Raw genomic sequence first — 144,179 nt, forward strand, 5'->3', positions numbered from 1 at the left:
TTTAAAATTGAGTTTTTAAAAAATTATTTGTTTACAAAATATATTTTAATAATTTTATTAAAAAATATATAACCAATTTATCTAAAAAAATAATTCTTAAAAGCCAATGTGAATATATCTTAAAAGATCTATTACTTTGTTTGTCCTATACAATTTAGATGATTCTGTTACATTTTTATCGAAAAACTGAATCTTTTTCTTTATTTTTAGCGTTAGAAAAATGAATATATGTTAAATTATTTACTAAATTGTAATTATAAAACCGAATATTTTTTCATATTATTACTTTAGAGGATTTTTAAGTTATTTTAGATTGTCCCTTCCTCTAACCATAGTCTTTCATTCATAACTATTATATTTTCAACTTATACGATCTGCTATTCATATTGCTTTTATGTAAATTACTAAAAAATAAACTGGAAAACATCAAATATCTACTAAAATTGAAATGCCTGGACTCTTCAATGAATCATGTTTAGTGTCTTGGATAAGTGAATACAAGACAACCCTCAAAAAATAATGCACATATATTTATAGAACCTTCTCTCTCAACTTTATAAACCAATCTTATATTGCCTAAATAATAGCCTCAAATTCTTCTTTAAATTTATTATTTGAGTATTATTATTCATTGATATAGTGGCAATAGTCTTGTGTGCATGAGACAATGTGACTCAATCTTTCTCTACTTAGGTTTAGCTGCTCTTTACTAGCTTAACACAGCTTTGATCTCATTTGTATTCATTAGAGTCCCTCTAACTATGCAACATCAAAATTTTGGCATGCCAATTCTTCACCAAAATACAAGTGTCACATTAAATTATTAGTAAAATTTTATATCTGTCTAAGTAATTTTGTTATGTTACATCTACTAGTGCAAAAGTAAATACTACTAAGGGTGTGTTTGGCAAACTCGTTTAAGAAGAAAAAGTACGTTGAAGTTTCTTGAAAGTTTCACATTTTTGTTTGGCTAATTTTTAATTTGGCAAACGCAGAAGTGATTTTGTATTTAAAACCACGTTTACTAGAAGCAACCATTTCTAGCTTCTGCGTTTTACCAACGGGCTTTTAGCCATTTACCCTCAACATCTATTTTTTCTTTATCAATTTTATCCTATAGACATGTTATTGTATTATTTATAAAATTCTTATTTGGTGAATTGGCCTTCTTTTCTTATTATTTCTCTTTATATGAGCTCTTTTTTCTATTATTTATTATTTTTATTTTTTGTTAAATTTTTATTTGACATTATACATTTTTATAATTATAATTTTTGTATATTATATTTATTATTATCTTTTTATAATATGATTTATTGATTCCATTAGATAAAGTAAATTAAACAAAAAATTAACCATAAATAATAATAATAATAATAATAATAATAATAATAATAATAATAGTAAAAAATTATAAGGTACTAAAAAAGAGTACTAAGAGAACTAAAAATATACTATATAAAATACATTATCAAGAACTTTTCGATTTGTTTCCATTACTGTCAAAGATAAATATTTAATTTTATTATTTTTAATATTCTTTTTTATAATTATAATTTTCGTATATATAGTTTTTTATTGTAATTTTTTTATAATATAGATTATGATCCTATTAAAAAAGACAATTAAATAAAAAATTAATCATAGATATTAATAAAATCATACACGTTAGATTCTAAAATAATATTAAGAATAAAATTATTAAGAGTATTAAACCAAAAATACGATGTAAAAAAATACTAAATTAACATTTTTACGTTAATACTTCAAATTTTTAAAAAATATAACAGATTAAATACTCTTATATATAGAGTCACAAAAAAAACTCTTATATATATAATTTTATTTTGCTAATTTTTAATTTTTTATATGTTATTTTTATTTAAAATAATATATATTAATTTTATTATAAAATTAATTAATAAGATTATTTAAATATCTAAATTAAAATGATAGGATAATCTAAAAAATTATTTGAGTAGTGTATTCCAAACCATATTTAATTTACTATAATCCATTTTGATATAAAGATGCCAAACATAAATCACTTCAATACAAACTTACTTTTCATCAAAATCAAGTTTACAAAATCAATTCTATTCAAACTCCCGTTTGCAAACTGAAATCCAAACACACACTAATACTACTATAACTAAACTCTTTGGCGAAAAATTATAAATTTAAAGGTAGATATTCTTAAGCGCATACTTATAAGGATTCAACCATTGAATTAATCATTATGAGTTACTCTTTACTTTCTTCTAAATATTTTTAAAAGGTAGATAGTACAATAAAATATAAGAAAGAAACAAATCGACTCCTGTTTATTTTAAAATAGGACAAAACGACCCATATAATAAAATATAAAAAATAGATAGATAGACCATTTGTCTATTCTTTCTAAGCCAGCATAGCACTTAATAAAGTTGACAGTAATCAAATTAGGTGTTTACTCTAATAAAAATAATTCTCATTTCTAATAACAACAAAAATATCTTTAAAATATTATAAAATACAACAACAACAACAACAACAATAATAATAATAATAATAATAATTTTTATAAATCACAAATAATTTTTATATTTAACAAATCGTTTACATATTTGATATAATTTTTTGTAAAAATATTTTAATAACTATTTAAAAAATACATAAAAGTTATATAAAAATTTAGACTAGAATTTTTTCATCTTTTAAAAGTATTTTTGGTGATTGATAAAAAATCGTAAAAAATTATATACTTAGCATAAAATTACCAAATTATAAAGATAAATGTGTTATTTTTCTAATGATTCTTATAAAAAATTGCATCAAAATTTAAATTTTAATTTTTTTTTAAAATATATATTTAACGATGAATATTTTTATCACATTTTAAAATATTTTGAGGACTTTATACAGTTAATTAAAATGGAGTCATTTTTATTAGTGTACTGCTAATTCGGATACAAAATTAGTAATTTACCATATATTATATTTTTCCATTTTGTGAACAAATGTTCCAAAACCACTAATTAAGAATGATATAAAAAAAATATTAATATTAAATTTTAAATAATTTTATGTTTTTTTATAATATCTGTGATCATCTACAATATCTAGAGGTGTTCAGAGAGGTATCGGATATTCAATTACTCGTCTGAACTCGAATCGAACTAATTAAATTGGTTCTGAAATTAATGGATAATCGGTACAATCCAAATTGAACCGAACTGATGACATTTTCTATTAATTGATTCAGATAATAGTTTTGAAAGTGGGGAATCCGAATCAATCCGTAGACCCAAATTCTTTATTAATTAAATTAAAAAAATATAAATTTAAAATATATATAACTTTTACTAATTATTAACCTAACCCTAAACCTATAGCAGCCTCCCAAGTCCTCACCCACACCCATCGTATTTTTCTCCCAAACAGAAAATCCTAGCCAAGCTTCCTCACCGTTACTTACCTTAGCAAATCGGCGGCAACTTCTTCTCATAGCAACTTCTTCGTTAGCGTCTTTGTTAGCATTTTCGTCAACGTCGTCTTTGTCAGCAGCGTCATCGTCTTTGTCAGCGTCGTTTTCATCGTCGATTATTCTTCTGCTTCAATGCTTCAAAAATTTCTAAAACAATCATTTCGAATATTTTCTTCTGCAGAAGTCAACATCTTATAATATTTTTATTAATCAAAATAATAAAATATTATTAAAAATATATAATAACAATTAAATCTAAGAGGTTATTGCATTATGAAAGTCATTATTTATATACGTGTAAACTGCAAGCTTACTTTGTGCAATATTACAACTAGCGAATTCCAACATTTTTTAAGAAACACATGAACAAAATACTTGAACTTGTCAGGACATTTCTTCTCTAAGTATTGTAAAATATTAGAAGATTCACATTAAAATTTTGTAAATCATCCACATTAACATTATGGTTATCCAAAATTTACAAATTTAATTTCATAGATATCTTAATTCGCATTGTATATTTGTATGCAAATTCCAAAGTGTTTATCTTTATAAACATTTGCACAAAATATTTTCAATTATTTATGTGAAAATTCTATGTTAAATGAGAGTTCTCCTATTTTCCAACATTAGTTCATTCTTTTTTTCATTATCAAAGAATAATCATAGAATATCACATCAACAAATTAAATTAAACTAAATTAATATCTAATAAAAAAATAAATATGGATTCATTTATTTTAATTTATTTTTAAAAAATAGTGCTTTTTTAAAATTAATTTATAATTTAGAGTTTGAAAATTCATAAAAAAAATTTGTATATATAAATAATTAAATTTGAGATAAATAAACCATAAATTTTAAAAATTAAAATTTATTAATTTAAAAATAATTATATATAAATCATTCAAAGAGCCTATTTTAAAATTTTTAAATTTTTTAAGAATTTTTTAAACTGTTCGAAAATTATTTTATACTTTACTCTAGAGATTGATTAGTCTAAATTGTATATATAGACATCTAAATACTACGTGTGTAAGTTAACGTTATTCTACGTCAGCAATTACTATTAGTGATTAATAAAGACAAATTGTATTGTCTAACAAAAATAAACGTTAAAAATTATTTTATATATTTTAAAACTTAAAAGACTAAAATATTCAATTTAAAAATTTTAAAAATTAATTTAGATAATTATTCAATAATATATATATATATAATCATCAATTTGGTAAATTTTTATATATAAATAATATTTTTATTAATTAATTTCTGTTTTTATAATATTAAATGTAACTAAAGAGATTTTTTTTTTTTATTAATCCCAAGAACAAGAACAGCAGTGCAGCACAGTAGACTAGCGCACAACACCGCCTTCACGAGTTGGCACTAATTAAGAAAAGAAAAAAATATATTGCAATGGTCACCGGTCAACATACAAAAAAATATTAAAAAAAAATATTAAATTTATATCGTAGAAATTCATATGTGTTATTTTTACATAAAATTAATAATCAAATTTTAGTAAATAATAATTTAATCAAATTTATTAAATTATTTAATAAATATTAATTATCAATTTAACATAAAAATAACGATGGCATATAAATTTTTCCCAACAATACGTACACGTTAGCCGATAGAGTAAAGAAAATGTTAATCAGTGCTTGAATTTTGTTTTGGGAATGTAGCTAGAAAAATAAATAAATAAATAAACATATATATATATATATATTATAAATTTGAATATTTTAAATTTTGAATTTTTAATTTAGAGAATAAAGTGTGATATTTTATTTTTGAATAATTTTTTTATATTTATTTTTGATGTTACCTATAAAATGAATGATAAAAAATCATACTTTACTCTCTAAAATAAAATTTAAAATTTAAAAAATCCAAATTCATATATTATACATTTGTTTAGATGACAATATTATACTCAAGTTGGCCGGTGGTTGTTTGCGAAAGCATAACAAGGCTTTTGGAGACGAGTATTTCTTCTTAACTTTTAATAGCATTGTCTTTAATTTGTACCTCTATTTCTACAGAATCTGAACATTGGGCTATGGAATTTTTATTAAAGTATGATTTCGATATATTGATAATGTGAAATAATTTAGATCATGATCAAATCATATTTTTTAAAAAAAGGTTATTTATAATTTTTTGTAATTTTTTTATTTATATGATAATATATATTCTAATATATGTGTAAAATATTCATACAATGACAATGCATTTTTTTTCCAAATAAAGATCAATGTTTACTACTAACTATTAAGTATCAAGTCTACTCCTTATATTTCTAGCACACTTACTAACGATTAAAATTCTTTAAAAATATTGAGGAAATATCTTTTCTCAAAAAAAAAAAAAATCTCATAAAGTATGATATCAAACCATAAAAGACATAAATAGATAAAGAAATATGTGAAAGAAAATTTTATATGATATGAGATAATACTTTATAAGATTAATTGATATAAAAAATTTAAGAGAATACATTTTTCACTAATAATAATACCATTTAAATAAAAAATAATATTTTAAATATTTAAAGTTTGCATAGATGGATAAATGTGAGCAGTGGGTAAAACTCAAACTTTATGCCACCGTTGCAATGCAAGTTGGCATATTGTAGGGGGTCCCATTTTTAACCTTGACCTTCTTCCACTCCCACAAAATGTCAAGTTTAATTTGCGGCGGAAATATCATATCAACATACTATTTTTTTTTCCGATTGTTACTAATAGTTTGGACCACTAAAATAATAGGAGATAAATTCTGTCTAATTATATTATAAAATTAATCAAAATATTATTATTATTATTATATTTAAACACTTGAATATACTTAAATGAATTCCTTTTTTTGATATTATCATCAAATAGTCACTAATTTAGAACATACACTTATTACATCATTATTAATTTATTAACATTATACTTAAATAATTCTATTATAATGTTCACTGTAAATTATATTTTTTCAATTGTTAATGTATCTGAACTAGGGTTTTCTCCATTTTTTCAATGTTAATGTTCAATATTAATGTTTGTGACAACATCTCAGATTTTATTTAGATAATTTTTTTATTTTTTTAATGATCGACTTCTATGTTTTAATATGTTTGGGATCAGCCTCCAATAAAATATTTAAATAAGTGATTGATAAATTTTCTATCAGATAATTTAGACTTCAACTAATCGACAAAATTTTTTCGTCGGAACATTAATAGAATTAGGTTGAATTTCTAGTATTTTATTAGCAGACCTGACATCATCCTCTTAAAGTTTTTTATTATTTTCTTTTTGGCAGACAAAATAGGATCGTATCGTCAGCGAATTGCAAATGAAATAACAACACCTTGTCTCTTTCTACCTCCAAATCCTTTATGTTTCCCATGTTTCTGACTCTTATAATCATTTAGTGCAATGCTTCTGCCACTAGAATAAATAAAAATGGAGAAATTGAATCTCCCAAGCATAATTTTTCACACCTTCTCAAAGTCCATTGTTTCTAGCACGTGATTTATAAATGATCATCTTATCGTATCATATGTATTTTTAAAGTCAAGCTTGATGATGATGCCCCTTCTTTTACTTTTCTTAAGCCATGACACTATTTCGCATGCAATTAAGACTTCATCTGAAATTTGCCTATCATGTATGAATGTCGAATGCACTTCACAAACTAAAGTGTCCATAACCTTTTTCATTCTAAAAACTAACACTTTTGATATCACCTTATACACACTTTTCAACATGCTAATTGGTCTGAAGTTCTTCATCTCTTCTAGCGCATTCACCTTTAAATTGAAGTTATCCAGGTCATATTTAAGCTTCTAAGTAAGAAATCCATTTTGAAGAAGTCTAACATTCATTCTACAAAATCATTTCCAACAACCTCTCGTGCATTCTTTATAAAGAACATGTTGAAATATTTTGGATTGGGTGCTTTTATAGAGCCATAACTTTAAACCGCTCATTTTATTTCCTCCACCATAGACATCACCTCTAAGTCTTTTGCTTGCATCTCAAATAATTTTGCTACAAGACTTTCTTGGATTTTGATCTCTAACAATCTTTTCTGATGATATAATCTTTTGAAGAAATTTTTAGTCTCATTTTTTATCCTTCTTGGCTCTTTGAATTTTTTATGGTCAATGTTTCTAATAATTGTCATAGAGTGAAAGTATTTGGTCTTTTTGTCCACTTTCTTGATATATTTTTCAGTTGATATTTGCTTCTAGTATTTTACTTTTTTTCTATACCAAAACTCTAGTTGTCCCTCCAACACCTTTCTTCTACTCAAGTTCACATCCACTTCCTCGTCATTTTTCAACCATATCTCAACTTTTGTAATTTTGTTTTCAAATATCCTAATCTTCTTGTCAATGTTCCCAAAGACTTACTTCTTCCACTTTAAGATGCTTCTCTTTATCATCATCATCATCAACAACAACAACAACAACAACAACAACAACAACAACAAAGTTTTGTCCTACTAGGTGGGGTCGCCTACATGAATCAAACAACGTTATTGTGCTCTATCATGTATCATGTCTATAGAGAGACCGTTTACATGTAGATCTCGTTTGACCACCTCATGGATGGTCTTCTTAGGTCTTCCTCTGCCTTTCGCCCCTTGTCCATCTTCCATCTCATCCACCCTCCTGACTGGGTGTTCTATCGGTCTTCTTCTCACATGTCCAAACCACCTGAGACGTGATTCAACCATCTTTTCCACAATGGGTGCTATACTTCAACTCTTTTCCTTATATCTTCGTTCCTTATTTTATCCAATCGCGTATGACCACTCAACCATCTCAACATCTTCATCTCTGCCACACTCAGCTTATGTTCGTGCTCCCCTTTGGCCTTCTAACACTCCGTACCATAAAGCATAGCCAGTCTTATAGCGGTGCGATAGAATTTACCTTTAAGTTTTAAAGGCACTTTTTTGTCGCATATGAAACCAGATGCACTCCGCCATTTTGACCAACCTGCTTGGATCCTATGATTTACATCTTGTTCAATCTCTCCATTATCATGTATGATGCACCCAAGATACTTAAAACTTTTAACTTTTCGTAGTATGTTTTCTCCAATCTTCACCTCTATATTAGAATTTTTCCTTCTCAGACTGAAATTACATTCCATATATTCCATCTTACTACGGCTTATGTGCAGACCATACACTTTTGAGGCTTCTCTCCATAAGTCCAACTTCTTATTTAGGTCTTCTCTTGACTCTCCCATAAGGACGATATCATCGGCAAAAAGCATGCACCATGCCACAGGCTCTTGGATGTGCTCTGTGAGCACTTCCAAGACTAATGTTAAAGATGGACATAAGGATAATCCCTGGTGTAATCCTATACCAATAGGAAATTCCTTTGTCACACCACCTTAAGTCTTCACACTAGTTGTGGCCCATCTTACATGTCTTTAATTGCACGAATATATGCGATCCTTATTCTCTTCTTTTCTAAAACCTTCCATAAGACCTCCTTTGACACCCTATCGTATCCTTTTTCCAAATCAATAAACACCATATGTGGATCCCTTTTATTACTATGATACCTCTCCATCATTCTTCTTAATAGGTATATCGCTTCAGTGGTAGATCTGTCTAGCATAAATCCAAATTGGTTTTCTGTTACTTGTGTCTCTTTTCTCAATCTATCACCCTTTCCCATAACTTCATCGTATGAATCATGAGCTTAATTCCTATATAGTTTCTGCAACTTTGTATATCCCCCTTATTCTTGTAGATAGGTACCAAGGTGCTCTTTCTCCACTCATCAAACATCTTCTTTGATCTTAAAATCTCATTAAAAAGCTTGGTTAACCAATTGATACATTTTCCTCCAAGGCCCTTCCAAACCTCAATCGGGATAATATCAGGTCCTACTGTCCTGCCATTTTTCATCAGCTTTAGAGTCTCTTTTACCTCGAAGTCTCGAATCCTTCAGTAGTAGTCAAAGTTTTGATCTTCTTCCCTTGTACATAACCGACTAAGACTCGGAAGAGTCTTCTGTCCTTCATTAAATAACTCGTAGAAGTAACTCTTCCACCTTTCATTAATTTTCTCCTCTTGAGCCAATACCTCTCCATCCTTATCCTTTATGCACTTAACCTAATCTGAATCTCTCGTTCTTCTTTCCCGACTCTTTGTAATATATACATTTTTGTCCTTCTTTCATGCCCAAAGACTGGTAAAGACCCTCATATGCTTTTGTTCTTACTTCACTTATAGCTATTTTTGTCTCTTTCTTAGCCGCCTTATATTTTTCCAATTATCTGTGTTGCAGCATAAAAATCACTCTTTAAAGCACTCTCTTTTTATCTTTACTACCTTTTCTTGTACACTCGCATTCTACCACCAGGACTCCTTGTCTCTTGGTCCTATTCCTTTAGATTCACCAAAGCTTTTTTTTGTTGTTCTTTTAATAACTTCTGCCATCTCCCTCCATATCTCTTTCGTGCTTTCATTCCCATCGCATTTTGCCTCTTCTCCTACTTGTCTTAGGAAGCTTCTTTGTTCCTCACCTTTCATCCACCACCACCTCGTTTTTGGGTTCTTCGTATGATGTCTTTTCCTCAACTTTTGCTTAACGTGAAAATCTATGACGAGCACCATATGTTGTGATGTCAAACTCTCTCCCAGGATAATTTTACAATTAATGCAAAATTTTCGGTAGACTCTCCTCAACAAGAAGAAGTCGATTTGAAAGCTTGTCATACCACTCTTATAGGTTATAAGATGTTCGTCTCTCTTTTTAAAATATGTATTTGCAATGAGAAGATCAAAGATTGAGGAAAAGTCCAAAATAGTTTTACCCTCGGCATTGATCACCCCGAAACTATGATCTCCGTGAATACTTCCATACCCAGTTACTTCTCTTCTATCATGGCCATTTAAATCTCCTCCTAAGAAAATCTTATCTCCCGAAAGTATGTCTTGAACCAAACTCTCTAGATTCTCCCGAAACCTTATCTTGTGTTGTTCGTCCGAACCCACTTGCGGTGCATAGACGCTAATCACATGGAAAGCACCTCCCTCCACCACAAGTTCGATAGAGATGATCCGATCTCCCACCCTCTTGACATTCACTACGTCCTTTTTCCACAATAATTCCAACCACATTCCTATTCTTCACCTTTCCTGTATACCAAAGTTTGAAACCAGAAGTATCCAACTCCCTAGCCTTCATACCAACCCATTTTGTTTCTTGTAGGCACATAATGTTAATTTTCTTCCTTATCATGGTGTCCACCACCTCTATGGACTTTCCTGTTAGAGTGCCTATGTTCCATGTTCCAAACCTCAATCTTCTGTCGCTCCAACCTTTACCTTTTACTTTGTAAACTAGTTTATTTACCATTGTCCGTTCACGAAAACGCAAGAATCCTTACTCATTTAACACTACATCCAGACACCGATGCAACGGCTCTTGCTCATTTGACACCGTACTCGAGCTATACAATGCGTTGCTTCCGGGCAACGACCTAGTTTTAGCGCAATAATGTCTTTAATTCATGTTATGAAATTCGAATATGTTTTTATGTTGGTTGTCGAAGACCTAACACAACCCTTATTCTTTATCCGAGCTTGGAACCGACTATGTACCGCAAGTGTAATATAGGCGGAATTTAACGGTTCTCTTTATCAATTTTATTTTTCCAAATGTTGGCAAGGATCTCAAATTCCTCCATTCATTACCCAACATTGGTAAGAATTTTGGATTCGAAAACCAAAGATGAAGAGAACGGAAGAGTTTTGGACTCCAATCTACTCTATCTGCTACCAAACATAGATGGGTATAATCCGATTTTAAACACTTGATTACCTCTATTCTTGACTCCAGGGGACCACTATAACCATACTGGATCGACACACATTCTATCAAGTCTACTGACTTGACTACTTCGTCTCCAGATAAATTTTCTACCTTGAAGAGGAAGGTCCACCAAACCCATATCCTACTTATTTCCTCGTTATTCAACACCTCGTTGAAGTCTCCAATCACTAATAATAAGTAATAAACAAAAGTAAGAATAAAAAATATGTTCTTAATAATTTTGGGTATGTTGGCCTATTATTTTTCTTAAAAAATAATGACAGAATTAAAAATGTAACTTAAGAAGTATTTAGTTTTAAGGAATTATTGTTATTAGACTAATAGAACAAATAGATTTGAGAAAAAGTTTAAATTGACTTATAAGTCTTTAAAGAAAAAAATTATTAACTCTAAGAGAAATTTTTATAATATACTTATATTGTGGGGGGGGGGGGGGGGGGAGGATTAAATAAATTCCTGAAGAAAAATATTATATTGACATACATTCAATTAGAGGTGAAGGTGTCCTCGTCAAAGAATTGGATTACTAAGATTTGTATGGCTCTTTTTTTTGGTAGAAATTCAGGTGCAATTAACTTCACGTAAAGTTTATAATTGAGAGTTGTAAGATGATTTGATTGATTTGACTAAATTTTTATCTAATAACTCTTAGCTATCAACTTCACGTGAAATCGACTACACCTGAGTTTTCATCTTTTGAAATATTTTTTATTAGGGAAGAACTTTTATACTTTTTATTGGTTAAAAAATTATTTGTTTAACAAAACTGATTCACATTTTTATAATAGATATTTTGAAATTGTCAACCCTCGTTAACAACTTAATGCCTCATTGGCTCTATGCATGGTAAATCCATTGGTCAAAATTAATTGATTACCTTAACTAATTGATTAGTTTGTCAGCCATATAAGAAAAGACAAAACGTCCAAATTTCAATTCAAATCGAATGAGACTGATGGTTAAGTATGCATCATTATTACTAGTTAAGTTTTCTTAATCCAATCAATGGACAAAATGGAAATAAAAAATTTAATTAAAAAAGCTTAAAGAGACCATGTGCAATAATATTCAAAAGGCTAAAAATATAGTTTTATCTCAGTGTCATTGTACCATGATTCAAACATGCACGTTTAAAAGTCACGGTATTAATTATTTATTAATAACATGATTGTGAAATATTAGGTTGGCAACTTAGTTGCATTTTATACGAAAAGATGTACCAAATAAAGGATAGATTCGTATCATCATAAAATTCAAAGTGAACAGACTTGTAAATGATAAAATTAAGTTATCATTAAATCAATACTCCAACTTTAACTATAAATAAATCTCATCAGCAAATGGTTCATTATGTATAAATATAGCCTAAGTGCCAAGTTATTGGTGACTAGTAAGTGCATAGTGTGCCACAGCATACCTATGTTTAGAGGGGGATATTTTCTATGGTATTTGGTACGTATAATTAATTATTATTTTGTAACATATTGCAAGTTGGTACAATAGTATCTTAGTTTTCATAAATATTTTAGAAACAATAAAAATTACATCAAATCAGTTTAAAATGATCTTATTTTATATTTATTAATTATTATTAAATAAATACATATAATATTAGATGTAATAAGTATATAATTATAAATATTATATACATAAATTATAAATATTAAATTAATTAAAATCTTTATATTATTGTCTTTTTAATATTACTGATTAGTTTTAATCTCAGCTGCACCATAATTAATTTGATTTAATTATGATATGAGTTTGCTTACTATGATCTACAAAATTCTCTTACTATTGGTTTTCTTTTTCTTTTACCAAAAGAAAATGATGCTTAATTACACACATACAAATAATAACTTCACTTTTAAGAATTGAAGACATATATATATGAGCTTATTAGTTAGTTGTAAAATTGATGCTTAATTAATTTAAGAAGTTGGATATTAATTATTTTCGTATCGAAAAAAAGTTTTATTTAATAAATAAATTAAAATCAACATAATGTAAATAATTAAAGTAGACAACTAAAAAAAATGATAAATACCAGTTCTGATAAAAATTTCAAAGAAAGAGTTTCTATTATATATACACACAAATAAATAGCAATCTGTTAGTGAAATGTGATGATAGTTTTACTTTTACTTTATGATTTCCCTGATTATATTCTTCCTTGTTGATTATTACATGACATAAGCACCGGCTAAACACTTGTCAACAAGAGCTCCAAAATAATAATAAAAATACCAACACACACTCACATGTACATCTTTAGGTTAATAGTTAAATTAGCTTTAAAAATTAAAGTGATCTTTATATTTATTTTTTAAAAATTTTATTAATTAAATTAATTTTTTAAAAATTATAAGTTAATCATATATTTATCCTTTAGTTATTTTATTATTAATTTTTATCAATAATTAATAATATAATATTAATTAATAACATACATAATATCTAATATATCTAATTAGATGTTGATTAAATATATTTATAAAATTTTATTAATTTAGTCTTTTTTCAATTACATAAACCCTAATATTAATATAACTTAATAAATAAATTGATAGATTTTTATAAATATATTTAATTGGTATTCAATTAAATATATTAGGTGTTATGTGCGATATTAATTAATATTTTATATTATTAATTATTGAACCAAAATATCAATAAAATAACTGAAAGATAAATATTTAATTTATAATATTTTTAAAAAATAACTTAATTAATAAATTTTTTTAAGAACAAATTTTAAAAAAAATTTCATGAGTCAAAAATTAATTTGATTATTAAGCTTACACCTCATAACTAAAACAACGCCGCCTCTTACTTGCACGATACAAATCATTCTAACAAAAAAAATATCTAAAAGATATATGAAAAGAGATGTAAATCTTCACTCAATTACTCGAATATGAGAATGTGAAATAATTCTTGTTGTGTAAACAAAATGAAAAGAGGCATTTTGGTTGTGAAGTGTAAATTGTATATATATATATATATGCTAATTATTCAACGAAACAGACAATAATAATAATAATAATAATAATAATAATAATAATAATAATAATAATAATAATAATAATAATGTTCCTTTGGATATATAATTAGTGGCGAAAGCTGAAGCAATGGTCAATGAATAATAATATTAAGGAGGAATGAAATTACTATGACTATTTTATCTGATTAGTGAAAAGTGATGAATAAACCTGAGACAACCTTAACCCTAGGGATTCTGTCGGCACGGATGCATGTGGCATATGTATGTTAATTAAGTTGTGAACCCCCATGAGCATTGTGCATTGTTGCCTTAAAGGGACTATTAATAGTATGTCCTTGTTCATAATAATGCTGTATATATATATATGATGAACATGCCTCACATTTATTTTAAAACGCCTTGTGTGTATATCCTTGAGCAATGAGATATGGGAAAATATGAGGAGTCAATGAAATATTTGTACAATATGTATAATAGGAGTTTATAGCGTATTAGAAATATAACTATTAGTGTTACTTTTTTTTATTAGCTGAAATTTTTGGAATGAGTAGTATCATGATATGGTATTAGAGCTCTAGATCTGAAAGGTCAAAAGTTCGATCCTTATTACATGAGATATTATTACAGAACGATAGTAATTGGTTCGGATAACCTAGAGATAATAATATTAGTTACGACTAGGTTTATTTATGTATTTTGTAATAATTTATTGACTAACAATAAATAAATCTTTAAATAAAATTTTGATATGTAATAATAGAGTAGTTCTTAATTTACTGAATTAGAGACTACTATAAAAAACTAAAAAAATTTACAACGAGACTTATATTATATATTATTGTTCTTTTTTTTTTCTTAAATGATTGTTGAAATGATGACGATTTGCTATCTAATTGAAATATATATGATGATGATTTGCTCCAAAAAAATTGAATGTATTTTAAAGGTATATAGTGTATTATTTTTTATAAAAATATTAATACATAATATAAAATATTAACTATACATGATTAATTTTAATTATAATTAGATATATTTAGTAATCACTAACCTCAAAACAAAAATTTAAACAAAAAATTAAATAAAGTATCAGAATTGTAATTATGAGAAAATTAGTGGAGAACACAAACCCTAATCCCATATTTATATTATATTATATTTTCAAGTTTAGATCAGATAAAAAATTCAAATATAATTATATAAACCATTATTATATCTTTACTATTTTGTGTTTTCAAAGGCTAAATAACATGCTTGCATGGTTCTAATATCGCTTGGGAACAAATTAGTTAAAAATAAAAAAAATTAATCAAAAAATTAGTTAACTGATTAAATTGATGTGATTTTTAGCGATTGACTGTTTTAAAATAATAAATTATAATTTTTTAAAATTATATATTTTATATATAAATATATTATTTTATTATATCTAATTTAATTTTAATGGAATCTTAATTAAACTTTGAATTTTTAATTCGACCACCAATTTGATTTTTTAGAACCATGCATGCTTGATGTCATGCAACTAACAAAACTAAAATGTAAAAGAAAAAAAAATCCCAAAACAGAAATTATTTTTAATATAGAGATGAATATAATGTTTTAATTGAATATTGATATTTAAAATATATTATAATATTATGAATTTGTAGAAAATATACGCACTCTCTTTCTGTTGGTCAGAATATTGACACATATTATTAGAATGATGATACGTATTTAATACGCACTTTATATGTTGCTGAAAAAAGGACATATATTCAACACAATGTGTTAATTTTTCATTTGCAAAATCCATCCATCTATAATTATACAAAATAATTCTATTTTTAACAAAAATATTAATATTTTTTATATATAAAAATTAATCACAAAAAACATACTTTATCATTTATATCAATTCTAGAATTTGTGTTTGTGTGAAAAGATATTGAATATATTCATTACTTAATTGTGAGTAGTTTATTTGGTCAGTGTAGTATACATAATTGATAGAATTTGATAAAATTTAAACTATTTTAAGAACTATCAAACAATAGTATAAGAGTTATACATGAATTTCTAATAAGAAGAAAGAGTACAAAAGTAGTTAATTAGGTACATTATATTGTGGTGATTTAGAATATTTAATTATTAAAAAATTAAAAGAATATTTAAAAATGAGAGTTAGGTGTTGAAATCACTATTAACAGTTTATTTCTGAGCTATAAGGAATGGAATTGTGTTCGATCCATTATTTTCTTGTGACGAGGACGTCAACTATAACAGTTATTTTCTTATTTTCTTTTTTTTTGTTTTAAGTTTTTTCTATTTGTTTTATTTCATTGTGTTCAACACTTGAACCTTCTTCTCTCAAATAATAATAATAATAATAATAATAATAATAATAATAATAATAATAATAATAATAATAATAATAATAATAATAATAATAATAATAATCAACACTTCGCATTTGCTTACGTGAGCTGCAACATAAAATTGTTTTTATAAATAATTTAGGTTTGGTTTCAACAGTGCATTTTAAAAACTAATTAAATACTGTGAAATGTAAGGCTAATTTTTTTTTATAGAAGTAGAAGTGGTGATATATTTTAATATTGTAATTTTTGGTGTTTTTAAAATTGTAGAAAGTACACAAATCTTTGAGTCCGATTTGTGTACCTCTTAAAAATCGGACAGTTCGATTTGTGTACCTCTACAAATCAGACGATCTAATTTCTGTACCTCTAATAAATCGGACGATCTAATTTTTACTTCTTTAATTAAACAATTCTACATTTGAATATAACACCCAACAATTCACATTTTAATAAAACACTACTACCACTCTAATATTAAAAATAAAAAAGTTCGAAATGTAAATCTCTTTTGGAGCTGTTGCCAGCTATATATATATATATATAATTTGGTGCTATAAATAGAGTCATAGTTGCATCACAAATGAGCTAAGAGCTGGACTCAGCAAATCAAAATCATGAACTTTAATGCGTTAGCGGTAGAAGCATCGAGATTCCATAAACTGTGACTCATCAGTGTACGTGGGAGCCCACTAGTCATTTAATAAAATTTGTCAATACTATACCATTATTATTATTAAATAAAATGTGTCAAGTTTATGCATTATGATGATATATAAAATTATATCCTTTAGCTAACAATATTTTATGAATTATATATCTCCTCGAAATTTATGTTGTTGAATAGATACATAAATAATTCATATATAATATATATTTCATGCAAACATTTTTTGTTTTAAAAGTTGAATTTAGTTTTGTTATATTTATCGGGTAAACAAATTCTATACTTGTGTATAAATTATGTATTAGTAAGCCAACAAAAATACTAACTAATAATTTTTATATTTGTTGTCTAAATAATCATTTAAGCTAAGAAAATAATGTATTGAAAATTATATAAAATATTTTATATTTTTATATTCCTAAATCAATAAATGAAAGATAATAAATTAAAAAGAATTAAAAAAATTATTATTATAATTTTTAGTCCATATAAAAGGTGAAAAATAAATGCTTAGTTGAAAATAAAAGTAGTTGTGTTAGAAAGAAAGACAAAATTGAGAGACTAAGATTGAAAAATAGAAACGAAAATTAAGAGATAAAGACTAAATTAAATTTTTGTATTGTATTTTGTATAAAATATACTGGATCGAGTTATATTTTAGTATTATGTTTAATTTAAGATAAATATAAAGATTAATAAATAAATTTAAAATTTAAAACATTAAATGAAAGTATTTTTAAAAAAAAATATTATTAAAATTTTAATTTCTGTTCTAAAAAATTACAATCTTATGTGTCTATTTTTTGAACGTACTAAAGAGATTGAAATTTTAAATTCTAATATTAAAATTTTGAGTCCTTAAAATTGAAATTCTACTAAACATAATACTAAATTTTAATTTTAGTATCTAAATACAAATACTATTTAAAGAACTAAAATTTTGATTATTACAATAATTTTTTTATTTTACAGAGTTTTTAAGATTGGAAAGATGTAAGATTTTACCATATAATAGTTAAAAAAAAAAATTAGAATTTTCAAGGCATTCAAAGAAGAACCCTACAAACTAAAAGTGGGCAGCTAAGTGTTGTAGTTTTAAATTAGGCGGTGACAGAATTTTTCAACCTTTCCCCAACCATACTTAGATGTGATTAATATAGTATTTAATGCAAGCATATATAAGTGACAAGGTAACCATAAATGTTAGGAGTTGAAAATTAAAGATGACTCTGGATTATTATAGGACCTTTTCTCATTCATTACCCTTCAAAACCTCATGCATTACTTAGTTGTCTCGTTTTAAAGAATGTGTCAGGTTTGAATCGAACCTGAATGGGTGGTTGAGAAGTGGTCGACACCAGGATCCAGCAAGAGCTGTCGACCAGCTTTTCGTTGTGAGAGGGGTGGTATCTGTAAGAATATTTCCACACTCAAATTAATATTCATATAAAGATTATAATTTTATTATTATTATTTTTTTAATTTTCACTCACTAATATTGAACAAGAGAAAGTTAACTTACAACAAATAAATACATTACCAATATATAATTTCTTGTAGAAGTGCATTTAGTTTATAAATTGATCAAATTGTGTATAAATTACACATTATGATGAATCACTTATATAAATTGCACAAATTGCAATCTTTGACTAGGATGACTATCTTTGTATATCATCTTTAATTTGATTAAGTTGTAGCATCGTATTTTGTTTCTAGTCAAAGTTTTATAATGTTCTTTAACATTTTTTCAAATTTTAATTTGGTCGACTTGTATCACTTGTAACCTCTAGTTATGATTTTGTTAATTTTAAACTAGAAAGAAGAATTTTGTTTCTTCTTTTCACAATCTTCTACTTAAAATTATTCTTTTAGTGTATTTATATTGTTCATATTTTCAATAGGTCAAGAGAAGATATGCACCAACCAAATTTATTTATATTGATTGGTTTTGTCATAATATCAGCAATATTATCATTAGTGTGAATTTTTTGCATATTCAATTTTCCTTTCTCTACTACTTCACAAACAAAATGATATTGAACGCCTATATATTTTGTTCTTGAGTGAAATGATGGATTCTTTATATTCTAACTAGATAGACTCTATGGTGCCTTTTATTGTGATGCCTAAATTATCCAACTTACTTTTATATAAAATGTATAAAGTAAAAGTAAAATATTTAAAGTTTATTAAATATTATTTCTTTGTCTTTTTTAGTAAGTTAGGCACCATATCTTAAACACTATAGCATTCACCTTCTAACTATCACAAAATATTCGAATCATATCATGATTGTATCGAAGTTCCTTTATTAACCTTTGCAATCAAATTGCTTCATTATTACAAGATTACGTAACAGTCATATTTTCAGCTTTTATAGTTGATAATACTACAACAATTTGTAACTTTGATAACCAAATTACCGCCTCTTGCAAGTGTGAATACATAACCTATAGTGAGTTTTCTTTTATTAAGAACACCGACAAAATCTAAGTCAACATATTCTTTGATAGTAAATTTTGATCCTCCAAAATATAGAGTAGCATTAGAATTTCTTTTGATATATATTAGGATCCTCTTCAGAACACTCAAGTGCTCTTTTTCTAGATTATTTTCCATGAATTTGCTAACCATCCTGACTGATTGAGCGATATCTGATCTAGTGCAAATCATGGAATACATAAGGCTTTTTACTACAGATGCATATGGTACTTGAGACATTTCTATTTTCTTTACTTCATTGCTAGGACACATATCAGAAGGTAATTTAAAATTAACAAGAAGTGTGGCAAATATTAGCGTACTCTCTTGCTTATTGAAGCGCTGCAAAACCTTCCTCAAGTATTTTTTTTTGGGATAGCCAAATCTTTCTATTTTTTTTTTGTCTTAGCAAATCTGCATCCCTAAAATCTTGTTTGATGGTTCCTAATCCTTTATGTCAAACTCTCTAGCCAACTGCGCCTTTAATTTCTGGACACGATTTTTGTTGGGATCTATCACCAACATGTCATCCACGTACAATAACAGAATAAAATTATTATTACTAGACCTCTTGAAATAAGTACAATGGTCTGACTGAAGTCTGTTGTAATCAAGGCTAATAATAAAGGAATCAAATCTCTTGTACCAACATCTCGATGCCTGCTTTAAGCTATATAGAGATTTGGTTAGCCTGCGAACTAAGTTTTCTTTTCTTGGTTTTTTAAAATATTCTGGTTGGAGCATATATATCTCTTTTTTAAGTTCACCGTGAAAAAAAAAAAAGTCTTTAAGTTGTTCTAGATGTAAATCACACATACACAGCACATATAGCAAGAATTACTTTGGTTGTAAAAATTCAGACTGTAAGAGAAGATATTTCATTGAAATCAATACATTCTTTTTGAGCAAATCCTTTCACCACCAATCTTGAACGGTAACCTTCTATTTGGTCGTGATTGTCATGCTTGATGTAGACCCATGTGTTATCAATGACTTTCCTTTCATTTAGGAGTGAGACAAGGTACGATGTCTTATTTTTATGTAGTGCTTTTAATTTTTTTTTTATGGCTGTCATCCATAAAGATGAATTTAGACTTTATACGGCCTCTTGAAAAGTTTATAATTTTCCATCTTCAGAAACAAAACAATATGCATCATGACAAGTCATGACATGGTTGGCATTTTATGATGGTCTTCTTATGTTACATGTTGTTCTACAAACTTCAGCTGGTCCTTGTTCAACTCGCTTTGGTTCTGCTTTAGAAGAGTCTTTCTCTAGACTTGTCGTGCATGCATATTATAGTAGCTTCTTCAGTGCTATTTTTTTCTCTTTTTGTAACTCGTTTTCAACAAATATAACATTTCTACTGACAATAACTAGTGGGATCCCAGAAACGATACCTTTTACATTGTCAACATATCCCAAGAAGATACACTTTCTAGATTTATGATCAAGCTTTGTTTTTTTTTTTTTTTAGTATTAAACATCACATAAATAGGACATCCAAATATAAGTAGAGAAGAATAATTTGGTGGCTTATCTTACCACATCTTCATTGGTGTTTTCAATCTAATTATTGTTGATGGCGATCTGTTAATCATGTAGTAGGCTATTTTGACTGCTTCTACCCAGAAAGACTTGGCTAATTTTGCAGTCCAATATAGCTCGAATTCTTATAGCTCGAATTCCTTTTAGAAGAGTTCTATTCATTTGCCCTACAACACCAATTTTTTGAGGTGTGATGCAATTGTGAATTGCCTATAAATATCCTCGTGCTTGCAAAATACAATAAAATCACCATTAGTATATTCTCCCCCATTATCTGTTCTTAAGTATTTTATTTTCTTCCCAATTTCAAGTTTTATTAGTGCTTTAACTCTTTGAATATTGAAAAATACATTTGACTTCTTCTTAATGGGAATCACTTGTACTCTTCATGAGTAATCATTTATAAAAGAGACAAAAAATACTTTACTCCTCGTAGTAATAATTCAGTGATTTTCACACATCAAAATGAATAAAGTCTAGTATGTGCTTGTTTCTAGCAATTAATCTTTCAAACTTCAATCTATGATGCTTGCTTGTCACACAATGCTCACCAAAAGATAGATACACTGTTTTGAGCTTTGTAATGAGATTACGTTCTTCTAGAATCTATAGATCACTTTTTGACATGTGGCCTAATTTGTGATGCCACAATATCGTTGTGTTTTCTTGATTTGCAAATGCTACCGATTCCTCTGCGTCGCAAACTGTATCTTCAAAAAGTAAGTATAGATTGGTTGTTAACCATTTTGCTTTCATAATTACACGAGCACTATTAGTCATTTTCAACGTCCACTTTTAATATTGATTTTGTGCCCTTGAGAATCTAACAGCCCAACGGACATCAAATTTTTTCTCAAGCCATTCACATATCTTACACCTTGAACTGTATGGCTTTTTGCAATTTTTATTGTATCGATTTTCGCAATTTCTAAGGCATTATCATCTCCCATGAATATAAATTCTTTTGAAATAGGTTCATAAGTGCTAAACCACTCATGATTTGGAGTCATGTGATATGTTGTTGCACGATCCAATTGCAGATATCAGCTAGTGGTTTATTGCCTTCATGACCAATTGCAGTTTCAGTGCACAAGACATCTACATCATTATAAGTGTTTGCAATACAATCATGTGAGGTAGTTGCTTTAACAGTTTTCTCTGTGCTCTTCTTGTTGAACTAACAATCTTTTTTCAAGTGTATTTTCTTACCACAATTATAATAAGTAAGGTTCTTCTTTCGAGACGTTGATCTATCACGACTTTGATTCTCACTAGAGTCAAATTACGTTGATCTATCTCTCATCACTAACAAAACTCCTGCTTGTTTTGAACTCTCCGTTCAATAATCTTTATTTTTGTGCTTGCTTTCTTCTTCGAGAATAGCAGCAGTAAGATCAACAAATTGAAGTTGATGATGAGTTGATCATACAAGTCTGGTAAACTTTGGAGAAGTTTATCATATTAATTTTCTACAATCTGACACTTCATGGCTGTCAGTTATAAAAATATAGCATTAAGATTTTTGATGTGATTCTTCACTGATATGTATTCACTCATACGAAGAATATATAGTCTCTTTTTCATAAATATCTAATATGCTTAATAATACGGGATCTGCCGTAGCCAAGTGTAAATGGACGACGGCGTTTCTGTCCATCTCTTTGCACTTGTCATTAGGAGTGTCGGTAGGTTTGCCTTCTATTGCTTTCAAACATTCTCTGTTTTTAAAATTGCCTTGATTTTCAGTTTCTAAAAAAAAGTTATTCCCATTGAATTTTTCGAATCGAAATTTTGTTGCCATGATTCTGATACCAACTTACCTTTTTGCAGCAGAAGATTTAGAACCTAAAATTTTGATATTACTATTAGGTATAGGGACAGAATAATGCAACTAAAATTTGTGGAAAAAAATAGATGAAATTGAACAAAAATTCAGACAAAAATAAAAATAATACAAAGCAATAAAATTATAATTTCTTAAGATATATAAAAAAGTCTATAATACTCTTATACATTATGAAAATAACACTTATACAAAAGCCAGGGATTACAACCTTACTATTTTTTCTCTCTTAATTTTCACTTACACTAACATTGAACAAAAGAAGCTTAACTAACAACAAACAAATACATCACCTATATGTAATCTTTTTGCAGAAGTGCATTTGGTTTACAAGTTGGTTAAATTGTGCAAAAATTAAACATTATAAATCACTCGCACATATTGTACAAGTTGTGTGTATTAGTATCTTCTTTCCCTTTAAACTTACCAAGTTGCAATCTTTAATTTGGATTACTATGTTTGTGTATCATTTTTAAGTTGATCAAGTTGTAACATCATACTTTGACTCTAGTCAAAGTTCTATAACGCTTTTTATTTTTTTTTCAAATGTTAACTTGTTCCACTTATTCCATTTATAGTCATGTTTGATTTCTTCTTTTACGAGCCCACCAATTCAATGTTGGACGAGGGTGAGGTCCAACGTAAATTGCTTGAGCCTTTCTGTAACATTTGATAACATTGCTAATTTGCTATCACCTTAGTTTTTGTGATTTGATTTAACGAAGATTTAGTGTATATACATGATTGAAAAGAAAAAATAAAAACTGAACTGATGGTCAAAATTTGTTAGGAAGTGTGGGTTCATGAGATGTTTGATTTGGATGCATTTAAAAGTTAGATTCAAAATCTAATCCAATTCATAAAATTTATTTAAAATGTAGTTCAATTCAATATAAATTATGATCGAATTTTGGTTTAAATTTAATTGAATAAGCGATTTTAATTGAAGTTGATCTAGATTTGAATAACTTCCACCCATGTTTGATAAGTAAAATGTGTTGCAAGGCATGTGAACCGTAATTCTAAACTTTAACCCAAAATAATTCTTTGATAAATTATTACACATACACTTGACCAAGTTGTTATGTATACATCGTATTAAACTAATAAGAAATAGTATTACTTTTCAAAACAATTAACTACTTGATGAAAATTATTGCTATTCTGCCCTAACTATAGAAGAACTACATGTACCAATTGAGCCACAAGTAAATTCTTGCTCTGTTCATAAGTATAGTCTAAAAGAGTTAGTTGAATTCAATTCCTAGAAAATTTGTATGCTGATTTATGTTCATGTCCGTATCACTCATTTCAAATTTTTTTTCTAAAATTAAGAGTAAAATTCGAATTTAAAATTTTTAAGTGAGGATGAAAAGATTATATTATTTGACTGATCATCTCAATTATTAACAATTAGTATTAGTGGTGATGTGATCCATAAATTTATATTATATTATTATATAAATAAATATATAAAGAGAGATACATATTAATTGACCAATATTTTTTTATATTTAATCTTATATTTGAGTTAATCAATTTTCTATTTTTAACTAAAAGTATTAACTCTCTAAAATTTTTCATATGTATAAAATATTTAATTTATTAGAATGTGGTATGTACTCTAGTCCACTCTTTAAATATCTTTCTAAAATTAATATATTGATAAAATTACTAATTTACTTGAACTTGTGAATGGAATTTGAATATGCAAGGGTATAAATTTCTATAAATTCATGCATTTCTTGTTCAGAGAAAAAGTGTCACTTTTCTGTATTGAAAATATACAGCTAAATTGAGATAATAAAAACAAATATTAAGAACTAGACCCTTTACGTAAAACGCACACATCAAGTAACTTTTTTTCTTCCAATAGACCAAAGTCATAGTCTAAACTCTCTGAAACTATAATCATAACCTATTTCCATGTCAGCAAACGGTATATGTTCAACTGATGCGAAGTATCAGAACACCTCCTACTCTATCCAGAGCTACATCCGGACTCTGAATTTCCATGTTTTTTCTCTCTCTTGCAATTTAGAGTCTCTACTAGTATTATTGATATTCAAAACCTCATTTTCTGACACTCTTGCGATTGATCCAAAAGTACTACTCGTAATTAAATAATTACTTTTCTGCATAGAATGATTTTTTGAATCTCCTATTATATTGGCTGCTTCATTCTTGCAATCACTAACATCATATTACTTATATGTGAATGGACCAATTTGTGACTGAACATTACTCACCTTGGAGCACTTGCTTGCAAAACTGCAAAATTTCTGCAAGTACTTCCTCCATATCTTTTGTTGGAATAGCCGCCTCAGATTTGAGATTGCTGAACTGCTCATACTTTGGATTACGGTTTTGTATCATAAAGATTACTGTTTGGAATCATATTATACAAATATCCAAAGCAATGGTTTGTGCAGCTCAACTCATTACAGGATTTATAATTTTCCACTTCACTCTTCAAAGCAATGGTTTGTGCAGCTCAACTCATTACAGGATTTATAATTTTCCACTCCACTCTTCTCCATAATCCCCTGTTCAGCAGCATCACAAGAGTTATAATCAGCTCCTGTATTCATAGCAATGCACATCGAATCCTCTAGCATGTAATTATTACACTCTTCGACTAAACCAGAGTTCTTCAAAACCTCCTCTAACTCTCCTTCTAGTCCTTCACTTCCTCCAGTAACTTCGTCCTTTACATACTTAAATGGCCCTTGAAGAATTCCTCCCTCACATTCCATCTCCAATAATTCATTTGCCTCAGAAAACTTGAGTTGTTCTTCGAGACCCATATCAAGATTCCCCTCCAACCCGTCAACTTTTGCAACATCACCACCATTCAAAGTATCTATATAGGTTTCACTTGGTGATTTCTGATCAAATACTGGATTAGTAGATGATCCATTAGAACCTACTAATTCTATGCCATGATGCTGAGGGAAGTTCAAACGAGCGCCAGGGCCATACATGGTCCTTGCTGCTTCATCATAAGCAAGAGCAGCTTCAAGTGCAGTAGAAAAGGTTCCAAGCCAAAGCCTGTTTGCTTCTTCACCAACACGCTTGCTATTGATAGGTTTGCGGATTTCCGCAACCCATTTGCCCGAAATCCTCTGCCTCACACCCCTGAACTTGCAATCATAATTCTGTGGTCCACCTTTGCCTTTCATACACCCTCTTTTCGATCCTTTAGGAACCTTGTGAATTACTTCAACCTCATCTCTTTCACTGATTAGGATTAGTTGTTGTTGCTGTTTATTGTACTCCTTCCACTTCTCAAGAGTACTCTCTACTGAATCACTTCCTCCACTGCGTCTCCTGCGCGATCTCCTTTTTCTACAGCAAACAAAACCAAAATTCTGTCAACTTTGTTCGATTCCTTAAAAATGGTTTGTTAATAAAGCATGAGAATTCATAAAATATAGTAATTCATATATAGAAACATGTAAAAATTATAGAAAAGAAATTCTCCTAGCACACTGAAAGATTAATTGACAAACTACTAAAAAGACAAAAGAAATGATGGAACAAAAATCACAGCTAAAATAATTCAACAAAGAAAAGAAACTAGTTAAGTGTAATGAAAACATTAAAAAATCATAAGAAACTACTCACCTAGGAATAGATTCAGTCTTCATTTTGAAATTGCTACCGAAATATATAGTTCAAGGTTTTTTTTGGTGTTGAGGATGCGTGACATTCCAATGTAATAGTGTGTAAGGATTTTTGAGGAATTTTGAGTATTTGTATTGTACATAGTCGGTTTGTACGGGATGATAGGCATGTATATAGAACTCAGTGCTGGCAACATCATGAATAATTTGGAGACTGAAGAGTTTGTTTGATTTAGCCAGTCGGTACTCAGTGGTATAATCAACAACGTCACTTGGAGATTAAGAATTTGTTTGATTTATCAATTGAGTTTGAAGATGCAGGTTCAATTTTTAACGTTTTAAATTTTTGTTTCTTTATTTTTTTAATATGTGATTTTATGTATAAATTCTCATTCGCTTGAAACAAAAAAAATTATAATTTTTGTTTTCGTTATCAAGTTACGTGCAGTTATATTTATATAAATTGATCATTAAAAATTATTAGATGATTTAAAAGTTTTAGCTAAATTGATAATATTTTTAACTATTAATTTCACATAAAAATATCTAATAGACATAAATTTTTTATCTATAATTTATTTTTTTAACTAAATTTATCTTTCAGTCTCATCTATAAAAAGAAACATATATAACAATCATTAGAATTTTCATATTTGATTTTTTTTATGCCTATGCCAAGCAAAAATATTATTTTTTTATTTATATCATTTTACTAATTTTTTTTATTTTTCTTGTTTATATTATGGTTGTTGTTATTTTTTTTAAATCTTTTTAAATGTTGTATGATGTATATTGTTTTTTTATTTTTAATATTCATTATTGATATAAAAATTTTTAATCTAAAAAGATTAAATTAAAAAAAATAATACCAAAAAAATATTAAAAATTATGACAAAAAATATAATAAATACTAATACATAAATTTAAGTTTTTTTAAAAAAGTTAGAGCAAAAAAAAGTTAACAAATGATTTTAAGTAATATAAATTTGTATCTTTTTTAATCTAAATATGATTTTAATTAAATAATATAATCTAAATAATATTTATTTTATTATAATTTAATTTAATATAAAATTATCAAACATAAATAATAGTAATACTCACTCACTCTCAATATAAATTAAGTATATAAAATCAATTGATACTAATTTCTATTTATAAATTTTAATCAAAATACACAATAAAAAATACTAAAATTTGATTCCACAACAAAAAAATCAAAACATGAATACATAAATAAAATAATTTTTTACAAAATTTGTCTTGATACATATTATTTTATATTTTTTTAAATTGAAATATTTTATTATTATTTTTGTATTTATATCTCAATCTTAAAAGTAAAAATAGATCAAGTTTATATAACATATAAAATATTATTCTAGTTAATTCTTCAAAGGAGAGAAGGAGCAAAGGCTCAAAAGATACTCTCAAAATTTAGATGAGGTCATTTATATGATTAACTTTAATAATTTATGACGTAGATTTTGATCTTGTCACTTGTCAGATAAAGAATAGTAGATGGCATAACGTGACAAATGGCAGGTGTTTACAGTGGTCACGTATGAATCAAAGACAATAATAAATTACATAACGTTGACAAATGACAGTCTACAATAGTCATATATAGATTAAGGATCTTTCTTCACTTTAAATAATTCATTACTAAATACTAGTAATATTTCTTTAGTATTAAACTATTCTAATATACTCTTTAAATATCCTTCTAAAATTAATATATTAATAAAATTACTAATTTCCTTTAACTTGTTAATGGAATTTGAATATGAAAAGGTATTAAATTACTATAAATTCAAACATTTCTCGTTTAGAGAAAAAGTGTCACTTTCCTAGAAAATATACGGCTAAAGTTGAGAGCTTGAAAGAAATAAAACAATATAATAGAGACGGGGAGTGAAATATTGAGAGATGGTATTTCGTTATGCACAAAAGCCATGATGCACATAGCCCAAATATATAATAAACAATGATTCAATAAACAATACATAATATATTATACTTGTATGATCATATCATATCCTATTATAATAAGGTCACAACCTACTATGTTTAAGCTTTTGGGATTGTCAAATTTCCAACCGAAGTACCTAAAGAAGGGGCAAGTGTCCCTGAGCTGAGCTGGAGTCCTTATTTATTTAGGTAATTTTTTAAGACTAATGACTAATTTTACGGATTTGAATTCTATTTATGGTCATGTCAATTAATAAATTATTATATGTATAAAATGATATTTGAATTCTTAACACTTATTTAAGCGGATGTGTGAATTAATTATTTGACCAACTTAATTAGTTATTATTTAATTATTATTTATTTAGTTATTATTTTGTATTTGGTCTGAAGAGTTTTTTTATTTTTTTATTTTTTATTTTTTATTTTGTGGTCATGAAGAGTCCTTTTGCTTTTTTTTTTTGGTTAAGTTAAGGGGCCAGAAGCCAAACAACAAGAGGAATTACACTAAATTAATCATTCTGGGCCAAGAGGTCCCAGTAATATCACTAAGTAACCAAAGGTCGCTTCCTGGAGGAGGGGAATTCCATACCATGAGGCTTTGTTCTTGTGCCACTCCAAGGTTGGCGAGAAAATCTGAACAACCGTTAGCTTCGCGCGATAAACGTGCTCAATCATAACTTGCCAACTCCTGACAAGGAGCTCGCTAATCCTGTAGTAGAGGACAGAACCAGAATTTCTTTTTAAAGAAGGGTTTTTGACACTGTTTACTACTGCACTTGAGTCATAATTAAGTCAAATTCTCCTGAATCTCATCGTCCAAGCTATTTTCAGATCGGTGTATATCCCCCAAAGCTCAACAAGGTGTGCGGAACAGACACCCAGATTCCTAGAAAAATCCATAATCCATCTTTCTTCATTATTTCTTAGAATACCACCGCATTCCGCTCTCCCTGTATTATTTTTTACTGCCCCATCTGTGTTTATTTTAATCCAATTATTTTGTGGGGGTTGCCACTTAATATTGATAGCCATTCTCGTGTGAGTATTATTCCCAACGAGATATTTTTCAAAGGCTTTATGAATGGTGGTAACATAATCCTGAATAAGATTGTTTGCTACCAATGGTCTCTTGAAGGGTCTTTGGAATATTTCCATGTTTCTCCAATTCCAAATCCTCCAACAAGCAACCATATAGATACTAATCCATTCCACTTGAATCGAGCAACCCCAATCGTTGTTCAAACACTCATGGAACCAATCGGACATAGGAATGGAAAAGAACTCCAACACTAGCTCGCTTCTAACCAGCTTCTTCAAGATAACTTTTGCCCCCTCGCAATCTCTCAAAACATGCATAGTGTCTTCAACTTGATTTGTACAATAATGGCAGAGGGGGGAAGTCCCATACCATTTACTCCTTCTGTGGTTAGTGAGCAATCTACCATGTATGGCTTGCCACATGAACATTTTTATTCTTTGAGGGCCGTGCCATTTCCAAATCTTCTTCCACACATTGTTGGTACCAATAGGAGGTTGGATAATAGCTTTATAAGCTTCTCTAACTGAGAATCTTCCATCAGAGGAATTCTTCCAAGCTCTGCTATCAGGAGGATCTGAGGGTCTAGGGGCAGGGATGGCTTTAATTAAGGGAATGCACTCTGTCTCAATTGCAGAACTGATCACCTCCAAGTTCCATTCTCCCTCTGAGTTCACATAATCCTGGACACTTGCATCCATATCTTCAATTTGCACTTTTGGCCTAATGTGGTCCGCAAGACACCCATCCATATTAAGCCATTTATCCTTCCAAAATTTAGTATTTTTCCCGTTGCCAATTCTGTGAACAAGATTCTCCTCAAATGTTGGCCATACTTGCTGCAAAGCTCTCCAAAGGTTGGAGTATCCCACTGTAGGATTACGAGGTCTATTAGTGTCCCCATTACAGTACTTATACCATAACACCCTTGCCCACAAAGTGTCAGGGTCTTCGTTTAAATTCCAACAAATTTTAAACAAAAAGGCTTGATTCATCACTTCCAGCCTTTTGAAACCCAAGCCTCCAGCATCCTTCGGGAGATAGAGAGTTTCCCAATTAAAGAGATGTACCCTGCGGTGAGTTTCGTCCGAACCCCAAACAAAATTACGTTGAGCTTTCTCCAATTTTTTGCAAATGCCTTTTGGCAATTTGTTGTGTTGCATCGCAAAATTGGCAATCGGGCCAATAGAAGATTGAGCTAGCACTACCCTTCCCGCCATGGACAAGCTTTTCTGCTTCCAACCCTTGAGTTTATTCTTTACCTTGTCCAGAATGTGCCCATAATTTCTCTTGCTATCCCGTCCCTCCACAATATAAGATCCCAAATACCTTCCAATCTCTTTTGTTTCTTTATAGCCTGCCTCTTTGACAATCATTTCTCTACACTCATTATTTACCTTTTTTGAAAAGAAGATTTGTGTTTTTTGGTTATTGATCACTTGATCCGAGGCCTCACAAAAAATTTCAAGACATTTCTTGATATTACAAATTTGTCCCTGAGAAGCTTCAGCAAACAACATGATGTCATCGGCAAACATCAAGTGGGATATAAGAGGTCCGTTTCTCCCAACACGGAAAGGGATCCACTTCCCCTCATTTACCATGTCCTCAATCAGATGAGACAACCTATAAATACATATGACAAAGATATATGGTGAAAGAAGGTCACCTTGGCAGATGCCGCAAGATGGAGAGAAGACATTGGTTTTTTTCCATTCCACAAAACTTGAAAGCTGGTCGACTTAATGCAATTCATAATGACACTAATCATCTCTGGAGGTATTGAGTAATCTTGAAGACATCTTTCAATAAAGTTTCAACTAAGTCTATTATAGGCCTTTTCTAGGTCAATTTTGATCACCATGTGCCCATGCTTAGCTGCTGACTTCCTCATCGAATGGATGATCTCATGTGCGATAATAATGTTATCTTGAATTTTTCTAACTGGGATAAAGCTAGACTGAGCAGGAGATATACGGTTATTCAAGGTGGTTTTGATTCTATTAGCCAAAATCCTTGTTATGGTCTTGTAAGATACATTACAAAGAGAGATTGGGCGACATTGATTCACAAACTCAGGGTGGTCCACTTTAGAAATGAGAGTCAGGAGAGTGTTATTCACATCCTTGATGCCGCTTGGGTTCCTCCATGAGTCCAATACAAAATTAATGACGCTGCTTCCAACCACCTGCCAATTTTCTTTAAAGAATCCTGCCGGGAGTCCATCATCTCTGGGAGCTTTGAGGGATCCCATGGCAAAAATTGCATCCTCAATTTCCTTCTTGTTGACGAATTGACTCAGGTTGTGTGTCTCCCCATCTTTCATTGGGGGGTAGAAGGTTGTGGTGTTGATCACACTATTTCTTCTGGGGTACTTGTCCTGGAAGAGGTTTTGGAAATACAGACAAATATGACTTTTTAGAACTTCGTTGTCTTCCATCCAAACCCCACTATCATTTCTCAGCTTTAAAATCTTGTTCCTTCTTCTCCTAATGATGGTTTTGGTGTGGTAATATCGTGTGTTGCGGTCTCCTTCCACAATCCAGTTCTCCCTCGATTTCTGGAGCCAAAACATTTGCTCCCTATCAAGAATACCTTCTAGCTCGCTATTGAGCCGTTCCTCCAAGCTATCCAGAAATTCACTCCTCCCATACCTGGGTGAGTTTTGGATGCCTCGAAGCCTGTTCAAGATGGTTCTCTTTTGCTTAAACAGATGCCCAAAAATATCTCGATTCCACACTTTAATTTTTTTCCACAAAAGAGCTTATGGCACTAGTCAAATGGTGGTTGCCGAGCCAGGCTTGTCTAATAAAGGGTTGGAAGTCATGGTGTTGCATCCACATAAACTCAAATCTGAAAGGTTTTTCCCTAGGGTGATTGTGCGTACCTTTGCATTTAATGAGGATAGGATGATGATCTGACCTAACCCTTGGCAAAGTATCTACCACCGCTTCTTGGAATCTGAGTCTCCAATCCACATTGCATAAAGCTCTGTCCAGACGTTTGAAAATACGCTCCCCATTTTGTCAAACTGGTCCTCTTCAAGTAAATTTCGTGCCATTAAAACCCAAATCAATAAGACTGCAACGGTCAATCCACTCTGTAAACTTCCTAATTTGAGCTTTATCTGGAGGAGCCCCACCCTTTTTCTCATCTATTCTCCCGATATCATTGAAGTCTCCACAAAGTAACCAAGGGCCTTGGACTGTGTCTGCAATGTCGCTAATGAAGCTCCTAATTTCTCTTCTCTTGGTCTCCTGAAGATTAGCGTATACCACAGTTAGATTCCAATGCTCCATCCCATTCTCAATCTGAACGTGCAAGGCTTGGTTATGCCTGCTAATTTCTTGAATGCGAAAAATTGGGTTATTCCACAAAAGCCAGATCCCTCCAGAGAAGCCTTGAGCATCCACCGTCAGATGGAAATTGAAGCCACAATTCTGAATAGATCTCTTTGCTATTTCTCCCCCACACTTGGTCTCCTGAATCGCAACCAAGTCAGGTTTAAATTGCTGAGTATATTCCCATAATGTCTTTGCAAAGCTTGGGCCAACAACCCCTCTAGCATTCCAATAAAAAATGATCATTAAGACTTATTTTTAAAGAAGTCCAAATCTTCTAGGATCCAAAATTCAGAGACAAGTTAAACCATGATTGGCCCAATTAGGCCATGTGCACATCGTTCCCCTTTGGGGCTTCTCTTCTTCCCCATTCCACTACTGTCGTAGTCCCTTCAGCCATGACTTCGTCCAGATTCGAGCCCGAAAAGAAAGGTTGCCTTGGGTTTGGAGATTTTGGATCCATACAATAGTCCACTTGGGTCTCCAACACCATATGAGTGTCAGATGTCTCTAAGGATTGAGACACATGCGATAAGATTGGGCTGGGGGTGGGGTCAGAAATGGGGGCTATAATATGGGCTTGATGGGTCATGGGTTGTCTTAGGGACAGTTGAGGGGTTGGCTGTGATGAGGCTAGAGCAGCTTGGTGGTGTTGTTGTGAATAAGTTGGGCTTTGGGGTTTGCGTTTGGATGATTGGGTTAGGTTGGGATGGTTAGAAGGATATTCATCATTGATTTGCACTGAAGTGGTAGCTTTGGCCTTTCTCATTTCGGGAGCCTGTTAGAAATTCCTTCGAAACAATCTCAGCCTGCTTCCTTACAGGGGACACAGTGTTTTCCTGATGACAGCCTTGATCATGCATTGGTTGGTCCTCTTTGTCCTTTTCTGCCATCACTTCGTACCTTCCTTTTTCCTCCACCGCCTCCATTTTGTCTCTTTCGCTCTTATGCTTCGACCCACTACTTATCAAACATAAATAATAATAAATTAATAATACTCACTCACTCTCAATATAAATTAAGTTTATAAAATCAATTGATACTAATTTCTATTTATAAATTTTAATCAAAATACACAATAAAAAATACTAAAATTTGATTCTACAACAAAAATCAAAACATAAATACATAAATAAAATAATTTTTTATAAAATTTGTCTTGATACATATTATTTTATATTTTTTAAATTGAGATATTTTATTATTATTTTTGTATTTATATCTTAATTTTAAAAGTAAAAATAGATCAAGTTTATATAACATATAAAATGTTATTCTAGTTAATTCTTTAAAGGAGGAAAGGAGCAAAGGCTCAAAATATACTTTCAAAATTTAGATAAGGCTATTTATATGATTAATTTTAATAATTTATGACGTAGATTTTGATTTTGTCACTTGTCAGATAGAGACACATGACAATAGTAAATAGCATAACGTGACAAATGGCAGGTACTTACAGTAGTCACGTATGGATCAAAGGCAATAATAAATTGTATAACGTGACAAATGATAGTCTGCAATGATCATATATAAATTAAGGATCTTTCTTCACTTTAAAGTAGTTCATTACTAAATATTAGTAATACTTTTTTAGTATTGGGCTATTCTAATTTACTCTTTAAATATCCTTCTAAAATTAATATATTAATAAAATTACTAATTTCCTTTAACTTGTGAATGGAATTTGAATATGGAAAGGTATAAATTACTATAAATTCAAACATTTCTCGTTTAGAGAAAAAGTGTCACTTTCCTAGAAAATATACGGCTAAAGTTGAGAGTTTGAAAGAAAGAAAAAAATATAATAGAGACGGAGAGTGAAATATTGAGAGATGGTATTTCGTTATGCACAAAAGCCATGATGCACATAGCCCAAATATATAATAAACAATGATTCAATAAACAATACATAATATATTATACTTGTATGATCATATCATATCCTATCATAATAAGGTCACAACCTACTATGTTTAAGCTTTTGGGATTGTCAAATTTCCAACCGAAGTACCTAAAGAAGGGGCAAGTGTCCCTGAGCTGAGCTGGAGTCCTTATTTATTTAGGTAATTTTTTAAGACTAATGACTAATTTTACGGATCTAAACTCTATTTATGGGTCATGTCAATTAATAAATTGTTATATGTACAAAATGAAATTTAAATTTCTAACATTTATTTATTTAAGCGGATGTGTGAATTAACCACTTAACTAACTTAAATTAATTATTATTTAATTATTTATTTATTTAATTATTATTTTGTATTTGATCTGAAGAGTCCTTTTACTTTTTTATTTTTTATTTTTTATTTTTTGGTCATGAAGAGTCCTTTTGCTTTAATGGGATTGTAAATGTAGTTTTCAGCGTGATGTTGACTTGGCTAATCAATATACTCAAATGTTTATTGAACCTTTTTTTTTTTGGTGAAATGTTTATTGAACCTTATTGATTCATTTTCATCACGTAGCCCAAACATAAGCCCAAGCAACTTAGCAAGCAATGAACCCAATCAAATGACTGAAAGAGATTCCCAACCCAAAAAGAGAAAGAGAAAGACTGAAAGAAACAATCAACTTGCTCATACAACAATAAAATGTCATACAACTTTTTCAAACAAAAAAATGAAAAAATAAATAAATCAGTTCAGATGATATACATTTTTTTTTATGTGTTCTCTTACAGTAAAAGATGATGAAGACATCTTCATAGAAAAAAGAAATTCTTATTCCATCTTTTTCACTTTTTCTATTTCAATTGGACATATATAATACATTCCTTCATATCAGCTTTTCTAAAATTTCTTAAAATTTGTTGTGACTTTTCTTTGTATTAAATAGGTTTAATTATTCTGTTATTTTTTATAGTTTTGCAAAATTTTTAATTAGATTCCTATATTTTTTTAATTAGATTTTTGTACTATTTTTTTTTTCAATTAGGTCCCTCTTAACAGTAATTGGTTTAATTATATAAGAACCCAATTAAAAAAAATTAGTACAGAGACTCAAATAAAAAGAAAAAAATATTGAGACCCAATTAAAAATAAAATTTAGTGTAAGGACTCAATTAAAAGAAAAAAATATAAAAAACCTAATTAAAAATTTTACGAAACTATAGAGACCAATAGAATAATTAAACCTATAAAATATATATATATATATATATATATATATATATATATATATATATATGTTAATATCTTTCTAAGATTTAGCTAATATTAAGTCGAATGCTTTAATATGCGACTAAATATTCTTAATTATAGAAATAACATTGACATCTTTAGATGAGAAGTTTAAGAAAAATCAACATAACCGAATAAATAAAAGTGAAATACAGTAAAATTCATTAAAAATCCTTACAAATGTTAACATCATTTACTATCGCAATTTGCATCTGCCTCCGTTTGCTCAACACGTTATTATGTTACTTTGGTACTAAATATTAGAGTAAAAGTTATTTTTGCATCTTAATCATTTATTTGATGGACACTGCACCTCTAATAATTATAAAAATATAAATTAATTTTCATCTATATTTGTATTTGTTTAATCCAATTTCGACAATCGATTGACAACAAATCGCAGGTTTACGTATCAAATAACATATCTACATGATTGTCCTCTTTATAATAGGCATAAATTATCTCCTAAATTCTTCAATTGTCTAGCATAATCCCTTTTTCGTTTCTCTTGCTCTCTTTCCGCTGTGGCCTCCCCCTCTCTCTCCAAAACTCTCTCTTCCTCCTCCTTTTTTTTCTCTTCTCTACCACTTTTCTACGATTTAAAACTCTAACCTCAACACTCCCAATCCGCCTCACATCCTTTCTAGAATCATTATCAAAATTATCACCATTGTACTCACAACACTCCTTATCCTCATCACAATCATCATTGTCGTCAATAATATCATCATCAGAACTAAAAAATATGAGATACTGGTGGTGCATATTTTAGACCTTTATGGAGACGATCCGCCATGATCACGTGAAAAGAGAAGGCAGAGAGATCACAATAGTAATGGAGGGAGTTGACGTTGTTGACGACGGATTTGAAATTCTTCTCACGGGTTTTGAGCTTTGCGAGGAATTCAAGTAGAGAGAGAGAGTTGCGGATGGAGAGGAAGAAGTTAGCGGCAAAGAAGGAGCAACAGAAGTGGTGGAAAGATCAACCTGAACGGTTGAGAATGAAATTGAGGTGTTCAAGAGCAATTTATCCTTATACAAAGGAGATAGTCATATAAATACTTTACCTAACACGTCAGCGTATGACTTATTGCTAATCAGTTGTATAGACGAGATTGAACAAATATAAAAGTGGATGGGAATCGATTTTATGTTTTGATAATTGTTAGGGAGCACAATATATATCCATCGAATAAATAATTAGAAACCAAAAATTATTTTTACTCTAAATATTAAGATATACTAAATTATAATTTTAAATTAAATACTATTTAAGTTACACATATAAATCCAATTGTAAATATAAATATAAAATTTAAAATTTGATGATTTGGTTTAGATCCATTTGATTTTATATATTTAGAAAAGGTAGAGTTTTAAAATTATATTCAATTTAAACATAACTTATCAATATAAAATAGACTTTTATATTCAATAAAAATATTTTTTTTAAATATTATGATTTAAATTATCAATTTAAACATAACTTATCAATATAAAATAAACTTTTATATTCAATAAAAAATATTTTTAAATATATATATTATGATTTGAATAATTCATCAATTTATTTAATTTAAAAAAAGAAATAAATAAGTAAACAAAAATATTTTTCCAAATTTTAAATTTTAACATTTCTATCTAGTTGTATTTATTAGGTTAAATTAAATAACATTAAATTTAGATTATGATTTAGTGTATCGTAAATAATTAAAATACTATGAAAGTTCAATTCTACTAACTACAAAACTTTGACTAGTAAAAATAATACATATATTTTTAGAAAAACTAAACGGGTGGGATTCACCCTATTTTGGCTACAATCAAGATGAGCTCATTCAAAATCAGATGGATCTCACTTAATGTTTTCTATTAAGAAAAAAAAAATGGATAATAATATTGTTATAAATTATTTTTTGGAATATAATTTTTCAATTTATTTATAAAAAAAATCCCGCATATTTTTATATGAAATATCAATAAACTTAACGGCTATGATTTAATTAGAGATCTTAATTATGATACTTTAAAAATGTAAAGAAAAACACTGCTCAATATTATACATTTTATTCAAAATTATTATAATAGTAAAAATTTTGTAGACGAGTATTTTAAAGTTATTTTTAAATTTTCAATCCACATTAAAATTTTCAACCTTTTTACTATTTTTTATTTATTAAACCCCTAAAAGAGTGATTTGTAATGATAAATTATTTATACTACTCCAATAAAAAGTACAAAAAGTTCTATTATGTTATGATAACTACTTACATAATAAAAAATTATGTATATACAGTTATACAGTCGTCCAATTATAACTGTTCTCTTGTATGACCATTTACGTAATTAATGTAAAAAGTAATTATTTTTTATTAATACAATGTTATATAATTAAATACATATGTAAAACAATTTTATACTAACAGTACATTATAATTAAATTCTAATTATTATTTACATATAAAAACATCTTTACATAAATAGTTGTTATTGCCTTCTCTTTTATATATATTTTTACTTTTATATGTTATATATATGACCAAGGATTAAGCATTTTGGAGATAAAAAATGGAATTTTTTTTGTAAAGAATAAAAATTTTCACTAAATTCATAAAAATATGTATTGATTCGGCCGTTACAAACTCAACATCGAGATAATACTCAATTTGGTCCCTGAACTTACACGCGAGTCTCAATTTAGTCCCTGAGGTTTCAATTGTCTCTATTTAGTCCTCGGAGTTTATAAACGTGCCTCATATTAGTCCCTGACAACATTTTTAATATAAAAACATTAATAGAGCGCTGTTGTAGACTATCACATGTCACGTTAAAACTTGTAAAATGATGCAATTTTGGTTTTGACATTTAAGTAGCTCAAAAACAGCATCGTATTACTTATTTTGTTAGGTAAAATTTTAATAAACACCATTTAGGATGTTGTTTTTGGGTTATTTGAGTGCCAAAACGAAATCGACATTATTTTACAAAGTTTAGCGTGGCATCCGGCTGTCACAACAGTGTTCTGTTAACATTTGTACGTTGAAAATTGTTTCAAGGACTAACATGAGTTATGTTCACAAAGTTTGGGGACTAAATAGAGGCAATTAAAACTTCAGGGACTAAATTGAGTCTCGCGTGTAAGTTCAGGGACCAAATTGAGTATTATCTCACTCAACATCATAACTTGACATTATCAATCATATCTCGATAAGTTACGTTATAACTTGACAAGTTACGTTATAGTTTGGTATCTTACATTACAGCCAGGCTCAACAGATTATATCCTGAAATCAAAACATCTAATATAACGTCATCACCCATCAAAACCTAATCATTGTTCTTCAATTCAGCAAACCAACAGAAATGTAATTGATCTATCTCACTTCACCTATAAAGATATGAATATGATATTCTATTTAAAAGATGACACATTGAATTCTCAATACTAACTTAAGTTTTGGAGTGCCTTTGCAGATACACTCCTCCATTTTGGATCATTCTCTTTACAAGCGTAAGTTTGAATTCCTCAAAGTTCACAGTTCGACGTTGAAGAAAAACAACTCGACAATGACTCATAGAATCCAAATTTTTCTCAAAGTATCCATACAAAAACATGTATATTTCATATAATAAATTTTTTTAATTTCTCTATTTTAAAATGAATAATTTTTAATATTCATTAAAAGATATAATGCACTATTGAATTACCAAAAATAAAAAATACTACTATTAGTATATACATATATTACTATTTAGTATTTACTCCAAGATTTTGGAAAATAAAGAAGGGGACAAAAGAAGTTGGTAGTGTGGGCGCGTGATTCCTTCATATGGTGTGGCCTTTGTGTCACAATCGTTGCGTGTCGTCTGTTCGGCCATTTATCTAGATGCACCTGCCACGTCAACATCATACAATACTCTAAATTACTTTAAAAAATTCATTTTAATGTATTGTTAATATAACACGTGCATTTAATTATGAACAATGCTAAAGAATCAAAAGAGTATTAATAAAAAATAAATTAAATATTTTTGAGTAAATCTAAAATTTTTACGAGTTAATATATATAAATATTTTTTTTGCTAAATATCAGAATGTTTCTTTTTCATATTAAATGAATATTTTTTTATATATTTTTAAAATTTTTTTGTATTGCAGATATGAATGTCTCTATTTTTTTAAGAATTTCATATTTTTTTAAAATTTTATAGACATTTAATTATTTTTACTAAAATATAACTGGATATTTTGTTTGTTAAGTATTAGAATATTTTTTTTCATATTAAATAAATATTTTTTATATTTCACCAAGAACACTCCAATCAACCTCCTTGCTCTTCTTCCTCGAATCTTTCTTCGGAAAGCACCAGAAACACCCCGCTCTTCGAGGTGGCGAAGGAGAAGGTGAAGAGGCCGAACCAGAATTCTTCACTTTCACTTTGTTCTTGTTATTATTATTGTTATCCTTTTCCGCTGGTTTGAACATTGGAGACAATGAACTCTCTTCAGACCCATCGGAAAAATCAGAACTAGATAAAACGGAACCAAGTTTGAATTTTGACTTCAACCCATTTCTCCCATACGAAGAATCAGAAGGTGAAGAGACACACCCCTGTTGATTTTTCGGCAGCAGCGCGGTGGGTAGTGGCCGAAAAAGACTTGAGCTTGCGGAAGCGAGATTCGAGGTGGGAGGGGAGAATGGAAGAGGTCGTGTGTGTGATTGTTGGAGGTGGGTAGGTTAATGTGAGAGAAAAGAGAAAGGTTTTTATAGATTTTAATTAGATTTACTTAATCAATTTTAAATTTTTTTAATTTTGAATTTAAAAAATTTAAAATTAATTATTAATATAAATTAATGTAGTTTTGTTTAGTTTTTGGTCGATAATCTCTTGGTTCCATATACTTTTCCTTTAATTATATAATGCCGCATTAATAAAAAAACTACTTTTTATATTTACTGTATAAATTATTTTATATTATTAGTGTATTATAATTAAACTCAAAAAAAATATTCACTGCAAAATACAAGGATTAATTTCTTTATTAAATATAAGTTTTTTAAAGTTAAATGATTGATTATGAAATGTTTTTTATATAAAAAATTATATGAGATAATAACAATTTTATAATAAAATATAAAAAAAAATTAATTGACTAAATAGTAAATATACATAATGTTCCTTAGCTTTTATAGAAAAGAAAAAATAAAAATAGAATTAACCAAGAAAAAACTTTTGATTAAGTAACTTTTTTAACACAAATAAAATTTAAACGTTTAATTTTTTTAAGAAAAAATTTAGGGACAAATAATTTTATTGAAATTTGATTAGCATCTAACCAATAAAAATAAAGTGAATAATTTTATATTCTTAGATAAAATTTTACACTATTAAAATCATTAATAATAATTAATTAATGACTATAAATTACAAAACTTATTCACTTCCTAACATTTTTTTTTAATTAAAAGAACAATAGATACATCATTTGTGTTGTTTTTTATTTTTTATATAATCATTAGATATGAATAATATAAAAAAATGAGGATGCGATTATTTAAGTGTGTTACGCATGGACATGGGACTAATAATGATTTATATTAAAATAGTTGTACATAATTTAAATGAAATCTTAATTAATGATTCTATGGAATAGAAAAAGAGTGAGAACAGTCAAAAATAGTCTAATTAGTGATCACAGTTGAAATTAAAAAAAATAAAATTATCCATTAAAGAAATTAGCAATAACAATTTATTTGTGTCACGGATTCTAAATATCAACTGCAAGTTTTAATTTTAGTGCGAATTAATACATTCGTTTTAATCCTTTATTTATGACTAACGTGAGTTATTGTGGTTTTTCTGTCATCTTTTTTTACTAAATTTAACCAAAAAATCATACGTGGCAGTTAATGATGTTGAGATGGTCGTTTAGTCAAATTTAAATGCCATATTAACTTAGAAAGAATGATAGGGGTCGATTTGTTTTCTACATTTTTCAAAAACAATATCGTTTCTCATTATTCATTAAACCAAAACCTAATTTAAACGATTCGTTGCAGTCTCAACTTTTTCATACTCACTCGTCTTTTAAATTATAGACAAATCTTAAGACACCATGATTAGGAGTGGAGAATATTGGTCATTATTGAACCTGCGAATTAGAGGCAAAAATTTAACTTGTAGCATGAATATAGTGAAACTGTTCGAGATTGAAGGAATAAGAGATGTGTCTCTTCAAAGTGCTATTACAGGTCTTATGCTACAAGTCGAATTTTCGCCTTCAACTCGCAGGTTCAATGATGACCTACGTTCTCTATTCTCAATCATAGTGTTCTAGAGTTTGTCTATAACTTCAAAGACGAGTGAGTATGAAAAGATTGGGACTGAAATAAATCACCTAAGTTAGGTTTTGGTTCGGTGGATAATAAAAAATGATGTCATTTTAGAAGAAGAGTACAAATCGCACTACAAAATTTCTACTTGTTTATGGGAGTTTTTTTGTGGAAGTTTTATAAAACCTCCATAACATATTTTATGTATGGCAAAATATAAAACCCCCATTGATTAAAGCTAGTTTAAACTTTTTAAGCCCAATTTTCTAAACCAATAACCAATCCCTAACCTACTCTGATTAAACCCAAACAATGCAAAGTTAACTCCAACAAAAAACTTGTCCAAAAAAATCGAAAGGGGAGAAGATTGAGAATGAACCCTAGATCTACTAGCCGCCGCGGTACTAATCTCTTCGCCATTGTCACCATCAGGCATCAAGCTCACCGTAGCGTCTGAGATGAAAGGGAGAGTAACCGGCGACGCCCGCGACGCCATCCTTCCCAAGGTCCAGGAGCAGGTTTCCATCCTCAACTCCACTTTCTCATGGAAGGAGTCAGATCGAGCCGCCGCCAAGCGCGCCACTCACACGCTCGCCGATCTTGCCAAAAATGGTAAATCCTCCGTTCCTCTTCCTCGATCTCCTAGTGTGTTGCTCCCTTTGTTTCAATTTTTGAAAAATTCGGTCGTGCATGTCTCTAGGTGTAAGTCCTTCAATGGTTGTGTCTTGCAGAGGAAGTGGTGAACGCGATTATCGAATGAGGAGCTATTCCGGCTTTAGTTCAACAATCAGCACCTCCAAGCTCCTCTCGTCACGGAAGAAGACCTCATTCAGAAGCTGTTGCGTTTGAGTATGAGGTTGAGAAAGTGAGTACTTTTGCACTTGGACTTCTTGCCGCTGTAGTTGCCGCGTTGAAAGCTTTTGAATCAAGCCACTGTTTTAGTTTGTTTTCGTTTCTTCTTCAGTTTTCATTTGTTTTCGTGTAGAGTGATTCCTGTGGTTGAAGTTCTCTGACTAATTTACTGAACTATTTTATCTATGTATCTTCTATTTTGGTTCCTTACTCTCCAAATCAGATTTGACAGAAGCTGGTAACTGGAGTTAAATTTTGGAGCTGAGCACTTTCTTTTCTTTTTGTTTTTACATCTATAAATTTACAGAAATCAGGTTAGAATACATATTCAAGAAATGTTCACATCAGAACAAAGTTAAATATTCACAATTTTTATTGATAATTATAATATTTAAGTATTTTTTAATAATTTGAAGGGTATGAATATTACAACTAACCTGTAATTGTTTATGCTTTCTTTGTAGCTTTAACATGAAAACATGTCCATAGATATTATAGAAGTGATCTGAAAGGAATAAAAAGTGAGTTGAAGATAATTTCTAAGAAGTTCTTAGTACTATAACTGAAATTTCCTTTCTTTCTCAGGTGAAAGTAGTAATGGAATCAAAGTGCTTAATGCTAAAAACACAATGCAGAAAGCAAAGGTAAGATAATATTAGAATAGTAGTTTAACATGAAAGAATTTTAGCAGGATTAATTAACAAACTTAATATTGTAATTTTCAGGAAAAGAATCTAAAGGGTTACAGAGAGAAGCAACAATTCTCCACAGAGTCTTCAATAACTTCTATGTGTGTGGTGGAAACTGCAGGTGGAGTTGCGAGTCTCGGTGCTTCTGGATCACTTTAATGTGACTTATATAAGTGAATTTGGTGCTCCAGAATTTTGATACTTTAGTTACAATTTCAATTTCAAATGAATATATGTCTCAATTTATATGTTAATGCAAAAGGCTTGCACATTTTTCTAGGTCCGCTATTTGCAATTTCTGGAACAATTTCTGCTTATGAGAGCTTGACTCTTCGAGGTTATGATGTTGTTGCTGTTGTTTTGGAAGATCACGGCCTTCTAAATGAGGGTCGAATAATGTCTTATATGCGGAACAAGTAAGCTTGATCATACTAGTTGCTATATTTGCTTTCTGCTTGTTGCATTACATAAAGAGAAATCTTCATACTCTTGAAGGATAAGCTATGTTCCTTATTTTTATCTCAATTTTTCTTCTGTTTTTTCAGTATGATCTCTATTTATATACTGTTGTTCACTTCTTCATGCAGGCTTCCTGTTCTAGTACTACCCCCTGTTCCAAAAGGTTTGTTTCGAGTGGAATATTTGGTTTCATCCTCAAACTTTTTATTAATTGCCATTTGTCTTTTATCTTTTGTTATTACTATATTTATCTATTTAGTTATTTTTAATAATGCTTCTTAAATCTATAAATTTTTATTTTGCAATACTACGTGGAATATCTTAGGAGACCGAACTATCTTGAACTTGTTGCACTTAGTTTTTATTTTAGAATTAGAGTCATGAATTCGATACAATTACTACAGGTGTCATTATATGGTGATAAGTGATAACTTGTTACTACATGATTCTAGTTTGTTGGTTTTTTTAAAGGCTCAGAGCACAGAAGTTGTAGCTCTGCTATTTGATGCCTGTGCTAGTTGGTGGACTCAAGGACCTAATGCTATATTACAGGTTATCCTCTGTTCTTTCTTTCTTCTTCTTCTTCTCTCTCTCTTCTTCTCTCTCTCTAGCTGGTTATTCTGAAATATGTTCTTTATGTCTTTCTTTTATTGTTGGATGGGATTGTAAAATTGTTGGCTAATACTGGAAAAAACCTTGGTGGTTATTTTGCTTGTAGTAGTGTACTTAGACTTGGTATGTATCTTGCTATTATATGCCAAATCTTTTCAAAGCTTATTAAGAGTTGGATGCACCTTATCTAGTACTCATAAAGTTGTTTTTAATGATGGTGTTTTCTACTTTTATGTCAAATTCTTGTACTCATAACTGTCATGATAGATTCATCTATAGACCTTTATCTACTGAACATAAAGTTTAGAGTATACTTCATATAGAACATACAAGCTTCCTTTATACTTTCTTTCATTGCTTATGTAAATGTATGTTCTCTCTTCAGATTATGCTTCTAGAAGCCGTTGTAATAGTTATGGCACCAAGAGACAGTTCAAGGTAAGGCACATCACAGATGTATCTTGAATTCTTGATTTATAGAGGCATCTCTTTCGTAATAAATTTTGGAAGCACAATTAGAGACCATAAGTTGAAACTTGAAAAGAATGTAAAATCCTTCTTAGAAAAATTAATAAAGGGTAAATTACATTGACATTTTTTCAGTTGTGCTACTCTGGTTTTTAATGACAATTTTAATGTATTTATTTCTAATATTATTAGTTACATTAGATTAAGATTGTTATATTTTTTCTAGATTATATCATTGGAACTGAAGCCATCCAGAGTTTGTGAGATAAGTCTGAGAAGTGTTACATTCTAGATTATATCATTGTGCTCAGAGTCTTGTAGCTGCTGTTTCCTCATATCGACTCTACTCCATAATGTGTTGTTCTGCCAAAATAGTTGCTTCTTGGGGTTACTTTCTTCAGAGTAAAATAGTTAATTACAGTGTGTAGCAGATGCTAATCCACACATAACTTATAGAAAGAAGTTTTCAATATTGAACCAATAGGATTAATTCTCGGTCCAATTAAAGTAAATTAAATTGAATTAACAAGAAAAATGGGGTAAATTTAGGAAAACTAGATAAGAAGCAGGTACTATGCTATTCTTGAGTCATAGAGGGTTTGTCATTCCTGCAAATTGACAAAAGCTTGACATCAAGACCAAAATGAGGATGAGAAAACAGAATTCAACAAATTAATGAGTATGTATAGACACTTAATGAATGAATTTGATCATTCTTCTCATGTTTTTTGTTCTAATACTTTGTCTATGTTACACCTAGATTTTGCTAGGCATGAACTTCAAATCTACCGTGGACATTCCGATCCAATAGTACCTAGTTAATAATCCTTGTTATGTTATATGCAGGTGAAGACAGTGGCTCGGATTGTGGAAAGTGATGCAAGGAAAGTAATTTGCAAGGAAGTAGAGAGGATCAAACCTGTGGCTGTAGTTCTGGGATCAAGAGGCAGAAGCTTAATTCAGAGGTTTGCCTCTCCATTCCCTCTGCAGTTATCCAATACTGTTCTAAATTTCTGATGCAAGAGTGTGTTTCTTTTTGTTCAGTGTGCTACAGGGAAGTGTTGGAGAGTACTGCTTCCACCACTGCAAAGCAGCACCTGTTGTCATCGTTCCTAGAAAAGGTTTGCAGTGTGCCTCTATCATTCTTTTCAGGGTTGTATTCTCTTGTAAGTGAGTATTAAAATCTTGAAGGAGTTTCATTTCCTTGATTGGCAGATGCTGGAGATGCATCAATATTGTAGTGAAGCTTTGTACGTATGTCAATTGGCCTTGTTAATATATCTAACAGTCATGTTTAGTGAAATGAAGATTGGTTCTGACTCATTTTCACCAAGAATAGAGATGTTTTTCTTGTATATTTTCACATGTTAACCACTAGCATGTTATTAATTCAATGGCTTAGTAACTCATTTTCTCATTGTGCTATTTAGACTTTCTTTGATGTTACAAAGCATCTGGACAACTTTATTTTTTGAATAGGTTTATTTGAGTTGCTGTTAGATTCTACTGGTATAAATATACTATTCATTTGTAGTTGTAATTAATGTGATTAAAAAATGATGGTAGTGTACTATATTTTGTTTTGAAGTATTTCTTTTAATTTTCTTTTAATTTTCTTTTACATTTTTATGTCTTGTTTAAATATTTTTTTTAATAATAAATTATCAGTAGTGTAAGAATAATGTAAATTAATTTTTAAAAATTATAGACAGGTTTGTGAAGGTTTGAAACCTCCACAAAATACCTGTTATTTTTAAAATGGAAAAGTCTTTTTGTGGGGGTTTTGAACCGCCAAAAATATTGACCAAAAACTGCCACAAAAATTAAATATAAAACCTCCACTAAATACACACAAAACTCCCACTGAATAGATTGTGGAGGTTTTTAAAAACCTCCACGAAAGACCTCGTGGCACCTCAAATTTTGGGAGTTTTAGAAACCCCCCACAAACTATTTGGTGGGGGTTATAAACCTCCACAAATAAGAGAAAAAACTGCCACAAATAAATAAAAATTTTGTAGTGTCGATCCCTTCCTTCTAAGTCAACATGACATTTAACTTTAATCAAATTATCTATTTTAATGTCGTAAACTATTATGTAAGACCCTTCCATTAAACAAAGGCAAATTTTTGTATAGACAATGGAGGCATGACTCTAAATTTTTTTTAAAAAATTAGTAATTATTATCTAAAGAAAACAAAAATTAGCTCATTTGACTAAACTAATTTTTTTCATCTTTTTTACCTGTGTTCAACTTTTACCGTTCATTTGTTTTGTGTGTTAAAATTAAAATAAAGAGACTATTATCTCTATCTATTCTATTCTTTCATACATTTTTATGTATTATTTTAATTTTAGACCAATAATAAAATAAGTAGTAGAAATATCGATTGCTAATAAAAAATATTATTTTATTTTTAAATCAACATTGCTAGTCAAAAATCATTAAAATATTAGCATTGTTTACATTAATGAATTTGGATATTTTATTTGTTAAAAAGTTAAGATTTTATTTTGTTGTAATATATTATTTAATTGTAATAAAAATAATAATAAAGATAAATAGTTTTGAGATTTTTGAGAGATAAATATAGTCGAAGATTAAACTAATTGTTCAAAATGTCAAAAATTAACTTATAAATTATGATTGATTTGTATAATTTAAAAAGATCTGTTTTTTAAAAAGAAAAAAGAATTAGTTTTTAGATTAAAAAATGGTTATGTGAAAAACTAATTTTTTTCATACAAAAATCAGTTATTCCTAAAAATTAATTTTTATTTTTAAAATCAATTTATTAATTTTATAATCAATTAATAGTTAATTTTATTATTTAATATTTGTTTGGTTTATTAACCTAAACTAAATTTTTTGTTAATAAAAATCAAATTTAATTTTTTGGTTAACTTTAACTATATGCAGTCTTATATATTAATAACAAATTTTAAAAATAATTATATTTATAAATTTTATTTTAATATAAATATTATTGTATAAGTTTTTTGTTAAAATTTTTAGCCTTTCCAAAAGTTTTATTCAAATTCCGCCACTGCCGTTAGGTTTGGTGAAAAGAGATGTGTTCACAATTTTTAAATGGCAAGTACTAAAGCGTTTAGAATAAAATAGGAAGTATATGTTTTTAGAAAATGACTTTAAATAAATGCCATTAGATTAAATACATGTATAAATAAAGAAATAAATGGAGGCAAAATAATGTATGAAACACAAAACGTGTAGACCGAAGAAGTCCCCTCACACGGAAATTTGGAGAAGTGTGTGTGTGAGACTGAAACTGAGACTCATTCTCTCTGACCCCAACTTTTAAAAAATAGGAAAAAGAAAAAAAAAAACTATTTTGTTTTTTTATTAAACATAACTATTATGGAAAGTAGCTATCAGTGGCCAAATTAACACTCATTGGAATGTTTTGTCTATTCCTCTGTTCTCTCTCTCTCTACTAAACACCCATGGGTCATTGTTTCTTCATCTGATCCAACATAAGCCGAACAAGAGTGATTAATTAAAAAAAAAAAAAAAAGAAGATGAAGTTGTTGGGTAAGAACCACACGAACAGCGAGAAGAAGAAGAACTACGCAGTGAAACTGAATCAATTGAAGCTTGACACAGGACTGTTCGGAGGCAGGGTTCTAACCGCCGCAAATGACAAGGTTGCCATTCAGATTGTTTCAGAGACATCAACATCGTCTTCTACGAAGAAGAAACCAAACCCTCCTCCTCCTTCTTCTTCTTCTTCTAAACAACCTCTCTCATCACTTCTCATGATTCCGTTTCATCGGAATCCAAAATCACGATGCACTCACACCACTCCCGCTACAAGATTCCTCAGCTCCACCAAAGCAACTTCTTTCACGTGGGACGCACGTGACCTCTCCAATTTCCATCTTCTCCTCAAACAAAGTGGCTCTTCACATGCCTTAGACATCGCATTTGATTTTCATGTCTTATATGTAACAACTCCAATCCTAGTCACGATTAGTATATCTATGTCGTACAATTGGTCTGAAATTTAATTATAATTTAAGATGTGTGTGTTAATTATATGATTATCTTAATTGATATTTAATTATGAAATGCAGGGAGAGGGTGTAGTGGGAGAATCCGACGGCGAAATGACGGTGGTCGGAAAAGCTTCGACGATCGTTGCCGTGGAGGAGGAGATGATGAAGAAGACGGAGTCCAATTCTTCTTCTCATAATCGGAATCTTCAAAGAAAGCTTCCAATCAAATTGAGGGTCAATGGGTTATCCATCGAAGCCTCCCTTTCGGTACGTTCTATGTTCATTTTCCTCATTTTTTACTTTCTAGTTCTATGAATTATTTATTTTTCTAATTTATATAATAATATATGATATTCTGACACCGAAATGGATATGGGTAAATTTAAAATTCTTATAAGATACACAATATATATTTTAAATATAAAATATTTTTAATTTTTTATAAATAAATTGTAATGATATTTTAGTATCATTAATCTTAAAATATAAATTAATTTTTTTATATTTTTTAATTGTATAAAATATTTAAAATAATTTTTATTTTAATAATTAATAATATATATTATTTTTAAATTCATTTCAAGAATACATACTAAAAATAAAAATAAAAATATTAATACGTAATGATATTTAGATGTGTCTAAACATATCCGAAAAAAATTTTATATTTTTGTTAAGACAGAATAAAACATAAAAATTATGCATATTGGTCGAGTATTAATTATGAGTATGGTATCCAAAATGTATCCGACGCAGGTACAACAAGAAAAAAAATGTTCGCACTTCATAATTAGTAATTAACATTGTTACGGCAGATTAATTATATATGTATTTAGTGAAAATATATCGAACTTGTTAAGAGTATAATAATAATTTTTTAATTTTTTATATATTTAATATATTAAAAAAATATATAAAAAATTAATATTTAATGTTTTTTGTCAAATATTTTTCTTTTGTAATACTATTATAATAAGACACATTATATAATCAATTATATATATATATATATATATATATATATATATATATATATATATATATATATCCTTAATTGCTTTTATTGGGCAATCCAATTAAATAAGCACACCTACAAAAATGAAAGCCAAGCAAATTTGTTTCAATTTTTTGAGAAAGATAATTTTAAAATTTGTTTAAAACATTCTCTAACTAAATATAAAATAAATTTAAAAGATTAATGTTTTTAAAGTTGTCACAAAAAATCAATTTTTATAAATAAAGATTGTCTTAAAAATCAAGTAATAATTTTGTCCCTCCTTACACAAGGTTACAACCTCAAGTCCTCCAAGAAAATAAATTAGTACAACCTCGTAAAAACAAATGAGTTTATGTCCTATGTTGTTGCATCAAGTCATTAATTGCATAGCGTTCATCGCTAGTACATCATTTCTCTCCAAATATTCTTCCAAATAAAGTTTATTTGACCCTGATTCTAGAAAAACTTGTATTATTATTATTATTATTATTATTATTATTATTATTATTATTATTATTATTATTTAGCAAATATGTCTTCTAAGATACATATTAATAACGATTGAATTTTTTTTATAAAAAATATATAAAATTTAAAATTTTTTATTAATAATAAATTTAATATATATATTTTTTAGAACACATATTAGTTAATGAGCTTAATAAAAATGGAAAGTTTTATATATTTAATGAACTTAATGCATAATAAATCTAAAATTTTACATTTTCTATTAAATTTTTTGTATTTATATTATCTTTAACTAGTTTTATTAGGATTCCTTTTTATTTTTCAAAAATATTATATATGTATACAAAATATCAGGGACAAAATTTATTACTATATATTTGCATATATCAATGTGTTGTTCCACATTTTTTAATGTACATTTTATATTTTATAATACATACAAATAACTAATTTATGAACTAATTTTTTTTACACATATTATATGATTTATATTTGGTAATCCATGTTTGGTAAATTATATCTTTTCCTTGTAATAAACGCGCGTGTCAACAAAGGAAGGTGCAAATCTATTGGCATGAACTTAAATTTCACGACGACGATGAGCAATAATTATGACTTTTGATCCCATCAAAAACGTAGTAAGCAAAATAATTTTTTAATATTGATTCTCAATTTAGTATTATTTCTTGCCGTTTCACTGTGGACAATAAAATTTTAACTTTCACATATATATTGATGGTGATGGATGAATTGAGGGAGTAAAAAGACAAGCTGATGTTTATATATATGTTTTGATCCAATAAAATTTGAAAAAATAAAAACTTCGTTAAGAAAGTTATCAAACTTTAATGATTTTCAAGAGCCATGTATATATATTTAGTAATCTTTCGTTAAAAAGTTATTTCGTTGAATTAGGTATATTTTATACTAACTAATTTGGATTAGTATTTGTCCGTTTAAAATTTAAGTAAGTGTTGGAGTTCGAATTCAATTTTGTATATAAGATTGTGTTCGTTTATATATACAAGATATCGAGATAAAAATATAAAAATATAAAATTATATTTGTCAGATAAAATATGAATAGAAATATTATATTTAGAATTAATATATTTTATATTTTTTTTGACAGAAAAAATATGTAAATACTAACAAAAAATATAATTTATTTTTTATTTTTTTATTATTTTTATCAAATTTTTATAATTATATATTTTTTAATATTTTTGTTATAAAAAAAGAAAATAAATTAAATTTTTATAACCTTTATATTTCTATCTTTTTGTATTTTTGTCCAAATTCTTATGCTTGACAAATTAGTACTTAAGGATAAGGTGAAAAAAAGGTATATTTAAAAAAAATTAAATATACTAATATATTAATATTTTAATAAATTTTAATTATTAATTTTAATTATATATATTATATATATTTTTTATAATTATAATAAATAATTAAAAATTACTGAAATACTAATATATGGATACATTTAAAAATTTTCTAATATTTTATACTAATTAATGCATGACTTTTGGTAGGTGTCAATGAAGCTAATGAAGATGAAGAATTCTGAGGATGACTCGGCAAGACCAATTAAAAACTCGGTTGAGCCAAAGAGACACGCCATCATAGAAAGAGTGAAGTATCTAACAAGCTTGACCAACAGGGGCAAAAACGGAAAACTACATCACACAGGGATTGGAACGGAACAAACGAGTCCATACGAGTCAGATGGATCTCCCGTGTTTGACTCAGATGACTCGTCCGAGTCCACATCAAGCAGTGGGAGTAGTGGTAGTAATAATAGTAGTATTATAATTGAGAATGATCATAACTCGGGGTCAAGACTCGGTAAAAGTAGTAGTAAAAATGGGTGTTGCGACAGTGAGAGGTTTATGGGGTCATCGGCGCCAAGGACGCGTTTGGATGGAACAGCGAATAGGAGCCGGTTGCAGTTGTCACGGACTAGAAGCTTCACTGAATTTGGATCCAATACAATCACAACCAAACAACAATTTCAACTCACGACTCGTTCAAGTGCTCTCACGGTATGTAATTTAACTATATTAAATTATCAAATAAGTTTTCATTATATTTTTATATACAAATCTCTATCTAAATAGTCACCATTTGGTAAATAGTCAATTTATTTCATAAGGATTATGACATAAAATTAAGGGCCAATTTAAATACGCCCGTAAATATATTTTTTTAATTTTTAATTTTTGAAAAATTATAACACTAATATTTAATATAATTTTTAAAATTAAATTGTAATTTTTAAAAAGTTATTTAAGTATTTATGAAAAAGTTAAAAAATTAATTTTTTTATAGTAAAAAATTTTTAGAATTAAATTTCAACATGGTCTCTGAAATTCACAAAATACGTTAATTTAATCTCTGACTTACTAATTACACTATTTGCGTCCCTAAAATTGTAAAAAATGCATCTAATTAGTCCTAAAAATGAGGTGAGAAACCAACTAAATACTTTTTTTATAATCTTGGAGACGTAAATGGTACAATTGGTAAGTCAATGACTAAATCAATACAATTTGTGAATCTTAAGAATCACTTTGGAGTTTGACTTAAATTTTTTATCACTTTTCGTTTAAAATAAATATTTTTAGGATTAAAAAATTAAATATAAAATAATTTATTTATAAACCATTTTTAATATACACTACAACATTTTCAGATTGAGGCAACATTTAAAAAGTGTTGCCTAAAGGCTGACAAAAAGTTGCTTTTGATCAATGGCAACACTTTTGGACCTAAGGCAACGTTTTTTGTCGGCGTTGCATATGCAGCCGTTGCCTTAGATCAAGGCAACACTTTTTTGTTTCAAAAGCAACGCTTTTGAGAGCAACACTTGGTAAGTGTTGCCTTTGGTTGAAAAACAACAACACTTCAAAGGTGTGTTTGAGACAACACTTTTGCAGTGTTGTCTCTTCTCTCATATTTTGGTCACTACTAAAAAGTGTTGCCTATTTGCAATAAAATGCAACTCTTTTATGTGTTGCTTATAAGTTGGAATTTGCAATCCTTTGAAGTGTTGTCTATTTGCAATAAAATGCAACTCTTTTATGTGTTGCTTATAAGTTAGAATTTGCAATCCTTTGAAGTGTTGCCTATTAGTTTTGAATATGCAACCCTTTAAAATATTGCCTTTTCTTTTGGATATACAACCTATACAAGTGTTGTCTAATATTCAAAATATGCAACTAATAAAAGGGTTGCCTTTTTGATAAAAATAAAAATTATTTTTGTAATAAAAATATAAAAAAATAAAATTTACAATAAAATTTTTTGTTCATACATGTGTAATTATTTTAATTAATAAATAAATTTGTACACAATAAAAAATAATTATAAAAGAGACAAAATAACTAAAAATAAAATTCTAATTAAAATAGATATTAAAAAGTTCAATTAGTATTTCTAATACATGTTCATCAATAAATCTCAACAAAATAATAAAATTCTTGTCTAACAATAATTGTCATAACAAAATAGTAATTAATATTTATCAAAATAATGTCAATCTATTTGCATATTTTATATCTATGCTTGACTTTGTTGGAACAATCTGATAGTGTGTGGTATGATAAACTCAAAATCCTCTTGCCTCCACTGAGTCCAATAACTGCTGCATTTAAATGAATTGGGGTTTAGTTAAAGTTGCATTTAAAAAAAAATTGAAACATAAAAGGTGCAATAATGGAAAATGATGCATGGTATGTGTTTGATGAAGTACCTGAGTAAACTGAGAAAGAGAAATGCAATGAAAAGATAAAAATGACTGAAACATAAATTTGAAGGGGGAAAATGAAAAGATAAAGAAATGAAACAACTCCCTTGACAATTTCTGTCATTCCTGCGAATGAAACAGCAGTTACTAGAGTCTGTTGCAGTGACAACATGCATCACTCTCCAACATAGCCACATTATTTCAGCAATGAGGAAAAAATTTTCTTCCTCACAATAGCACAACGCTACAAAAATAAGTAATTAAAAGGAAAAAGAAAAAAGATGATTGATTAAAAATAGCAAGAGTGTATTGCAGAAGCCACCATGAAGTAAGATGGCAGAAGACAGAGAAAGCAAAGGCCAAAAATGTTGATAGTCCATTCCCAATAAATGATAAATCACAAAAATTACTGCAAATTTTTTTGTTATACCTGGTCATCACTTTGGATCACGAGTTGATGAGGAAGGACGATCGTTGCCATTCGAACATTGCTTACTATTTATATCATGTGTTGATTCCTTGGCTCGTAATAAAGATAGTGCTTCATCAATATTTGTGCCAAGAGAACTCTGTTGCAAGAGAAGCTTCACAAGATCCTCCAAACTTTGGACTCTATCTTTTGTCTCATGAAGTTCAGTTTTCATTGAACTTATAGTCTCTGCATGTTGTTGCTTAATTTTAGCAATCTCCCGTTCTTTCTGCAGAGATGTTTTTGTGATTGTCCTCCCATAACATCGAACTCTTCCTGGTTGTTCTTTGCCAAATACTGCAGTAAATGCTTTCTCGGAAGTGTCTCCAGCTTCTTGGTGGCTCTTAAGTTTTTCCTATTAAAAAACACATAACAATTTTAGCTTGTTCCACTCACTGATTCTCATGCTTCTTTCCAAAACAGCCTAAAAGTAAAGGTGTTATGTCATGGCTATTTCCTCGGTTCAAGAAGAAGCATAGCAAGAATGTGATTATGAGTTCCCCAAACAGAACTGAATCTGAGAAAGTTTCTCAAGTTCTTAAGGACATGTGAATAGTTTCAATTGAGACACTCAAGAGGGAGTTAATGGAAGCAAATAAGAGTAGGGATGCAGCATTAATGAAAGTTTATGAGATGAGAACTTCATTGGAGAACTTTTAATACTTTTAATAATGATATAATGAACATATTAAAAGTTAAAACTTAGATTTTATGTCCTTTTCACAAAAATTGTATTCACTTAATAATATGTATTTTAGAAACACACATTTTATTCAAGTTGATGGCTGAGAGCTCTGTTTACCAGTCATGTCCATATCAGCTACCCATTAAATATAAATAGATGACAGAAATTAAAGGATGATTTGATTAATTTCAAACCTAAAAAAGCAAGATGTCTTAAATTAATGCCTACACATTTGTATCTTTGACTTCTCGCCTGCTATATCTAAATAAATTAAAGCATAAGCAATTCACATGTATATTTTAATTATGGACCCCACAAAACATGATCATGTATGTTTTAAATCTACTTAATTAGTTATTTATAAATTATATTAGCTTTCAAGAAGAATCCTCCTCCAGGGGAAATTGACTTTGAAGGCTCTAAAATCAAGATATATACATATTACATACTATAACAATACTTTTTAAGTTTTATACAGGACAATCTGACTTAAAATAATACTGTAAATTAAGGCAATTTTGTTTTAGATCAATTTGTAAATTAAGGCAGTTCTACTTCAACTTATTATGACTTACAATAACAGCTTGTGTTCCTGAATCAAGCTCTTTTCCTTTTCGTCCAGTTCGAGTTGCAACAAACACATCAACTTGTGATGGGTCTTCTTTGTTCTCATTCATTTCACGCTACAAGTAAGGAAAAAGAGTATTAAAAATGGCCAAAAATAATATTTATCTAGTTTTAAGATGGTCATTATACAACAAGAAAAAACTTATAAAAATCAAAATTATTACCATTTCATTACGCACTCTTGCAAAACTTATAGGTCCCATTCGATGTTGATGTTGTTGCTTTTTACGATTTTCAGAATTTAAACGAGATAGAGCCTATACCCAAAAAAATTAAAGGGAGTTATATGTAATAAACCAAAAGCATAAAAAAAGACAAAAAAACAGAATTATTTATTCTACAACTCACCTTAACAGAAGGAATACTCCAATATGCAATTAACTTTTGAAATTGAACTTCTGGAATATCTAAAGGGCGATTTTTCAGCATATCTTCAATGTTGTTATATCTCTCAAAATGCTTTCCCTTGATTCTTGTTTTGTAACCTTTCCAAGCTTCTCGAACACCAGTCATCACCCACCCTTTCCCCTCTTTTGGAAGAATGAACTTTGACTACGAAAAAGTACAAAACAAAAATTGTAAATGACAATTCAAGAACACTAAAAACAAAGACAAAACTGCAGTGTAAAACAGCAGCTATATATTTTCACAAAACTACAGCTAAGCCATACAAAATTGAAAATTTTCAGATCATAAAAAATAGATGAGAAATAAAACACTTACATTAATATATTTCCATATGCGCTTTTTGACTTTGAGGGGCACAGCTTTCCAACTAGTGTACATCAATGTTATGAAATCGCTATTCCTTCCCATTGTTCCAATAAAGTAAGTTAAATCCTTCACTCTTCTTGGAGTTGGTCCCACTGCTTGTCCTTCATAAAAAGTCACCTCTTCTCTTTCTTCCCAACTTCTTGCATGGATTTTAGCACACCTTGTTTTTCCTCGTGTCCTTCTAGTCTTTGGAGTATCTATAAATATGTGCAATTTAACCATTTAAATGAATTATATAGCTATACATGCTAATGAATAAGTAAAATGATAATTATGTATAAAGTACAGCACCTTTAACATTGTTAGTTTCCATAAGGTGATTGTCATCACCATGAAGAACTTCATCTTCATATTCACCAACATAGTCCTCATCATCCGAGAAATCATCATCATCATCATCTCCAACTTCATTAGCATTTGCTCCACTATGTTCCTCCTCTCCTTCCACATGAATCCCATTTGTCTCCAAAAATGTATCAAGTGTCATGGCTTGACAACTTGATTTTGTATTTGTCTTCCTAAGATTTTGTTGCTTTTCTTGAATAGATCTTTCGTTTTCAGCACTTGGTTCAAAATCGTCATCTTCTCTTTCCAAATGAACCCCATGTGTCTCCAAAAATTTATCCATACCCATGGTTGGACGCTTTTTAAGATTTTCTGGTTCTTCTTCACTAGCTCCAATTTTCTGGTTCAGCATACTTTTCATTCTTTTAGAAATTGGGACTTCTTTTTGAATGCTTTGCTTAGAAGGCATAGGAGTCACTCTCTTTTGTCCATGACCACCAGCCATCATTGGAGAGATAAAATGTTGCTTCTTATGAATTTCTGCTGTATTTTTCTGCATGAATTGCTTGTTGCTTTGATACTGTTTTACCAATCTTTTCCGCTTTGGAGTAGTTCTTGTTTCCATTGTATTTCTGAAATAAAACAAAATAAAAGATGACATTAGACATTAGAATTTGGCAATGTAAATAAAGTTCTTTCCTAACACCAAATTCAGCCTTTAATAAATCATTAAGAAACTGAATGGAGTTGTTTGCTGAGGATATAATTGAAGACTACTATTTAATAGTAATAAACAAAAAGGAGCTGAAGGAGATAACATTGTGGAACTGAAGGAGCTGTTTGCTGAGGATGTAATTGAAGACTACTATTTAATAGTAATAAACAAGAAGGCATGTCATAAGACACATATATAAAAAAGTGATACATCTTTCATTCCACTTCCCTACTGTTTAATGCAATTAAAAAGTTAAAGTATATACATATTTCATTCTACTTCCCTACTATTTAGTGTAATAAAGGAAAAAAGTATAAATCATTCAATGTCGTCTTCGGAATTATCTTCTGATTCTGTGTTGTATTCTTGTGAAAGAAGAACTCCTTTTGAAGCATCTATAACAACTTCGTGCAAGTCACCCCTAATCAAATCAATTTCACCATTATCATTGGGTATAGAAGGACCCATTGACTGGTCAGATGGCTCTTTTTCATATATAGCTTGGGGATCAACATCAGCTTCGTCACCTATGCTAAATAAATCCCTTGGAATTGACTTCATAACATAATGTTTATTTTGATCAAATGGATCTTGCACATAGAAGCATTGGTGTACTTGACATGCCAACACAAAAGGCTCTTCTTGATAGCATTTTTTGTTGAATTGAACATACGAAGAGCCATAGCCATCCTCTTGAGTCTCATACCAGTCACATCTAAACACTACAACCTTAAAATTGCCAAAGTAGTCTAACTCAATTATATCATTTATTCTGCCATAGTAGGAAATTTTTGCACGAATTGGATTTGGATCCTTTGCACTTGCAAAGCTCGTAGTCAACGCAACTAAAGTTACACCACTATTTTGCGTCTTGCGTCTTGCCTCACGTTGCCTAGTATGAAATCTATACCCATTGATAAAATACCCCGAATATCTTTTTGCAATCTTGTTGGGCCCTCTAGAAAGCTCCTTAATCCAATCTGGAACATTCTGACGCATGGCACGTGCTTTAAACCATGAGGGAAAGTTCATACTATGGTTCTTAGCTTTCACCCAACTTGTTCCTTGTTGATCAGCCTCATGCTCTCTAAATCCAAAATTAGAATTTTCGTAAGTAAAACCTAGAGATAATTCCATGATTCATAATTAAAAAAATTAAAAGAAATGGACAGTTCAATAATATGTTTGGTAAGTAGGATTTACCTAACATAGTCTTCAATTTTTCCACAGTTCAATAATATATAGCTATGGGCTTGGTTTCGAGACTTGTCGTCAAGAGAAAAAATCTCACCCTTCTTTGCTCCCAATGGACAGCCTTTCTTAGGAAACAAAATTGGAAATGAATGTGGAATTTCCGCTTCAAAGTCATTAGCATCATTATTCCGGGGTATTCTATTCAATTTTGTTTGAACACCATCATGTAAATAACGTGAGCAAAAAGTTAAACACTCATCAACCAAGTAGGCCTCCGCAATAGATCCTTCAGGACGACTTCTATTTCGAACATATGACTTTAAAGTACACATGTATCTTTCGGGAGGATACATCCACCGAAATTGAACTGGGCCGCCTAGTCTCACTTCATTAGCCAAATGAATAGGCAAATGCATCATTATGTCAAAAAATGAAGGAGGAAAAATCCTCTCCAATTGGCATAGTGTTATCACAATCTCTGCTTCCAATTGATTTATCTCTTCTAATGTGATAACCTTTTGACATAACTGACGAAAAAAAGAGCCAAGCCGAATTAAAGGGATTGCGACCGAATCTGGAAGTATACTTTTGATGGGAATTTGCAGCAAATAATGCAGCATAAAATGGGCATCATGAGTCTTGTAACCTGATACTTTTCTTTCTGCAAGGTTCACGCATCGAGAAATATTTGAGGCAGCACCATCAGGTAGCTTTGCTTTCTTCAAGACATCACAAAAAATTGATTTCTCAGCTTTAGTCATGGAGAAACATGCTTTTGCAAACTTCACTTTTCTATGACCTCTTATTTCTTTTGGATGAAGATTCTTACGAATGCCTATTTCTTTCAAGTCATATCGAGCATTTAGGTGGTCTTTTGTCTTTCCAGATATATCCAAGAGAGTTCCAAGAATACTGTCAACTATATTCTTTTCTATATGCATTACATCAAGATTGTGTCTTGATGTGTTATACTTCCAGTAAGGTAAATCAAAAAAGATTGACCTTTTTCTCCACGGGCCTTCATTCACCTTTTTTTTTGTCTTCCCAAAGGAATTCTCCATAGAATCTAAGTGACTTAAAACTTCCATGCCCTCTAGCAACGGTGGAGCTTTTCGATGTTCTTCTTTTCCATTAAATGACCTTTTATTAGTTCTCCATGGATGTTCCTCGGGCAAAAAAACACGATGACCCATATAACACATCTTCCGACTATGTGTAAGATAACTAGAACAAGTCCCATAGTTACAAGAAGGGCAAGCTAGTTTCCCCTTTGTACTCCACCCGGATAACATTGCATATGCAGAGAAATCACTAATTGTCCATAAGAGAGCTGCATGCATTTGAAAAGTTTTATTTCTTGCGGCATCGTATGTTTCTACCCCAAGTTCCCACAACTCCTTCAATTCCTCAATCAATGGTTGCAGGTACACGTCAATATCATTTCCTGGCAATTTTGGTCCCGGGATCAACAGAGAAAGCATGAAGTATTCTTGTTTCATGCACATCCATGGTGGCAAGTTATAAGTCATTAAAATAACCGGCCATGTGCTATGAGATATACTCATGGTTCGAAACGGATTGAATCCATCGCTCGCCAAACCAAGTCTCAAGTTACGAGGTTCCTTGGCGAATTCTGAATGTCGGTTATCAAAATCTTTCCATGATTGACCATCGGCAGGATGCCTTAGCTTTCCATCCTTTTTACGCTCTTCCTGATGCCAACTCATATTCTTAGCGGTCTTTGAGCACATGAATAGCCTTTGAAGCCTGGGAATTAGGGGAAAGTGCCGTAATGTCTTTGCAGGAATGTTGTGAGCTTTCTTTGAAGATATGTCACCTTCAACTACCGCAGGCTCAATCCAACGAGAAGTTCCACATTCATGGCAACATGTTTCATTTTCGTGCTCTTTCCAATATAGCATGCAGTCATTTGGGCATGCATCAATCTTTTTATAATCAAGACCTAAATCTCTCACCGTAGCCTTGGCTTTGTTGAAAGAAGAAGGGAGATTCAAGTTAGGAATAGCCTCTTTCAACAACTCCAGGAGGGAAGTGAACGAGGCATTGCTCCATCCATGTAGACACTTCAACAAGTATAGTCGGATGGTGAAAGATAAAGTAGAAAATCCCTTGCAACCAGGATATAGTTCCTTGCTAGCCTCGTCAACCAAATTATAGAACTTCTTTGCATCTTCGTTCATACCTTCTTTTTCTCCCTCAACATCTACCACATTCCTAAACCTTTCGTCTAGCAAGCCTTCAATGTCATCGCATGAATAAATCTCACCGGTATCACCAGTATCGACATCCATACCAATTACACTTTCCCCATGATTAACCCATCGTGTATAGCCTTTGACAAATCCAAAGCATATTAAATGGCTATAAATAGACTCTCTTTGACCCCAAAGGAAGTTGCAACATTTTGCACAAGGACATAGAATTTCCTCTCCTTGAGGATTTCCAAAAGAGTAAGCATAGTCCAAGAATCTATTGACGCCATCTCTAAACTCTTGGCTATGTCTTGGTAAACTCATCCAGTTCTTGGATGAGTCCTGGGAAAACCTAATTGTTCATAGTGATATTACTATTAAACTAAAAATGATTATGGTCTTAAACACCAGCTAAAAACAATTTTCTTTTATCAAAATGGAATCTGAAACTTGCTATATATACACGGTTGCTCAATATAAAATATATAAAAAGAAATATTAAAAAATGCTTTTATATTTTAAAAGAAATATTAATAATTCTTTTATTATTCTAAAAAGTTAACCAAATACAAACTAATCATAATTCTTTTATTATTCTAAAAGAAATATTAATAATTACTTTTGAAAAGATATATTTTAAAATAAAAATGCTTTTATATTTTAATTTTTTAATTAAACAATCAGTATTTTATTACATAAAAAAGTGCAAAAAAATAACATAAACATATAAAAACAAATAAGTATAAGATAGACTTACGAGGTCATGCCGCAATAATTTGCACTTAGTGTTCAGCTGCGTATACTCAAGTATGAGTGAAGGAATCAATCTGATTAAGAAAGAGAGACCAGAGGAGATGAGAAAGAGTATGAGTAAAAATGAATTGTAACTTGCATAGAATCAATCTGATTCTGCACTTAGTGCAGCTTTTATATACACAAGAGAGTGCAGGTTTTATATAAACAAAAGCACTATTAATATTAGCATAACACATTGTGTTCTCCTCCAATTATTATAAATTTAATTATATATATCCCCATTGTTCCAATAATCAATAATAATCTTGCAATGTATAAGATGTAACTCCCCCGGGCCCTACTCATGCAGTTCCTGATTATTGTCAAATAGCTTGGTCCCACACACCTGCTGTAGTGGTTTATCATCTAATCATACTCTATATAAATTAATTTTAGTTTCAAAATTTTAAGTGGTTTAAGCACTAATATATTATTCCATCAAATTAATAAATAATACAATACTCCAGTTTCAATAACAACTTAAAGGACATTTGTTAGCTTTCACGCCTAAAATATGTTCCTAGCCAAATCCAGTAGCTTGTCAAGGTCCCAAAAGTTGATGATGCAATCTTAATTACTTTGAAAATTTTTTACCAATTTGTGATTGAGTTAAAATTGCACTTGTCAAAGTCTTTTATATGAGAAGTGTGCTTTTCTGCACTCTGGTCCACCGTATCCCAGCCCCACCCCCACTTTCCCATTCATCTCATTCTCACCTCTCATCTTAATTATGGATTTTGGATCAATACTCTTTTTCTTCTATTCATATAATCATTTTTGTATCTATTAGTATTATTACACTTTATCACTACTATAATTATTTCTGTATATAACCAAAAAATGACTAAACTAACTTTCTTCCCATTTCCAATGTTTAAATAGTAATAGTGGATTGAAATAAATAAATAAACAATACGAAAAACAGATGTACGTCCATTTTAGATAGGGACAAGGGTACTTTATAATTTATAGATGGCACTGAATGATGGAATCAGACACAAGAATATTTAAACAAGTTCAATAACTGATGCACAACAACACATCCATTTTGCCAGACCCTATATAAAATATCAATAAATTCATATTACTAGAAATCTCATTTCTAAATATCATGCCAAGTCCTTTGGGTTAGGAGTTACAACAAATAAAGAACTTGCTAAAATATCAGCACTACTTACCCTGTTTCCCAATTTCTACAGAGTACATAGAATGAAAATAAGCTAAAATTTAAAATCATAATAAAAGAACCAAAATAGAATGGTACAGCACAAAACTATGTATGTAAAAATAAGTTTAAGTTTAACTAGAAGATTTAAAATACACATGCAGTTCCATTAAACCCACACAGTGACAGTAGAGTTACCTCAACACTAATACACACAGCAACAAGTTTCGTATATTGAGTAGGCAACCCGTGTTAAGCAACCCGTGTTCAATGCTTAGCTTCTTTCAATTATTGAGTAGGCAATATTTTGGTCCCAGCCATCACTCTGCACATGAAAACACTTACCTTATTAGCTTGTTCTTTTCCATGTGTTGTATATATACTTGTATGTGATGCAATTATCAAATAAATAATATCAGATGTTTCAATCAATCAATAATAAAACGCATTGTCATTGGTGGTAGCTAGGAACTAGGATCTAACATTTATTACATAATCAATTTACACTATCAAAAAATAACAAAATCCTAACTCAAAATAAGCTAACTAAGATCAACTCTGGCTAATAGCTAAGCATTTTACATTTTCTAGCAATACAAGTAAAATCACCAGTTAAAAGCTAAAGGACTCAAAGTGCAGATTTTCAGCCAAATTAAATGAGCAAACAGCCGCTACCTCCTGCCTCATTTCCTTGGGTCCAGAAACAAGAACTCCCACAATAATATAAAACCAAAATAAAATGGTACTGCACAAAGCTATGTATGTAAAAACAAGTTTAAGTTCAACCAGAAGATTTAAAATACACATGCAATTCCATTAAACGCACACAGTGACAGTAGAGTTGCTTCAACACTAATGCACACATACAGCAACAAATTTCATATAACCAAAAATTAGGATTCAAAACACAAAAATAGAAAAGAAAAACAGAGATAAAATCATGAGTACCTGTAAAACAATGATCAGCGGTGATGAACCCTAGCAGAAGAACGCTGGCAAATTGGAAGAGATCATAGATGAACGGCAAGCAAAACCTAAAGACTTTATAGATCTGGTTACAAAATACACAAATATACACAAATATGAACGGCAAGCTCGAAACAGCAACATTATTACCAAAAACCCTATAATAGCAACATCAACATTATTAAAATTAGGATTCAAAATGAAAAAGAAAAAGGAATATGCAGAATCATAGGTACCCGGTGATGAACAAGCGAGCAGAAATGATGGAAGCTCGAACTGCTAGCAGAGACAATCGAAGATCAAACGCGAACAAATTGGATTGAATCTCGATTGCGAGCAGAGAAGATTGAATCTCGAACTACGAGCAGAGAGAATCAAAGCTCATCTATTGTCATCATCGAAGAGAGGAAGATGAAGATGATTTTGTGCTTGTTAGGGTTGGGGTTTTGTCTCAGTCTTTCTTTTAGTAAAAGGAGAAGAAGATGATGAATTGAAGCCCGTGGAGCAAAACGGGTTTTGTTTTTCTTCTTTTTAGTTAAAGTGAAAAAAATATTTTGTTAAAATATCTGGAGAGAAGCTTATAATTTTAAAAAAAAATATTAATTTATTTTAGACAACATTTATAAGTTGATGTTTATTAAAAATTTTAAAGCAACTTTTATAAAATGTAATATATGAATATAATAAATGTTGTCTATTTAATTTATTAAAGCAACATTTTTGTTATGTTTTTTAATTAACTAAAAAATAACATTTATAACATGTTGATTTAAAAGAGTTGCAATAGTCTTATTTTTTTGCAACAAATATTAAGAGTTACTTTTTATTATTTTAGACAACATTTTTTAAGTATTGTTTCGAATATATGTTGCCATAGATCAAAATTGTTGTAGTGATAATTATTTATTATTTAAATTTTTTTTTAAAGAAGTTTAATTAAATTGTTATCCAAATAAGTGTACGCTTGGTTTAACATTTGTATGTTTGGTTTAACAGTTAACACACGATAAAAAAATCTTGAATGCTGGACCAAATTTGTTTGGATAATTTTTTTATAACATAATTTTTACCTTCAAACGTCCCTTTATTTGAAGCAATATTTTGTAATATTTACTTTCAATTCTTACGGTTGAAAATTAATTGTAAAATTTATTTTTTCAATTATCCTTCTTCACCTTCTTCCTTTTATACTGTCATTTTTATTTTATTTCTCAACTTCCCTTATTTACTTTTCTCATCTCCCATTTTTTACTTTTTTTCATTTTTTTACGTGTAAGATTAATTTCATTTTATTTTTAAATTATCTTTTTTTACTTTTTTATCTTTCATATTCATTTTCTTTTATGCACCTTATTATTATTTTTGTTTAATTTATAAATTTATTTATCTTTTATTATTATAATTTATAATTATTAAACATCTTAAATATAATATATATAATATTTAAGATAATATTTTATATAATAAGTAATATAAAACTGTTAAAATAATAATATTAAAAATTTAATATAACTTTTATTCTTTTGCTAATTTCACATGTAAAAGTAATTTTGGCATTGTTATTTAAATAATATTTTATTAATTATAATTACTTTTAAATTAAAGCATCCAAATATAAATCACGTCAAGATAAACTCAATTTTAACCAAAATTAATTTTAGTATAATTAAATTAAACTCAACTACAGTTTACAAAAGCTAAACCAAACACGCGTTAAGCTCTATAGATAACAAATAAGATATGCTTTGTCTCTTTAAAAGTAAATAGTGTGCGATAAAGTGCAACACGCAATATTTAGAGTAAAAATATTTAAAAATAAATTATAATAAATGTTAATGCGTTCCGTAAAAAATAAAAGTGCAATATTTTTTAAATTTTAATGCTTAAATTCTAATTTTAAATTTTAAATTTTAAACTATAAATTTTAAATTATAAAATTTAAATTCTAAAAATATAAATCTAAAATATTAATATAAGATATAATGAATAAAAAGCTAACATGTGTTTGATTAATAAAAAGTACAATATTTTTTATTTGGTAAGAAATATTTAAGAATGATCTGTGATAAAATATGGCAAAATTTAAATGAAAAAAATATATCTTAAATATTTTATCAAACGTTATTTATATTTTAAGTATTATGTCACTACAAGGGAGGCGAGAATTGACAACGATTTTTTTTTAAAAAAATCGTCGCAAAATCAAATGCCAGTGGTTAATCAGACCGCCATGGATATAGGCGCCGGGATTGTGTTTGGCGGCAGTTTTTAAAAACCGCAGGTATAACCGCCGCTAAATCAATATTTTGCGGCAATTTTTTAGAAAACCGCCACCAAATGAGAGTGACACGATTTCAATTAGACGCGTGTTTTTCGGCGATTTTAAAACCGTCGCTAAATTATTTTTTATTTTCTAAACACTAAATTATCAACACTATCATTCTTTTAAATTAAATTAGTAGTTTACTTTTGTCCTCCTTATTCTTTTTAGAGCGGTCCCCTTCATAGGCTTCATTCCCTGTTACAGAATGCAATTACATTGAGCAACGAATGTTACTTTTCTAGAGGAGAGATGTTATTTAATAAGGTGATAGATTTTAATATAGAGTAAGAATGTAGAAATACAAAGAGAGGTTGTAACTTTCTTTTATTTAAGGAGTGTGAATTTATTTAAATTATATTTATATTAAAATTAATATTAAACGAAGGAGAGTCATAAAATAATAGATGAGTTCTCTCTGTTCACATTATACCATTTAGGTATATTTTTTTTTCAAATCTTACATTAACACGAGATGCTGGTAAAACATTTTACATAAGCATAAAATTTAACTGGTCTTTACTCATACTCAATTACATAATAAAATTATACCTCACTTATATGCACTTTTTATTTTTAATACCCATTCCGATTTCTGATAATTTTTTTTAAAAAATCATAAGGCTCTTTTAAAAAAAAATATTTTTTTTTATTTTTGATATTTAACTCTGTGAGACTGATTAGTACCTCTGTTAATGATCTCTTTTCAGAACATGTTTATGTAATACGTTAGTCACTAATATATTCTCCATTTAATTTTTACAAGTAAAAAAAAAATTAAAAATCACTTATATTTCTCAGTTTTATATAGTAAATTTAATCAATATATTTAAAAAATGTAATAAACAGAAAACAAATGACCTGACAATTATTCCAAAAGATAATGAGATTCCTAACAAAAAAGAATTTGTCAATTCTAGTTGATTCTTAACAGATAAATCAATAGTTTAACATGTCACGTAAACTTATTCCATTAATATCGAGAGAAAAATATCGATAGATGGACTAACCAGTCTCACAAAAATAAAGATTAATGGCCGGAAAGAATATTATTTTTAGTCTTTTGAGATAATTGTGAGAAAATCATTTAAGATTTTTTTTTAAAATTTTTTTTCACAAAAAACTCTATAGCAAGAATTAAGAAGTATTTATTGAACACTACTATACACGCATCAAACAACGTTTTTCATGACTATAGAATATAATATAGACAAAAATCTAAGAACTACAGAGTTTTGTGTTACCTAAAAATTTAATGTGGATGTTGAACTCTGCAGAAATCACATGAAGTTTCTTCACATTCACGCTATGAAGACAAGAATTGCAGTTCAAGCAGATGGAAAAGCAAAGAGATTTCAAGCAGGGATGGGAAATTAAAGCTGAAAACAAACGTGTTCTTGGCTTCCTTTGACCAAATGAGTGAACAAGCTTCTGGCGACAGTGCTTGCACAGTGTTAGTTGCCCTCATAGCACACTGGCTCCACTCCAACCACAACATGCCAACAATGTCCCAATTTGACCACCTCATCACACAAGGTCAACTTTATATCTACTATACTTTACTTTTGCCTATTTATTAACATGTTAAGACATTTGAAACAAGACAAAAACGCTATGTATAGTATCTGTCTCTACTGTCTCCCAATTTATTTGTGTTTCTTAATCATTCAGTATAATTACCCTAACACATTTTGCAGACAAGATCTAAACTTGTTAAATTTATAGAATTGTCTTATTTACATATTGTATATATGGTATTGAGTGCTCATAATCTTACTTGTATTTGTGTTAACATAGGTTCCTCTGAATGGAGAAAACTATGCAGGAGTGATTACTACTTGAATCTATTCCCTGACAAGCATTTTGACCTTGAGACAGTCCTAGAGGCCAATTTGAGACCCATAATTGTTGTACCACAAGAATCATATACAGGGTTTTTCTCCCCAGAGAAGTTCCAATGCTTGAAAGGTGCTATGTCCTTTGACCAAATTTGGGATGAGATAAGAACCAAGGTGGATGAAAATCATAACAAGCCAAGAATATACATAGTGAGTTGGAATGACCATTTCTTTGTTCTAAAGGTAGAAAAGGATGCTTACTATGTCATTGATTCATTGGGGGAAAGGTTGTACGAAGGGTGCCAACAAGCATTCATATTGAAGTTTGATGAATCTAGTGTTATGTATGGTGCTTCAAGTAGAAACATTGTCGGCAGCAGCAGCAGCAGCAATCGTAGTGGCAGAAGATTCGAGGTGGTTTGCCACGGAAAAGAGTGTTGTAAAGGGTTCATCAAGAGGTTTCTTGCTGCTATACCAGTTAGGCAACTAGAGAAGGAAGAGAAGAAAGGGAATGTTTCAAATCCATTTCTTCACAGGCAATTGCAGATTGACTTCCATTATAGCACCATTTCATCAACTTCCTCTGCTATTAGGCATTAAAACCTGTTCTGTAGTTGTTTAAGGATACAAAACAAGAACTGGGATAGTAAACACAAAAGGTTTGCTTTTGCGAGTTAAGTCCAAAAGTAGTCCCTAAAATTGGTTATTTGTACCAATTTGGTCCTGAGATCCCAATAGTCCGTTGTATTCTGAAAAATGCATCAAATTAGTCCTATTTTTCGAATTTGAGAGACTAAAGTAATACAATTGATATCCCAGAGACCAAATTTGGACTTAACTCGCGCTTTTGCTGTCTTTGTATTTTGGATAAACAGAAAATATAGAAAGAGAGAAAAAAAAAAAAAAAGACTTGCCAATTCATCCTCCACTAAAATTCAGATTGAAGTTGCTATTTACATAACTCATTACTACTGTAACATTATATTCCTAATAATATGGACATACAAAGTAAGCATATAACAGGAAAACATCAGTCTAGAAGCCTCAATTTCTCAAACTACATCCATAGATTCATCCAACTGAAACTCCAATTTCTCATTTCCTTAACCTTCAACTAATTTTCAAAACTAAAAGCTAGTACTATTGATGGGGCCTAAGCCTAACCTCAATGAAAGATCACACTTGTTTGCGCACGGCGTGGTTTGAACAGGATTGCCATTAGCCACAAGTTTCTGAGCAACACCCGTAACTGGAGGTCCGAAATCCTTAGCATTTGATTTATGCGAGGCTTTGGAACCATGTTGGGACTCTTCCAAACGAATGTTGTTGTTTCCATGGTAGTAAAGGGGATAAACTGAAGACAACCTTGGCGGCTGCGGCGACAAACACTGTTTCTTATTGCTGCTACTAGTTGCTGTTGTGTTTATTGGACCAGCATTCTTAGACACATGATATGGTTTTGTTGCATTATCCCTTGTATTAAAGTTTTGTGGTGTGTGATGAATAACATTGGGTGCTTGTTCTTTGCTATGACTAAGATAACACCTTGGCTTGTTTCTTTGACTCCTTGGAGTTCTAGTTAGGGAGCATCCCAAATTTAAAGCAGCTGAACCATAACCAAAATAACACAACGTAAAATCATCCATACAGGGCAATTAACTTCATGTGAAGTTAATATCAAAAAGCTGTTGACAAATCTGTCAAATTATTTAACGACTCTCACAGCTAAATAATAATAATAATAACATATACCTTCAATGCAAGGATGCAAATACTTTCCATTTCCAGTTTCTGTAATCTCATCACGTCGGATTATTGTGTCAATGGCTTCATTAGTTCTAGCCAAAACTGTTCTGAAGTCCATGTATTCATGCTAAAACAATGGCAAACATTAAATAAAAAAATAAATATTAGTATAATATAATAAATAAGTGAGAATGACAAAGAGATGACTTCCCTTAAAACAGGATTCACAAATTGCTGCCATCTTTATCCCAAAAAAATAACTTAAAAAAATGGGAAAAGGAAGAAGAGGGTTTTAATTTATTTACCTGAGAGTTGGCTTTAGAGTACAAAATCTCTTCAGCTTTGAGAACAACAATAGGGAGCTTTTCTTGGTACTCTTTGTTGTTCTTAGTGGCAGAGCCATGTATCTCATCAACCACCCTAATTTAAATAATAAAATAAAATCTATGCATTATAGAAGGCATAAAAGAAGAAAGAGAAAGAGGAGAAAAAAGGGTGAACCTGAAAATTTCTTGAATGAGAGTTCCTCTAAGAGGTTGGTGTCTTTCACTGTGCCAACCTCTTCTCACACAATCAAACTGCCTGGGGCTTGGTCTTCTCATCTTATGCTTGTTATTGGAGAGAAACAAACACAAACACAAACACCTTCCTTTGTTTCATCAAGAGAAACAAAAACAAAATGCCTCAACACACAAACCCTGTGCGTCACTCTTTGTGCACAAGTGTGTGTTGTTGTACCATCACATCTATCTTCTATTAAATGACAAAAATAGGGGAAAGAGTAAATTCTTTTTTAAAATAATTGAAAATGAGTTAGTTTTTTTTTTTTGTACTTTTTATTTTTAGATGATAAAGAAGAGATGAGCTTCTGTTCTCCTCGTAATCAGCCCTATCAACTTTCAACTTGAGTCAAATCGCCAGGAAAATAGTAGCTAAAATTTTGATTTATCTTTTAAATTTTTTTTATATTATAATTTTAAATAAATCAATTAATTTTATAAAATTTATTAATTTTACAATTTAAATTTCTTAAAAATTTATTTTTTATATATTTAATTTATTTTAAGTAAAATTTTAATTTTGTTAGGACATTAATTTGGTCTAATACTAAAAGAAGTGGGGATTATTTTTTGTTTTTTTTTGTTTTAGTTTTTTTTATAAAAATTTAATCTTAATGTATTAACATAAAAAGCAAAAGTTGTACTGTATTATTTATTTATTTATTATTTAATTAAATTTATATATTTAGATAATTTTTAAAATAATAATTTTTTTACTTATATAATAATACATAATTAGATATTAAATATTTGATATTGATTATATATGAATGTTAAATCCTTTTTTAAATACTAAAAAGATAATTGATTTTTTAGTCTTGTAAAATTTTAAATACTTTTTTGTATAAAATTATTTTTAGGAAAAGTTAAGAACTAACCTATCATTTTATAAGAGGGTATTATAAAGTAGTTTATCATACGTAAAATTGGGTGAATATGATTTTAAAAAATTTGAGTGAAAATGATATAATAATAAATTGGATGGATGGAGTTTTGATGAAGAAAGAGTTGGGTTGGATGTGTCCCCTACTGATCCACATGCCTTAATCCCCTAGCCTTAAGAGTCTTTTTCTCTTTTTTTGGAGTGTTGCCCTCTTTTGTCTTTCGTCTATCCTCACCAAGTCACAACCTTCATTGGCTTTGGGTTTGACCTCTCATCATAACAACAAGAGTGGGGGAGTGGGTGACCCCCAACATCCACTCAAACTTCGACAAGTGCAAAGGTAAAGGGTCCTTGCTGTTTCCTTTTCCAGGGAATGGGATGAGAGAGGTTAAACTTTAAAGAACATGCGTTTTTCATTTATTTTTTTCTCAAAGGAACTAAGTCAGAAAACTATTTATATATATATATATATTTGGGAGAAGGATAAATAGGTTCTGTTCATACCCTGGCCCAACGTTTAAGGGCTCAGGTCTAACTAAAAGGCCTAATCCAATAGATTAAGCCTAGCTAAGCACCGACCTTCACATAAGAAGTCGGTGTTCATTACGACTTGCTCTAAAGAAGTCGGACATGAGATTAGCTGGCAGATAAGCACTCATTCAAATGAGTAACCGCCCCTAAAATCTCTCTAACCGCTTCACAAAGCCATATCTTAACCTCCCTAAGATAATGGGACGGTTATCATCCTAAAGATACGGCACTACTCCAACGGTGGTTATTGGCTCACCACTATAAGTACCCTGACACTCTTCAGGTATTTCTAAGCCCAATACTCTCTAGACCTGCTCACACCCTTGCTAACTTAGGCATCGGAGTGTCCTTGCAGGTACCACCCCCCCATTCACTCGCGAACACAAGTCGGACGGAGTCCCCCGAGCTGCACACTCAGACGGAAACTTCCTCCCTCACACGTTTGGGCCAGTCAACGTCATCCGTCCAATCCATCTCCGGTTACCCACCGTAACATTGGCGCCGTTGCCGGGGACCCGAGAGATCATCCATTGATGGCGGATAGATCCCACGAAGAAGTCCATGCGGAAACAGATTTCGAAGAAGAGAATCTGGACGCAGGTAATAATAATGCGGACTTAACCCTCCATCAAGAGGTTAACGATCAGCCGAGAGAAGGCACCTCCGGGGTAAAAAACCCGAAGGCAAACCCCTCAGACGAGCGAGAATCGAAAAAAGGCGGACCATCCCACGTGACTGAACTAATGGGGTTAGTCCACAGCCGCCTGGAGCAGTTAGAACAAGAGCGGGAGCGACAAAAGGAAACAGAGAAGTACCTAAAAGAGGAGATGAAACGGCGAAAAGAGTTAGAAAGAAAACTCTCAAAGCTGGAATCTTCCCTCAAGAGTCACAACTCCCGCGACGACCAAGAAGAGTCACTCCTAGGTGAAGAAGATCCTTTCAGCGAGGATATAATGAGGGCAAAAGTTTCGAGAAACTTCAAAAGCCCTGACATGGACCTTTACGATGGAACCACGGATCCAAAGCACCACCTAAGCAACTTCAAAAGTCGGATGTACCTAGCTGATGCTTCCGACGCCACACGATGCAAAGCTTTCCCGACCACTTTATCGAAAGCAGCAATGAAGTGGTTCGACAACCTTCCCCCACGATCGATCACTAGCTTTGAAGACCTCTCAAGGAAGTTTTTAATGAGGTTCTCAATTCAGAAAGACAAGGTGAAACATGCACCGAGCCTCCTGGGAGTAAAACAGGAGGTCGGAGAATCTTTACGAGCCTATATGGAAAGATTCAACAAAGCATGTTTGGAGATCCAAGACCTGCCCACAGAGGCAGTCATAATGGGGCTAGTCAATGGACTCAGAGAAGGTCCCTTCTCACAGTCCATATCTAAAAGGCACCCCGTTTCTCTAAGTGATGTACAAGAGAGAGCTGAAAAGTACATCAACATGGAAGAAAACGCCAAATTAAGAGACCTGAGCGGACGACCTGGGCCCCCTCCCTCGACAAAAGAGAGGGAAAGGGAAACCAAGAAAAGAGAAGAGCTCAGTCTCGAAAGGCCAAGAAAATATCACTCTTATACTCCACTGAAAGTTTCTATAGTGAATGTATACAGAGAGATTTGCAACACTGAAAGACTGCCACCCCCTAGACCCATTAAAAAAAAAAAGGGGGAAGCCCGCGACTACTGCGAGTACCATAAAAATATGGTCACTCCACTAACAACTGTTACGACCTTAAGAATGTGATAGAAAAGCTGGCTAGAGAAGGTCGGCTTGATAGATATCTCATAGAAAGGTCGGACGGTCACGGAAAGAGAAAGCGAGATGATATGAACAGAAGAGACCCACCACCGCAGACCCCAGAGAGACATATCCATATGATCTCAGGAGGATTTGCGGAGGGGGACTCACCAATCCTCTCGCAAAAGACATCTCAAAAGAGTCTACCAGGTCGGGGAAGAGTCACCCGACCTCCCTACCATTTCATTCACAAAAGAAGATGGGCAAGGAATAATCCCTGGACACGATGATCCAGTGGTAATAACTATGATCCTAGCAAATGCCCATCTCCACAGAACCCTAGTAGACCAAGGAAGCTCGGCGGACATCTCTTCAAGCCTGCTTTCGACAAGCTAGGGTTAGATGAGAAAGAATTAAGGGCCTACCCCGACACCCTGTATGGATTAGGGGATACGCCAATAAAACCACTGGGATTTTTGCCCCTCCACACCACTTTTGGAAAAGGGGAAAAATCAAAGACTCTGAGTATAGACTTCATAGTCATCGATGTGGGGTCAGCTTATAATGCTCTAATCGGCAGAGCCACCCTCAATCGACTCGGAGCAGTGGTATCTACCCCTCACCTCTGCATGAAATTCTCGACCTCAGCGGGAATAGCAACGGTAAGGGGAGATCAAAAGCTAGCAAGAAAATGCTACAATGAAAGCCTAAACCTAAGAGGAAAAGGCAGAGAAGTTAACACAATAGAACCCGGCGGTGCAAAAGCCAAAGAAGAGCTGCGACCACAACCGGGAGGAAAAACTGAGGAGATACAGGTTGGTGAAGAGGAAGGGAAAAACACTCATATAGGAGCCAACCTAGGGGAAACTCTAAAACAAGGGTTGACTAAGCTCCTAAGAGATAATTCTGATCTCTTCGCCTGGAAGGCCTCCGACATGCCCGGGATTGACCCCGAGCTCATGTCCCACAAGCTCTCGGTTTATCCAGGATCCCGACCTGTACAACAAAGAAGACGCAAGCTCGGCCCAGAACGAGCCCTAATAGTAGAAGAGCAAGTACAGGCGCTCCTGGAAGCCGGCTTTATTAGAGAGGTCAAGTACCCAATATGGCTAGCCAATGTAGTGCTAGTCAAAAAACAGAATGGTAAATGGAGAATGTGCGTCGACTATACCGACCTAAATAAGGCATGTCCTAAGGACCCTTATCCCCTACCAAGTATTGATACCCTAGTAGATTCCAGCTCGGGGTACCAGTACTTGTCATTCATGGATGCCTACTCGGGATATAATCAAATTCCGATGTATGAGCCCGACCAGGAGAAAACATCGTTCATCACACCCCGAGCTAACTATTGCTACGTGGTCATGCCATTCGGATTAAAGAATGCAGGAGCCACATATCAAAGGTTGATGAATAAAGTGTTTTCCTCCCACCTGGGGACTTTAATGGAAGTATACGTCCGACGACATGTTAGTAAAAACCAAGGAAGAAGTCGGCTTCTTATCCGATCTCTCACAAGTCTTCGACACCATAAGGCTGCATGGGATGAGACTAAATTCGGCAAAATGCGCCTTCGCGGTGGAGGCAAGAAAATTTCTAGGATTTATGCTAACACAAAGAGGGATTGAGGCCAATCCCGATAAATGTAGAGCCATCCTAGAAATGAAAAGTCCGACTTGTTTGAGAGAAGTCCAGCAGCTCAATGGCCGACTTGCAGCCCTCTCCAGATTCTTGGCAGGATCGGCGCTAAAATCCCTTCCTTTATTCTCCTTATTAAGAAAGGGATGCCAATTTGAATGGACTCCGGAATGCGAGGAGGCGTTCCAAGAGTTCAAAAAGTTTTTAAGCCAACCTCCTATTCTAACCCGACCAATACCAGGGAAAGACCTCATTCTATACCTATCAGTGGCAAACAGGGCTGTCTCGTCATCTCTGATAAAAGAAGATGAGGTCGGACAACACCTGGTCTACTTTATCAGTAAGGTCTTACAAGGCCCTGAACTAAGGTACCACAAACTTGAAAAGTTTGCCTACTCCTTAGTGATAGCCTCACGAAGGCTACGACCTTACTTTCAGGCTCATACAATAAGAGTCCGCACAAACCAACCCATGAAGCAAATCCTCCAAAAGACGGATGTTGCAGGGAGAATGGTTCAATGGGCAATAGAGCTCTCCGAATTCGATCTAAGATATGAAACTCGGACGGCAATTAAAGCTCAATGCCTCGCTGACTTCATAGCAGAATACGCAGGGGACCAAGAGGAAAAGCCGACTACATGGGAGCTCTATGTAGACGGATCCTCCAACAAAACGGAAGCGGCGCAGGCATAATATTGGTAGATGAAAGAGAACCCAGATAGAGGTTCTCTAAAATTTGAATTCCCAGCCTCAAATATCAGGCAGAATATGAAGCCTTGATTGCTGGACTAAAATTAGCAGAAGAAGTCGGTGCTACAAAAGTGATGATATACAGCGACTCACAGGTGGTGACCTCCCAAATAAGCGGAGATATCAGGCAAAGGACCCTAATATGAAGAGGTAGAGCACCTGGGCGCTTTGCAGAAACCGAGGTAAAACACATAACTCGGGATCTGAACAGCAGAGCAGATGCCCTATCCAAGTTAGCAAGCACCAAACCAAGAGGGAACAATAGAAGCCTGATCCAAGAAACCCTCCAGAAACCCTCAGTAATAAAAGATAAGCAAGAGGTACTTGAAGTAGTTGGTTTGAACCTCGGGTGGATGAATCCCTTAGTCGAATATCTGAAATTCGACATCTCCCTAAAGAGGAAAAGGAAGCCAAAGAATCCGAAGGGAAGCACAGCATTACACTTGGTAAGAAATGTCCTTTACCGAAGAGGGATATCGACACCATTGTTAAAATGCGTACCGACCTCAAGAACCACCGAGGTGTTGGAAGACATAGCGGATCTGCGGAAATCATTCGGAGCAAGGTCACTAGCCAGAAAAATAATCCGAGCTGGATTCTACTGGCCGACCTTGCAGAAAGATGCCACAGAATTTGTGAAAAAATGTCAACCGTGTCAGATGCATGCAAATTTCCACGTGGCTCCGCCAGAAGAGCTCATTAGTATCACTTCTCCATGGCCTTTTGCAAAATGGGGAATGGACTTATTAGGTCCTTTTCCCCAAGCGCCAGGATAAGTCAAATACTTGATCGTGGGAATAGATTACTTCACAAAGTGGATAGAAGCAGAACCATTAGCCACCATCACCGCTCAGAGAAGTCGCAGGTTTCTCTACAAAAATATCATCACAAGATATGGGATACCTTATTCCATCACTACGGATAACGGAACCCAATTCACCGATGCTACCTTCAGAAGCTTAGTGGCCAGAATGAAAATCAAGCATCAATTTACCTCGGTAGAACACCCACAAGCCAATGGGCAAGCCGAGGCAGCTAACAAAGTCATACTGGCGGGGCTAAAGAAGAGATTGCAAGAAACAAAAGGAGCTTGGGCTGAAGAGCTCCCTCAAGTGCTATGGGCCTACAGGACAACACCCCAATCCGCCACGGGAGAAACACCTTTTCGACTAGTCTAGGGTGTAGAAGCCATGATTCCAATAGAAATCAATGAGCAAAGCCCAAGGGTAATTCTCCATGACGAGGTCGGAAATATACAGGGACACAAAGAAGAGCTCGACTTGCTCCCCGAAGTCCGAGAAGGTGCCCAGATAAGAGAAGCGGCGTTGAAGCAAAGAATGACTACAAGGTACAACAAAAAAGTCATTCGAAGAACATTTGCTCCAGATGATTTGGTCTTAATCAGAAACGACATTGGAGTCAACAAATCGGGAGAAGGAAAGCTCGCCGCAAATTGGAAGGGACCATACAAAGTCAATGAAGTTTTAGGAAAAGGTTATTATAAAGTAATCGACCTGAACGGCACTGAGCTACCAAGGTCGTGGCATGCTTGTAACATCTTGTAACATGAAAGGTACTACAGTTAAAAGCGAACTCTACTCCCTGATGTACTCTTTTCCCAACTTCATGATTTTTTCCCAAAAGTGTTTTTTCTGGAGAAGGGTTTTTAACGAGGCTCATAGTAGAGACTAAGGAAAATAGCTATCAAGACCCTTAGTAGCAAAAGAAGGTACCTCCCCAATTATAAAGTTCTTTTTCATTCATATATCTCTTATAATATCCTTCTTTATTTTTGTAAGTCTTTCTACGAACGCGCCGCTTAAACTCGACAAAACGTGAAAATCCCATGAACCGACCTAGATGGTCGTCAGGATAAAACGACGAGGTACAAGTCGGTGTAAAGAGGTTATAGGAGTCGATCGTAAAACTCGGGAACCAATCCAACTCATAAGTCGAAACGAGGCCCCGAGTAGAAAGCTCGGAACATTTCGACTCATAATCGGAGTATAAACCGAGCAGAAGAAAAACGCATCGCAAAAATAACCTAAGTCTGAGAACTCGCTAAACAAGTTGAGATAGGGATAAAAAGATGGGAAAAACTAGGAAGAAGTTTAGAGATGTCTCGAAAATCCTTAAACAAAAACTCCGAAAAACAAAAAGAAAGGTTTTTTCAAGCATAAACAAGGTAACTTAAACCCTTATCCAAAAAAGGGTATTTATTTTGTTAATCTAAACCCTTATTCAAAAAGAGCACTCGCAAAAATATTTTGTTAACGGCCTTAAAAGGCCAAAAGAAATTGTTCAAACTACACAACCAAGAACAAAATAAATAAAGAGTTTAAAAATGGGGGGCCCACAGGCCGGACCCCCAAATAGCCAAAGATCATTTTTTCACAGCAGACGGGTCAACACCACCAGAATCGGGAGGAGCACCAGAAGCATCCATGGGAGATGAAGGGATCGGAGGAACATCTGAAGAACTCGGAGCGTCTTTAGATCGTGGAGGAGACTCAATAATCCTCTGCCCACGAGTCTTCAATTCTGACTCGGAAACAACTACGGGGGCAGGAGGATCCACGATGGCACCATCAATAACGACTTTGTCAGGATGTAAAGGAGAAAGATCCAAGTCGGGAGCAATGACCCTGACTTGCTCCAGGAAAATCCTCCAAGACTCCTCGGCGCCATCGGCAATTGAGTCCTCCAACTCATCATATGCCTTCCGAGAGTTCAGCAGATCGTTCTTCACAGACACAAGGTCCTTGAATAAGCTTTGATAACTGGCCTGCGCCGTTTTCCTCAGCTCCACCTCCATGTTGTACTGGGCTTGTAAAGCTTTCCCCTTCTCCCGAAAGGTATCTCTCTCCTCCCTCAACTTGGCAATTTCTTTCTTCAACTCTCCCTCATGCTCCTGATATGAGCGAAGCCTCCCCTCTAGCTCCTCGACCTTCGAGGTCGTCCCTAAAGAGCTGAGGGGAGCCTTCTCAAAGATATCCAAGAGCTTACCACAAACCCCCGCCGCCTTAAGACTCTCCTCAACCATAGTGGTAAGATAACCCTCGAACAGACATATCATCCATGCCTATACGAACATGGGGATAGATATTCTTTCGGACAAACTCTATGGCATCCGCCTTAACCTCAGAAGCACCAGACTCTAAAGTCTTGCGCTTCTTTGGATCAGGGGAAGGTCGGACGACGGGGAGCGACTGAGAGGGAGCTGAAGAAGAAATAACAATGGGCTTGGAAAGAGTCCCAATGTTGCGAGGTGGAGGAGGAGGGGAGATAACCCTGGCGCCACCAGACCGAGCGCGAGACTTAGCTTTAGCCTCCTGGACCCTCTGAAAAGATTCTTGAGCGTTTGTCTTTGCCATTTCTGAAAAAAGAAAACAACAGTTAAAAAATCAAGCAAGTCGGAATGATCAGTTAACAAGTCGGAAAGTTAGCAGACCAGAAAAAACTACCTAGCTGTGATTGGACAAAGGTCGGAGACCCTTGGAGAAATTTTTTAGTATCCAAATAGGGGGCCCTCCCCCACACTTCTCGGAGGAACCCCACGACGGCAGCCTCTACCTCATCCAGGTCATCCAGACCATATTTCTCACAAGGGGAGGCCTCCAACCAGTATAAAGGAAAGCGAGGAAAAGAATTATCATCCAGAAAAAAGGGGTGATGACCCTCTACAGCTTGCACTTTGAAAAAGAAATTTTTAAAGTCATGAAAAGATTCATCAAAAAGGGTAAAAATCCTCCGACCTTGTATGGCTCGGAAGGAAACCCATTGTTGTTTGTTATTCAGCCCACTAAAAGGCTTGGTCATATGAAAAAGATGGAAAAAGATTTTCAGAGAAGTCGGGAAATCCAGAGCATGGCTAATGAATTGATAAATTTTCAAGAAACCCCAGGAGTTGGGGTGAAGTTGGGTAGGGGCAACCCGACAATGCTGCAAAACCGACATCTCAAAATCTGAAAAGGGCAGAAAGACGCCCAGACGGGTGATCATGCACTCATACATAAAGAAGAAATGGGGAGCCATTTCGTTGGCTCTCCCATGACAGACTCGGTCCTCTGAACCGGGAACAAGCAACTCATATTTAGGCTCATCCTCATCCGAAGTACAGAGCCGGTGATGGGTGCGAAGGTGAGTAATAAACTCCGCATCAACCAACGGCTCCTCCCCCAGAACAGTAACGTCAACCCAATCTACGGAGGCCATTTTCTTTCTCTAAAGAAAAATGAAGAAACCTACAAAGAAAAAAAAACAAAGGTCTCTAAAAAAGGAGAAAAAAGAACCACGCGCAAGTCTACAAACCTATCTCTCTACAAAGCAAAGTCATACGAAAAGTGTGAAAAAGGAGAAAGAAACTAACCTCTTTTCGGAATGAAGGAAGAAGCAAAGGTCTCCGGAGCACAAGTATGTAGTATGAGTAAATACGACACGTACAAAGAAAGAAGAAGTTTGAAAGACTGCAGAAACGGAAAAAAGAAAGAGAGGGAAAGCATTTATAAACGTACTAAGGGGCATAATGGTAAAAGCAAAGCAGTCATTAATGAGATTGCGCCGTTACCAAAGCCCTCAGTCCCTAAATGCTTCCCCAACGGACACGACGCTTGAATTGACGTAACTGTCAGAAACAAAAGGTCGCGAAAATCACGTCGGTTTCAAAACCCGTGAAAGTCGGCTACGAACCCGAGTTAAATACTTGAACCCAAGCCTTAAAGAGATCTTGGGCTCAAGTAGGGGCACCGTTCATACCCTGGCCCAACGTTTAAGGGCCCAGGTCCAACTAAAAGGCCTAATCCAATAGATTAAGCCTAGCTAAGCACCGACCTTCACATAAGAAGTTGGTGTTCATTACGACCTGCTCTAAAGAAGTCGGACATGAGATTAGCTGGCAGATAAGCACTCATTCAAATGAGTAACCGCCCCTAAAATCTCTCTAACCGCTTCACAAAGCCATATCTTAACCTCCCTAAGATAATGGGACGGTTATCATCCTAAAGATACGGCACTACTCCAACGGTGGTTATTGGCTCACCACTATAAGTACCCTGACACTCTTCAGGTATTTCTAAGCCCAATACTCTCTAGACCTGCTCACACCCTTGCTAACTTAGGCATCGGAGTGTCCTTGCAGGTACCACCCCCCCATTCACTCGCGAACACAAGTCGGACGGAGTCCCCCGAGCTGCACACTCAGACGGAAACTTCCTCCCTCACACGTTTGGGCCAGTCAACGTCATCCGTCCAATCCATCTCCGGTTACCCACCGTAACAGGTTCTTAATTTTTTGGTGTACAGATATTTAAATTTTTTACTTTCTTAAAAGTTAGATTTATCATTTCTAGATTTAATTTGTCTCTTTTTAAAAATTTTTCTACGTGTATATCTGTATATCGGTCAAGTCAATACAATAAAAGTCACGTTTGATTATTTTGTTGAGTCTAATAGACCTAAATGAATAGAGAAATTAATGTATCTAAGTTTTGAGAAAATCAAAGACTTAAATATATTTTCAAATTCTCAAAGACTTAAAATATCCGTAGGACAAAAAGTCAATGACGTATTTATCTTTTTTTCTATAATTTTTTTATCTTAAATATATCTTTTTTAGAAAAGAAAATGTAGAAATTAGAATACATTATCATTTATATCTACAAATATTCATAATATAAATAAATTTATCCATAAAAAATATAACTAAAATTATACTTAACAAAACTATTCAAACTCTGAAAAATTACCAAATTTTTTAAATTATCTTTAATAACCTAATCTTACTCCAAACTCTAATTCCATATGCTCTACGATTTTTAATCAGTCACCACCACAACTTTAACCCACTAACAACCATCATTTACTTATACTGAATACTAACACAAGTATTTTTATTTCTGGCTGCAGCCACAAGTCCGAAGCAGAGATACAACTAGGTATGTAATTGTAATCTCATCTCCTCATCTATTTCACTTCATTATGAAATTGGTGTTGTCTAATCAACCCTACATATATACAACTCATAGAGAGCATCATTCTAGTTGTCAATGCTTCGGAGACTCAATTCACTCCTGTAGTGAATACATCCACATATCATGCTACCGTTTATACTCCAAATCTAAAACCTAATTCTTATCCGTTGAAATTATATAACCATGCCTAACAAAATGGATATATTGGATGCTTTTACCCAACTTCATAAACAACAAACACATGAACTTTATTTTTTCAAAATCAATTCTTGTGGGGTTCAACTACGTTTTGAGACTGAATCTCGTCGACCTTTCTTTTAGGATTACAAGTTCTCTTTTATGTTTAGTTATGTGTTTGTCTTTGTTTCTGTGCTCTCCTTTCTTGGGATTCTAGTTCGAAGTTGTTTGGGGCTTCGCAGTTGTTATTAGTATGACAATCAGTTCAACTACGATTGGGACGGATCCAGAAATGTCATATAATATTAAAAAAAATATACAAATAAATTATAATATAAGATGTATTACAAAAATATATTAATAGAGAATATATATTTAAAGTATACAAAAATATATGTATTTTTTACTAACGAAGTGGTACACGTCGATTCTTTATATCATAAAATTTATTAATAATAGAATTTGTGTCAAATCTTTTAACAATCTTCTTTTCAATGTAAATGAAAAGATCATTAGCAAGAATTTCATCTTCCATTTTGTTTCTGAGTCTATTCTTCACAATATTCATAGTTAAAAAAGATCTCTCAATTGTAGCAGTTGAAACAGGCAAAGTTAATACCAAGCGAATCAAACGATCAATCAAATACTATGTTAAAAACTTTCCTATATTTGTTAATCCTTGACATAACTCCGAAATTGTGCACAAGTTAATTAACTCAACATGATGATTAGGAATATCAAGTTCATAATGTTGAGCTTGCATTCTAATATAAAATTTCTCTTGGTCACTGAAGTCACCTGGATAAAACTGTTCTACTAATTTACATACTTTGTTGACACTAAAAAACTTAAAGTAAGCAATTCCACCGTATTATCATTGAATATTCCATTAAGCTCTTGTAATTGTATATCAATTACAACCATAAAATATGCAATACATTCATATAAGGAACTTCAACTTCATGTTTCTCACAAAATAATATAACTTCTTTTATGAAAACCTCTCAACTTGATTCTCTTATTCTTTGGATTAAAGTCTTGGTAGTAGAAACCAGAGTTAAAGCATTCAATATGTCTTGATTTTTTTGTTGCAAAACTTAACAAAGATCATGACTAACTTCCAAAATATTTCTCATCAAATACAAAACAAAGACAAATCCAAAAGATGTGATAGCATCATAAACAGCACTAGCATTACCATGAGTGGAGAAATTACCTTCTTCAGTACTTTTTTCAAGAACTTCACAAGTAGCATCAAACATGCATAGCAAGCTACTTATAGAATTCAAATGAGATCCCATCTAGTATCTCCAACTCTTTATAAAGTACCAATTTGATTAAGTCCACAACTTATCACAATTTGATTATTGGCAATTAAGTTTGTAATATTATTTACTTGAGTAACCTTAACTGATCATGACATTTAGAAAAAATAGTCACAACATTCACAATTAGTGTAAGTTTCGAAAAGAATTGATAAATATAGCAAACTTTTTTGACTTCAGAAACAAGTGCTAATTGTAATCGATGAGTAAGACAATGGATATAATAAGCAAAAGGGCAATTTTTTAAAAATAGAACTTACAATCCATTCCATTCACCAAGCATATTACTAGATCCATCATACCCTCGTCCTCTAACATTTTGAACATTAAGATTATGACGAGAAATAACTGATAAAATTTCTGTTTTCAATATCAAATAACACGTATCAGAAACATGTTAAGATCAAAAAATCTGTTTTGAACACAATCGTGCTTGTCTACAAATATCAAAACCACAGATATTTGTTCTCGCTTTGACTTAGCTCTTGCTTCATCAATAATTATATAAAATTTAGAATCACTGATTTCTTCTCGAATTGTTGCATGCACTTTTCTAGCAAAGATATGCAATATATCTTTTTTAACATTGGGAGATATATATTGAGTATTTCTAGGAGCATTTTCAAGGACAACATTATTAACATTCTAATTATAGGAAGCTAAAAGCTTAATTAACTCAATAAAATTTTTCCTATTCAAAGATCCAGGACTTTCATCGTCACCTTTAAATGCACATGCTTGAAATGCAAGCCATCAAATAGCATCAATAGATGTCTTCAACCTTAAGCGATTATTTGCAACAGTTTCATCACTATACCTATCAAGAACTTTGTCTATATGCTTAGATTGAGCCATTAAATCATCATAAGATTTCACACATAAATTATGGAGAGAATTAGGAATAGAATCCTCGTGACATACAAATGTACAATTCACTCCATTATTTACTTTCTTCCAATTACTAAATCCTAACTTTGAAAATGTATTTTTTTCATCATTGCGTGCACCATAATATTTACCAAATAAGTAGCAAGGCAAACAATAAGTAACATCTTTTTCTGGTAAATATTCTAACCAATTTGAAAATTTCTTAAATCAAAAAGATTAAAAATATCGATGGTGATTGTTATTACCAAAAACTGGATAGCTAATATTTGTTGGTTGGTATGGCCCAACTATTATGTATGCTCTAAGAATTTTATCATGTTTATTGGTTTTATACTTTCAAATTGGACATCACTTTCCTGGATCCCTTTCTAGTAAAGAGATATCAACATCTCTTTCTAATCTTGGAACTTAGCCTTCATGTTGATGTGTATTTTGAGTAAGATTAGAGAGCTCACTTACTTGAACTTCTTGTGAAATAAGATTGGAGGTTGACTTGTTTGAACACCAACATTATCAGTAATTTTTCTCTTAAAAATTGCATCAATTTTACTTTACTTTCTCATCATAAAATATTCTAGTTTCTTTTTATCTGAAAAACAATTCAAATAATTATATTATTTTATAGTAAAAAATATTATTTATTAATTAATAATTTTATACAATTATATATAAAAAATAAAAAGTAAAGTAAGTAGTGAGTATCTTTACTTTAATTGATATAATAATATAATTGAAGACTTGTGACACTTGATAGAGAAGTGAGGGGGTGGTTATGCCTCCAAAAGAAGACCGAACGTCAGAAGAAACAAGAACATAAAGAAAGAGAATGTAATATTTATTGTTTAGAAATTTACAAAATTTTTAAAAATTATTATATTTTATTTGGGTTGAGCTTCTTAGTTCTTACTACTATTTAAAAAAAAAAACTGGGGTGGGGGGAGGGGAGGCCTTCACTCGCCTCCATGTATCTGTTTCTGTGTGACACTTGACAGTGAAGTGAGGGTATGACTATGGTTCCAAAAGAAGACCGAGCATAAAAAAAAACAAGAATATGAAGAAAGAGAATATAGTGTTTACTGTTTAGAAATTTAAAAAAAAATAAAAATTATTAATTTTATTTGGGTTGAGCTTCTTAGTTCTTACTACTATTTAAAAAAAAGCTAAGGGGAGGCCTCCATTTTCCCCAATTATTTGCCCTGACTGCGACAACAACATTATGTTTGCAATTCAAGTGGAACGAAGTGAAGTGGAATGGAGTCACGTGGTGGTAGCTAGAAGCGGAGTAGGTTGGTATGAGCAAAGAGTCCAAAATTGGATGAGGTAGGATTAGAGATTCAGGTTAAGTTATGTTAGGTTAAAAAAATAGTTTAAGAATTTTGGATAGTGTTTCGAGGTGTTACTTGAATTTGGGTCTGGATGTAAGATCCAAATATTTGAATTTAAGGATTTTGATTTGTTTGCTAGGATGATAGTTTTTTCGACATCTTTACTTGGACGGTAATGGGGTATTTACAAAAAATTTTGATGTTTAAATTAGCAAAAATTTTAGTAAGTAGATAAATTAAATTGAAACAAAAATTTTCATCTGTTCAAGTATTTATAAGATGGTAGATGAGATTTAATCATTTTTTTTGGAATGACTTCAAATGATCATAGACAATTTATTCCCTTATAGAGTAGGAAGTTACCCCATATTTAAATTGGTTATCACTTTAGTGGTGATAATCGAAGTAGTGGGATGAATATCTAGTTTGTCTCCCAAGTCGGGTCTGATATAGATTATAGGAGCTTGTATCTAAGTCGGTCTAGTCCAAGCGAATAAGGCCAGGCAGATTGATTTCGTTATTATTGGATCAATTTTGTACGACTCAATTTCATGTGAGACTCGTTCTATAATGAGAGTGTGGACTAAACTTATATTTAATAGACCTAAATATAAATAAATAGTTTTTTTATTAAGAGCAGTTGGTGAGGCAGTGCCAGTTTATACACTCTCTTTCTTTAAATTACCGGACACTTTACTGTCCAAAATTCACAGTATTTTGACAAATTTCTGGTGGGGTTAGAGAGGTAATAAAAGGCGTATGGCCTAAATCAGCTGGAACCAAATGACACGACCAAAAAGGGAGGAAGGAGGTCTTGGTTTTAAATATCATAGAGCCCAAAACCTAGCTTTACTAAGCAAGCAATTTTGACGAATCACAACAAAACCTCAATCTATTCTAGCTCAAATATACAGGAAAAAATAATATAGATATGAATGCTGAATCAGGAAACCCACCTTTGTGGGGATGGCGGAGTATGTTAGAAGGCAGAAAAGTTGTTGAAAAATGCCTCAATTGAAAACTAGGTTCTGACTCTACAATTCAAATAATTGTTGACCCTTGGCTATCTCCTACATATCCAATGAGCATTGCTCCTGAAATAATCTCACATTCTAATCCTGGTCAACATATATGGGTTAGGGACTTATTGACAGAAAATAGAGAATGAAAACAGGACATATTAAATGAAATCTTTCCACATGAAGTTAGAAGCAGAATCCAATCAATTAAGCCAGTAGAAGAAAAAGATGTTCTGTAATGGTCCTTCAACAAATCCATATCGTATGATGTGGCTTCGGGCTATCAGATAGCAAACCAATTTTTTTTATGCAGAGCTAGAAATAGAAGTTGGAGAGAATCCAATTACCTTAGTTTGGAAAGATCTCTGAAAGAGAAGACTTCCTCATAAAGTCCAGATTTTTATTTGAAAATGTCTTCATGAACGGATACAGGTCTTATCTCTTTTTCACCGGCGATTTCCTTCCACAAGCCCCAACTGTCCGAGTTGTCAAATGGGGGAAGAAACCATTAATCACTGTCTTACCCAACGCTTTGGATCGAGGATCTTCTAGGAGCAGAGTCCATTCAACGCAAACATCATCAACCACAGCTTCACAAGCTTCCGTTAATGGTGGGAAGTGTCACTGTCAGCATTACAAGGTAGACATGGAGATGGGAGAAAGGTAGATCTTGTAGCATGTTTTTGTTGGAATATTTAGAAAGTAAAAAATAAACTAATCTTCGAGAATTAGAGCTCAAATTCAGTGAAATTTACATTACTTCGTTGAGATTAATTGATGAAGAATTAAGTCCATCTATCCATCCTCTTTGACCCACTTTTTACTTTATCTTTCCTATTATCTCTCTTTTTTCTATTGCTTTTTTCTTTCGATAGTATTGTTAATGTATGGAGGCAATTTAGCCTACCGGGAGGATCCCATCTTTTTTTTTTTATTGTCCTATAACTTGGACAAATATTTAGTCATTTTTTAATGAATAAATTTAATATCTTTGAATTTTTTTTTTAAATTTGAATAATTTTATCAATCAGAATTTATATTTTATGGATAAATTTATCAGTATTTTATATATTTATAAATATAAATAATAATTTATTCCATAACGTTAATATAATGATTTTAGTAATTAATTAAGGAGAGAGGGCCAAGCATTTTAGCATGATGTTTATAAAAAAAATTTCGAAATTGTTAATGAAAATTTACTACTAGAAAAAATTTTTAGACCCAATATTTTTTTATGGAAAACGCAATCTAAACCATTAAAGAAAGAATAAGTTTAACTACTATTTACTTTTTTTTTTTGAAACAAAGAAGCTCGACACAATAATGGAGCGAAATAGTCTGTAACATAAAAGATAATAGCAGCACCTATTGTAAACACCTAGAATTTATCCCAATGTCATCTCCGGCATTGCCATCAACAACTAAAGGGATCCTGACTCTCCCACTCCTTGTAGCTGAGGGCAGTCAAATTGATTAGTTCCTCTACACCTTTTGCTGTGCTCTGAAATAACCTCCTGTTTCTTTCCAACCAGATATTCCACATCACCGCAAAGAAACTGATGAACCACCTCTTACGCTCCTCCTTCCTAGAAGTTACACCTGTCCAGCTTAGAAAGTGTTCCTTCACTGTACCCGGGAAGGACCATTGTCTGTCAAAATCAGATACCCAAGCGCACCACACCTGCCAAGTAAAGTTGCATCCAAGAAACAAGTGGTGAACAAGTTCAACATCGTTATTACACAAAAGACAGACATTATCATTCGGATTTATAATTCCGATACGACCTAATCTTTCCTTTGTATTCACCCTGCCTATCAAGACAAACCATGCAAACAGCTCAACTCTTGGAGGGACTAACCCTCTCCAAACAGTCTTGGTAAAGCTATAACTGGTTACATTATCTGGGAGCGTTTCTACCTGCAACACCTGTACAAAACTGTTAGTAGAAAAAATTCCTTGTTTGTCAAATTTCCATACCACTCTATCCTCTCTGTCTAAAGCTAGTTTCACTGGTCTTAGAGTGTCATGTAACTGGTTTACTAGTTCCAACTCCCATTGGAAAAGCTCACGTCTCCATTGGAAATTCCAAACCCACTCTAGCCCATCCCAAAAGCCACATACCCCTATGACTGATCCTTTTTGGATTGAAACCGAGAAGAGCCTTGGAAACCTGTCCTTCAACGCGCCACCACTCAACCAAATATCTTCCCAGAAATGAGTTCTTCTTCCATCACCGACCTCCATAGACAAGCCAGTTATCATCTTGTCCCTTATATGTTGCTCCTTTATTTGTAGCTGGCATATATCCTTCCATGGACCCCCTCTAGTAGGTAATCTCTGGGATGATAATAGCGCATTAGGAGAGAGATTGTTACAGGAGCACACCACCTTCTTCCACAATGGGCACTCCTCCTTGGAGAACCTCCACCACCACTTAAACAGTAGTGCTGTATTACGAACCATCGCATCTCCAACACCTAACCCACCCATCTTTTTTGGGGCTTGGACCACCTCCCAACTAATCAGAGCCATGCCATTTCTGCCATCCTCCTTACTCCAAAAGAACTTTCTCTGTAATGAAATAAGCTTTTCCGCAACAGCTTTCGGCATCTTGTATAAGCTTAAGTAATATACCGGCAGACTGTTTAGTACTGCTTTGATGAGCACCAGCTTCCCTGCTTTGTTCAGCACCTTAGATTTCCACAAGCTGAGCTTCTCCTCCACTTTGTCTATAATTGGCTTCCAAGTCTTAACCAACCTCGGGTTTGCTCCTAGAGGGACGCCAAGATATCTAACTGGAAGAGCATCTTCCTTACATCCTAGCAGGCTGCACATACTTCGAACCCACTGCTGTTCACAGTTGATTGGTATCAAGCTGGATTTGTCAAAATTGATACTTAAGCCCGACATCAACTCAAAGCATCGTAGAAGCCTCTTGTAATTCTTAATGGTCTCCTCTTCCGGCGGACAGAACAGCACCGTGTCATCAGCAAATTGAAGATGTGACAATTCAATATTGTCTCTTCCAACAATTAAGGGGGTTATCCGGCCGTTTCTGACTGCTTCTCCAATCATTCTGTGTAGGACGTCAACAACAAGCACAAATAAGAATGGAGATAGAGGGTCACCTTGTCTCAGACCTCTTTCCATCCTAAACGGCTTAGTTGGTGAACCATTTATCAACACCGACATAGAGGTTGTGCCGACACACTCCATCACCCATTCCCTCCACCTCCGACCAAACCCCATCTTCTGCAGGACAATGTCTACAAAACTCCACTTGACTCTATCATACGCCTTTTGAAAGTCCAGTTTAATTATTGCCGCTTCCTTTTTCCTCATTTTGAGCCAATGTACAGTTTCACATGCAATAAGTGCCCCGTCATGTATTTTTCGGCCCTTGACAAACGCACTCTGAGTCTCTCCAACTAGACCTGGCATAACTGATCTCATCCTCCTAACCAACACCTTAGAAATCACCTTATACACACAGCCCACCATACTAATTGGTCGAAGGTCCTTGATTTCCTTTGCCCCAATGAATTTCGGTGCCAAAGCCACCCAAGTTATATTAGTATCGGCCGGTAGTCTAGAAGTCTGAAAGAACCCCATCACAGTTGCTGTGAACTCAGTCCCAATCTCGTCCCAGCACTTCTTAATAAAATTAAAGTTGTATCCATCACTCCCTGGTGCCTTGGACGATTCACAGTCCCACACTGCATCTCTAATCTCCTCTGCCGATGGCATTATCTCTAAAGCTGCAGCATCCTCTTCAGATATCATACCCACCAAGCCATCCCTAAAACCCACCATAGGAGACTCTTCCTGATGATATAACTGCTTGTAGAACTCTCTGATAGCAATTTTTATCCTTGATTGATTTCTTACCACCCTCCCATCAATTAGCAGTGCATCAACCCTATTGTTCCTCCTTCTAGTTGAAGCTATGTTATGGAAGTACCTGGTATTTTTGTCCATGTCCTTGGCAAGACGAGATCGCGACATCTGTTTCCAGTGTACTTCTTTTCTCACATACCACTTCTCACAACAAGTCACCAGCGCCTTTCTTCTTGCCTCCACTGTTCCATCATATATCCCATTGCTTACCATGTCATCGACCTTCTTAATCTCTTCCTCAAATTTCATGATCTTATTATCCATGTTCCCAAAATTATCTCTATGCCATCTTCCCAACGGAATTGTCAAGGCCTTTAATTTATCTGCAAACTGCACCTCCCCTAGTCCCCTCCATTCTTCTTTTACCATTCTGAGAAAACCTTCGTGTGTAAACCATGAGTCTAAGCTTCTGAATGGTCTAGGTCCATCTCTAAACCTTGAGTCTTCCACTATCATTGGGCAATGATCTGACAAGCCCCTTGGTCCTCCTCTTAGGCGAATCTCTGGGAACTCCTCAACCCATTCCAGGCTCACCAAAACTCTATCAATCCGACTGCAGGACTGGCCTCTGAACCACGTAAACTTACGGTCGTTGAGCGGTAAGTCCAACAGGTGCATATCTTGGACCCAATCCTTGAACTCTTCAGCAGACGCTGTTAAACTAGTAGAACCTTTTCTTTCCTCAACGTTTATAACCTCATTAAAGTCTCCCATGAAGCAACAAGGGACTTGGCACAAACCAGCAGTATAGCTCAACTCTTCCCAAACAACACGTTTCTCCTCTCTAGTATGAGCACCATAAATCAAGAACAAGGCACAATTGAAATTATTCTTTAATATGATCCCTTCTACACACAACCATCTCTCCCCTTTGTAACAGTTATTCATTTTAAAAATGTTTTCATCCCACATTAACAGCAACCCACCCGATGCACCGTCAGCCTCTACATACTCCCACCCAGCACCATCATGCCCCCACAAACTAGTGACATCAAACTTCGTCATTACAGTTCTTTTGGTTTCAATCAGACCTAACATATTCAGCCTAAATTTTTTCTTAAAATCCTTTATCATCCTCACCTTACCATCTCCCCTCAACCCCCTAACATTCCATGAACTAAAGATCATCTTAAAAGATTATTACACACCTTATTTTTATGCTTGGGTCTGCAGCGTCTTGCCTTTGCCTTTTGTTTCGCCATTCATTTTTTCCGAGCAATTTCTTCATTTTGAGCTTGGAGAATCGCCATGATATCATCCTCTTCGTTGTATAGCATAGCACCAGATTCCACTGCTACTTCCCATGTTTTCCTGTTTTCCAACATCTGCTCCTCCAGTGTTGAACTCTGATAGTCACCAATATCTGCATCATTTTCAGCTCCGTCCTCACCCCTTTGGTCATCTTCAACTCCCTCCTCGCCCCCCTGTATCAATAACTTTTGTCCTTCGTTCAACCTGCAGCGTCCAGTCACGTCTTCAAGCACATCTCCTGCTTTATTTGCCCAGCTTCCATTTACAGTTATTCTTGCATTTTTGTTCTCCTCGTTTGTGCCATTTTCATCATCAATATCCCCAAAATTACCGTCATCACTATCCTCTCCCATACTCCCTTTTTTGCCTCGGCCAGCGCCTTTATCCACATTGCCTTCCACCGCCCTAACCTCCGCTCCTCCGTCGCCTGGAATCACTTCAGTTCTTCCATCCTCCAGCGCCATCAATATTGACTGGCCTTGCTCAAGTCCGATTTCCTCTCCGTCGCCTTTTCTAGCTTTCCACGCCGTATCAATCACTGCCCCGCCGCTCGCCGGACGATGATTCTTCTCTGTCGCGGGCCTTCGATCGGTGGAAACTCCGCGGTCTCCAACTCCTCGTGGCCGTCCGATCTGGGACCAGTCAGCGCCATCAGACTCTGTTCTGCTTCCCTCGGCTGAACTGCACTGCCTGTGATGGCCACCCTTAGCAAGAACCCGTTGCACCTGACCCGGATCCGTTGCGCCCTGAGCTGGCCCATCCGAGCTGCATATGGTAGCGTCAAACCCATTGAGAGTAGCTATAGGATTTGGGCCCAGCATACTTGCACAGCCCATGTTATTGAATAGCTTGTTTTTGGGCTTATGTTTGTAGCTGTTATTGTTTTTTGTTGTCCCCCTTATGGCCCTCATTTGTTGTAGTCCACCTGAATTCAGATTGCCAAAATCCCAGGATAAGGTTTTCTCTGAATCTTCTTTATTGCTCATAACAGCACCCTCCACAAAATCAGCATACCCTTCAATAGCTTCATTACTCGTATTATATGTTACCAATTTAAGTTGATCCTCTTTTGAATTTTTAAATTTCCACTCATTTAAAATTCCTGCTGAATTTACTATTCTATCCTCAGCTTCCTCAACCTCCCGCACAACAGCCATCATCGGTTCAGTCGCCTGGTCTGCGCATACCGGTGGTTTTGTGAGCCTCACCGACGTGTCATCCACAGCTGTATAGTTACCTCCAGCATTTTCCATTTGTTCCTCACGACTTATGTCCCTGACTGTACCATTATCCAGCTTACAACTTGCACCATATGTCTCGCGTCCCACCTCCTTTACCAACACATCAAATCCGCTGATGCCTATTGTTATGTGTATCCATTCATTGATTGCATCCATTACACAGGTATCGATTTGTACTCTTCCAACACTGAAGGAATTGCACGATTCCGTCAATGAGTCGCATCCAACTACTTCGCCCCACTGACCTCCTATGGTTTTAAAAGTTTCGTCAGACCAGGCATGCAGCGGAACTCCAAAACATTCTAGCCATGTTCTTCTAGTTTCACTTCGTTCGGCCTCCTCCCACCGCCAAACACTATGAAAAACTTGTAATAGACTGTTCATGTTGAAAGTGTATGTCTCTTCCGCGCTCAATACACTATCAAAGGTCAATAAGGCTTTGTAGGCACCCATTTCTCGTACTTCGGTGACTTGAGGAAAGCTCTTCGCAACCTGATCTTTCAGCGAGTTAAAGTTTATGGCCGTTGTTGTTCCTCCCACAAGGCTCCTTTGTAGCCACTCCAAGTTTTCCTTGGCCACAGTAACTTCCACCTTTTTTGTCCACCCATTTCCATGTGGATCTATTACTTTTGTCTCCTTCCTTGGTTCTAATGTTTTCTTCTGATCCTCCATCTGAACCATTTCGCGTTGTGGTCGGTGATGAGCAGAGATTTGACCATCTTCTCTTTTCTGAATTCTGCTAGTATCATTCTTGTCTGGCATTCTTCTGTACTTCGCTTCCCCTACAAAGATAATCTTACCTCTCAACCTCGTTCGATTCATCTCCCTTATAGCCTTCAATGCTTCCCCTTTCGTGGTGTATCGTATGAACGCAAAGATATATATGATCACTTTTTTGTTTTCGTGATAAATATATGTCGTTTATGCGTCCCGTCCAGTTGAACAGCTGAAACAACTCTCTCCTCGATATGTCTTCGGGAAGGTTGTCCACGAAGATTGAGAAAGACTCATTCTCAAGTCTTCAATACTCTTCTCGGTTCCAAACTCTTGGATCTTTGTCGTGTTCCCTAAACCTAGCCCTCCCTGTGTTTCCCACCCACGCTCTCTCTCTCATCGCTCTCTCTCAAGCTATTTATCTAACTACTATTTACTTGCCCCGATGTTGGTAATTTATAACAATATGTAGTTGATCAATAATGAAAATGATGTATAACATGTTAAAATTATGAAAATTAATATACGATCAGATTTTATAAAATGTTCACATGACAATATATTTATGTCCTTGTTTTTTCTGTATAAATTCATTATTAAACATGTTGGATTTTGATTCTCTAAAGTTTGAATTTCATTTTAGAGAGGAAAGTGTGATTTTTTACTATTTATTTTATAAGTGAGACCAAAAGAAAATATGAGAGAGAAAACATTCAAGGGTGAGAAATTATATTTTATCCGTGAAAATTCAAAATTTAGAGCAAATTTAAACATGTTATCTCAGTTCTGCTCTTGTTTTCTGATGGTGCTGTCTAATGGGCCACATTAATGTAAGCAGTCAAGATTGGGCCTCACTCATATTTCACCCTTTATAAAACACCTAAAATTTACAACCAAAACATTTAAACACCAAAACTTGGAACAAAACCAAAAAACAACTCACCGATAAAACTGCATCTTCAGTTCATTTGGGCTTTGGGTTGAAGTCAGCAATTCAGAGAGCATGAGGATTATTTTAGGTTGACACCAAGCACGTGACGTGACAGCCTGTGGCTGTGAGGAACATGCAAAGTTGAGTCTGGCATGGCCGCCACGTGCTTCTAACTCAACTCAAGTACTACATATCACACAAATTCTTGAAAATTTTTTGGGGTTAATATCTTTAGATATTGATGAAATTAAAGTATACAATATGTAGAGGATGTATTTCCTGTGTATTGTCAATCCGTAGGAATGTATTGTACTATTGTCTCGTTTTTAAAATTTTGAAAAACGTTATAAAAATTAATAACCGAATGTTACGCTAAAATTTTAATATTTAAAAAAAAAATAGGGAATCAACAGAATATTTGTATAATATATTAATATGTACAATGGTGATTTAGAAAATATTAAAAATATAACCATTAGTATTATCTTTTGTATTAACGTAAGTTTTTAGGATGAGTGGTATCATGACATGGTATTAGAATTTTAGATTCAAAAGGTTAAAAGTTTAAACTTTGGTGAACCTCAAAATTAGTTTAAATTTTTTAGATGAGTGATTTTATGACATGTTTATTATCCTAGTACTCGGATGATTATTTTGAATATTATAGATGATACTCATTTTATAACTAGTATCCGAATAGTTATTTTTGATACTATAAATAATGTTCATTTTATAATTCGTATAACCTATTATACACAATATACAAATATTCCATTGTACTCTTATTCTTTGTTATTTCTTGCGTTTGATATTAAATTTTATTTTATTAATATTTTTGCACCTAAAAATAACTCCAAATTCTTTGCTTGCGTGGGAAGCGAGACCTCATTCAACACATCAGACGGCTGAGATTTACCCATTACTTATTATAGCAGTATTAGTTATCCTTTTCTTCCTTAGAAGTAAGCAGTATTAGACTATTAGTTATCTGTTTTATATGAGGACATACATAATGTCAATGGACACTGGTCCTAGCTAACCTCGAATTAAATAATTACTTTCCCTTGTTTGCCAAGGGAGGCTCAGAAAAGGGGAAACAAAAAAAGGACACCTAGAAAGTCGAAAGAGCACTCCAAATATTAGTTATTTATAGCATGCAATAAGTGAGTGACCAGAACAAAAACAGACAGAAATAAGTATCGCTCACCCAGTCCAATAAAATTCAATCTGAGTTGTATAAAATTCGTAAATTATGACCATTTCGCATAATAGTGCCTTCCCAGGCTAATTCCGCCATCAATTTAGCAAAATCGTATCCCTTTCATTTCATGTTCATCCCCTCTTTATGGTACTCAATACTCGATTTTCAAGGTTGTTTCCCAATATAAAAAACGGGGCAAAAAAAAAAATCTGCTTTTTTATTGGTAAAATTTTTAAACTCTGAAAATGCTATCACCAAACTCTTTCTCTCTTCTTTTTGCTATTCTTCTATGCTTACCTTTGGCCATTGTGTTCACCACCACCACAACCACCACCATAACCACCTCCACTACTACAATCACAATTACAAAGAACACCACTATCACCACCGCCAAACTCTTTCATGACCCAAACCCACCAATCCCAAATCTCACAACCACCTTCTACATCAAACATCCCAACAACACATCACGCCAACCACCGCCACCGCCACCATCTGAAGCAGTGGCGGAGTATAACGACGATGGAGAAGAGAAAGAACTCTTCCGTATGGCTTCACGTGCAAAACGAAAACCCACTAACACTAAAAAACTAGCGTTCATGTTCCTCACAACAACGCCACTTCCATTCGCACCTTTATGGGAATCGTTTTTCAACAAATCACCGAGAAATCTCTACAACATTTACGTCCACGCGGACCCCACATTCTCCTATGACCCACCGTTTTCCGGTGTTTTCCGCAACCGCACAATCCCTTCAAAACCCACCGCTAGATACACTCCCACACTCGCAGCGGCGGCGCGTAGATTGCTCGCACGCGCCCTCATCCACGACCGCAACAACCACATGTTCCTCCTTCTCTCCCCTTCTTGCATCCCACTTCACTCCTTCAACTTCACATACTCCACGCTCGCTCACTCGCGCAAGAGCTTCATCGAGATCCTCACCAACGAAACTGGTTCCTATGATCGATGGGCGGCGCGTGGAGATCACGTGATGCTTCCAGAGGTGACACTCGGCGATTTTCGGATTGGGTCTCAGTTTTGGGCCTTGACACGTAAGCATGCGAGATTAGTAGTCTCGGAAACGAGACTTTGGTCAAAGTTCAAGTTGCCATGTGTGCGTTGGGACACGTGTTACCCGGAGGAGAATTACTTTCCTACCCTTTTGGCCATGTGGGACTCGAGAGGATGCGTGCACGCTACGCTCACGCATGTCGATTGGAGTGGGAGTGAGGATGGGCACCCTCGAATGTACCAGAAGGAGAATGTTGGGCCTGAATTGTTTTGGGCCTTGAGAAAGGGTAGGCCCAGATACGGTGATGGTGGTAGAGAAATACGTAGGCGCCGTGACCCCTTTCTCTTTGCAAGGAAGTTCGCCCCTGACTCACTTCAGGCATTGATGCAAATTGCAGATGACTTTATTTTGAGAGATTAGTCCTATTATATAAAAGTAAATGTACATGCATATATATAATAGGGATTTGCTCTTAAATATTCGATATTGTGTAACTGAATTGGTTAAAATTTGATTTGACAAGATAGAATTTTATTTGACAGATTTAAGTTGGTTATAATTTTTTAATAGAGTATTAATTTAATATCAACGTTTTTTTTCACTAAATAGAAAAGAAAGAAAAAGAAAATACAGAGACAAAACCAAATTAATTAGTTAGGTTCAAATCTAAATCTATTAGATGTTGAAATTTATTTTATAGTTAATTTCAATTCGAGTGAATGTTTGCGCTAGAAGCAGCTGCTTTAGTCATACAATTTGCAACATTATTTGCATTTTTCTGAATTAAAAGAATAGAGACTTTTCAATTTCAATTCATAACTTCTTATATATACTTTGTCAAATTTCATTTCGAAATATTTTTTTCCATCATTCTTTGGTTTACTAAGAAAACAGCTTTCAAATAATATGTTTTACAAATAACCTCACGAAATTTACTATCCCAAACTAGAAGTAAACTTCTCTAAATCGCATATAATTTAATAAAAAGAACACTGCACACTTCGACTTTTCCAATGCAACCTTTCAACCAACATCCATCAAAATTGCGAATGATACAACCAAAACCAGCATAGTCAAAAGGAGAAAAACAACTAGCATAACAATTCAATTTAACAGTATGAACTGGAGGTAGAACCCAATGCAAACAAAGTGAAGGAGGAGACAAATATTGATGCATAGCAATAATAGTGTGGAACTCTAACTACGAATCAAACTCACCACTTTACTAGCACTCCAAGAGTCATATGTATTAAATAAGTCATGATTCATACTTCTCCAAATCCACCAGATGGTCGAAAAGAAAAGAAAAATATCTCCAATCCTTGCACTTCTGTAGAGGCAATCACGTAAATTCGAGTTATCTGAATACATGCCTAAAATGTTCCAGACCTCCTTGGCACTAGGGCACTCCTGAAAACAATGAAGAATAGATTTAGAACCATTCTGACACCGATGACAAGTGCTAGATAGAGTTAAGCCACGACCCAAACGAAACTCTACTATAGGAATAGCGTTATGAAGATTGAGCCAAATCAAGAACTTCTATTTCTCAGAAATATGTAGTCGTCATACCCACAACCAATTATCACGCTCATTCCAGTTAAACTTTCTAAAAGATGCCACACCTCATGACCAACTTGAACTCTCTCCAGCATTCAAATCCGGATTATAAGCATTCAAACACTGTTTGACATCTTCTGAAATGTTAGAGAAAATATCATAGAGATTCTATTGACCATCTTTCTAAATATCTCTAATAGTTAAATAAGAGTCAGATATATGTACAAAAGGGACATCTTGAGCAATTGAGTCCTCAATACTCCAATTGTCAAACCAAAAAGATTGATCAAATGCCCAATGCACCAAGAGAAGGCATCGTTAAGAGCACAAAAAACTTTTGAGATACTCTTCCAAACATGAGAAGCGTTGCAAGGGACAGGCCATCTAAAACTCCCTCATTGCTCAGATACTTCACCCTCAATAAAGCAACCTAAGGATTGTCCTAAAATTGAAAAGTTGTCAAACCAATTTATCAAATAAAGATATATTAGCACACGCAGGATCTCTAACACCCAGGCTACCAAATTTCTTTGGAGTGACTACGGTCCTCCAATTAACAAGAGAAAGACCTCTGCTATCAACTTAACCCTTCTAAAGGAACTGTCTCATCATAGAAGACAATTTATCGCAAACCCAATTTGGAAAAAAAGATAACTGCATATGATAGATAGGAATGGATGCTGCAACAGAATTGATTAGGCAAAGTCTCCCTACTTTATTTAGAAGCCTTTCTTTCCAATTAGCTAATCTTCCCTTCACCTTTTCAATCACTGAATGAAGAGAAGCCCTATTGGTACGGGAATGATTAAGATTAACTCCAAGATATCTTCCTAAGTTCAAAGCAAAATGTATTGAAGAAACACTAGTAAAAATATCTCTTCTACAAGCAGTCACATTTTTAGAACAAAAAATTTTAGACTTTTCAAGATTTACTTTCATGGTAGATGCCTTGCAAAAAATGTTAAGAGAATACATAACCATTTGAACCTGACTCTTTTTAGTCTGACAGAAAAGTAAGAGATCATCTGTAAACATCAAATGAGAAAATTTCGGGCCACCCCTAGTGACAGAAACTAGTTTCCAAACACCCTCGACCACCTTATGAGATATATAGCAAGCAAGTCTTTCCATACAAAGCACAAATAAGTAAGGAGACATTGGATCACCCAATCGAAGCCCCCTTCTAGGAGCAAAACTATGAAATCTATTCACATTTCATATAATAGAAAGAGATGATGCACAGACACAATTCATCAAATTAACAATGATGATAGAAAAACCAAAAGCAATGAGAGTACTCTTTAAAACCTCTAATCCACCCTATCATAAGCTTTTTCAAGATCAATTTTAAAAGTAAGAGTATATTTTTTCGATTTTGTGTGCTTCATGAAATTTCAGAATTTTTTGGGCCACAATAATATTATCAGAAGCACCACGACTCGGAATAAAACCTCCTTAGAAAGGACTAACAATATCTGAAAGAAAGGGTCGAAGTCAATTAGTCAATAGTTTGGTGATAATTTTATAAACAACATTACACAAGCTAATAGGCCTGAAATCCTTTATAAAGATAGGGTTATCAATTTTAGGAATAAGTACAATCAGATTTTCCATGATGCTAGGATTTAAATATTCTCCCAAAAAAATGCTCCAGACAATATTCCAAATCTCAGTGCCTACTATCTCCTAATATTCTTTAAAAAAATAAGTTTGAAAGCCATATGGACCACGAGTCTTAAAACGGCCCATACTGAATACTGTTGACTTGACTTTCACAAAAAAGACAAGGTTAATTAACTTAGCACAAGCCTCGGTGCTTAGAGTGGACATCGGAACATCCCCTAAATAATCCACCTCAACCTCTTCCGTTGTACCAAAGAGATTCTTGTAAAAAGAGAGGGATTCTTCCTGGAGAATATCTGGATTAGTAGACCAAGACTCATCTCTAACATATAATCCATGTACTCTATTATAGTTTTTACGTACCAAAGTCTGAAGATGAAAGAATTTAGTATTTCTACCTCCATACCTGATCCACTGTTCTCTATATTTTTAGTACCGAAAAAGTTCCTCTTGCAATGAAAGCCTATTGTAATATTCCCTTATTTCAGCTTCTTTAATTTTCAAGGACAACACATCGATAACTTCCAAACGCCGTTGAATTTGATCAATCTGATATTTTAACTTAATTTTTCGAACAAAAATATTACCAAAAATCTTTGAGTTAAAGTTCAAAGAAACCTGTTGAACTATCTTAAGTCTTTCAGTAATGCTTCCAAACCCTTGATTCTAAACCTTAATAATAACATGTTTATAAGAAGGGTGTGTTGCTCACGCAGCCTAAAACCTAAAAGGACGAGAACCTTTCACTCTGCGACCACCATGACAACAAACTAAAATAGGACAATGATCAGAATGAAGCCTGTTAAGAATTTCAGAATAACCCTCAAAAAATATTATCATCCACGCCTCATTAATTAGTACTTTATCCAATTTTGTAGCCAAATTCCTACTAACCTGAACTGTTCTATACCAAGTATATCTCCTACCAACATTTGAACTAAATATTTTAAATTTTTTATTTTAATCCTAAAAAGGTTTAAATAGATTTAATGTTGTTCCACCTCTAAATTTGATATGAATAATTAATAGAGTGAGTAACGTGAACATTAACAATATTTTTAGTTAAGTCAGATTTTTTATTTTTATATGTTAAGAAGACAATAACCAATTTTTTTTGTGATAATATTTTTTCTTTTTATTTTTTTTTTTATAAAATCTCAAACTTAATAATCAATCGTCAATGTTTCAAAATATAAGAAAATTTATATATATTGGTGATAGGTGAAGAGTTGATTTTATTCACATACTGAAATTGGAAGTTATTACATCTTTAATATGTTAATTGTTCATATCAAATTTAATAGCAGAATAATATTAAACCCATTTAAAATTTTTTGGGACTAAAACAAAAAATTTAAAACGTTAGGGACTGCATTAGAATTTAACCCAAATATTGAAGACAAAAAGCTTGAAAATTATTGGTTTTCTAATTTCCAATACCACCCATATTAAATTAATTAAGAAAGAGAGTGTACCTGAATTTGTGTGTATAATCCAAAGGAGTTTGACTCTTTGATTTTTCTCAACCAAATCCTTATGTATCCCAAGTAGGATCAAATTGTAACTTCTCTGATGGGAAAATAACTCCGATTAGCGCCGTGAGATTGGCGCGCGCTGTGTACTGAAAACGTTCTTGAGATTTCAATTGTATTAATTACGTCCTTGAAATTGACAAAAGTGCACTATGTTAATCCCTGATTCATTAACGATGTGATGATATGGCTTGATAACGTGGGCTGTTAGTGACACGTGTCACTTCATAATTTGACCACGTGTAATGGTATGATTATGTGGTGACCAGTGACATGTGGCATGCTGATGTGGATGGTTGTGTCACGTGTCACAATGTTATTTAGCCACGTGTCCGTTTGTGTTATGTGTCGCAATAATATCCATCCACGTGTTGTCCATTGTGTCATCATTGTAGATGCACTAAATTAGTCCCTCACTTTACATCAAGTGACTCATTTTAGTCTTTGCAATTGATTGTCGTACACCAAACTAGTCCATTCACCAGTTTTTTCTCCTTTTTTTCTATAAATTCAAAATTTTCAATATCTTTAAATGCATTAATTTCAATTCTATTTTTCACATTTTAATATGATTTTATTTAAATACAAGTGCTTTTATAAAATATTTTTCTCTTGTGGATACTCCTAACGGCTGTCTTGAAGTTGACGTGAAGACATTTCAAGCACTTTCACTATCATCTCCGACCTATTTCAGTGCTTTTATAAAATACTTTTTCTCTTGTAGATACTCCTAACTGCCATCTTGAAGTTGACGTGAAGGCATTTCAAGCGCTCTCACTACCATCTCCGACCTCTTCAGTCTAGACTGAAGAGGTCGGAGATGGTAGTGAAGGTGTTCGAAGTGCCTTTAGTCTAGTCCATTTACACATAACGAAAACGTGTATTTCATAAAAACAAAAAAAAAATATTTTAATTATTGATTTCTTGTTTAAAAACACATTTTTTTAATAAAAAATGTGTCTAATCAATCATATAATTTTTTTTATAATAACATACTTATATATTACAAAATTTATCAATGTTAAATTATTATAAAAAAATTATATAATTAAAACTAAAATTTTAAAAATTTTTAGAAAGCACTCTTATTCAAACAATATAGGACAAAATAAAATTAAAATTAGTGCATTCAAGTCATTGAAAATTTTAAATTAAAAAATGAGAAAAAACTAGTGAATGGACTAGTTTAGTGTACGCCATTCAATTTAAGGAACTAAAATGAGTCACTTAATACAAAGTGAGAGACTAATTTGGTGCATCTACAATGATGACACAATAGACGACACGTGGACGAATACTGTTGCGACACATGGCACAAACGAACACGTGACCAAATAGCACTGTGACACGTGGTACAACCATCCACATCAGCATGTCACGTGTCACTGGTCATCATATCATCATACCATTACATGTAGTCAATCCATAGAGTGACATGTATCACTAACAAGTAACAACCCACATCATCAAGCCATGTCATCACGTCGTTAATGAAAAATGGGTCAGGTCTAACGTGATACTTTTTTCAATCTCAAGAACATAATTAGTGCAATTGAAATCTCAAAGACAATTTTAGTGCACAACACCAATCTCAAAGACCATTATGAGTTTAACTCCAATACTGTATCATGTTTATCATTTCATAGGAGAAAAAAAAACAATGCAAATCGTTTTATATCATTTAAAAAAGAAAAAAGTATAAATAAATAATACATATTGTAAATAATGTGAACCACGATTAAAAAAAATAAAATTAAAATTAAAATTAAAACTTTTAATTAATTAAATAATTATTAACAAATTTTAAAATTTAAAAAATTAAGATTAACACATAAATATATTCACACTACATACGATTATTTATAATCTTATTATAATTTTATTTCCAATGTGCGACGTAACTCAGATAGTCCCTCTCCATTTAAATTTTTTTTTAGTGTCGTTAAAATATTTAAAGAAAATGATAAACATTAAAGATATTTTTTATTTATTTTTATCTCACATATTCAGATAGGAAAGAAAAAGTTACACCAACTACCAATATGCTAAGATTGAGAATGGATCATTATAAATTAATATATTTCCTATTTAATTGAAAGCACGCAGTCAACCAAGATTCAGATTGGATTTTATCATTAACATTTACTCCTTTTATTTTAGGCTTTTTTTATTTAAATAAAATAAATTACTTATTTATTCAAATAAATTGTAATACACATTTTATTATTTTAAACATTTAGTTATATTTTTGTTGACGAAAGAAAAAACAAAAACAAAAATTACGTTGTTTACATTAGTACTGACAGTAAAAATAGTATTAAAGTTTTTTTTTGTATTTCTAATGGAACAATTGTTTCTCTTTTATTTTCTCAATCAAATAAAAAACAAGATGAGAAAATAAATTACGTGCAAACTGAAAGTGAGAGGTGACAATAATTATTTCTCTCATCTCTTTTTTGTATTTTCGTTGGCAGTGATTGAAAAATGTGGGAGACTCCATTTTCGTTAGTAGTTACCACAAAGATACAACAAAAAAAATTCACTGTTATTTTCGCTGTCAACACCACCGTAAATATTGTAGTTTTTGTCTTGACTTTTTTTTGTTAAATACAAACTAAATGTTTAAAATAGCAAAATTGTGTATTAGGATTTAAATTGGTTAATAAATGTTTTATTTTATTTTATTTAAATATAATATCCTTTTTATTTTAACACATTTGTCACTTTTCAGTTTTTGAATTTTAATTTTTATATTAAAATCTAAATATATTTGAATATAATTTATATTTAAGTTACATCAAATTTTTAATGTACTAAAATTTTAAAACTATATGGATACGTTGACACAATAGAATAATGTATTATTTATTTAAAGCATGCAATCTAAAGATATTAATGTCTTCCTTATTTACACACAATCATCGGTGATAGGTCAAACTAAATAAAAGCACCAAATAATCCATTCAAATTAGATTAAATCAATTCAACGGTAAATAATCGTATTCTCGGTTTCCAAATAATTGTCAATTTTTAAAAATTTATCTATTAAAAGATAGAAAGTATTACAAGTTATCAAATGTAACACATAATCTATAATAGGGGGTGTCAAAAATCTCCGAGAGGCGAAAATTTTTGCGGAAATCGTCTTGGATAGGACTCTAATAGTGGAGAATTTTTTTCATGGAGATGGGAATGAGGAGCGACATTCCTCTGAGACAGGCGCGGGAATTCGAGCGGAAATCTTCGTCCCATTCTCGATAATTTTCCAAATTTTTTAACTTACTTAATAACTCTTACTTTATTTCTAATATATGGTTTTTTTAGTAATTTCACTCATTGAAAAATCCTAACCATATTGTTCAAGATTTTATTTTATGGACTATAATTTGCTATGTTATATTTCTGGACTTATAATTTTCGATAAGATATATTTGTGTGTTTGTAATAATATTTTGTAGTTTATTTTTTTATTTTTTTTGGTATTTTTTATTATAATTTTCATATAAATATTACGGGCCTGCTACACATACAAGCTTACAAGCTTACAAGTTGGCCAAGCCCAAATACAACTCACGCGCATGAAGAGAGGTTACATAGAGCGTCACATTCACGCGCTCAACACTCAAACGGTTACGTATGCTACGAGTTATGACAGACTCTTCCACTTCTTCCACTTCTTCCACTTCCCAAAGCGATTCGAAAAGAAGGAAATCCCTCCATTTTCGAGCGAAAATCGACGTTCAAAATATACAACTCGTTGTTCGAAACCTCCATCAAAACACCATCAAACTCTCCATCAAGAATCTGAAGAGAAAACAAAGCAACAAAACTCGACGTAAGTTCATTAAGATTCGTGTATATTTTCCAGATTACAAACTACGTTTTACCTTTCTTATACGTCGTTGTTCTAGGGTTTACTGTTATTCTTGTTTCTTTGTTACACTGTTCTTCTACGTTGTTGTTCTAGATTTTTGGGGCTATATTCCGTAGATTGGGGGTGTATACTGCTTGACCTTGTAATGTGGCTTGATATTGAAGCATGTTTGAGTGATATCTGACTAATATATATGGATGTATCTGAATAATATCCATGCGTGTATCTCACTGTTATCAATGGGTGTATTTTGTTGTTATCTTTGGGTGTATCTGACTCATATATATGGGTGTATCTTACTGTTATCAATGGGTGTACTTTATTGTTATTAATGGGTGTATCTGACTCATATATATATGGGTGTATCTTACTGATATCTTTGGGTGTATTTTTCGTTTCAGAGAAAATGGCAGCAAGAAACCAAACAAAAGACCTTAAGTGTGCCACACATCTCCTGAGTGATAAGTTTAGAAACATGACTGAGGAGAAAAGGGCAATTGTGAGGGATCTCGGATTCGGTGGGTTGATGCACATCCCACCACTAAGGGTGGATCACCAACTCTTAAGGGAGCTGGCAAACAACTTCAAACTTGGGGAGAACAGACTGAAGACAGGATATGGTTCTTTCCAAATAACACCAAGAAAAATAGGTCATGCACTTGGCATCAATGCAACAGGTAACTAGCTTAAAATTATAGGTGTATATTAAGTTGTTGCTTGGGTCTATTTAAGTTGATGCTTGGGTGTTTTTGAACCGACTTGGATACTTTGTTGTCTTCCTTTTTGTAGGAGATCTATTTCCTGAGAAAGTTGAGTATAAGAAACTTTCTGATGATGACAAAATAATTTATAGAAGATTCCAGGGTAAGACCCTCAAAAGTCTTACTGATGAAATGATGGAAATCGGCGTTGGCAACGAAGAGGATATTCATCCTCTACATACAGATGGCGTTCCTTTTGCCAACGACGATAAACAAAATATCGCCCATGCACCTGGCCCCAATTTTTAAGATGGACGACATATCAGAGAGAAACTGGGGGGGCATGTTTTGACCTTCATGGTCAAGGGCATCACAGACTACCAGGAGAAGAAGAAGAAATCAATTAATGGCTGCCTCTTTGCCCTCATGATAATCTACTTTCATTTTTCAAAAAACAAAGGCAAGAACAGGACTCAAAGACCACCAAAGCCCTGGATTGCCAACTGGACTAAGGAGCAGTTGGTGGAAAAAATGTCTGCAGAAAGACAGGAAATTTTGGTAAGTAAACATAATAAGTTGGGTGTATTTTATTTACCTGAATGCTGCTAACTAAAATATCTCATGTTTCAGGGGATTCTGAAGATAGCAGAGACAAGAGAAAAAATGAAAAAAAAAAGAAAAAAAAAGAAAAAAAAAACAAGAAATTAAAAAAACAAAAAAAGGAAGGCGAGTCCAACTTCGTCTTCGCAGACAGAAACTACTGACAGTGACACTTCTATCTCTGAGTCTGAGGCTCAAGAAGACTCAGAGGATTCAGGAAGAAAACACCCCAGCAAAAAGGGGAAAAAGTAAGTACCATACTTGGGTGTAATTTCTTTTTCGATTTGGGTGTATTTTGTTTGATCACGTTGGGTGTATGTAGTTTATTAACCAGGGTGTGTTTCGTTTGCTGCGTTGGGTGTATATTGTATATTCAGTTGGGTGTATCTCGTGAATTCAGTTGGGTGTATTTTTAGTATGTTCTAAATGATGATTGTTTGCCTTCCAGAATAGACTCCAGAAAAAGAAAGCAGAGGCAAGAGGAGTCAGATTCTGATTCAGAATCTGAATCTGAACCAAGTGATGAGTAATGTCCTGAAATTATTACTCCTTTCTTTTGGCTTTATTATAAAGATTTCGTGTATTAATTGAAGTGTCTATTATTAACTTATAGGAGCGAAGAATCATCACCTGCAGAGAAGGAGAAGAAAAAGAAAAAAACAAAAATAACACCAAAAGAGTAAGCACTTCTTTCATTAATATTCTGTGATAAAATTAATTTTTTATTTCTGATTGGTATTCTTTTTTTTCCACCCAGAACACAACAAGAAAAGAAAAAAGTTATTGTGGAGGATTCACCTCCTGAAGAAGATCAATACTTTGACGGGTACAGTACCTCGTAAGCTATATTACGGTCTATCATCGTAATTATTTTTGTTAACATCTTATTTTATGAATGTAGTGAGAGATATGAAATATCAAGTGACGAAATCGATGAATGGCTAAGGGGAAACGTTGATAAATCTGCTGCAGAGGGGTATGTCTTGCGGGGCTGTGTATTTGAGATTTTGGTGTGTTTTGTTTGCTAATAATTGTATCTTGTTTCGCAGGGAGAACCAAGCTGACCTGCGATCAACAGAAGGTCGCTATGTGTCCTCTGAAACGTAAGAAGCTTTATTATTTAATAAAATCTTGTTATCATGATTTGGATGTATTTTGTGGAACCATTTGGGTTTATTTTGTGGATCAAGTTGGGTGTATGTTGTTTACTAGGGATATTTCGTTTGTTTTGTTGGGTGTATATTGTCCATTCGGTTGGTTGTATCTTGTGCATTCATTTGGGTGTATTTTATACCTGTATCTTATTTGGTCTGAATAACATGAAATCTGTTTAGACTATTGGCTGTGAACTTGGGAAGTGATGATCCTTCCTCTCAAGGACGCACAGAACAGAGTAGCGTAAACCAGCCATCACAGAGCATGTAATTTCTCTTTTAAATAACCGTTACTTTTGTTCTTCTATTACCTTCTACTTCTAATTCTGTATATATTTTTTTAGAAAAAAAAGCCCTTTATTATTTTATTCAAGAAAAAAAAGGCAGCAAAAAAAAGCAAAAACTGCAACTATGTAAGTTCTCAAAAAACAAAGCCTGTCTTCTTTTTGAATTGTTCGGGTGTATTTTTTACCTTTTTTGGGTTATTTTAGGTTGAGTCCGACTGACTCGAATATGATGGTTGTGAGGGAACAAACACCGTCGGAAGCGCTTGCAATGTGAGTTTTCCAAGAATATTTCCACCTTATAACCTTATTATTTTCAAAGGCGTTGTTAACCTTTCATTTTTCTTCTTGTTTAGAGTCCCGATCCAGGTTTTTGTGCCGGCATCCCAAACAACCCCTGAGACAGATTTCGAACCAACCCCTATGCTACGGATTGAAGGGACTACAGAAACGTAAGAAATAGTATTGGGTGTATATTTGTTTAGGGTTTGGGTGTATATTTGCTAACAGTTTGGGTGTATATTGTTCCTGATCAATTTTTTTTTACACCATGATTAATTTTATGTAACTGTGCAGCACTCCTGAATCCCCCAAACAACTTCAAGAAACCACACCCACGCTTCCCCCAGCTCCAACTAAAATGTAAGTTCATCAGACTAAAATCAATCTTTGCTTATCATCCGTATATTATTATTCTTGCTCTTATTCTTATACATCATGATGCAGTCATCCAGCCGCAGAAGACGCTGCTGCGCTGTTGATGATGGCACGGACAGCAACCTATGTTCCTAAAACAGATTCAGGGATGCCATCATTCAGCCTTGGACTAACTGATTCAAGCCAGGAGGGGGCGTCAATGCAGGAGACAGAAAGGGAAAAATCTCCAGAAACTGCAAGTATGCTAGAACAATTAGACACTTTGGTCCAAAAACTAGCAAACAATGCGGCGAAGGGAACAAACGAAAGTCCACAAATTCAGAGGGAGACTGGGGGAGAAAGTTCTGCAAAGTTTGAAACTCCAGGGGGAATAAATCAAATTACAGATGATATGAAACAAAAGTGCTACATCTGGGGGACGAGACTGAAGGAAGACGCAAATGGCAATACTGATGAGTATGAGGAGATTTGCACTCTGATTGGCAAAGGAGAATACATTTTGATCAGATCGCACCTTGCATCCCTCCAGGCAAAAAGTGATATAGAATCTCAGGTAATATTAGACTAACATTAATGTTTTTACACCAAAGTAAACTGCAATGTTTATTAATGTAAAATTGATTTCGGCATATATTTCTAGATTGTATCTGCCATCTGCCTCATCCTAAACCAGAAAAATGAAAAGAGGTTTCAGGAACAAATATACTGTCTCCCCTCCGATATTGTGGTAAGTGTTACTTCTACGAACTTTGGGTGTATTTTCTGCATTGATTTGGGTGTATTTTTTGGGTTCGATTGGGTGTAAGTTGTGTATTTTCAGTATTTCATTTCTTATTTCGCAATTGTTGCAGAGCATGGCACTTTCGGATCACCCAAAGGGGGAATTCATATCCCCGAAAACGAAAAAGGAATTCAGGGTGGAAGCCTACCAAGTTTCATTCACTTCATAGATAGAAAAAAATTAAGTTCGCATCCATATGTAAGTTTTCGTTTGCTAAATTTGTTAGTACGCTTATTTATTTACTTATATGCCAAATAAAATAACACACTGTTGAAATGTGGCAATCCTTCAGATTTTTGCTCCTGTTTGCCACTCGGGACATTGGTGGTTATGGCTAATAAATACAACAAAGCGGAAATGTCAAATACTTGACCCGCTACACAAAAAAGCTCCAAGCGATGAGAGAAAGGACATTAATAAATTCACTGTAAGTTGCCTCTGTCTTCTTTACTTTAATAGATAGGTCTATTTCGAAGGTTGTGTTGGGTGTATATTCTATATTCAGTTGGGTGTATCCTGTGCATTCATTCGGGTGTATTAATGATTTGTTTTGGTATTTAAGGGATATGTATTTTCAAGATTGATAACATATGCCGGCGGGAAACCTCTGGAGAAAGGCGAGAAGGAAAAGGAAATTAAAGCATCATATGTTAAAATATCAGGCCAAAAAACAAGGTATAAATTTGTGACTCTGAACATTAAACTTTCCTAAATGAGATTTGTAATTTATTTTCTTCGTTTTCAGCTATGACTGCGCTATCTACGTTATGAAGTGGCTTGAGTTAATTGAGCCGGAAAACATCAAAAAGGGGAAGTATGAATGGGATAATTGGCCACAGATAACTGTCTTTAGAAATATATAACTCTGTATTACTTTACTGAATTAATATTGCTGTTTAAACAGAATATACTTTTTAATTGTAGGAGGAGGTGGACCACTATAGAGTGGAGTATGCTTCCCAGATACTATTCAGTGAGATGAATAAACAGAGAGATCGGGCAATTAGAGAGAGTAGTGCTATAAGACTGTCGAAGCCATCCTCTGTATTATTGAGTCCGTTTTGTCAGATTAATTCTGCTGATATAGAAACTGGGTAATCCAACTGCTGCGTAGTTTGTAAATTAAACAAATGATGTAAATATTTGCCAATTATCAACAACTTCTATTCCATGTATATTTTTTCCCATAGTTAAACTATCTATGCTGGTAAACTGTCTGTGATGTATTTAAAAACTGTATTACAGGTGGTAAACGCAAATTATAAACTTTTACACCCAACGCAAGTCTAATAATACACCCAAGATTGCATAAACTATACACCCAACTGTCTGCCCTATACTCAAAATGTATGAATTACATGTACTAAAATATGAAGAAAAACATCAAATGAAATATACACCCATAACCTGCGATTTTTTACAGCTTTTATTCTATATGTATCTATATATGTGTCTATATGTAAATTGTGAATTAACAAAAATACACCCAAAAGAAACAGTGCTTTTACACCCATATTCTATAAAACTATACACCCAAAGAGTTATCCCCTGCTGCTGGAACCCTGAGCTGATAATTCATAACGTGTCCTTGATATTGGTTGGAATTTGAATGCGCCACTGATGCAGCATCGAACACGTTTATCTGAATATAACACTCACACATTAGCTAAACTATTAACGAGAAAAATAAACTCAATTGCCACAAATTTAAAGAACATTTCCTTGTACCTCGCTTAAAACTTTCGTCTTCTTCTTCTTTGTGGCATTTGCAATCTGTTTCTCTAGCTTTGAACCTAGCATGTTTTTTGGACGTCCTCTTGTTCGAATCCTTGGCGGGCTTTGAAGCTCGTTAACGGATTCCAAGTTGGCGTCTTCGTGGGATAAAGAAGATCTCCCCTTCCTTTTGGCTTTTAATGCTTCCATCTCGGCCATGACGTTATCGTACGCACGGTATAGAATTGCAGTCAGCTCCTCCGATTCGGAGGCAAATTCGCAAATATTTTGCGAACGAAAAACCAACTGGTCGAACCTCTTGCTTCTTGGCTCCATTAGTGGCTCATCGTGGCTGCTCTTGATGTGTGTGTGTCGCCTCTTTACCTTCTTGCTCCATCGTTCCAGTATATATCTAGGGGACACTTGGCTTACTTGTTCGAAGCTTAACACGCTTAGTGCGTGACGGCACAGTATCCCTCTCGACTCGAATAATAAGCATTGGCATTTTACCTCGGCTGCGACTGAGTCGTAGGTAACAGCGAACTTGTTGAATATTGAGCTGGAAACTTGTTCTCCGACTTCGTATATTGAATAGCCTAGAGCGGAATTCTTTAATCTGGTGATGCAATTCGCCTTTCCTCTGAATTGTGCTTGGACTTTCTTAAACTTTGCATGAGTGTACGCATCTTGAAACTGAGTTTCAATAGAGGATTTGGTTGCATACGGTATGACCGTATGAAAATCTGCAGCGTCTGATTCTCTCTCTGCTTGCTCCCTGCTTCCAAGGCAATTATCGTATTGTTTGACGAACTGAATAAGCGAGCTGTTCCGGGTGATGTACTTGTTAAAAAATGAATGCATGCTCTCGCTCCTTTGTGTGCTTCTCATCCCTGCCCAGAAGTGGTGATCCAGATAGATAGGAACCCATATGTGACGGTCTTCATACAGATCTGCATAATACACCCAAACACAGACTGTAAAATACACCCGAGAAAACATACAATATACACCTCTGCTGCAGATTTTAAAAACACATTACCTGAAAGCCACTTGTTGTCCGCAAGACCAAAATTTAGCAGAAAATCGTTCCAATTCCTATCGAATGAGTCTTTGCTATGAGAGTTCGAAACAACATGGCTCATTTCTTGTTCGATATCAGCATGTCCCTTGTACCCATTTAATTTGCTTGGAATCTTCTTCATGATGTGCCAAATACACCAGCGGTGAACTGTTGTTGGCATACAGGCCTCTAAAGCCCTTTTCATTGATGCGCACTGATCGGTGACAAACCCTTTCAGAGCGTTTCCTCCCATGCAACGAAGCCAGCATTGAAATAACCATTTGAATGATTCAATTTCTTCGTTCTTCATCAAAGAGCATCCGAGAAGTGTTGACTGACCGTGGTGATTCACCCCGACAAAAGAACCACAGACCAAATTAAACCTGAAACAAATTACCATGGTCCAGAATGCAAAATCATTAGGTACACCCCAACAAATGCTTCGAAATACACCCAATGAAACAGCCAATATACACCTCTGCTGCGGATTCGTAAAAATAAATTAATTTAGCATCATAAACAGGGACAGTTTGTTACCTGTTTGTATTGTAGGTGGTATCGAATGAAATGACGTCTCCGAAATACTCAAAGGCGGCTCTGCTTCTTGCATCGGCGCAAAAAGCCAGCTTAATCGATTGATCCTCCTCGAGTTCGAGCTCAAAAAAGAAATTCGGATTCTTCTCTTTCATTCTTAAGAAATATTTCCCGAATTCCTTTGCATCTTCTTGTTCGGAAACATTCCGCACTTCCCTGGTAATGTAATTCCTCACGTCCTTTTCGATAAAGTTTAACTCGCGGTGACCCCCGGCACCCGCAACAAATGATTGGTAGGTTTTGCTTGGTCTGATACCGGCCTCCTCGTTATTCTCTATCGTACGACGAATGGACATGCTTAGTTCCCTGTGCTGTTTGAGCATCTCTGCTTTGCTTGGACAGCAGGGGTGTGAATGATCCAGCACAACCTTTGAAATCATCCAAGCACCGACATCCTTCAATGTGTGTATATAAATTCTTGCAGGACAGTTTAGACCGGCTGTCGGATTGGTCTTCTTGGTCGGAGATATTTTAGATTTCCATTTTTCCTCTCTGCTACATATAATCAGTTGATTCTTAATCTCGTTTCCCTTCCTATTTGTGCACCGAACTCTTGTAGAGAAACCTGCAGCCTTGGCGTAGTCCCTGTAAAATTTTCCAGCATCTTCAAGGGTGGTAAAGGTCATTCCGACCTTCGGAACAAGCTCGTCATCAACAACCGAGAGAGGCTGCACAATACACCGTGTCAGAACTGTAAATACACCCATAGATATGATTCAAATATACCCAATTATGTCTAATATGATACACCCGAGCCGCAACAACTCAACAACAGAATGACCTTTAAAGCCATAAACTGTAAATACACAGGCTGCAGAATACACCATATCAAAAACTAAAAAAACACCCAATCATGTCTGATATAATACACCTGAACAACAACAACTCAATTAAAATAACAAAAAATCAGTAAAGTGTAGATACACCCACACTTCTAGCTAAAATACACCCAAAGAAGAATTGATCTACACCCGAGCGTCTGCTATAAATTCCAGGTAATTAATCACAACTAATACATTGACGTCTTACTTTCACAATCAATATTCAGCAATTTTTCAAGTACACAATGCTATACAAATTACTGAAAGAAAATTTATACTAATCCTATGTAAATCAAACCTCAGGAACTTCGTTAGATTCAAATTCATAATCCACTTCGCCTGGATTCAGCTGACAATCTGAGGTTGAATGATCCATTATCTTCAAAACGAGTTCAAACTTTGATTTCAGAAAACAACAAATCAAAATAGAAAACGAAGCTCGAATTGCAGAAAAGGAAAAAGATAACGTAAACGAAGAACATACCAGTGAGAAAACGAGAGGAAAAGAACGATGGAGAAGAAGGAGGGAAGACGCGCGAGAAGAAGAACAACCAAATCTCAAAATAACGAAAACGAAGAAGGAAACAAATATTTTAAATTTGGTAGTTAGATATACGCGGCATGTTATATAGCGCGTGTAATCAACGTACGTGGAGTAGCGCGTATTTTGATTTTATTGTTTAATGAGCTTGTAAAGCATACAAGCCCTAATGACTTGTATGCAGAACTTTTCCGTAAATATTAAATATAGGGAGATGAGGAATGAGACCCCGTAAAAAACGTGAAAAACGAGGATGAAGACAATTATTCTTTCATGAGAAAAAATGAGATAGAGATGGGGATTAGTTCCGAGGCGAAGACGAAAAATAGGGAGGCATCTTCCGTCCCCGTTTCCGTCCCATTGACATCCCTAATCTATAGAAGTATTATAATTTTATTTTCTTTGTCAATGTGTATGTGGCTGCTTTTTATTCTACAAATTTACTTGAAAAACTAAAAAATATATAAAAAAAAGGTCAAGTGACTAGTATTTCTTTTTCTTATATTTGAACTAATACTAGTTAATTTTTTTTTTCACTTTAAATGTTGGTTCTAGCAATTCCAAAACCATATACAATCGTTAACAAAACAAAACAAACAAGAAACTTACCTTATTCTTTCTCTTCCCCTGTTCTTCCAATATCCCTCTCATCTGATCATTTAATTAAAAAATTTTAATTAAAATATAATATACTTATTATATTAAATCACTCTAAATTTCTTATCATTACACGCATTTAATATGCATTTATACCTTTGAAACTTGATTTGACCATCAACCTACCAATTTAATGTTATCCATATTATTCGTCTCTAGTTATTATAATCGCTTTTGACCATCAACTTATTACCAACCATATATATTCCATTTCATCCCTCTGGGCTCCCAGAGACTCAACCCTCCCAATTTCAAATGTCTCCCTCAATTAACAAGTGCAAAACTAGTTCATCATTATTAAGATTTAAAATCCAAAAATTGCTATTATCAAACCCACTAAGATCTCTCCTATGTGCGATCCTTCTGTGTTTACCTTTAGTCATTGTATTCACCACCACCACCTCCACCAAAAATGTTACCAATCGTTTCATTCATAACCTACCCAACAACAACACACTTCAATTAACGGAGTACAAGGAAGATGAAATAGAAAAAGAGTTGCTTCGAGTGGCTTCAAACACCAACCCAAACCCCTCATCCACTAACCCTAAGAAACTAGCGTTTATGTTCCTCACAACATCGACTCTCCCATTCGCCCCTTTGTGGGAATCGTTCTTTAAGCAAGCCCCAAAAACACACTTCACCATCTACGTTCACGTGGACGAGACTAGCTCCATTTGGAAGCCACACCCCTTCAGTGTCTTCCATAACCGCATCATTCCCTCCAAGCCCACTGCTAGAAACTCTCCCACACTTGCTGCAGCAGCGCGCAGGTTACTCGCATGCGCTCTTGTGGACGATCCAGACAACTATATGTTCCTACTTCTCTCTGCTTCGTGCATTCCACTACACTCTTTTCGCTTCACGTACCACACGCTTGCAAACTCAAACAAAAGCTTTATCGAGATGACTCCACAGGATTTAGGGTCGTTTTACCGATGGGTTGTGCGTGGGGCACACGTGATGCTCCCGGAGGTAAGGTACGAGGAGTTTCGAACCGGGTCTCAATTTTGGTCGTTGACACGTAAGCATGCAATGTTGATTGTGTCAGACACAAGGGTTTGGTCAAAATTCAAATTGCCGTGCTTGTTTTACTTTTTGGAGATTTGTTATCCGGAGGAGAGTTACTTTCCTACCCTTATGAATATGTTGGACACCAAAGGGTGCGTGCATGCCACGCTCACCTACGTGGATTGGACTGGAAGCGATGGCGGGCACCCTCGAATGTTTGAGAAGGACGAAATCGGGCCTCAGTTGATTTCGGCCTTGAGGACGGCTAGGCCCAAATATGGTGACGACGATGATGGCAAACGACATGATCCGTTTTTATTTGCGAGAAAGTTTTCTTCGGACTCACTACAAGCTTTGATGGCCATAGCAGATCACGTAATCTTTAAGGATTAGTTAAGAACTTAAGGTTGCAAAGGGTGATTGTGGCTTGGATACTAGTGGCAAAGTTATTTGTCTTCTAAGATGTCGCACCAAGTTTAATTTTTAGCGATAGTTGAATTGTGATTAAAGAACTTTGTGGGGTCGTTGTGAGTGGATTTGTATGTATGACAAAAAAAGTTTACAAAGGGTAAAATGCATTCCTTTTTCTTTTTACCTCATAATATTTATAAAAATTTATAATGCTACCCTATATACTATCATTACAAGAGACACGACGAATAGCAGCGATTTTTTAAAAAAATTTCCGCAAAACAGCATACTAGTGATTATGAGAGCGTTGTGATTTAGGGTGCGAATATGTGATTTTGCGACAATTTACAAGAACCGCTGGTATAACTGTTACAAATCAAATAATTGATTTTTCAGCAGTTGCATAACTACCACTATTTTAGTATTTGAATTTTCAAAAAAAATATGTGGCGGCCACAAATTTATGTGGGATTTTTTGTTTTAAAAAATGCGACGATTTTGAACCACCGCAATTTTATACATGAGCTTCCAAAAAAAACAGACTATTATAAGAACATTATTTGAAGAGAGTGTAGATTTCGATTGTAAATCTTTTCAAAACCTTTTTTTTTTTTTGTAAATAAAAAACACTTAATTAATTAGATATAAAACTGCTTGTCAACACATACAAAACAAATATAAATGACTTGCTAGCATAACCTTCCCTTATAATAAAAAAACAAGATTATATCACTAGCTCATACACATGAATAAATTTATGAAGCCATTTCACAATTTAAAACAAAATAAATGATCAATTTTCCATCCTTTTGTTGTAACCTTATAATCAGTTTCCCATCCTTTGAACCAACTGCAATGCTGCAATCCATATGCAATGTGCCAAGTACTTTCATTTACAGCATGAACAAGCAAGGAATTAATCATAATAAACAAACAAAGCATAAAATGGAAAGTTAGAGGCCGCCATCAATAGAAGAAAATAATTTGATCATAATAAACAGGAAGCAAAGAACACAATAGAACAAACACCTCTTTTTTGGAAAATGAGAAATTTATTATCAATGCATATTTTGCCTAGTTCTTTAGCTACAAACAAGTAAGCAACAAGGAATTATAAACCTCTCCAGACAGATTGGATGAAAAAGAGTAGTTAATAATTTTAAATGGGATAGTTGGTAAAAGTAATGTCGCGCTAAAACAAAAGCACCTCAAAAGTGATCATCTTGGGTGAGTTTGACTGTTTCAATTTAGTATTATTATTAAAAGTCAACTTATAAATAAAACAATATTTGATAGAAAAAATATCACCATATAAAATAATTTAGTAGAAGTAAGTCCAATTAACTAACCTAGAGTGTAAGGGAAAGAAGGGTCTTCATAAACTCTTGTGCGAAAATAGACATCAATGAAGTTAACCCCATTTGCTTTGTGTTTCACAAGAACCTCGCCTTCTTTAGGCTCTCCAATTTCCACATCCTCTCACTTCAAAACCTGCCATCAATTGATAACAACAAAAATACTTAACAGAACCATGAAACAAACCTCAGAAGCACCATCCAAATCTTCAATAATTCAACAATTCATACTCAAATATGACGATTTTCAATCTATTTATATATGGTTTGCATTAAGGAATCATAGAAACAAAAAGCATCACTTTAGAGAGAGAGAGAGAGTTATTAACTTTATTTAATTTATTTTATAATTTTTATTTTTATTCTTCTTTTAGTTATTAACTTTATTTATTTTATTTTACAATTTCGTATATATAATTAAATTATGTGACTTATTTTTTAAAATAAAGATGGTTCTATTGACAAATATTATTTTAAGCAATTTTATTGATGAAGTTAAAAATTAAAAAATAATGAAAAAAATTATATTATAATTTGACTATTTTTTATTTATATTTAATTTTTTAATTATTATTTTTTAATTAATTTTAATGAATTTTATTTTTCAAAAAAAAAAAGAAAAGAGTCAAGCGAGCTAGTCCGCCGGCCCACTAATCTGCCATAAAATAGGATAGGCTAGCATTTTGAACCCACCTTAGTTAGCGGGCACAGGCCGGCTCGCCCTGTTTATGGTGCGGGCCGGCCCGCTTTGTCACCTCTACTTATTACCCACTTTTTTCTGCGTGTTTAGAGTCATTAATGTTCTTTCCAAAATTAATTTCAGTTTCTCCTAAATCAAATTTCTAACATTCCGCAATCACATTATTACTCATTAAAATACAATTTCTCTATAGAAATTATAGAGGTTAAATTAAAAAAAAATTAACAACTTCTACTATACAACTCATATTTTACATATTGACTATTAAAAAAATAAATAATAAAAATTAAAAAATAAATTTTTAAAAATAATTATTAACTTGTTATATTAAAATCAATAAAGAAGTATGCATAAGAATATTAAATAAAAAATATTAAAATAATTAAAATTATTACCTATTAATGTACATATAAGATAATTTAAAAAATACAATAAGATGTATGGTTTAAAATTTGATAATATTAATTATAAAAATTTAACAATTATAAACATCGTATGTATGAAATTATGAATATTTTGAGTATAAAATTATGGATGTTATTAATATAAAATTATAGATGTTATGTGTATAAATTTATAGATGTTACGAGTAAATTTATTAATTAAATAAATTAATTTAAGAATTTGATATTTTTCAAATTCAATTATAATAATAAAATTTAAAAATATATGTGTTAACTTGATAGTTACTTATGCAACAACTAAAAAATGACATGTGAATGGATGTAATATTTAATAAGAGAAAGTCTAGGTGCCAGCAGATTTTGTGATTTTTAGCCATCAATTAGTCATCAATGATATTTTTAATGGTGTGAGATTGCATCTAATAGTGTAGAATCATTCAATTTTCTTTTGATGGTTAAATGCTGGCTAGAATTTAACAAAAGTGCTGGCCCCTAACATTCCTCATTTAATAAACATGAATTTAATTTTTAGATGTTAGTTGTATGTAATTATGGATGTTATGTATATGAACTTATGAATGTTATATTGTTATGTGTATGAATTTAGTACATTATAATTATAAATGCACATAAAACACACACACACAAAAATTAAATCAGTTTATTACCATATTTCATAAAAACTAGTGTGTTTTTTCATATTTTCAAAAATTGGTTAACTAGTAACAATCTTATCAGGTGAGTCTGTCTATTCAAATTATTTTTCAACTCCTTCCGACATAAATATCGTGTTAATATAAGATCGAATTCAAATGTCATATTATTTGCAATAATAAAAGCGATTTCTTATAAATTTTCTTTGTCTATATTCCAATTGAACTTGTAAGTGAATTAAAATTGTGATTTTTAGCCTCTAAAAAAATATACGGGCTTCATGATTCTTCTAACAATAATAAACCTATTAAACAAAGTCTTTATGTTTGCTAACTTATGGAATGATAATAAATGAAATAAAAGAATTAAAAATCAATTTCAATTAAAGTTATTTAATGAATATTATTATTATTATTATTATTATTATTAGTGTTTATTATATTTTTAAATATAACATTTAAATTATAAAATAGAATATTAAGTAATAATTACAAAAATGTCTAATAATTAAAAATATGATATTATACTTTAATATTATTAATAAATTGGACTAATAAAAATATAATAAATGAATTGATAGAAAAATGAGATAAAAAATTAAAATATTATTAAATTATATAAATAAATTAAATTTTAAAAAATTTTAACTAATTATGACCGAAATTTTTTTCTTACTAAATTTTTTCCTTATTATTATGACTTTGCATTTATACGTGCAATGAAGCTTGATTTGACCATCAACTTACCATATCATTCGTCTCTAGTTATTAGTTAAATAGCTTTGCATTTATACTTAGAGTAATGCTAGGGAACCAAAAGGATATCAGTAAAAAATCAGTCAAATATCTTTGGGTGAATTAAAATTTTTTACGAATTAATATATATGGATGTTCCTTCTGCTAAGTATTAAAATGTTTCTTTTTCATGCTAAATGGATGTTCTTTTATATATTTTTCGAATTTTTTTGTATTACAAATGTAAATGTCTCTATTTCTTTAATAATTTTATAATTTTTTTTAAATTTTATAAATATTTAATTATTTTTGCTAAAATATAACTGAATATTTCTTTTGTTAAGTGTTAGAATTGTTGTAAAATAAAGGATATATAAAATAAAGATGTATAAATAGAAGACTCTATTATTAATATAATTAGCTCAATAATTTTTATATATATATAATAATATTATATGTTATATTGTGTATATATATACAAAGATAAGAAAAAGTATTAAAAATAAAGAGAGAGAGATTTGCATTTGATACTATCTCAATATAATAAAGATGGTTAATATTGCTATTAATATTATATGTAAAGAGTAATAGAAAATAGAATTTAAAATACTTATAAAATAAAAGAAGAGAAAGAATTGTAATAGAAATATAAGGAGAAGAGTATTTGATTGTAACATAAAGAGGGAATAGATTTCTTATTACTTATCACAATATAATAGAAACTTATATATTTACTACTTTTATATATTAGAAGCGTATTAAGGGGAGGAGAAAGTATAAAGAGAGGAAGAGGATTTTTTTATTGCTGTATCTCAAGACTCGTACAACACCCCCTATTTATACATGCATGGGGTCTTTATTTTCAACATGCATTTAATCTTCATTCTCTTTTGAAAATATAAGTTTTACATGGGAATGGGCATCCACGTTGCTTGTTCTTATCACAACACTCCCCCTTGGATGCCCATTTAGGATTATTGCCTCATTAAAACCTTACTAAAGGAAAACCCTGTGGGAAAAACCTTAGTGAAGGAAAAAGAGTACAATATCCTTTGTGATGGGGACTGCCTCATTAAAAACCTTGTCAAGAAAAACCCAATGGGAAAAAAACCTGACCAAGGAAAAAAGAGTACAGTCTCCCCCTCTTGCTGACATTATTTAATATTTTGAAATCGGCGCATCCCAATCTCATGTACCAATCTTTCAAAGGAGGATTTTGGGAGTGACTTTGTGAATAAATCTGCCAGATTGTCACTTGAACGGATCTGTTGGACATCAATTGTCCCTTGATTTTGAAGATCATGAGTGAAGAAGAATTTGGGAGAAATATGCTTTGTTCTATCGCCTTTAATGTATCCGCCTTTAAGTTGAGCAATGCATGCTGTATTATCTTCAAACAGGACAGTTGGAGCTATCTTATAATCAATCAGTCCACATGATGACATAATATATTGAATCAGACTCCTTAGCCAAAAACACTCGCGACTAGCTTCATGAATCGCCAGTATTTCAGCATGATTAGAGGATGTTACAGCAATTGTCTGTTTCGTGGACCTCCAAGATATAGCTGTACCACCATATGTAAACAGATATCCTGTTTGAGATCTCCCTTTATGTGGATCAGACAAGTAGCCAGCATCTGCATAGCCAACTAGTTGCGACTTGGATCCATAGGGGTAAAACAATCCCATATCAACCGTTCCATGAAGATATCGAAAAATTTGTTTGATTCCACTCCAATGTCTTCTGGTTGGAGAGGAACTATACCTTGCTAGTAAATTCACCGCGAATGATATGTCAGGTCGCGTATTATTAGCAAGATACATTAGTGCTCCAATGGCACTAAGATATGGCACTTCAGGACCAAGGATATCTTCATTTTCTTCTTTAGGATGGAATTGATCATTTTTCACATCCAAAGATCTTACGATCATTGGTGTACTTAATGGATGTGACTTATCCATATAAAATCTTTTCAAGATCTTTTCTGTGTATGTTGTTTGATGAATAAAGATCCCGTCTTTTATATGTTCGATCTGCAGGCCGAGACAAAATTTAGTCTTTCCAAGATCTTTCATCTTAAACTCTTCTTTTAGAGTTTTTATAATTGTTGGAATCTCTTCAGGAGTCCCAATGATATTTAAATCATCAACGTACACAGCAATTATAACGAATCCAGATGCAGATTTCTTTATGAAAACACATGGGTAGATATCATCATTCTTGAATCCGTTTTTGGCCAGATACTCAGTAAGACGATTATACCACATTCGTCCAGATTGCTTTAGACCATATAAAGATCTTTGTAATTTGACTGAGTATAGCCCTTGTGAATATTCATTGGATGGTTTAGATATCTTTAATCCTTCAGGGACTTTCATATAGATATCCTGATCTAATGAGCCGTATAAATAGGCTGTTACCACATCCATTAAATGCATATGCAGTTTATGATATGCAGATAAACTGACCAAATAACACAAAGTTATCGCATCCACTACAGGGGAATACGTTTCTTCATAATCTATACCGGGCCTTTGTGAAAAACCTTGTGCCACAAGTCGGGCTTTATACCGCACAACTTCATTTTTCTCATTTCGTTTTCTCACAAATACCCACTTATATCCAACAGGTTTTACATCTTCAGGTGTACGGACTACAGGTCCAAAGACTTCACTTTTTGCAAGTGAGTCTAATTCAGCCTTCATGGCTGCTTCCCATTTTGGCCAATCATTTCTTTGTCGACATTCTTCGACTGATCTTGGCTCAAGATCCTTACTTTCATGCATGATATCTGATGCCACATTATATGCAAATATTTCATTGACAATTGTCTTATTTCGGTCCCATTTTTCTCCTGTAAAGACATAATTTATCGAGATCTCGTCATTTTCACAATTTTCAGGTACCTGAACGTCTTCTGGCGTTATATCAGAATTCTGGACAATTGCCGGTGTCTTTACTATGTCTTTTTCAACAGGAATCGTATTTACCTCTTTTCTCTTTCGAGGATTTTTATCTTTGGAACCAACAGGCCTGCCACGCTTCTGGCGTGTATTTGCTTCCGTGGCTATTTGTCCTACTGGGACATCAATTCGAATTGGGGCATTTTTCGCCCTGCCACGCTTCTGGCGTGAATTTGCTTCAGTGGCTACTTGTCCTACTGGGACGTCAATTCGAATTGAGGCATTTTCTGCTGGTATGTAAGATTTGGTTATCCTCTTTGTATCGGAAAATGCATCAGGCAATTCATTTGCTATTCTTTGCAAATGTATAATCTTTTGAACTTCTAATTCACATTGCCCTGATCGAGGATCTAAATACATCAACGATGATGCATTCCAATTAAGTTCCTTTTCAGGAAGCTTATTCTCTCCCCCTAATGTTGGAAATTTTGATTCATCAAAATGACAATCCGCAAACCGGGCTTTAAACACATCACCAGTTTGTATCTCAAGATACCTCACTATAGAGGGAGAATCATATCCAACATATATCCCCAATTTTCTTTGGGGTCCCATTTTGGTGCGATTAGGTGGTGCAATGGGAACATATATTGCACACCCAAATATTCTTAAATGGGAAACATTTGGCTGCTGGCCAAAAGCTAATTGTATAGGAGAGAATTGATGATAACTCGTTGGCCTCAAACGAATAAGTGCTGCGGCATGTAAAATAGCATGCCCCCAAACCGAGGTTGGGAGATTTGTTCTCATAAGCAAGGGTCTAGCAATTAATTGGAGGCGCTTAATAAGTGATTCTGCTAACCCATTTTGTGTGTGAACATAAGCTACTGGATGTTCAACACTTATTCCATTAGCCATACAATAAGCATCAAAAGCTTGGGAAGTAAATTCACCAGCATTATCAAGACGAATTGCTTTAATTGGATTTTCTGGAAATTGTGCTTTTAATCGAATAATTTGAGCCAGTAATCTCGCAAACGCCAGGTTGCGAGAAGATAATAAGCACACATGTGACCATCTCGAAGATGCGTCTATGAGGACCATAAAATATCTAAAAGATCCACATGGTGGATGAATAGGTCCACATATATCACCTTGAATCCTTTCTAGGAATTCAGGGGACTCAAATCCAATCTTTACTGGTGATGGCTTTAAAATTAGCTTTCCCTGAGAACATGCAGCACAACAAAATTCACTAGTTTTAAGAATCTTCTGGTTCTTTAGTGAATGTCCATGAGAGTTTTCAATAATTCTCCTCATCATGGTTGTTCCCGGATGACCCAATCGGTCGTGCCAAGTTATGAATTCATTTGGGCTAGTAAACTTCTGGTTTACAGTGGCATGTGATTCAATTGCACTAATCTTGGTATAATACAACCCAGATGAAAGTGAGGGTAATTTTTCTAATATAACTTTCTTATTTGAATCATGAGTTGTGATATATAAATACTCATGATTTCCCTCATTCATAGTCTCAATATGATATCCATTTCGGCGAATATCTTTGAAACTCAACAAGTTCCTCAGAGACTTGGTAGATAATAGTGCATTATTTATTATAAATTTTGTTCCTCCAGGAAACAAAATTACAGCTCTTCCGGAGCCTTCTATCACATTGCCTGAGCCAATAATAGTATTAACATATTCCTCTTTTGGCACAAGATGGGTAAAATATATATCACTTTTGAGAATAGTGTGCGAACTTGCACTATCCGCAAGGCATACATCTTCATTACATATCCTTGTCATTCTTCAAAAACAAATAATAAAATGAGTAATATGCACAGTTAAATTGAATACTTGATCAGAATTATTTTTCTAAGAAACACTGTACATAAGATAATGTCATATACTGAAATTTTATTTTAAAATTTGACACATTTAATAATTTCAAAATTCATATTAATATTTCATTATTTATGTACATCACATAAAACTTAACAATAAGTTCTTTACATTATTTATTTACATATATACTTCACAATCCCACATATTAAACTATTCCATCATTGATCAAATGACCAATATTTCCTTCAGGGTCCTCAAAGAAATCAGATACATCATAATGAGTGGTGGAGTTCTCAGCATCATTTGAAACAAAATTTGTTTCCTTTCCTTTGTCGTTCTTTTTCAAAGATGCCTGGTAAAGATCGACTAGGTGCCTTGGGATACGACAGGTACGTGACCAATGGCCCTCTCCACCACAGCGGAAACACTTCTCCTCGGTTGATTTATTCTGCCCGATATTCCTTTCTTTATCCCACTTCTGGTGAGATCCTCTCTTTTGAACATAATTCTTTTTCCTTCCATAATTTTTCTTGTTATTAAAAGCTTGCCATTTACCTCTTCTGGGGTAATGATTTGCCGCATTTACTTCAGGAAATGGGACGGCGCCAGCTAGGCGCGCTTCATGATTTTTCAATAACAACTCATTGTTGCGTTCGGCAACAAGAAGGCAAGAAATTAACTCAGAATATTTTTTAAACCCTTTCTCTCGATACTGCTGCTGCAGGAGCACATTCGAGGCATGGAAGGTTGAGAAAGTTTTCTCCAACATATCATGATCAGTTATTTTTTCCCCACACAATTTCATTCGTGAGGTGATTCGAAACATTGCAGAATTATATTCATTTATAGATTTAAAATCTTGTAAACGCAAATGCGTCCATTCATACCGGGCTTGAGGAAGTATCACCGTTTTCTGATGATTGTACCTTTCTTCAAGGTCTTTCCAAAGATCTGCAGGATCTTTTAATGTAAGATATTCATTTTTCAATCCTTCGTCAAGATGACGACGGAGAAAAATCATGGCTTTAGCTTTATCCTTCTGGGATGCATTATTTTCAGCCTTAATGGTATCTCCAAGATCCATTGAATCAAGATGGATTTCAGCATCTAATATCCATGATAAATAATTGTTTCCAGATATATCAAGAGCATTGAATTCAAGATGAGAGAGCTTTGACATAATGAAAAATTGTTACCTGAGTCTTCCTAAAAATTTGATCAGAGTCTCGTGCTGATAACGTGTTGTAAAATAAAGGATATATAAAATAAAGATGTATAAATAGAAGACTCTATTATTAATATAATTAGCTCAATAATTTTTATATATATATAATAATATTATATGTTGTATTGTGTATATATATACAAAGATAAGAAAAAGTATTAAAAATAAAGAGAGAGAGATTTGCATTTGATACTATCTCAATATAATAAAGATGGTTAATATTGCTATTAATATTATATGTAAAGAGTAATAGAAAATAGAATTTAAAATACTTATAAAATAAAAGAAGAGAAAGAATTGTAATAGAAATATAAGGAGAAGAGTATTTGATTGTAACATAAAGAGGGAATAGATTTCTTATTACTTATCACAATATAATAGAAACTTATATATTTACTACTTTTATATATTAGAAGCGTATTAAGGGGAGGAGAAAGTATAAAGAGAGGAAGAGGATTTTTTTATTGCTGTATCTCAAGACTCGTACAACACCCCCTATTTATACATGCATGGGGTCTTTATTTTCAACATGCATTTAATCTTCATTCTCTTTTGAAAATATAAGTTTTACATGGGAATGGGCATCCACGTTGCTTGTTCTTATCACAACATATATAAGTTTCTATTATATTGTGATAAGTAATAAGAAATCTATTCCCTCTTTATGTTACAATCAAATACTCTTCTCCTTATATTTCTATTACAATTCTTTCTCTTCTTTTATTTTATAAGTATTTTAAATTCTATTTTCTATTACTCTTTACATATAATATTAATAGCAATATTAACCATCTTTATTATATTGAGATAGTATCAAATGCAAATCTCTCTCTCTTTATTTTTAATACTTTTTCTTATCTTTGTATATATATACACAATACAACATATAATATTATTATATATATATAAAAATTATTGAGCTAATTATATTAATAATAGAGTCTTCTATTTATACATCTTTATTTTATATATCCTTTATTTTACAACACGTTATCAGCACGAGACTCTGATCAAATTTTTAGGAAGACTCAGGTAACAATTTTTCATTATGTCGAAGCTCTCTCATATTGAATTCAATGCTCTTGATATATCTGGAAACAATTATTTATCATGGATATTAGATGCTGAAATCCATCTTGATTCAATGGATCTTGGAGATACCATTAAGGCTGAAAATAATGCATCCCAGAAGGATAAAGCTAAAGCCATGATTTTTCTCCGTCGTCATCTTGACGAAGGATTGAAAAATGAATATCTTACATTAAAAGATCCTACAGATCTTTGGAAAGACCTTGAAGAAAGGTACAATCATCAAAAAACGGTGATACTTCCTCAAGCCCGGTATGAATGGACGCATTTGCGTTTACAAGATTTTAAATCTATAAATGAATATAATTCTGCAATGTTTCGAATCACCTCACGAATGAAATTGTGTGGGGAAAAAATAACTGATCATGATATGTTGGAGAAAACTTTCTCAACCTTCCATGCCTCGAATGTGCTCCTGCAGCAGCAGTATCGAGAGAAAGGGTTTAAAAAATATTCTGAGTTAATTTCTTGCCTTCTTGTTGCCGAACGCAACAATGAGTTGTTATTGAAAAATCATGAAGCGCGCCTAGCTGGCGCCGTCCCATTTCCTGAAGTAAATGCGGCAAATCATTACCCCAGAAGAGGTAAATGGCAAGCTTTTAATAACAAGAAAAATTATGGAAGGAAAAAGAATTATGTTCAAAAGAGAGGATCTCACCAGAAGTGGGATAAAGAAAGGAATATCGGGCAGAATAAATCAACCGAGGAGAAGTGTTTCCGCTGTGGTGGAGAGGGCCATTGGTCACGTACCTGTCGTATCCCAAGGCACCTAGTCGATCTTTACCAGGCATCTTTGAAAAAGAACGACAAAGGAAAGGAAACAAATTTTGTTTCAAATGATGCTGAGAACTCCACCACTCATTATGATGTATCTGATTTCTTTGAGGACCCTGAAGGAAATATTGGTCATTTGATCAATGATGGAATAGTTTAATATGTGGGATTGTGAAGTATATATGTAAATAAATAATGTAAAGAACTTATTGTTAAGTTTTATGTGATGTACATAAATAATGAAATATTAATATGAATTTTGAAATTATTAAATGTGTCAAATTTTAAAATAAAATTTCAGTATATGACATTATCTTATGTACAGTGTTTCTTAGAAAAATAATTCTGATCAAGTATTCAATTTAACTGTGCATATTACTCATTTTATTATTTGTTTTTGAAGAATGACAAGGATATGTAATGAAGATGTATGCCTTGCGGATAGTGCAAGTTCGCACACTATTCTCAAAAGTGATATATATTTTACCCATCTTGTGCCAAAAGAGGAATATGTTAATACTATTATTGGCTCAGGCAATGTGATAGAAGGCTCCGGAAGAGCTGTAATTTTGTTTCCTGGAGGAACAAAATTTATAATAAATAATGCACTATTATCTACCAAGTCTCTGAGGAACTTGTTGAGTTTCAAAGATATTCGCCGAAATGGATATCATATTGAGACTATGAATGAGGGAAATCATGAGTATTTATATATCACAACTCATGATTCAAATAAGAAAGTTATATTAGAAAAATTACCCTCACTTTCATCTGGGTTGTATTATACCAAGATTAGTGCAATTGAATCACATGCCACTGTAAACCAGAAGTTTACTAGCCCAAATGAATTCATAACTTGGCACGACCGATTGGGTCATCCGGGAACAACCATGATGAGGAGAATTATTGAAAACTCTCATGGACATTCACTAAAGAACCAGAAGATTCTTAAAACTAGTGAATTTTGTTGTGCTGCATGTTCTCAGAGAAAGCTAATTTTAAAGCCATCACCAGTAAAGATTGGATTTGAGTCCCCTGAATTCCTAGAAAGGATTCAAGGTGATATATGTGGACCTATTCATCCACCATGTGGATCTTTTAGATATTTTATGGTCCTCATAGACGCATCTTCGAGATGGTCACATGTGTGCTTATTATCTTCTCGCAACCTGGCGTTTGCGAGATTACTGGCTCAAATTATTCGATTAAAAGCACAATTTCCAGAAAATCCAATTAAAGCAATTCGTCTTGATAATGCTGGTGAATTTACTTCCCAAGCTTTTGATGCTTATTGTATGGCTAATGGAATAAGTGTTGAACATCCAGTAGCTTATGTTCACACACAAAATGGGTTAGCAGAATCACTTATTAAGCGCCTCCAATTAATTGCTAGACCCTTGCTTATGAGAACAAATCTCCCAACCTCGGTTTGGGGGCATGCTATTTTACATGCCGCAGCACTTATTCGTTGAGGCCAACGAGTTATCATCAATTCTCTCCTATACAATTAGCTTTTGGCCAGCAGCCAAATGTTTCCCATTTAAGAATATTTGGGTGTGCAATATATGTTCCCATTGCACCACCTAATCGCACCAAAATGGGACCCCAAAGAAAATTGGGGATATATGTTGGATATGATTCTCCCTCTATAGTGAGGTATCTTGAGATACAAACTGGTGATGTGTTTAAAGCCCGGTTTGCAGATTGTCATTTTGATGAATCAAAAATTCCAATATTAGGGGGAGAGAATAAGCTTCCCTGAAAAGGAAATCATCGTTGATGCATTTAGATCCTCGATCAGGGCAATGTGAACTAGAAGTTCAAAAGATTATACATTTGCAAAGAATAGCAAATGAATTGCCTGATGCATTTTCCGATACAAAGAGGATAACCAAATCTTACATACCAGCGGAAAATGCCTCAATTTGAATTGACGTCCCAGTAGGACAAGTAGCCATTGAAGCAAATTCACGCCAGAAGCGTGGCAGGGCGGAAAATGCCCCAATTCGAATTGATGTCCCAGTAGGACAAATAGCCACGGAAGCAAATACACGCCGGAAGCAAATACACGCCAGAAGCGTGGCAGGCCTGTTGGTTCCAAAGATAAAAATCCTCGAAAGAGAAAAGAGGTAAATACGATTCCTGTTGAAAAAGACATAGTAAAGACACCGGCAGTTGTCCAGAATTCTGATATAACGCCAGAAGACGTTCAGGTACCTGAAAATTGTGAAAATGACGAGATCTCGATAAATTATGTCTTTACAGGAGAAAAATGGGACCGAAATAAGACAATTGTCAATGAAATATTTGCATATAATGTGGCATCAGATATCATGCATGAAAGTAAGGATCTTGAGCCAAGATCAGTCGAAGAATGTCGACAAAGAAATGATTGGCCAAAATGGGAAGCAGCCATGAAGGCTGAATTAGACTCACTTGCAAAACGTGAAGTCTTTGGACCTGTAGTCCGTACACCTGAAGATGTAAAACCTGTTGGATATAGTGGGTATTTGTGAGAAAACGAAATGAGAAAATGAAGTTGTGCGCTATAAAGCCCGACTTGTGGCACAAGGTTTTTCACAAAGGCCCGGTATAGATTATGAAGAAACGTATTCCCCTGTAGTGGATGCGATAACTTTGCGTTATTTGGTCAGTTTATCTGCATATCATAAACTGCATATGCATTTAATGGATGTGGTAACAGCCTATTTATACGGCTCATTAGATCGGGATATCTATATGAAAGTCCCTGAAGGATTAAAGATATCTAAACCATCCAATGAATATTCACAAGGGCTATACTCAGTCAAATTACAAAGATCTTTATATGGTCTAAAGCAATCTGGACGAATGTGGTATAATCGTCTTATTGAGTATCTGGCCAAAAACGGATTCAAGAATGATGATATCTGCCCATGTGTTTTCATAAAGAAATCTGCATCTGGATTCGTTATAATTGCTGTGTACGTTGATGATTTAAATATCATTGGGACTCCTAAAGAGATTCCAACAATTATAAAAACTCTAAAAGAAGAGTTTGAGATGAAAGATCTTGGAAAGACTAAATTTTGTCTCGGCCTGCAGATCGAGCATATAAAAGACGGGATCTTTATTCATCAAACAACATACACAGAAAAGATCTTGAAAAGATTTTATATGGATAAGTCACATCCATTAAGTACACCAATGATCGTAAGATCTTTGGATGTGAAAAAGGATCAATTCCGTCCTAAAGAAGAAAATGAAGATATCCTTGGTCCTGAAGTGCCATATCTTAGTGCCATTGGAGCACTAATGTATCTTGCTAATAATACGCGACCTGACATATCATTCGCGGTGAATTTACTAGCAAGATATAGTTCCTCTCCAACCAAAAGACATTGGAGTGGAATCAAACAAATTTTTCGATATCTTCATGGAACGGTTGATATGGGATTGTTTTACCCCTATGGATCCAAGTGACAACTAGTTGGCTATGCAGATGCTGGCTACTTGTCTGATCCACATAAAGGGAGATCTCAAACAGGATATCTGTTTACATATGGTGGTACAGCTATATCTTGGAGGTCCACGAAACAGATAATTGCTGCAACATCCTCTAATCATGCTGAAATACTGGCGATTCATGAAGCTAGTCGCGAGTGTTTTTGGCTAAGGAGTCTGATTCAATATATTATGTCATCATGTGGACTGATTGATCATAAGATAGCTCCAACTGTCCTGTTTGAAGATAATACAGCATGCATTGCTCAACTTAAAGGCGGATACATTAAAGGCGATAGAACAAAGCATATTTCTCCCAAATTCTTCTTCACTCATGATCTTCAAAATCAAGGGACAATTGATGTCCAACAGATCCGTTCAAGTGACAATCTGGCAGATTTATTCACAAAGTCACTCCCAAAATCCTCCTTTGAAAGATTGGTACATGAGATTGGGATGCGCCGATTTCAAAATATTAAATAATGTCAGCAAGAGGGGAGACTGTACTCTTTTCCTTGGTCAGGTTTTTTTCCCATTGGGTTTTTCTTGACAAGGTTTTTAATGAGGCAGTCCCCATCACAAAGGATATTGTACTCTTTTTCCTTCACTAAGGTTTTTCCCACAGGGTTTTCCTTTAGTAAGGTTTTAATGAGGTAATAATCCTAAATGGGCATCCAAGGGGAGTGTTGTGATAAGAACAAGCAACGTGGATGCCCATTCCCATGTAAAACTTATATTTTCAAAAGAGAATGAAGATTAAATGCATGTTAAAAATAAAGACCCCATGCATGTATAAATAGGGGGTGTTGTACGAGTCTTGAGATACAGCAATAAAAAATCCTCTTCCTCTCTTTATACTTTCTCCCCTTAATACGCTTCTAATATATAAAAAGTAGTAAATATATAAGTTTCTATTATATTGTGATAAGTAATAAGAAATCTATTCCCTCTTATGTTACAATCAAATACTTCTCCTTATATTTCTATTACAATTCTTTCTCTTCTTTTATTTTATAAGTATTTTAAATTCTATTTTCTATTACTCTTTACATATAATATAATAGCAATATTAACCATCTTTATTATATTGAGATAGTATCAAATGCAAATCTCTCTTTTTTTTAATACTTTTTTCTTATCTTTGTATATATATACACAATACAACATATAATATTATATATATAAAAATTATTGAGCTAATTATATTAATAATAGAGTCTTCTATTTATACATCTTTATTTTATATATCCTTTATTTTACAACAATATATTTACTACTTTTATATATTAGAAGCGTATTAAGGGGAGGAGAAAGTATAAAGAGAGGAAGAGGATTTTTTTATTGCTGTATCTCAAGACTCGTACAACACCCCCTATTTATACATGCATGGGGTCTTTATTTTCAACATGCATTTAATCTTTATTCTCTTTTAAAAATATAAGTTTTACATGGGAATGGGCATCCACGTTGCTTGTTCTTATCACAACAAGAATGCTTTTTTTTATATTAAATAAATATTTTTTTTAATAACACCCGTAATTGCCCCACTTCATACTCCCTAAAAACACAACCTTCAGAATCCACACCCTCCCTTCAACTATGACCAAGCTGATCCAATATTCCAACCGGCTTTATCGGCTTCCTATACACCAATTTCCTGCACCGTTGATGACACCCTCACCAAACCATGCACCATAGGGTTGAATTTTGAAACGAAGGTGATGAGGAGTTCCGTAATCCTAGGAGAGATTTTTAGTTTTTTTCCACATATTAGTTAAGGAGTGATTTAGTTGAATACAACAATTAATAACAAAATTTAAAAATTAAATAAAATTAAATTAATTAAATAAAATATAATTTTATTTATTTTTTGATTGATTCCCTTTTGGTTCCACATACTTTTCCTTATACTTATGAAGCTTAATTTGACCATCAACACTTTCCAATTATATATATTCCATTTCATCCCTCTCTCGGCTTTCATAGGCTCAACACTCCCAATTTCAAATGTCTCCATCAATTAACAAAAGCAACAGTAGTAGTCCACTAATATTAATACTTAAAACCCTAAACATGATATCGTCAAACCCACTCAGATGTCTTCTATGTGCACTACTTTTGTGTTTATCTTCAGTTATTGTATTCACCACCATCACCAAAAACTTCAGCAATAACTGTACCATTCTTAACCCACCGAACACCAATACCCTTCCGTTAACAGAGTACAAGGACGATGAAAACGACGAAATGGAGAAAGAGATGCTTCGAGTGGCTTCACGCATCAAACAAAACCGCTCATCGACTAACCCTAAGAAACTAGCTTTTATGTTCCTCACAACATCGACCCTCCCATTTGCACCCTTATGGGAATCCTTCTTTAGCAAAGCCCCGAAAACCCATTTCACCATCTACGTTCACCTGGACCCCACCATCTCCACGTGGACCCCACACTACTCGAGTGTTTTTCATAATCGCCTCATCATTCCCAAACGCACAGCTAGACATTCCCCCGCACTCGCTGCAGCAGCGCGTAGGCTACTCGCGAGTGCCCTTGTGGATGATCGTGATAATTACATGTTCATACTTCTCTCTAGTTCGTGCATTCCTCTACACTCTTTGTAAAATGATACCAAGCTTAAAATTCAAGTGAATTACAAAAATAATTATAAGAAAAGAAGAAAGTTGGTGATATACTCTCAAGTCATTGAAATTTAAAGTAATGGAAGAAGAATTGAAAATAAGTGAAAAGAGAGAATAATTAATTAAAAGAACCACCGCAAAGTACTGAATACCAATTACAATATATATAGCAAAAGGGAAAATAAATTACTAACTAATAGTGCTATAATTATGTCTAACAAACTAACCAACTTGACAGCTATACAAAAAACAAACTCTATTATGTTACATCCCCCACAAGTTGGTATTACGTGGTTTGTGCAAATCAAGTAATCCCAGCTTGGAAAGCAAATGAGAGAATGGTCCTGGAGGAAGGGATTTAGTGAATAGATCAGCCGGTTGTTCACTGGAGACAACGTGCCTAAGATTAGAAACCCCTTCTTTAAACTTGTTTCGAGCCACATGACAATCAACCTCAACATGCTTGGTTCTTTCATGAAAGACAGGATTTGAAGCAATATAGATAGCAGATTTATTATCACAGAAGATATCAACCGGAAGAGGAGGAAGAATGTTGAGTTCCTTTAGTAGTTTAAGTAACCAAATGAGTTCACAAGTGCCATTAGCAAGGGCGCGATATTCTACTTCTGAGGACGACCTTGAAACTGTAGCCTGCTTCTTACTCTTCCAAGAAATAAGAGTTTGGTCAAGGAAGAAACAATAACCACTGATGAATTTTCGGGTGTCTTTACAAGCCTCCCAATCAGAATCAGTGTAACCAGGTGAAAGAATTATTGACAGAGAAAAATAAGCCAGTTGCTGGTGATTGTTTTAGATACCGAATGATCCTATAGACAGCCTTCAAGTGGGCATCAGTTGGTGAATCCATGAACTGAGATAGGCATCCAACAGAGTAGATCTGGTGTTGTGTTAGTAAGGTACAGAAGTCTGCCCACCAATCTACGATAGATGGTTGCATCAGGAAGAGGGGAGCTGAAGCCTTAGACAGAGAAGTAGTGTACTCCATAGGAGTAGATGCTAGTTTTGCACCAAACAAACCGCAGTCTGTGATCAAATCCAATGCATACTTTCTTTGATACAGTGCAATACCAGCATTGCTTCGTGCTACCTCCATCCCAATAAAGAACTTAAGAAGGCCAAGGTCTTTAATGTTGAACTTATCATCCAAAAACATTTTAACAGCTTGAATTTCACTCAAATCATCTCCAGCTAACACAAGATCATCAACATAAACAAGAATAGCTGTGAAAGTTGTACCTGTGGATTTGGTAAAAAGCGAGTGATCATTTTCAGATGGAGTAAACCCCAGATCAGCAAGTGCAGCAGACAACTTGATGTTCCATTGGCGACTAGCTTGTTTCAAACCGTACAAAGATTTTGTCAACTTGCAGACTAAGTTTGGATCGGAACACTGCAACCCCTTTGAAAGTTTCATATAAACGTCCTCATGTAGGTCTCCATGGAGAAAAGCTGTATTCACATCAAGTTGATGAAGATGCCAATTCTTTGTTGCTGCAACGGTAAGAAGAACACGCACAGTGCTCATTTTCACAACGGGACTAAAGGTGTCAATGTAATCGACTCCAGGAATTTGAGTGAAACCTTGGGCAACAAGACGTGCCTTATGCCTCTCGATAGTGCCATCTGAGTTGAATTTTGTGCGAAAAATCCACTTACAACCAACTGCATTCTTTCCAGGAGGAAGAGAAGTGATGATCCAGGTTTTGTTTTGCTCAAGAGCAGTGAGTTCTGCCTCAATAGCCTTCCTCCAACAATCATGCATAACAGCCTCAGAATAGTGTTTGGGGTCCGAGTTATTTATGAGAGCAAAAGTGAAGGCCTGGTGCTTGGGAGTAAACAATGAATATGACAAATGGTGAGAAAGGGGATACTTACATGTTGAAGGTAATTGGGCCGCATTGATTGGATCTCTATGTGATGAAATATGGAAACAATGAAAATCTTTAAGATAAGAGGGTGTTTTTCTTTCTCGTTCAGACCTTCTCAAAACTGGTGCAGCAGATTGTGACTCAATATGAATGGATGAATGTTCCAATGGTGCCAATGCAGATGCTGATTCTAAGGTGGCGGGTGATGCAGAATCTGTTATATCATGAAGAGATGCCATAGGTGATGTAAAAATGGCAGATAAATCATGTGTAGTGTAAATCATGGTGTGAGTGTGGTATTATGCCATGAGTATGCTCATATGAAGAAGTATGTGCAGAGTTATTATAAAAGAATGCAAAAGGGTCAAAATTAGATGATTCAATTGAAGGTTGATCTATAGAAATCAGTGCTTGGTATTTGTTTGAATGGAAAATAGTGTTCATAAAATTCAGTGTTTCTTGATATAAAATTTCTTTGGATTTTAAATCAAACAAAATGGACCATTTTGTTCCTGATTGATAACCAAGAAAACACATTTTCTAGCTCTAGGATCTAATTTTCTTCTATTAGTACTCAAAGTGGTAGCAAAAACAACGACAACCAAACACCTTGAGATGATCAATCTGGTTTATTCTTGAAAAGTGCCTCATAAGGCGTTTGATGATTCAAGAAGGTGCTTGGTAGTCTATTTATTAAATGTACTGAATGTTGCATAGCATAGTGCCAAAAACATTTTGGCACATTAGATGAAACAAAGTGCTCTTGCAATATTCAGTATATGTTGATGCTTTCTCTCAACAATTCCATTTTGTTGAGGAGTTTCAACACAAGATGTTTGATGTAATATTCCTTTTGAGTTATAGAAGGAGTTCATTTTAAATTCCATCCCATTATCTGTTCTAATTTGTTCACAACTTTATGAAATTGAGTTTGCACCATTTGAACAAAATTTTCTACCAACACTCTAGCTTCGGATTTTAGTTTCATGCAATAAATCCAGTAACCTCGTTTTATCTTCTACAATTGTAAGAAAATATTTATGGCCAGCAGTAGATAAAAGTGAGAGTGGTCCCCAAATAATCTATATGTAACAAAATCAAAAATATATTCTGATTGTGTATTACTAATGGGAAAAGACAATTTCTTTTGTCTAGCCAAGTGGCAAGAATCACACAACATGAGATGATGAAATGCATTCAATAAATGGAAATGTATTTTTCATGATTGACATTCTTTTGGATGGTAAATGACCTAGTCTAGCATGCCATAGAGTTCCTAAATCTTGCTGCACTGTGACCATTTACAGAATGTGTGTTAACTTCTGGTGTAGTTAGTTTCCAAGGTTGAGCATCCATCACATAAAGATCACCAATGACTTTAGCTTGCCCAATCATCTTCAATGATGGGAGTACCTGTATCTCACAAAAGAATCAGTAATTTTAATTCACAATGTAATGACTTTGTGATTTAGACACTGAAATCAAATATATTTAAAATGAGGTATGAATAAAACATTGGTAAGAATCAAATGTTTAGAGAGTTGCACAATGCCACAAATGTTTGTTATAGTGGTAGAACCATCAGGTAGATTTACCAAAACTGGTCTCATATAATGAAAAGTTTTGAAAGACTCTTGAATATAGGATGCATGATCAGTAGCTCCACTGTCAAGTATCCAAGAAGTTTTAGTAAAATTTGATGATACACTCAAGCAATGTCTACCTTTTGGTTGAGTAAGGGTGGCCGAAGAAGTAATGTGGTTTACACTATTTGAAGTTGGCATGCGTGGTTGTTGAAGGAGTGCTAGTAAGGTTTCCTTCTGATCTGGAGTTAACACAAGTACTGTATCATCGCTCTTTTTTATCCTGGTTAAAATAAGCAATCTCAGCACTAGAATTCTCAACTATCTCGTCAGTGATAAGTTGATTGGCTACTCGCTGCTTTTGGTGAGTAGGAAAGCCATTTTTCTTTATAGCATGTCTCTGCTAAATGACCAATTCGATTACAGTAGCTACAAAACTTTGAAGTGTAGCCTCGACTATAAGATTTTTGATTTCCTCTGCCTGAATTTTGTCCACGGCCTCTGCCTCTTCCAGAAAATGAACCGCCTCCAGTTGAGGTTTGCACCTCTAAAGAGTTAGTTACTATGTTGCTATTTGACGGGTCACAATTCAATTCTTACTCTTGTTGGGTTAACATAGATAGTATTGTGTTGATTTCAGGTAACGGCTTCATTAGCATGATTTGTGATTTAACATTTGAATATTGCTCATTCAATCCTTTTAAGAATTTGACAACATATTCCTCAGAAGCATAGTCTCGAACAATTCGTAATCCACATGAACATCCATTAACACAAGCAACACAACTAGGAATAGCACGTAAATTTTCTAATTCTTCCCAAATAGCTTTCAACATAGCAAAGTAAGAGATAACAGTAAGATCACCTTGTTTGAGTGCATAAAATTCTTCTTTTAACGCACCAACTCGAAAGACATCTCCCTGTGAGTAACGACGTTTTAAATCATTCCACAAGTCTGGAGCTGAGCTAATCCACATCACGCTCTTAGCGATTTCAGGGCTGAGAGAGAGGTTGATACAAGAGAGGAGAAAATTGTTACACCTATCCCATACTTCAAAATTAGGATCACCTTCACCTGGTTTTAGAATGGATCCATCGAGAAATTTCACCTTGTTCTTCGATCTGAGTGCTCTCCACATATCGTGCGACCACTGATAATAATTTTGAGGTGTCAACTTAAGCGGAATTAGAGCCAAACCAGGACTTTCTCCTGGATGAAGAAAATAAGGGCTAATCGGATCAGAAATTGCAGAAGAGGAACTAGATCTGCCAAGATGTGCCTGGAACTGAGAGAATTGACGCATGAAAGCGGTGAAATTCTCAAAATCTGCAGCGAAATTTGATGAAGGGCTTGCATTCGGATTAGCTAAATTATCTGCCATAGTTGGATCTTCTCGCTCTGATACCATGTAAAATGATACCAAGCTTAAAATTCAAGTGAATTACAAAAATAATTATAAGAAAAGAAGAAGGTTGGTGATGTACTCTCAAATCATTGAAATTTAAAGTAATGGAAGAAGAATTAAAAAGAAGTGAAAAGAGAGAATAATTGATTAAAAGAACCACCGCAGAGTACTGAATACCAATTACAATATATATAACAAAAGAAAAAATAAATTACTAACTAATAGTGCTATAATTATGTCTAACAAACTAACCAACTTGACAGCTATACAAAAAACAATATCACGCTCTTGCAAACTCAAACAAAAGTTTTATCGAGATGGCTCCACAAGATTTAGGCACATTTTACCGATGGCCGGGGCATAGGCCGCACGTGATGCTCCCGGAGGTAAGGTATGAGGAGTTTCGGGCTGGGTCCCAATTTTGGTCATTGACACGTAAGCATGCAATACTGGTTGTAGCAGATATGAAGATTTGGCCAAAGTTCAAACTTCCATGTTTGCATGTGTGGTGTTTCCCAGAAGAGGATTACTTTCCTACCCTTATGAATTTGTTGGACAGCAACGGATGCGTGCATGCCACGCTCACACATGTGGATTGGACTGGGAGTGTGGACGGACACCCTCGAGTGTACAAGAAGGATGAGGTTGGGCCTCAATTAATTTGGGCCTTGAGAAGGTGACCAAGATGATGGCATGCGACATGATCCATTTTTATTTGCGAGGAAATTTTCTCCGGACACTTTACAAGCTTTGATGGCTATAGGCTATAGCAGATCGCGTTATCTTTAAGGATTAGTTAATAGAAATAGATCCTCTCCATTTTTTTAACACTTAATAAAATACAGTACAATCTCTTATCTTTGATTTTAATAGTGAAATCAGAAATAAATAAAAGAGCGAGTATAATAAATGGTTAGATTAAACACTGCATACCATCTAATTTTTTATTCATTAAAGAGGATTTACTCCCTTAGTTAATAAGGTTATAATGGGTGAAATGCAAATTTTTTATTTTTCAATTTATATTTAATGTTTATATTTTTTAAAAATTATCTATTACATTTTAAAATTTTTATTTTATATCTAATATATGCAAAATTTTTATAATATGTTTTCATTAATTAACACTAGAAGTAGAATTAAAAATTTTGTAGACATTAACTATATTATTAAAAATTTTCAAATGCTAATGATAAAATTTTTAATAAATATTATGAATTGAGTTTTGATTCATTGAAAATATAAATAATTTATACATGTATTCAATTTTAAATGAGAAAAATAGTTATTGTTTTTTATATAATGATATAGAATTAGATGTTTTTATACTATTGTTATATAAAATTAAATTCAAATTAAATATTAGAGATGTAAATTACATTTTATGATATCCTATTATAATAAATAGTCTAAAAATTTGACTTAACAATGAATCCATAAGAGGTTCTTTGAGTAAAGATTAAACATGGTTTTTGTCTATTTTTACGAAGGATAAGATGCTCTTTGTCTAAAAAAAATAGACATTTTGGCCGTCAACTTTTTTATTTTAAAACAATACAATCTTTTGTTAAAAATTCGTTAAATAGTAATAAAAATTAGTTTTGTGGGGTTTTAAACTACCACAAACTCTTAATAAGTTTGTTTTTGAAATTTTTTTTTTACTGATGGTGGTTAAGTAGAGAAAGACCATTGTTAAAAATAATGTCTAGAAAAAAAGTAATTACAATACAAAAATCTTTTAAAGGAAAAAATAGCATCGAACAAAAAATGAAATAAGATAACATTAATGTTGATGATATTTGTATTGGTGATGATGACAGTAGAAGAGATAACGATCGTGATAAAGTATAATTACACAATAGAAATAGTAGAGGTAGAATTGATAATGATGAGAATGAAGAAGATAGTGGTAATAGTGGTTATAGTTGGTTATATTGTTGAAAAGAACGTTGTGAGGGGTTTAAAACTATCACAAATTACAAATAAAACTCCTACAAAACTCATTTTTGTTATTATTTAATGAATTGTTTTAATAGAGGGATGGTATTGTCCTAAAATAAAAATGTTAAGGATCAAAGTGTCCCTTTTATTGGACAAGACGCCTTATTCTTCGTGAAAATAGACAAGGATTGTATTAGATCTTTATTCTGATTCTTTTTACGTTATTATGTGAGAGGCCCTTTATGTGTTATTATGTGTGAGGTCTTAATATGTAATATATAAAATATGAGTTTAGTTTTTATACATTTATGGTGTAAAATATTTTACACAGTCGTACAATCACAATCATTTTCATGAATGATTATTTACGTAATCAATATAAAAAGTAATTATTTTTACTAGTGTGATATTATGTGATTAGATACATATATGTATAAAATAATTTTACACTGATTATATATTAAAATTAAATTCATAAAATATTTTTAAAAAATATTTGTGTTTTAATACTTTTAATTATTGATTTCAATTATATATCAATTTTATAATTCATATAAATGATTAAAATTGCTGAAATATTAATATTTTTAAAATTTTTGAATTTTTTTTTAAAGTATATATTTTTTTGTGTATAAAAGTTATAAGAGAATGTCACAATATAATACTATATGTAATAAAATAGTTAAAATAAAAATAGAGGTCAAAGATGTATACTTATTCGTTATTACAGTTAACTTTAATAATAAAACCAAAGGAAACAAAGTTGACTCATTAAATGCTCGTTTGGATATACATTATTAAAATTTGGATAGTTCCTCTAAAAAGATAAAGTGAAAGGTTAATTATTATTAATTTTATAATTTTTATAAAATATATTTTTTATTGTTTTAATTTAAAAATAATTAATTTTTTATTTTATTATTTTATAACTTTCTTAGACGATTTTTATCTGCATTATTATTGGGTTGCACTGGCAAAATGTTGAAAGAACAAAAAATTATAAATTTAATATCTACTCTATTTGTATGAAGATATCATATCCTGAAGTATTTAAAAATATGTAAATTTATTCAAGGCCTACTTTGACGAAAACTTTTAGAAAAGTGTGTAGGATTTAAAAAAAGATACAAAATGCTTTACTTTTATATTTAATAAATAAAAAATTATGTATTTTTGTTTTTAGTTTTAAAAAATTGAGAATATTTTCAAAGTACCTTTTATTTTAGTGGCGGTTTTTAACCGCCATTAAATAACACATACGTAAAATGGCATATATTTTGCGACAGTAACTGCCGCCAAATTTATTATTCCATATATTTTTTTATTATTTTGCGTATTTCATTTTGTCTATTTTTTAATTTTATTTTTTTAGAAAGTAATTAAAATAAAGAACTTTTAATTAAATAAAAGAACATAAATATATATGCAAAAATAACATATATAATAAGATTGTTATAAGTACATCATTCTTTATAAATTAAAATGAGTTAATGTCAGAAAAATAAACATTAAACACTAAAACAAATTAAATAGATTCTTAACGGTCAAATTTTTTTTACAGATTTTTAACAGCAGGACAATATTGAGTCAATTTTAAAACATTAAGAACTTAAATAGGACGATTTAAATATTAGAGACAACTTTAAGACTTACTCCAAACGTTAGGGAGAAAAATGATACTTTACTTTTTTTTAATTTTAATAAAGACTTGATGATTGATGAGTTTGGAAAACTCTAAACCAAATTGATGATGATCAAACATTATTAACAGCAAAATTATTAAGCTAATTTTGATTAATGTGCTGATTAAATAATTTTGTTGTGCAGATTTTTGTTGGGCCGAAACAAAAGAAAATTAACAAAGCCCAACTGTTGCATTATTAATTCAGCTTTGTGTTTAAAAGCTAGTTATAATTGGGCCAGAATAAATGTTAATGTTGCAAGCCCAAACAAATGCTTTCTTGTTTGCTTCCTAAGCTTGATCCGCTACACAATTATATCAGGAAAGCAAATGCTTATTAATTGGGCCAGCTTTTTATTTTAATATTACAAGCCCAAGTCTCACAAAGGATG

General features: G+C 32.7%; 9 protein-coding genes and 1 long non-coding RNA gene across 19 annotated transcripts; 6 read left to right on the forward strand and 4 right to left on the reverse strand.

Moving 5' to 3' along the window:
• Positions 1-25,708: 25,708 nt before the first annotated feature.
• LOC130946120 (dehydration-responsive element-binding protein 2A-like) lies at positions 25,709-26,893 on the reverse strand. Its single transcript, XM_057874800.1, has 2 exons — positions 26,871-26,893; positions 25,709-26,591 (listed from the first exon to the last, which is right to left on the reverse strand). The coding sequence occupies exons 1-2, from the start codon at positions 26,891-26,893 to the stop codon at positions 25,709-25,711; spliced, it is 906 nt and encodes a 301-aa protein (XP_057730783.1).
• A 6,027-nt stretch (positions 26,894-32,920) lies between these two features.
• Positions 32,921-33,466, reverse strand: LOC130946121 (uncharacterized). The gene has a single exon (XM_057874802.1). The coding sequence runs from the start codon at positions 33,464-33,466 to the stop codon at positions 32,921-32,923; it is 546 nt and encodes a 181-aa protein (XP_057730785.1).
• A 9,507-nt stretch (positions 33,467-42,973) lies between these two features.
• LOC130946916 (uncharacterized) lies at positions 42,974-47,395 on the forward strand. Of its 10 annotated transcripts, none has more exons than XR_009072388.1 (11): positions 42,974-43,346; positions 43,466-43,599; positions 44,172-44,230; positions 44,312-44,691; positions 44,863-44,897; positions 45,139-45,286; positions 45,732-45,784; positions 46,041-46,493; positions 46,661-46,779; positions 46,859-46,935; positions 47,030-47,395. XR_009072388.1 is itself a non-coding variant. In XM_057875811.1 (2 exons), the coding sequence occupies exons 1-2, from the start codon at positions 43,193-43,195 to the stop codon at positions 43,581-43,583; spliced, it is 303 nt and encodes a 100-aa protein (XP_057731794.1). In that variant the 5' UTR covers positions 42,977-43,192; the 3' UTR covers positions 43,584-44,163. The 10 variants fall into 10 exon arrangements, 1 of the variants encoding a protein (XP_057731794.1); XR_009072387.1 differs by having other exon boundaries at positions 42,975-43,346; positions 45,206-45,286; XR_009072384.1 differs by lacking the exon at positions 46,041-46,493 and having other exon boundaries at positions 42,980-43,346; positions 44,312-44,457; positions 44,556-44,691; positions 45,206-45,286; positions 47,030-47,394.
• A 1,797-nt stretch (positions 47,396-49,192) lies between these two features.
• On the forward strand, positions 49,193-70,024 carry LOC130944165 (uncharacterized). The gene is made up of 5 exons (XM_057872351.1): positions 49,193-49,781; positions 49,911-50,099; positions 52,835-53,344; positions 68,533-68,791; positions 69,053-70,024. Exons 1-5 carry the CDS (start codon positions 49,356-49,358, stop codon positions 69,691-69,693), a joined length of 2,025 nt encoding a protein of 674 aa, XP_057728334.1. The 5' UTR covers positions 49,193-49,355; the 3' UTR covers positions 69,694-70,024.
• On the reverse strand, positions 70,009-71,572 carry LOC130944166 (uncharacterized). The gene is made up of 4 exons (XM_057872352.1): positions 71,341-71,572; positions 71,145-71,259; positions 70,846-70,966; positions 70,009-70,699 (listed from the first exon to the last, which is right to left on the reverse strand). The coding sequence occupies exons 1-4, from the start codon at positions 71,439-71,441 to the stop codon at positions 70,221-70,223; spliced, it is 816 nt and encodes a 271-aa protein (XP_057728335.1). The 5' UTR covers positions 71,442-71,572; the 3' UTR covers positions 70,009-70,220.
• A 25,371-nt stretch (positions 71,573-96,943) lies between these two features.
• LOC130946879 (glycosyltransferase BC10) lies at positions 96,944-98,364 on the forward strand. The gene has a single exon (XM_057875764.1). It carries the CDS (start codon positions 97,131-97,133, stop codon positions 98,319-98,321), a length of 1,191 nt encoding a protein of 396 aa, XP_057731747.1. The 5' UTR covers positions 96,944-97,130; the 3' UTR covers positions 98,322-98,364.
• A 10,502-nt stretch (positions 98,365-108,866) lies between these two features.
• On the forward strand, positions 108,867-109,670 carry LOC130944184 (uncharacterized). Its single transcript, XR_009071982.1, has 3 exons — positions 108,867-108,894; positions 109,437-109,502; positions 109,586-109,670. It is a non-coding gene; the product is annotated as an uncharacterized LOC130944184 (long non-coding RNA).
• Positions 109,671-112,991: 3,321 nt separating this feature from the next.
• Positions 112,992-113,693, reverse strand: LOC130946122 (protein FAR1-RELATED SEQUENCE 6-like). Its single transcript, XM_057874803.1, has 2 exons — positions 113,420-113,693; positions 112,992-113,155 (listed from the first exon to the last, which is right to left on the reverse strand). The coding sequence occupies exons 1-2, from the start codon at positions 113,691-113,693 to the stop codon at positions 112,992-112,994; spliced, it is 438 nt and encodes a 145-aa protein (XP_057730786.1).
• A 2,572-nt stretch (positions 113,694-116,265) lies between these two features.
• LOC130946589 (glycosyltransferase BC10-like) lies at positions 116,266-117,615 on the forward strand. The gene has a single exon (XM_057875384.1). The coding sequence runs from the start codon at positions 116,309-116,311 to the stop codon at positions 117,455-117,457; it is 1,149 nt and encodes a 382-aa protein (XP_057731367.1). The 5' UTR covers positions 116,266-116,308; the 3' UTR covers positions 117,458-117,615.
• A 17,105-nt stretch (positions 117,616-134,720) lies between these two features.
• Positions 134,721-135,269, forward strand: LOC130946123 (glycosyltransferase BC10-like). Its single transcript, XM_057874804.1, has one exon. It carries the CDS (start codon positions 134,721-134,723, stop codon positions 135,267-135,269), a length of 549 nt encoding a protein of 182 aa, XP_057730787.1.
• The last annotated feature ends 8,910 nt before the right edge of the window (positions 135,270-144,179 follow it).

The sequence above is a fragment of the Arachis stenosperma genome, chromosome 8, assembly GCF_014773155.1.
Source record: "Arachis stenosperma cultivar V10309 chromosome 8, arast.V10309.gnm1.PFL2, whole genome shotgun sequence".
Lineage (NCBI taxonomy): Eukaryota > Viridiplantae > Streptophyta > Magnoliopsida > Fabales > Fabaceae > Arachis > Arachis stenosperma.

Coding starts and splice junctions, on each gene's coding strand:
- LOC130946589 (XM_057875384.1), top strand. CDS start 116,309: ATGTCTCCCTCAATTAACAAGTGCAAAACTAGTTCATCATTATTAAGA.
- LOC130946120 (XM_057874800.1), bottom strand. CDS start 26,893: ATGAAGACTGAATCTATTCCTAG. Junction 26,592..26,870: donor AAGACTGAATCTATTCCTAG/GTGAGTAGTTTC, acceptor TGTTTGCTGTAG/AAAAAGGAGATCGCGCAGGA.
- LOC130946123 (XM_057874804.1), top strand. CDS start 134,721: ATGATATCGTCAAACCCACTCAGATGTCTTCTATGTGCACTACTTTTG.
- LOC130946121 (XM_057874802.1), bottom strand. CDS start 33,466: ATGATCATTTTTTATTGGAATGCTAGAGGGGTTGTTGGCCCAAGCTTT.
- LOC130946916 (XM_057875811.1), top strand. CDS start 43,193: ATGAAAGGGAGAGTAACCGGCGACGCCCGCGACGCCATCCTTCCCAAG. Junction 43,347..43,434: donor CGCCGATCTTGCCAAAAATG/GTAAATCCTCCG, acceptor GCATGTCTCTAG/GTGTAAGTCCTTCAATGGTT.
- LOC130944165 (XM_057872351.1), top strand. CDS start 49,356: ATGAAGTTGTTGGGTAAGAACCACACGAACAGCGAGAAGAAGAAGAAC. Junction 53,345..68,532: donor CTCGTTCAAGTGCTCTCACG/GTATGTAATTTA, acceptor TGAACTCTGCAG/AAATCACATGAAGTTTCTTC. Junction 68,792..69,052: donor TGACCACCTCATCACACAAG/GTCAACTTTATA, acceptor GTGTTAACATAG/GTTCCTCTGAATGGAGAAAA.
- LOC130946879 (XM_057875764.1), top strand. CDS start 97,131: ATGCTATCACCAAACTCTTTCTCTCTTCTTTTTGCTATTCTTCTATGC.
- LOC130944166 (XM_057872352.1), bottom strand. CDS start 71,441: ATGAGAAGACCAAGCCCCAGGCAGTTTGATTGTGTGAGAAGAGGTTGG. Junction 70,967..71,144: donor ACTCTAAAGCCAACTCTCAG/GTAAATAAATTA, acceptor CCATTGTTTTAG/CATGAATACATGGACTTCAG. Junction 70,700..70,845: donor TTTGCATCCTTGCATTGAAG/GTATATGTTATT, acceptor GTTATGGTTCAG/CTGCTTTAAATTTGGGATGC.
- LOC130946122 (XM_057874803.1), bottom strand. CDS start 113,693: ATGGGAGGAAACGCTCTGAAAGGGTTTGTCACCGATCAGTGCGCATCA. Junction 113,156..113,419: donor GGACAACAAGTGGCTTTCAG/GTAATGTGTTTT, acceptor CCTTGGAAGCAG/GGAGCAAGCAGAGAGAGAAT.